Source organism: Oncorhynchus mykiss, chromosome 17 (assembly GCF_013265735.2).
Source record: "Oncorhynchus mykiss isolate Arlee chromosome 17, USDA_OmykA_1.1, whole genome shotgun sequence".
NCBI classification, from domain to species: Eukaryota; Metazoa; Chordata; class Actinopteri; order Salmoniformes; family Salmonidae; genus Oncorhynchus; species Oncorhynchus mykiss.
The window spans coordinates 64,106,060-64,249,004 of NC_048581.1; the positions used below are offsets into that span (position 1 = coordinate 64,106,060).

Genomic DNA, 142,945 nt, shown 5'->3' on the forward strand with positions numbered 1-142,945 from the left:
TCCAGAGGGGGCTCTGTCTGTGCCATCTTCCAGCACCCCCGCTCCGGTGCCCATGGAGTTGGGAGGGACTGCGCGTAGGGAGATTGGAGGAGGAGCCATCACGTGCACCATCTGTGGCCGCAGAGGGCACACTGGCGGTCGGTGCCGTGTTGGTTCCTCTGGAAGTCGAGGTAACAGGCAGGGCAATCTGGCGTCGCCCCAGGTGAGTTTGCACCACACTCATCCAGAGTCCTCTGTTGACCACCTGTTTGTACCTGTTTGTTTCCCTGAGTTTTCCCCGCATTCCCAGCATAAGGCACTCGACGATTCAGGCGCAGCTGGGAATTTTATCAACAGAGCGTTAGCCCTTAGTTTAGGGATCCCCATTATTCCTGTACCTTTCCCGGTTCACGCTCTGGATAGTTGACCATTAGAGTCCTTGCTAATCAGGGAAGCCACCATCTCTCTGGCCATGGAGACGCAGGGGGTCACGAGGAGAAAATCAGTCTCTTCCTCATTGACTGTCCTGCGTTTCCCGTGATACTAGGCCTTCCCTGGTTAGCTTATCATAACCCCACTATTTCCTGGCAACAGAGGGCCCTCACGGGGTGGTCGCAAGAGTGCTCAGGGAGGTGTGTAGGGGTTTCCGTTGGTGCTACCACGGTGGCAAGTCCAGACCAGGTCTCCACCGTGCGCATCCCCCCAGAATTTGCCGATTTGGCTCTCGCCTTCTGTAAAACGAAGGCGACTCAATTACCACCTCATCGACAGGGGGGTTGTGCGATAAATCTCCTGGCAGACACTGCGCTTCCCAGGAGTCACATGTATCCCCTGCCCCTGGATCTCAGGAGTGCGTATAACCTGGTGCGTATCCGGGAGGGAGACATGTGGAAGACCGCGTTTAGTACCACCTCAGGGCATTATGAGTACTTAGTCATGCCGTACGGGTTGATGAATGCTACATCAGTTTTCCAATCCTTTGTAGACAAGATTTTCAGGGACCTGCACGGTCAGGGTGTAGTTGTGTATATTGATGACAATCTGATGTACTCCGCTACACGTGCCGAGCATGTGTCCTTGGTACGCAAGGTACTTGGACAACTGATGGAGCATGACCTGTATGTCAAGGCCGAGAAATGCCTGTTCTTTCAGCAGGTCGTCTCCTTCCTAGGGTATCATATTTCCACATCAGAGGTGGAAATGGAGAGTGACCGCATTGCAGCCGTGCGTAATTGGCCGGCTCCCACCACGGTAAAGGAGGTGCAGCGATTTTTAGGGTATGCCAATTATTACCGGAGATTTATCCAGGGTTTTGGCCAGGTGGCTGCTCCCATTACCTCACTGCTGGGGGGGTCCGGTAATGTTGCAGTGGTCGGCTGAGGCGGACAGGGCTTTTGGGCAGCTAAGAGCTCTGTTTACTTCGGCTCCTGTGCTGGCCCATCCAGATCCCCCTTTGGCATTCATAGTGGAGGTGGACAAGTCCGAGGCTGGGATAGGAGCCGTGCTCTCACGGCGCTCGGGTACGCCACCAAAACTCTGCCCCTGTGCTTTCTTCTCTAAGAAGCTCAGCCCAGCGGAGCGTAACTATGATGTGGGGGACCGGGAGCTGTTGGCTGTGGTTAAAGCGTTGAAGGTGTGGAGACATTGGCTTGAGGGGGCTAAACACCCTTTTCTCATCTGGACTGACCACCGCAACCTGGAGTACATCCAGGCAGCGAGGAGACTGAATCTTCGTCAGGCAAGTTGGGCTATGTTCTTTACCCGTTTTGTGTTTATTTTGTCCTACAGACCAGGTTCCCAGAATACGAAGGCAGACGCACTGTCCCGGCTGTATGACACAGAGGAGCGGCCTATGGATCAGACTCCCGGCCTCTTGCCTGGTAGCGCCGGTCGTGTGGGTGTTGGACCCAGACATTGAGCAGGCGTTGCGTACAGAGCCCGCTCCCCTCCAGTGTCCTGTCGGGCGTATTTACGTTCCGTCTGCTGTCCATGACCAGTTGATCTATTGGGCCCACACGTCACCCTCCTCTGGTCATCCGGGGATCGGTCGGACAGTGCACTGTCTGACTGGGAATTACTGGTGTCCCACCTTAGCTAAGGACGTGAGGGTTTATGTTTCCTCCTGCTCGGTGTGTTCCCAGTGTAAGGCTCCGAGACACCTGTCCAGAGGTAAGCTACACCCCTTACCCGTTCCACGTCGACCTTGGTCACACTTGTCTGTGGATTTTTTAACCAATCTACCTCTTTCACAGGGAAACACTACGATCCTGGTCGTTGTGGATCGTTTCTCTAAGTCCTGTCGTCTCCTCCCTCTGCCCGGTCTTCCTACGGCCCTACAGACTGCGGAAGCCCTGTTTACTCATGTATGCCGGCACTACGGGGTGAGGATAGTGTCTGATCCGGGTCCCCAGTTCACGTCGAGAGTCTGGAAGGCGTTCATGGAACGTCTGGGGGTCACGATCAGCCTTACCTTGGGTTTTCACCCCGAGAGTAACGGGCAGGTAGAGAGAGTCAACCAGGATGTGGGCAGGTTTCTGCGGTCCTATTGCCAGGACCGGCCGGGGGAGTGGGTGGCGTTCATGCCCTGGGCTGAGATGGCACAAAACTCGCTTCACCACTCGCTTCACCACTTTCAGTGCATATTGGGGTACCAGCTGGTGGCATCAGGGCAAGACCGAGGCTCCTGTGGTGGACGACTGGTTCAGGCGCTTGGAGTAGACATGGGAGGCCGCCCATGTTCACCTCCAGCGAGCAGCGCCTCGCCAAAAGACCAGCGCGGACCGTCACCGCAGTGAGACTCTCGACCCGAAAACTGCTCCTCCGCCTGCCCTGCCGGAAGCTGGGTCTGTGGTTTGTGGAGCCATTCAAAGTCCTGAGGAGGGTGAACGAGGTGTGTTACAGATTACAGCATCCCTCTGATGACCTTATTAACCCCTCGTTCCATGTGTCTCTCCTCAGGCCGGTGGTGGCTGGTCCGCTCCAGGAATCTGAGGTGCGGGAGGTCCCTCCGCGCCCCCTGGACATCGAGGGGGCCCCGGCGTACTCCGTTCGTTCCATCCTGGATTCGAGGCGTCAGGCAGGGGGCCTTTAGTACCTCGTGGAGTGGGAGGGTTCCGGTCGCGGATGTTCTGGACCCCGAACTGTTGCGGGAGTTTCACCTTCGCCGGCCGGATCGCCCTGCGCCTCGCCCTCCGGATCATCCCCGAGGCCGGTGTCAGGGCTTTTGGGCAGGTGTCAGGGCTTTTTTACAGGTCTGTGAGAGCCAGAAATCTTGCTTGTTTGTAGGTGACCAAATACTTATTTTCCACCATAATTTGCAAATAAATTCATAAAAAATCCTACAATGTGATTTTCTGGATTTTTTTTCTCTCATTTTGTCTGTCATAGTTGAAGTGTACCTATGATGAAAATTACAAGCCTCTTTCTTCTTTTTAAGTGGGAGAACTTGCACAATTGGGGGCTGACTATAACTTTTTTGCCCCACTGTATATACACAGATGTTGCTCTCTGGTTTCATCAGACTGTTTAACAGTCCAGTCGCGGTGCTTGGGTAAAATCACTAAGGAAGTCAAGACAAGCCAGCAAAAAATACATGTTATGTTGTGATAGTTGTGATAATTGCCTCGTTTGCTCTAAAGCCAATTTGTTCATACACCACCGTGATATATGTCTGTGACAACAAAAAGACAAGTCACACAGTGGCGGAATAAATTCAACTACACATACATTAGTTTCATCACAAAACCAGACAGCAACATCTGTCTGCTGAAGTTCACAATAGCAAGTATTCCATCTAACAAACAGTTATATCAATCAAATGTATTTCAATCAATCAAATTTATTTATGAAGCCCTTTTTACATCAACCGATGTCACAAAGTGCTGTCCAGAAACCTAGCCTAAAACCCCAAACAGAAAGCAATGCAGATATAGAAGCACGGTGTCTAGGAAAAACTAGAAAACCCTAGAAAAGCAGGAACCTAGGAAGAAACCTAGAGAGGAACCAGGCTCTGAGGGGTGGCCAGTCCTCTTCTGGCTGTGCCGGGTGGAGATTATAACAGTACATGGCCAAGATGTTCAAATGTTCATAGATGACCAGCAGGGTCAAATAATAATAATCACAGTGGTTGTAGAGGGTGCAACAGGTCAGCACATCAGGAGTAAATGTCAGTTGGCTTTTCATAGCCGATAATTCAGAGTTAGAGAGAGCAGGTGCGGTAGAAAGAGAGATTCGAAAACAGCAGGTCCGGGACAAGGTAGCACGTCCGGTGAACAGGTCAGGGTTCCATAGCTGCAGGCAGAACAGTTGAAACTGGAGCAGCAGCATGACCAGGTGAACTGGGGACAGCAAGGAGTCATCAGGCCAGGTAGTCCTGAGGCATGGTCTTAGGGCTCAAGTCCTCTGAGAGAAGAGAGAAAAGAGAGAGAGTTAGAGGGAGCATACTTAAATTCACACAGAACACCAGATAAGACTGGAGAAATACTCCAGATATAACAGACTGATCCTAGCCCCCCGACACATAAACTATTGCAGCATAAATACTGGAGGCTGAGACAGGGGGGGTCTGGAGACACTGTGGTCCTGTCCGACAATACACCCGGACAGGGCCAACAAGGCAGGATATAACCCCAATCACTTTGCCAAGCACAGCCCCCACACCACTAAAGGGATGTCTGTGCATAGTCAATGTTTTGGACAGTTTACTGAACATCTACCAATTTAGAACCATGGAATTACCGCAAGTCAGCACAAAGAAAACAGGAGAACTGCTTCTGCTATTCCAGCACCATTTCAACTTAAACATTTAAACATCATCAAATCAACAAGGCTATATATGCTTAGTTTAATACACTTAAAACAAACTTTATGATACCAAAAACAATTTAGTCTAATCAATGTTCTAAATGTCATGTGGCTGTCCATGATCCATGATGCTGCAACAGGACCACCCACAGTTGAGCTCAGCTCAACACTGATTGGCTAATTGTTATTTATTTTATCAAAGGATGCCAAATGCTAGTAAAATATTTGGGGAAGCCTGGCTTCCCTTGGCATCCATGAATACACACCACTGTCTCGGTCCCAGCTTTGATATACCTGTACTGTCTCCGACTTCTAGATGGTAGTGGGTTGAACAGTCCGTGGCTCGGGTGGCTGAGGTCCTTGATGATTTTCTTGGCCTTCCTGTGGCAATTGGTGCAGTAGATGTCCTGGAGGGCAGGCAGTGTGAGTTGGACTGTCCACACCACGCTCTGGAGAGCCCTGTGGTTGAGGGAGGTGTAATTGCCTTACCAGGCGGGGATACAGCCCGACAGGATGCTCTCAATGGTGCATCTGTAGAAGTTTGTGAGGATCTTGGGGGCCAAGCCAAATTTCTTCAGCCTTCTGAGGTTGAAGAGGTGCTGTTGCACCTTCTTCACCACGCTGTCTGTATGAAGAGACCATTTCAGGTTGTCAGTGATGTCCACGCCAAGGAACTTGAAGCTTTTGACCCTCTCCTCTGCAGCCTCATCTTCGATGTGGATGGGGGTGTGCTGTCTCTAAAGTCAGGCCTACCACTGTTGTCCTCAGCAAACTTGATTGAGTTGGAGACGTGCTTGGCCACTCATTCATGGGTGAAAAGTGAGTACAGGAGGGGGCTGAGCATGGATCACTATGGGGGCCCCTGTTTTGTGGGTCAGCATGGTGGAGGTGTTGTTGCTTACCTTCACCACTACATGAGGAATATCATGTGCACAGTACGTGCATGTGTCTATACAGAAGAATAGATTTAAACCGACAGACAATAATTTGTGAAATATATGATATTACTGTAACTACAGTATCTTGCCTACTCAAACGTAATTCTTCCGTTGCGCTATGTTCGCTACATACTTCAGAATAAACTAACGACTGTTGGCTTGGCTTAGCATTTGGCTGGAGCAAGGAGTCCCACCTAGCAAAATGTGGTTGAAAAGACGACTATGCCCGACGTCGAATCTGCATTCGGTTGATGTTGAAAAGACGTCTTTTTCATGTCGTTGAAAATACATATTTTATGTCGTTTAAAATATGACTATACAAAGACGTCCGTCTACGTTTGCTTTTGGTTGAAAGTGAAAATACATCATACAATCATACATCACTGCAGTACTTACCCAGAGTATTTATTGACAACATTCAAGTGCTAAATGTCTTTATTCCACTACTGAAGAAGCATGACTCAAATCACCTACTCATGCTGTATTTCAAACATCCAAAATATACATGTTTAACTATTCCATGCCTCACCATTATTATTGCCAATACATATTAACAAAAGGGGTTTCCATTTGGTTCATATTTACAGTTCATGTAACATTTAGTAATCATCATTATGCAACCAACAGAATTTATTTGCCCAATTATATTTATAAACAATGGAGTAAAACAAGCTTATATTTTGGATTGGACATTGCATCCTATTCTTTCTCTTTTAATCAATGGCATCAACATATTGGAAAACCAATGAACCGACCAATCAACCAACTCTTGCAAAAACCAATGAACAAGTTGGTTCATCTTAGTATCAAAAACAGTATAAATTCAGTATGCATCTTCCACCTTGTCAAAATTGTGCATGGTACAGGATGTGCTCTTAGTGTACAAAACATTATTTACACCTGCTCTTTCCATGAGACTGACCAGGGGAATCCAGCTATGATCCCTTATGGATGTAACTTGTTAAATCAGTATAGATGAAGAGGAGGAGACAGGTTGAAGAACCTTAGGTACCGGTTTGTGTCAAGAACTGCAACACTGCTGGGTTTTTAACACAACAATTTTCTGTGTATATCAAAAATGGTCCACCACCCAAACGACATCCAACCAACTTGACACAACCGTGGGAGGCATTAGAGTCTACATGGGCCATGTGGAACGCTTTCGACATCTTGTAGAGTCCATGCTGTGATGAATTGAGGCTATTCTGAGGGCAAAAGGGGGAGGCAACCCAATATTAGGAAGGTGTTGTTATTGTTTTGTACACTCAGTGTACGTTTAGTATCACTTTTAAACCAATTCAGTGTATTTTTATAGAGAAAAATGTGGAGAATCAACAATACGTCAAGGGATTTAAGCATTGATTGATAAGCTTAAAAGTCAATCTCCCACCCATAGAGAGACCTATATACTGTAGCTTACCCTCCAGTCTTGGAGGTAGCAAGGCAGGACGTCTTGGCTCATCTCCTGGTCAGTAGGGGGTGAGCAAATCATCACTGGTTCATACACACAAAGGACAGTGACATAAACCTTAGTTAATACAACACTACTATAGAGAGAAATAGAAATGGCGTATTTTTGTAGACACTGACTCCGCCATGGATCGTTGGACAAAGCATACAGGTAGGGTTTTTAGATACAGTTGAAGTCGGAAGTTTACATACACTTAGGTTGGAGTCATTAAAACTCATTTTTCAACCACTCCACAAATTTCTTGTTAACAAACTACAGTTTTGGCAAGTCGGTTAGGACATCTACTCTATGCATGACACAAGTAATTTTACAACAATTGTGCACAGACTATTTATTTCACTTATAACTCACTGTATCATAATTCCAGTGAGTCAGAAGTTTACATACAATAAGTTGACTAAGCCTTTAACCAGCTTGTAAAATTCAAAAAATGATGTCATGGTGTTAGAAGCTTTTGATAGGTTAATTGACATAAATTGAGTCAATTGGAGGTGTACCTGTGGATGTATTTCAAGTCCTACCTTCAAACTCAGTGCCTCTTTGCTTGACATCATGAGAAAATCAAAAGAAATAAGCCAAGACTTCAGAAAAAATATTGTAGACCTCCACAAGTCTGGTTCATCCTTGGGAGCAATTTCCAAACGCCTGAAGGTACCACGTTCATCTGTACAAACAATAGTACGCAAGTATAAACACCATGGGACCATACAGCCGTCATACCGCTCAGGAAGGAGACGCATTCTGTCTCCTAGAGATTACGTACTTTGGTGAGAAAGTATAGGTGAGAAAAGTGCAAATCAATCCCAGAACAACAGCAAAGGACCTTGTGAAGATGCTGGAGGAAACAGGTACAAAAGTATCTATATCCACAGTAAAACGAGTCCTATAACCTGAAAGGCCGTTCAGCAAGGAAGAAGCCACTACTCCAAACCCGCCATAAACAAAAGACAGACTATGGTTTGCAACTGCATATGGGGACAAAGATAATATTTTTGGGAGAAATGTCCTATGGTCTGATGAAACAAAAATAGGACTGTTTGGCCATAAGGAGGAAAAAGGGGGAGGCTTGCAAGCCAAAGAACACTATCCCAACCGTGTGGCACGGGGGTGGCAGCATCATGTTGTGGGGGTGATTTGCTGCAGGAGGGACTGGTGCACTTCACAAAATAGATGACATCATGAGGTAGGAAAATTAGGTGGATATATTGAAGCAATCTCTAGACATCAGTCAGGAAGTTAAAGCTTGGTCGCAAATGGGTCTTCCAAATGGACAATGACCCCAAGCATGCTTCCAAAGTTGTGGCAAAATAGCTTAAGGACAACAAAGTCAAGGTATTGGAGTGGCCATCACAAAGCCCTGACCTCAATCCTATAGAAAATGTGTGGGCAGAACTTAAAAAGCGTGTGCGAGCAAGGAGCCCTACAAACCTGACTCAGTTCGACCAGCTCTGTCAGGAGGAATGGGCCAAAATTCACCCAACTTACTGTGGGAAGCTTGTGGAAGGATACCCGAAACGTTTGACCCAAGTTAAACAATGCAAAGGCAATGCTACCAATGTCATGTATTGTCATGTTGTGTCTTGTTCCTGTCCTTTCTCTTCACTCCGTCTCCCTCTGCTGGTCCTATTAGGTTACCTGTTCTTCCCCTCTTTCCCCCAGCTGTTCCTTGTCTTCTCTAAACTACCTCGTTCACCCCTTTTCCCACCTGTTCCCTTTTTCCCTCTGATTAGGTCTCTATATCTCTCTCTGTTCCTGTTCCTGTCTTTGTCGGATTCTCGTTTGTGTTACTCATGCCTGAACCAGACTATCGTCGTGTTTGCTGCAACCCTGTCCTGTCGGAATCTGCCTGTCCATCTGAGCCTACGTGTGTTTCGTCATTAAAGAAACTCTGTTTTGTTAATTCGCTTTTGGGTCCTCATTCACGCACCTGACAGAAGAATCCGACCAAGAATGGACCCAGCGACTTCGGATCCTCTCCACTCTGCCGTCGAGATCCAGGGAGCGATGCTAGGCAGACACGAGCAGGAATTGTCTGCTGCTCGACATGCCGTTGAGACCCTGGCCGCCCAAGTCTCCAACCTCACAGAACAGGTTCACCATCTCCGCCTCGATCCACCGGCCACTTCCAGGGCTTTCGAATCTCCGGAGCCCAGAATCAATAACCCGCCGTGTTACTCTGGGGAGCCCACTGAATGCCGCTCGTTCCTCACCCAGTGTGATATTGTGTTTTCTCTCCAGCCCAACACTTACTCCAGGAGCACAGCTCGTATCGCCTACGTCATATCTCTCCTTACTGGACGGGCTCGTGAGTGGGGCACGGCAATCTGGGAGGCAAGGGCTGAGTGTACTAACCAGTATCAGGACTTTAAGGAGGAGATGATACGGGTTTTTGATCGTTCTGTTTTTGGGGAGGAAGCTTCCAGGGTCCTGTCTTCCCTATGTCAAGGTAATCGATCCATAACAGACTATTGACTATTGACTATTGACTATTGAGTTTCGCACTCTTGCTGCCTCCAGTGGCTGGAACGAGCCGGCTTTGCTCGCTCGTTTTCTGGAGGGTCTCCGCGCAGAGGTAAAGGATGAGATTCTCTCCCGGGAGGTTCCTTCCAGCGTGGATTCCTTGATTGAACTCGCTATTCGCATTGAGCGACGGGTTGATCTTCGTCACCGAGCTCGTGGAAAGGAGCTCGCGTTCTCCGTTGCCCCCCTCTCCGCATCACTACCATCTTCCTCTGCCGGCTCGGGTGCTGAGCCTATGCAGCTGGGAGGTATCCGCATCTCGACTAAAGAGAGGGAACGGAGAATCACCAACCGCCTCTGTCTCTATTGCGGTTCCGCTGGTCATTTTGTCACTTCATGTCCAGTAAAAGCCAGAGCTCATCAGTAAGCGGAGGGCTACTGGTGAGCGCTACTACTCCTGTCTCTCCTTCAAGATCCTGCACTACCTTGTCGGTCCATCTACGCTGGACCGGTTCGTCAGCTTCCTGCAGTGCTTTGATAGACTCTGGGGCGGAGGGCTGTTTTATGGACGAGACCTGGGCTCGGGAACATGACATTCCTCTCAGACAGTTAAGGGAGCCCACGGCCTTGTTCGCCTTGGATGGTAGTCCTCTCCCCAGGATTCAGCGTGAGACGCTACCTTTAACCCTCACTGTCTTACAAACTGAACATCAGGTGCCGCGACTAACCTTCAGCGGACTTTAACTGGGTTTTTACACCCAATCAACATCAAGTGCCAGCGTAGTACTTATAGGCTTGAGAACCAAATACCCATCCCAGTATCTAGCGGCACCTTCAACCGGGTGTCGGAAGAAGCAACAGAAAATAATCATTGTCTTTCAATCATTTGCTTGCCCAGACAGCCCTCTGGGACAGAGCCATAGGAACCACTTTTACCAGTGCTTCATTGATATTCCTCACTTTGAAATGAGGGGGTCACAGTCACCCCACAGGTGATTTGAGTGCCCCCAAGTGGGTACGCTCCTTTGAATTTCATCAAGTTGACATTCAGTGATCCGTGCCCAGTAGGAACCTAGGCTTCTTCCGTCCGTTTTATGGTTCCGCAGCAAATCAATGGGCGTGGATGGTCCTACCCACATCAGATGTAGGCCTCCCTCCCCAGACAAGCTGGAGGTACCTCTCCCCACTTCATAGGGCATGAGCCAGATCCATGCAATGCCCTATCACTGCGGGGCCAATAGGTTAAGTCGCTGCCTCAAGTCTAGTGAGCGTAGAGGAGACCTCCCCACCTACAATGTGTGGGGCCGGCGAGCGCTGTAGCTGGGGAGATCCGTGAGAAGGGCCCGGCGCTCGTCCAGAGTTTCCGCCGCCAACCACCGGACCCAACCGTTCGCCCTACTCTCTGTAGCGCCTTACGGGCAGATGCCGAGCAGTTGCCACACCAGGCGGTGATGCAACCGATCAGGATGCTCTCGATGGTGCAGCTGTAGAATCTTTTGAGGATCTGGGGATCCATGCCAAATCTTTTCAGTCTCCTGAGGGGAAAAGGTTTTGTCGTGCCCTCTTCACGACTGTCTTGGTATGTTTGGACCATGATAGTTTGTTGATGTGGACACAAGGAACTTGAAACTCTCGACCTGCTCCAGGTGATGTTGTGCCCTCTTCACGACTGTCTTGGTGTGTTTGGACCATGATAGTTTGTTGATGATGTAGACACCAAGGAACTTTAAACTCTTGGCCCGTTCCACTACAGCCCAATTGATGTTGTTGTCCACGATCAGCTCCTTTGTCTTGCTCACATTGAGGGAGACGTTGTTGTCCTGGCACCACACTGCCAGTTCTCTGACCTCCTCCCTATAGGCCGTCTCATCGTTGTCGGTGATCAGGTCTACCACTGTTGTGTCGTCAGCAAACTTAATGATGGTGTTGGAGTCGTGTTTGGCCATGCAGTAGTGGGTGAACAGAGAATACAGGAGGGGACTAAGTACACACCCCTGAGGGGCCACAGTTTTAAGTATCAGCGTGGCAGACGTGTTGTTGCCTACTCTTACCACGTGGGGGCGGCCCGTCAGGAAGTCCAGGATCCAGTTGCAGAGGGAGGTGTTTAGTCCCAGAGTCCTTAGCTTAGTGATGAGCTTCGTCGGAACTATGGTGTTGAACGCTGAGCTGTAGTCAATGAACAGCATTCTCACATAGGTGTTCCTTTTGTCCAGGTGAGAAAGGGCCGTGTGGAGTGCGATTGAGATTGACGTCCTCTGTGGATCTGTTGGGGCGGTATGCAAATTGGAGTGGGTCTAGGATGTCCGGGAGGATACTGTTGATGCCATGACTAGCCTTTCAAAACACTTCATGGCTACCGACGTGAGTGCCACGGGGCGGTAATCATTTAGGCAGCTTACCTTCGCTTCCTTGGGCACAGAAACTATGGTGGTCTGCTTGAAAGTGTGGTCTACAGCTTATCATAAGGTACTCTACCAAAGGCGAGCAATACCTAGAGACATCTTTAATTTTAGACTTCGCACACTAGCTGTTATTGACAAATAGACACACACACCCACCCCTCGTTTTACCAGAGGCAGCATCTCTGTTCTGCCTGTGCACGGGAAATCCCGCTAGCTCTACAGTGAGGGAAAAAAGTATTTGATCCCCTGCTGATTTTGTGCGTTTGCCCACTGACAAAGAAATTATCAGCCTATAATTTTAATGGTAGGTTTATTTGAACAGTGAGAGACAGAATAACAACAAAAGAATCCAGAAAAACACATGTCAAAAATGTTATAAATAGATTTGCATTTTAATGAGGGAAATAATTATTTGACCCCTCTGCAAAACATGACTTAGTACTTGGTGGCAAAACCCTTGTTGGCAATCACATAGGTCAGACATTTCTTGTAGTTGGCCACCAGGTTTGCACACATCTCAGGGGGGATTTTGTCCCACTCCTCTTTGCAGATCTTCTCCAAGTCATTAAGGTTTCGAGGCTGACGTTTGGCAACTCGAACCTTCAGCTCCATCCACAGATTTTCTATGGGATTAAGGTCTGGAGACTGGCTAGGCCACTCCAGGACCTTAATGTGCTTCTTCTTGAGCCACTCCTTTGTTGTCTTGGCCGTGTGTTTTGGGTAATTGTCATGCTTGAATAACCATCCACGACCCATTTTCAATGCCCTGGCTGAGGGAAGGAGATTCTCACCCAAGATTTGACGGTGCACGGCCCCGTCCATCGTCCCTTTGATGCGGTGAAGTTGTCCTGTCCCCTTAGCAGAAAAACACCCCCAAAGCATAATATTTCCACCTCCATGTTTGACGGTTGGGATGGTGTTCTTGGGGTCATAGGCAGCATTCCTCCTCCTCCAAACACAGCGAGTTGAGTTGATGCCAAAGAGCTCCATTTTGGTCTCATCTGACCACAACACTTTCACCCAGTTGTCCTCTGAATCATTCAGATGTTCATTGGCAAACTTCAGACAGGCATGTATATGTGCTGTCTTGATCAGGGGGACCTTGCGGGCGCTGCAGGATTTCAGTCCTTCACCGCATAGTGTGTTACCAATTGTTTTCTTGGTGACTATGGTCCCAGCAGCCTTGAGATCATTGACAAAATTCTCCTCATGATCATTGCAACTCCACGAGGTGAGTTCTTGCATGGAGCCCCAGGCCGAGGGAGACTGACAGTTCTTTTGTGTTTCTTCCATTTGTGAATAATTGCACCAACTGTTGTCACCTTCTCACCAAGCTGCTTGGCGATGGTCTTGTAGCCCATTCCAGCCTTGTGTAGGTCTACAATCTTGTCCCTGACATCCTTGGAGAGCGCTTTGGTCTTGGCCATGGTGGAGAGTTTGGAATCTGATTGATTGATTGCTTCTGTGGACAGGTGTGTTTTATACAGGTAAGAGTGTGCTCCTAATCTCAGCTCGTTACCTGTATAAACGACACCTGGGAGCCAGAAATCTTTCTGATTGAGAGGGGGTTAAATACTTATTTCCCTCCTTAAAATGCAAATCAATTTAGAACATTTTTGACATGCGTTTTTCTGGATTCGTTTGTTGTTATTCTGTCTCTCACTGTTCAAATAAACCTACCATTAAAATTATAGACTGATAATTTCTTTGTCAGTGGACAAACGTACAAAATCAGCAGGGGATCAAATACTTTTTTCCCTCACTATATATTGTCCGTATTGTCATTCAGCCACATCTCGATGAAACATAAGATGTTACAGTTTTTGATGTCCCGTTGGTAGGATAATCTTAATCCTAGATTATTCAAGATTCTCAGAAGGCTGCCCGATCTGCGGCCCCTTTTCCTGCATCTTCCGTCAAGCAAAATACCTTGATATGGGCCTGTTCCAGTGAAAGCAGGATGTCCTTCTCGTCGGACTCGTTAAAGGAAAAGGTTTCTTCCAGTCCGTGGTGAGTAATCACAGCTCTGATGTCCAGAAGTTATTTTCGGTCATAAGAGACAGTAGCAGCAACATTATGTACACAATAAATTTAAAAACAAGTTACACAAAAAGCAAAAAAACTAACTAAATAGCACAATTGGTTGGGAGCATGTGCCATACATTTCCACGTTTATTAGCTTTGCAAAGCGAATTATTGTCCAAATCATGAAAATAAGACCTGTGTAATGTTGTGCGTAACGTTTCCAACATCGTGGCACTTATTTGGAGTCTGTGGTTCAAGTGGTTTGAATGAACGAATATCCTTCGAAAGTCCAACCTGAAACTGTCTTTACCTCGGTGTCAATTTACCCAACCCCACTATTAGCGCCATTTGGCCTTCTGGTGTACCAAAATGCAATGACACTGCCAGTGTGATCTAGGCGTAAAGGAAATACCGCAGTGCATTCTGGTATAGCATATACAGCGAGAGGTCAGAGGAACGTTGTTCAAGATGTCGGTCGTTTGTCTCTCGTCCTTGGGTCGCTGTAGCGCCGTGGCATTCCGATCTTCCGCCGGAATGGTGGTAAGGCTGTGTTAAATACGTCTGTGTCCATTTTAACGATTACCTAAACGGAATGTGTTTTGTTGACCGTTTCTAACGATATGCGTTTGTCGGCTAGTTATCTAGCTGCTTGCTTCGTCCCTCAACGAACTATTGTTTACAGACCGCTCGTTGCGGAAGCTTCCGTAGCCTGACATACTTGATCAACCAAATCTAAACTATTCGGTTTCACCAGAATAACGTTTCCAGTCAGAGGCATATTCAGTATCTCCAGGAACAAAATGTGTGGAATGTGGCCTTCGCTATCAAATAAGCGTTTTAAACACGCTTTTATCCGGTCTCCCATTTGACGCCCGTGGTGGGTGGGCTGTCACTGTAGTCCATTTTAGACCACGTAGTCACGCGAGAGTAAACTACAACATCTACAGCCGAAAATGGGAGATTTGTGGAATTTCTTTCCTTAATGCGTTTGAGCCAATCAGTTGCATTGTGACAAGGTAGGGGTGGTATACAGAAAATGGTCTATTACCAAATAGGGCTAAGTCCATATTATGGCAAGAATAGCTCAAATAAGCAAAGAGAAACAACATTCCATCATTACTTTAAGACATGAAGGTCAGTCAATATGGAACATTTCAAGAACTTTTGAAGTTTCTTCAAGTACAGTCGCAAAAACATTAAGCGCAATGGTTAAACTGATTCTCATGAGGACCGCCACAGGAAAGGAAGACCCAGAGTTACCTATGCTGCAGAGGATAGGTTAATTCGCGTTACCAGCCTCAGAAATTGCATCCCAAATAAATGCTTCACAGAGCTCAAGTAATAGACACATCTCAACATCAACTGTTCAGAGGAGACTGCGTGAATCAGGCCTTCATGGTTGAATTGATGCAAACAAACCACTACTAAAGGACACCAATAAGAAGAAGATACTTGCTTGGGCCAAGAAACATGAGCAATGGACATTAGACCAGTGGAAATCTGTCCTTTGGTCTTATTCCAAATTTTTGGTTCCAAGGTGAACGAATGATGTCCACATGTGTGGTTCCCAATGTGAAGCGTGGAGGAGGTGGTGTGGGGGTGCTTTGCTGGTGACACTGTCAGTGATTTATTTTGAATTTGTGGCACCTTTAACCAGGAAGCAGCGACACACCATCCCATCTGGTTTGCGTTTAGTCCCACTATCATTTGTTTTTCAACAGGACAATGGCCTCCACAATCCACCGACCTCAACCCAATTGAGATGGTTTGGGATGAGTTGGACCGCAGAGTGAAGGAAAAGCAGCCAACAAGTGCTCTGCATATGTGGGAACTCCTTCAAGACTGTTGGAAAGCATTCCAGGTGAAGTTAGTTGAGAGAATGCCAAGTGTGCAAAGCTGTGTAATTGCTGGCGATTCTTTAGATGCAAAAAACGTCTGAGCTCAAGTCCTCCCACACCAGTCACCGGTACACACCGGTCAACTCCATCATAAATCGTTGAGTTTAATCAGCTAGAGTCAGAGCTGACAGTAAGCAAAGACTTGTGGATGTTTTAGCAACGGCTGCCAAAATAGCACGGTAATGTTAACAGGATGGCCGACTTTGCTTAGTCCTTTTTAAAGGCACTTTTGTTCTATTGTTTGATCTTGCTTCATCTGTTTCTTGTCAATACTTCATATTGTGTCCATTGGAGATGGTGCTATTGTTCACATGTTTAAAATGAAGTAAATGCATTATGTGCGGAATGAGTTGGGTTAGTGGTGTAAGGTTAGATGATCCTGTAACACTTGATGTAATGTAGTTATGTGATCTGTAGGGGGACGGTATGGGAATGGCACAAAATGTCTGACCTTGCTCCACCGGGTATTACGCTTCCTCTGATGTAGCATAATGTTAAACAATTCACTCAACACTGTTTATACAATCCTCATGCCAGGAACATTGTCGTCATTCGTGTGTTTTGTTATGACACGCATGGAAGAAGCAGTCCTCCTCACTCGCCTCTCTTACTGTTAGGCGGTTCGGTATGCCCAGACAGCAGCGGCCACAGCCCCACAGCCTAGAATCAAGAAGTTCCAGGTGTACCGCTGGGACCCAGACACAGTTGGGGACAAGCCCCGCATGCAGACCTTCGACATTGACCTCAACACGTAAGTACAGCCCACCTTATCAGCTGCACACTTCCATTAGGTTGTTGGACCAAGGACTTTGTCATTTATTGAACGTTATCACAAACCATGTTTCCATCTACAGTTTTTATGTGAGTAAAGTCAAGCCGTATAAATGTATGATGGAAACAGGAATTGTTGGTAGATTTTTAATAAATGTCGACAGACAATTTGTTAATTCGACATGGTGGGATATTTCTGTCGGTAAAATTAATTATGCAACGAATTGAGGTGGAAATTATTTCTTGTGCATACTTTTCCAAGAAATTGCACAGTTTAGGCTACTGGGTGGTGAAAGTGCACGGTTATGAACTTGATGCTCCTTTCCAATAAAATTGTGGGTCTTAATTTGTATGCTAGTGACATGATGATTGGTGCTTAAGCTGACAATTCACAAACAAAAATGGTCTTGCTCTTATCCATGTCATCATTTAACCTAACCAGTCCAGTGCCCACTTTATCAGTAAACTGTTATCTCGAGAGTATGCTCGAAAACCAGATTAAGTTTGTCGCAACAGTTTGTCTGGCAACTCTATCGGTATAGCAAAAAATACAATGGAAACTCATTTAACTCCTATTTTGTTTGTTCGGTACATGACAACTTAAGTGCAAAAGTGTTTTTTTTACTTTGTATTTTATGTGCATGACTTCATCACGCACAGCCTTTTATCCCTAACAAAGTCAGTCTGACACACCTCTGGTGTGGAATTGCAAGTATGATAAAATATGCGGTTAATTTGTTTGCATGAGAATCTGTCGCAAATTGAATGGAAACCTAGCTACTGTGCTAGATCTTTTTAGTACCGAGCTCCCCTTGTGATGGAAGACTACCCCTCTAGATCAGACTGGCTGTTGACTGGTCCTGGGCATTGGCATGTTCTGTTGATGTTAATCTCCTTTCATTTAGGAGTTTGCGACTTGGGAGTTACAGAATGACTTCACATGTCTCAAGGCGGCCAACTATATCTCTCGATACAGTTCTCAGAAATAGAAGATCGTGTTGCAGTGGTGTTCAGGGCATTAAGTATTAACTCAAATGATGACACTGTTTGAGAGCGAATCATGAGCACCCTTCATATGGAATTAAGGAGGATAACCCTGATACTCTGGACAGGTTCCCAGTCCTACTTATGTTCTTTCTCTATCTGTTCAGACCTATTGGCTCACCTCTGGCAATGAGGCACCGTGACAGTACACCACGGTATTTTTGTCACAAGTTCACAGCATGGATATGTATAGTATGTGTCAATCCTGTTGTCATATTTCTTCAGTGTACAGCTGTCAAATCTAATTTAATTTGTCACATGCTTTGTAAACTGATGTAGACTAACAGTGAAATGCTCATGCCAACATGCAGAGAGAAAGAAAATAGAAAAGTAATAATATATTCAAATTCAAATTCAAATTTATTTTATATAGCCCTTCGTACATCAGCTGATATCTCAAAGTGCTGTACAGAAACCCAGCCTAAAACCCCAAACAGCAAGCAATGCAGGTGAAGAAGCACAGTGGCTAGGAAAAACTCCCTAGAAAGGCCAAAACCTAGGAAGAAACCTAGAGAGGAACCAGGCTATGTGGGGTGGCCAGTCCTCTTCTGGCTGTGCCGGGTGGAGATTATAACAAAACATGGTCAAGATGTTCAAATGTTCATAAATGACCAGCATGGTCGAATAATAATAAGGCAGAATAGTTGAAACTGGAGCAGCAGCACAGTCAGGTGGACTGGGGACAGCAAGGAGTCATCATGTCAGGTATTCCTGGGGCATGGTCCTAGGGCTCAGGTCCTCCGAGAGAGAGAAAGAAAGAGAGAATTAGAGAGAGCATATGTGGGATGGCCAGTCCTCTTCTGGCTGTGCCGGGTGGAGATTATAACAGAACATGGCCAAGATGTTCAAATGTTCATAAATGATCAGCATGGTCGAATAATAATAAGGCAGAACAGTTGAAACTGGAGCAGCAGCACAGCCAGGTGGACTGGGGACAGCAAGGAGTCATCATGTCAGGTAGTCCTGGGGCATGGTCCTAGGGCTCAGGTCCTCCGAGAGAGAGAAAGAGAGAAGGAGAGAATTAGAGAACGCACACTTAGATTCACACAGGACACCGAATAGGACAGGAGAAGTACTCCAGATATAACAAACTGACCCTAGCCCCCCGACACAAACTACTGCAGCATAAATACTGGAGGCTGAGACAGGAGGGGTCAGGAGACACTGTGGCCCACTCCGAGGACACCCCCGGACAGGGCCAAACAGGAAGGATATAACCCCACCCACTTTGCCAAAGCACAGCCCCCACACCACTAGAGGGATATCTTCAACCACCAACTTACCATCCTGAGACAAGGCTGAGTATAGCCCACAAAGACCTCCGCCACGGCACAACTTAAGGGGGGGGGGGGGGGGGGGGGGGCGCCAACCCAGACAGGATGACCACATCAGTGACTCAACCCACTCAGGTGACGCACCTCCTCCAGGGACGGCATGAGAGAGCCCCAGTAAAGCCAGTGACTCAGCCCCTGTAATAGGGTTAGAGGCAGAGAATCCCAGTGGAAAGAGGGGAACCGGCCAGGCAGAGACAGCAAGGGTGGTTCGTTGCTCCAGAGCCTTAATAATATACAATGAGTAACTTGGCTATATACATGGGGTACTGAGTCGATGTCCTATCACTAGGCAACAGGATAGAAAACGCCGTAGCCGCAGTGTATGGGATGAGTAAAAAAGGGTCAATGCAGATAACCAATAGTTACCCGGACTGACTATTTAGCAGTCTTACAGCTTGGGGGTAGAAGCTGTTCAGGGTCCTGTTGGTTCCAGACTTACATCGGTACTGCTTGCCATGCGGTAGCAGAGAGAACAGTCTATGACTTGGGTGGCTGGATTGTTTGACTTTTTTTGGGGCCTTCCTCTGAAACTGCCTGGTATTGAGGTCCTGGATGGCAGGGAGCTCGGCCCCAGTGATTGACTGGGCGATCCGCATTCATAGCGCCTTGCGGTCAGATGCCAAGCAGTGTCCATACCAAGTGGTGGTGCAGCCAGTCAAGATGCTCTCAATGGCTCAGCTGTACAACTTTTTGAGGATCAGAGGGCCCGTGCCACACTTTTTATTTTCTTCAGCCTCCTGACTGGAAGAGGCGTTGTTGTGCCATCTTCACGACTGTTGGTGTGTGTGGACCATGATAGATCCTGTGTGTGTGTGGACCGTGATAGATCCTGTGTGTGTGTGGACCGTGATAGATCCTGTGTGTGTGTGGACCATGATAGATCCTGTGTGTCTTGGGAAACAATAAGTTGACTGTGCTTCCCTCCTTTCCACAGCTGTGGCCCCATGGTATTAGATGCCCTCATCAAGATCAAGAACGAGATGGACGGCACTCTGACTTTCCGTCGCTCCTGCAGAGAGGGTCAGTGTGGGAAGGGAAGTGGGGTTAGTTTGGGACACTGATGAATAGATAAAATTGTTGGAATGATTCTAGTAATGAATCACTAAATGTTCTGTGGGGAGTGAGAGAACAGCTGGGATTAGTGTTCTTAAAGGTTGACTTACTGTATTTTTGTTAAGTGAGGGGATTTGAGTAGCATCAAGGTTGGAAAAAGATTGGAGAAGAGGTTGGGAGTTTGGTATGACTCGCTCAGTGATCAAAGACTGTAAAAATGGGACCCGTTGCGTCTCTGCTTGGCACTCTGCATTAAGGAGATAGATTGGGGCTAAGGCCCTGCGGTAGACTAGCGTCCTGTCCAGAGGGTGTAACTTGTACATCAAGTTGCCTCATGCTACAGAAACAGGAGATAGGCTCGTGCTCCTATGAGCCGTCACGGCTCACACACGCCAAGGCTACTAAGGTTGGAAAGTGTGTCCAGGATGGAATTATCTAAGAACAGGATGTCCAGGGATGATACCAGGGCAGCTTAGTTCTAGTGACTGGCTATCCTCAGATGGATATGCTCTAGCCAAGGAAACCTAACACGTGTCAATTCCTTCTACAACTTCATATAATGTCTAAGGGGTCTAATACAGTGTGTATGTGGGTTTGCTATGGATCAGGTATCTGTGGATCCTGTGCAATGAACATCAATGGAGGCAACACACTGGCCTGCCTCAACAAGATTGACACCAACACCAGCAAGGCTACCAAGATCTACCCTCTGCCACACATGTACGTGGTCAAGGACCTGGTGCCTGTGAGTGTCATGACATTCCATACAAGCTCTTCACAAACTGGCTGGATTCCTTTATACACCATTATGGCTTTCAATGTTAGAAATTGCAATGAGTTTTGTGATTGGGTTCTGTTTTGGTTGCAGGATATGAGTAATTTCTATGCTCAGTACAAGTCAATCGAGCCCTACCTGAAGAAGAAAGATGAGACAAATGAGGGAAAGGAACAATACCATCAGACTGTGGAGGACAGACAAAAACTGGTACACCCAAATTACCTTTGTTCAATTTGCAATGAGCATAATTTAGACGTATGAACTTAGGGCTGCTATTGTGTCCATTCTGCACTCTTCTCCCTTTCCTCCTCATGACTTGATAATTCTCTCCCTCCCAGGACGGGCTGTATGAATGTATCCTGTGTGCGTGCTGCAGCACCAGCTGTCCCAGCTACTGGTGGAATGGAGACAAGTACTTGGGACCTGCTGTCCTCATGCAGGTCTGTGTATTTGAGTTTAGACTAGTCTGAGAACTTTTTTGTTTAGAGTTGTTGTATTTTGATCAACGGGACACTGATGGGTGAATGTGTGTATGCACCTTGGACTGTTTGTGAGCTCACATGTCCGTCCTCCCTCCAGGCCTATCGTTGGATGATCGACTCGCGAGACGAGTTCACAGAGGAGCGTCTTTCCAAACTGCAGGATCCTTTCTCTCTCTACCGCTGTCACACCATCATGAACTGCACTAAGACCTGCCCCAAGGTAACCTCAGTCTAGTAAACAGCACTACTCCCTTCCAAGGGCTAACAGTAAACCTCACTGCTTACTAGCACACTTCTTCCTCATTGTACTCAAATGCATCACTTCTCTCCTACTCTTACAGGGCCTTAACCCAGGGAAGGCGATTGCAGAAATTAAGAAGATGATGGCCACTTACAAGGAGAAGAAATCAGCTTCTGCTTGAACCCCCCCCCCCCCATAAATTATACTATAATTAAGATTCCCTACCAGTAGGTTCTGCTGGGCCTACACACCTGTTCAACACCTCCACACTCTAGCACTACTGACTGACACTGGACTCCAAGGGCAATGGGTGCATGGTCCACGCCGGATTGGTGTGTGTGTACTGTAGCGCGAGAGCGTGTGTTTGTGTGTAAGAGAATGCATGGGTGCATACTGTATGTGAGACTTGACCCACTGACTTAAATTGTGCATTCCTTAGTTCATATACCCATTGTTTGGTCTCGTAGGTGTGTGTGGGGGTGGGTTTGAGTTCAGAGTGTGATGTATTCACAGATATTAAATATGTATATGATCTGCAGCTCTTCCGTCATACCTATATCTATCAGGAGTCTGCTTGTAATAAATCCAATGCTTTAATGCCTGCTGTTGTTTCCCTTGTTATTACGCTTGCTTCAGACCAGATGTCTCTCATTTTATTCCTTTAGTAATAGTTATCACCCCTCGGCTTTATCAGCATCTTCATTGAGTGGCGTGATTCTTTGTACAGCATTTGAATGGTGATGGGTTTTTAGGATCAGCTAAATATAAAAAATACTGTATGTGTGCTACAGTGAGTAGTGCCGTAATTTCAATCTATATCCTCTAGGTGTCAGTCTTTCACATACTTAACTGGAGTTGCGTGAAAAGGGAGAACAAATAAGGACCCTGTCCAAAAAAAGCCCCTTCAGTGTACGCAATTTGGCGAGTCTCCCGAAGCCTATTGTTGCGCATGTCATTAATGCACAATGGCAAATTAATCAATAAAATAGAACCATGAATGTATCTGCCATTTTTAAATGGTTCATGTTCTGTCACACGGTACTGCCCTGCTAATTGACTGTCCCCTATTATGAACAATGACGTGGACAATCAAAATCATACACGAAAAGTGATATGCCTTGAGATCAATTATGTGTGTGTACTGCTTTCAAACATCCCTATATATCCATCCTTGAGGGCAGGGGGTTTATGTGCAGTCAGTGCCGTGGACTCCAGTCTGTGGTTGGTGGGGGTCGGCGATGTGTCGACAGAGGCGGGAGAGGGGGCTTGAAGGCGGGGCGCTACAATATGCGGTTCGGTCAGAAGTTGCTGAAGACGGACGCATTAAACTTGCGGATCGCCAGAGCTAAATTGAAATAGAGGTAAGAACTGCAAGTTGTTTAAATATATTTAGAAATGAAATAATTGCAGTGTTTGTAAGCATGTCCGCTTATTTTGATTACTTTGAATATTGACCATTAATCAATGACCAAGGAGTTGGGCTACATTTCTTAACTTTTACCATGTGTCAGGGTGGTGTGGGTTTTTGATCACTTATCAGTTATTTGAAATATACATATTTGTATCCATCATCAGTACCGAGTTATAGGCCCTCCTGAAGAAAAAAAAACTATAAAATACGAAGTCTACAAGTTCAATAATAGCAAGCAAGCAGACCTGTCAACTAAGCTGATTCTGTGTCTTTTCTTTACAATTCACGACATGATTGGGCCTCATGTAATTATTCAACAGGTACTTAAATCTTTCATTTATTCAGATTGTTATAGGTTGACATGAGGTTGTCTATTTGTTGTCTGTTTACACTGTTGTGGAGAATGGGGCAATCTGCAATCCAGGGGGTGGGGTTATAGCTGGGGGCAATGACAATACAATGGAGAGGGGCTGGCCAACATAAATAAAATGAGAGGACAAGGGAGAAAAAGAATGCGGACTAATGGGGGGTTGTTAAGAGGGGAGGAGATTGGAGGCAGGGGAAGAGATGGAGAGAGAAATCACATATGTTATATATATATTTATATAGTACTTGAAAACACACTGTGTTTAGTAGGAGGAGGCATGAAGAGTGGGAGCTCTCCCTCTTCATGTTTGCATTGTTCCGAAGTCCCCATGCTTTGGGGGAGGGGGGCAAAATGGGGTTGAGGAGGAGGGTGTAATAGCTCCCAGATGTGTGCTGTGAAAACATATGGTTTTCGATAGCCACTGTGATGCACAAGAGGAATATCTGAACACACACACTTTGGTGACATGTACCTTCATACATACATGTACACTCTGAAACACTACCGCCAGACCTCATAGTATGAAACATTAAATGTGATGATACTCACACATATACACACTGATGATCACATGATAGCACACTCGGTGCACAAAAAAACACACACAAGCTAGACTGTCTGATTGTGTGCAGTACAGAAGGGGAGAAGTATTTGTTCATTCCACAAGGAAAGTAGCCTAATATTGTGGTCTGCACAGTTACTTATAAACAGTCTTATAAACTGTTCTCAGTTTATAAGTGGTTTATGAACTTTTACCGTGCCATTGTCATGTACTTGAAAAATGTAATAAGCATTATTGCAGCAGTGTACTGCTATCCTCTGAGAATACAGTCCTCTCTCTCTCTCTTCACTAACTCCCCCTTCCTCACTCTCTCTCTCTCTCTCACTCTGTCTTTTTGGCGTGGCATACAGTGGTCATACTGTACGAACTCAACCTGGCCAGCTCTCTGCTTGTTAGAGAGAGAGAGGAGTAGAGAGGGGGAGGGGTTCAGGGAAATGACAAGAGAGGGCGACATAGAGGAAATGAGAGACGTGGAGGGAGGAATATGGAAGATGGGGAGAGAAGGAGGGGTGGGGTGGAGGGGCTCAGTGGTTCTTTTCCTGGAATTTAGCCCCTGGTCTGTCTGCTTTAGAGTGTTTCGTAGTGGAATGGAGAAAAGGAGAAAAACAGAGGGATTGTTAAGAAAGACAGACGTGCCACATTCTTGCTGTCAAATTTTTCCTTTTTCCCCCTGACTGTTTGGGGCCAGGGGAGGGCAGAGTGGAGGGTAAAAGAGAGAGGGAAGAGGTGAGGTCAGAATGCAGGATAGGAGAGAGATGGAAGGGAAAAGACAAGAGGCCCATGGATAAAAGACTGTGATGAGGCCCATGGGTAAAAGACTGTCACAGTTGGGAGTCTGAAAAACGACACACAGCAATACATCTATGACACAGCGAACACTATGTAACAGATGTGTGTTTCTGTATCACTTGGAATCAGTAACCTTTTGAAAATGTATACAGTCTTCTCTCTCCTCCTCAGTGTCAGTCTACCTCCACAGAGACAGCGATCATGAGAGTCCTCCTACTGCTCTCCATGCCAGGTGAGTCCAGCACAGTCACACTGAACACTGCATAATGTACGCAACACTCTTAATGTACACACAGCAGTAGACTAACCCAATAAACATTCTATACAACAAAACACTTGTCCAGCACCTTTGCCTAAACATTTAGGCAACTTTGCCTCAACAGTCCTCCTGCTAGCTCAGCCCCCCCTCTACCAAGAACCATTTCCTTTCCTGGGTGAGTTCATCCATGTCATTATTACACTGTCTGTCCACGTGTACAAACACACCGTGACTCAGTACAGTGTCTCTTCACATGTGGTCATTATTTCAATGTCTTTTGTCTACCCACCCCGAGAGTATACCATTTTACCAGGTAGATGGAAACATTGAATGTCCTGTGTATTGTAATTTGTTTATTGTAAATACTTCAATGACCACTTACTATCTCAGCACTTGTTAACATCTTGATTATGAAGTCATGCACAAAGACAATCTACCGTACATTTCCTCCCAATTTTAAAAGCAGGTGGTCGATGTTATATTCTTGCAAGACTTGCAACAATCCCCACTGTGCTTGAGAAGATCTCTGCTATTCATCTGTCACATAAAGAGTTGCTTGCCTGTCTGTCAGTCTGCCTGCTGTACATTTATCACAATATGTTATCAATGTAACAAAGGAATATCTCATACTGTACCTTTGTTAATTTTGCTTCACAGAGGACTATGGCCCTGATTATTTCCCAGGTAAGATACTTGTGTGATCTTGTTACCTATTCTACTCCTGGAGTATCATTAGTTTTGATAGACTGATGTAGAGAGCTTCTCTGCCCTTTGGTGATGTACTGAAAGTTCTGCTCAGTACCTCCAGTTTCCTTGAGAGAATTCAGCAATTCCCTTGTTGCTCACCATCTCTCTCTCCCCCCTCCTATCAGATAATCCTGACACGGATGTCCAGCAGCAGATTCTGTCACAGGTTCCCCAAATGTTCCCTGGTCCCGAACGTCCTGGTCTGTCTGGTACACACACACCTTTCATTATCTACTATTCAACATTTATTATCAACGGGTATGTTCAACATCTATATCCACTGTCCTGTTCTTCTGTCGTATTAGTAGGGTTATTCCATTAAAATGTGAGTTTCTGTTTTGTTTCAGAGCAAGAGACAGAGCCCACAGAACCTGGCCCCCTAGGTAAAAAACAGAGAGGGAGGGTCCGTGTGAATAGTTTTTGATGGATGACTGACCTGGACTATTATGCTGTGTGTAGATGATTGTGTTGGATGGCTCATATGTTTTCTGTTGTGTAGATTGTCGAGAGGAGCAGTACCCCTGCACCAGACTCTACTCTGTTCACAAACCATGCAAACAGTGTCTGAATAGCCTCTGCTTCTACAGGTCTGATATTGAACACCTAACCCTTAACTTATCATGGTTACATTGAACATGGATTATAAAGTGTTCAACATCCCACTAACACCGTTCCTCTCTCCTCAGCTTGCGAAGGGTGTATGTGGTCAACAAGGAGGTGTGTGTCAGGACCGTGTGTGCGCATGAAGAGCTGCTAAGAGGTGAGGTGTTCTTGTATACAATGCACAACCAGCTGTCCCCACTAAAGAAACACACACACCCGTTCAGTTTTGTATTCACCTCTGTGAAGGACAAAGGCTGTAACACTTCTCTCTCTCTGTAGCTGACATGTGCCGTGACCAGTTCCCTCGTTGTGGTGTAGCGGCGGTGAGTGGCCAGTGTGGGTCACTGGGGAGCAGCTGTGGGAAGAGCTGTGGAGGCTGTTGAGAACATGGGACACATCAGAGAACACCAGCCCAAATACTGCCACATCTCTAGGGTCCACATCCCACCTCCTTCCCATCCCATTTTCTGTTTAATCTTTGACTGTATTCCACTTTGGTACCAAAGAACTCCCATGTTTCTTCTCTTTTCATCTCTCCTCCCTTTCAGAATTCCATACATAATGAGAAGTGGGATCAGTAGAACGTGTGTATGGATAAATATATATTCTTTTATACTCAACAGAACATTGATGACTGTATAATGTCACTGGTGCTATAAAATCACTACCACACTGGTGCTAAGGAATGGAAATCAGCAATCAGAGGCACATAAAAAAGCAACATTTTTATCTTGTTTTTTATGCCTAATTTTATCCTATATTCTAAATCATTGTGTGATGTTTGTTGTTTACTATACCTGTGTTGAAAAGCAGTCATAGTAATGAGGGGACAGCCAGAGTGACAGCTACTGCTTACTGACCTCAACAACAAAGGCATTAGCAAAACTCAATCATCCATAACCATCCCACTGCCTTGGCACTGACTGGGTGGCAAGCAGCGAAAATCAGACTTGAAGAGACGGGTGCTGACCCCTGACCTCTCGAGTGTTATTGTGTAACATGGTCAACGTGACTAGAGCTACAGTGGCTGGTGACCTTGCAGTGAGTGCATAGGTTCACATATCAGTGGCAAGAAGTGCTTTGAAATGCGGCTCACAAATTGTTACTGTACTACTGCTTTGTAAAACCCTTTCACTATACTGTATGAAAAAAATACATGTTTTTTACTACAACTTTACCTTGGTGTGACTAATTCTGATGAGTTGGATTGTTTGTGCTTTATGTGGATCAAACAAACAAGCAGTGTTGTCAAAGATTCTTTATCAACATTCATTTCTTACAGAACACCACTGTTCTCTCATTTCAATTCCCTTACAATGTGTATCCATCCCCTAAACATCATCCTGATAGTTATCATAAATGTACCTCGATATGTGCTATTCCTAGTTAGTTACAAGTATATCAATCTAAATTCACAAACTGATATACATACAGCACATACAGTGCCTTGCGAAAGTATTCGGCCCCCTTGAACTTTGCGACCTTTTGCCACATTTCAGGCTTCAAACATAAAGATATAAAACTGTATTTTTTTGTGAAGAATCAACAACAAGTGGGACACAATCATGAAGTGGAACAACATTTATTGGATATTTCAAACTTTTTTAACAAATCAAAAACTGAAAAATTGGGCGTGCAAAATTATTCAGCCCCCTTAAGTTAATACTTTGTAGCGCCACCTTTTGCTGCGATTACAGCTATAAGTCGCTTGGGGTATGTCTCTATCAGTTTTGCACATCGAGAGACTGACATTTTTTCCCATTCCTCCTTGCAAAACAGCTCGAGCTCAGTGAGGTTGGATGGAGAGCATTTGTGAACAGCAGTTTTCAGTTCTTTCCACAGATTCTCGATTGGATTCAGGTCTGGACTTTGACTTGGGCATTCTAACACCTGGATATGTTTATTTTTGAACCATTCCATTGTAGATTTTGCTTTATGTTTTGGATCATTGTCTTGTTGGAAGACAAATCTCCGTCCCAGTCTCAGGTCTTTTGCAGACTCCATCAGGTTATCTTCCAGAATGGTCCTGTATTTGGCTCCATCCATCTTCCCATCAATTTTAACGATCTTCCCTGTCCCTGCTGAAGAAAAGCAGGCCCAAACCATGATGCTGCCACTACCATGTTTGACAGTGGGGATGGTGTGTTCAGCTGTGTTGCTTTTACGCCAAACATAACGTTTTGCATTGTTGCCAAAAAGTTCAATTTTGGTTTCATCTGACCAGAGCACCTTCTTCCACATGTTTGGTGTGTCTCCCAGGTGGCTTGTGGCAAACTTTAAACAACACTTTTTATGGATATCTTTAAGAAATGGCTTTCTTCTTGCCACTCTTCCATAAAGGCCAGATTTGTGCAATATACGACTGATTGTTGTCCTATGGACAGAGTCTCCCACCTCAGCTGTAGATCTCTGCAGTTCATCCAGAGTGATCATGGGCCTCTTGGCTGCATCTCTGATCAGTCTTCTCCTTGTATGAGCTGAAAGTTTAGAGTGATGGCCAGGTCTTGGTAGATTTGCAGTGGTCTGATACTCCTTCCATTTCAATATTATCGCTTGCACAGTGCTCCTTGGGATGTTTAAAGCGTGGGAAATCTTTTTGTATCCAAATCCGGCTTTAAACTTCTTCACAACAGTATCTCGGACCTGCCTGGTGTGTTCCTTGTTCTTCATGATGCTCTCTGCGCATTTAACGGACCTCTGAGACTATCACAGTGCAGGTGCATTTATACGGAGACTTGATTACACACAGGTGGATTGTATTTATCCTCATTAGTCATTTAGTTCAACATTGGATCATTCAGAGATCCTCACTGAACTTCTGGAGAGAGTTTGCTGCACTGAAAGTAAAGGGGCTGAATAATTTTGCACGCCCAATTTTTCAGTTTTTGATTTGTTAAAAAAGTTTGAAATATCTAATAAATGTCGTTCCACTTCATGATTGTGTCCCACTTGTTGTTGATTCTTCACAAAAAAATACAGTTTTATATCTTTATGTTTGAAGCCTGAAATGTGGCAAAAGGTTGCAAAGTTCAAGGGGGCCGAATACTTTCGCAAGGCACTGTACATATTTAGGTGTTATGGCTTGGGGGTAGAATCTGTTCAGGGTCCTGTTGGTTCCAGACTTGCATCGGTACTGCTTGCCGTGTGGTAGCAGAGAGAACAGTCTATTGAATTGAATTGTTTGACCATTTTTTGGGGCCTTCCTCTGAAACTGCCTGGTATTGAGGTCCTGGATAGCAGGGAGCTCGGCCCCAGTGATTTACTGGGCGATCCACACTGCTCTCTTGTAGCGCCTTGCGGTCAGATGCCAAGCAGTGTCCATACCAAGCGGTGGTGCAGCCAGTCAAGATGCTCTCAATGGCTCAGCTGTACAACTTTCTGAGGATCCGAGGGCCCAAGCCACATTTTTTCAGCCTCCTGAGGGGAAGACGTGTTGTCGTGCCCTCTCCACGACTTGGTGTGTGTGGACCATGATAGATCCTGTGTGTTTGTATATCACAAACTGATATACATACAGCACATAAATACTTCATCTCATGTGGTCGCTTCATGTGCTCTACATATAATAGTGTCTATTGGTCCAGACAAAATAGTTGGTTCAATCTCAACCAGATGGACAGTACAGTAGTTCCTTCATATGGCCGATCAATTTGTTGCCTAGTGCTCAAACAGTGACTCAGACTCGGTTCTCCCTTTGTATTCTGTTTTGCTGGTGTGTGTGGGAGGGAATCCAGGCCAACTGTATACTGGCAGCTGAGGATCTCATTCCTCCTCTGTTGTACCGGATGACACTTCTATCATCCACAGTCTCCTCCCGTGGTGTCGCTGACTTTCTCCCTGAGTAGGAGAGGCGTGTGTCAAATCATAGGAGATGATTGGATATTGGTTCTTGGAGCTGTTAGTGGGCTTTAGTACCCATGGAGGGACACAGGTGAACTGCTCAGTGCTCAGTTCCCCCCAGACATCAGGGAGGTGGGTAGAGATGGCTGCCTCCGCCTCATTTCCTGCTGCAGCTGCTCCTTCAGAGTGGACACCTGTGGGACAGACAAACAGACAGACGAGGTCAGAGACAGACATTAAGGGTATGTCTTCTTGCCCTTTGACCTCACGGCTGTATCTACCTGCTCCTCCAGCCCTTTGACCCGGTGGCGGTGGGCTCTCTCCCTGGCGGCCAGGGTCCTCTCTGCCTCCCTCTGGGCGACCCTCAGCCTCTCCGCCTCACGCATCACCTCGTCACGCTGCCTCACAGAGCTCTCACTCACATTGTGGGACTGCTCCATCTCAGCCAGCTGGGCCTGGATACACAGAGAAATATATATACACAGATAAAAGAGTGTTAGTCACTGGGCCACAGCAACAACAAGTCACAGTGTTAGTGACATGGTGTCACACTGACAAACTCAAATCCCAGACAGAGATATGTCTCAGTGTTAACACAGGGTTGGGGTCGTTTTCTAGATGCTAACAAGAGGTATGTCAACACTACATGGGATACCATAAACACACAGCTGGTGGGGCTGGGAGAGGTCTGACGACAAATGGTTAATAGCCCGTCTGTGGTGGTCACTGGTCACGTCTGCTTCTTGATTGGCTGACACAATGAAAGGAAAAGCTATTCTCATTGTTCACATGCATGACCTTGATAAATTAATCTGTTGACGAAGGATTGAAAAATAATCTAAAATGGACTAATCAGTAATATAAGGTGCATTCGGAAAGTATTCAAACCCCTCGACCTTCTCCACATTTTGTTACATTACAGCCTTATTCTAAAATGGATTTTAAAAATCCTCAGCAATCGACACACAATACCCCATAATGACAAAGCAAAAACAGTTTTTTAGACATTTTTGCAAAAGTATTTTAAAATAAAAAACAAAAATACATGATTTACATAAGTATTCAGACCCTTTGCTATGAGACTCAAAATTGAGCTCAGGTGCATCCTGTTTCCATTGATCATCCAGGTACAGATCTGGGGAAGGGTACCAAAAAATGTCTACAGCATTGAAGGTCCCCAAGAACACAGTGGCCTCCATCATTCTTAAATGCAAGACTCTTCCTAGAGCTGGCCGCCCAGCCAAACTGAGCAATCGGGGGAGAAGGGCCTTGGTCAGTGAGGTGACCAAGAACCCGATGGTCACTCTGACAGAGCTCCAGAGTTCCTCTGTGGAGATGGGAGGACCTTTCAGAAGGACAACCATCTCTGCAGCAGTCCACCAATCAGGCCTTTATGGTAGAGTGGCCAGACGGAAGCCACTCCTCAGTAAAAGGCACATGACAGCCTGCTTGGAGTTTCCCGAAAGGCACCTAAAGACTCTCAGACCATGAGAAATGGCCTGAATGCCAAGCGTCACTTCTGGAGGAAACCTGGCACCATCCCTACGGTGAAGCATGGTGGTGTCAGCATCCTGCTATGGGGATGTTTTTCAGCGGAAGGGACTGGGAGACTAGTCAGGATCGAGGCAAAGATGAACGGATAAAGTACGGATAAACGGATAAAGCCTGCTCCAGAGCACTCAGGGCCTAAGACTGGGGTGAAGGTTCACCTAACAGGACAACGACCCTGACAACACAGGAGTGGCTTTGGGACAAGTCTCCGAATGTCCTTGAGTGGCCCAACCAGAGCCCGGACTTGAACCCGATAAAACATCTCTGGAGAGACCTATAATAGATGTGCAGCGACGCTCCCCATCCAACCTGACATACATTGAGAGGATCTGCAGAGGAGAATGGGAGAAACTCCCCAAATACAGGTGTGCCAAACTTGTAGCATCATACCCAAGAAGACTCAAGGCTCTAATCACTGCCAAAGGTGCTTCAACAAAGTACTGTGTAAAGGGTCTGAATACATATGTAAATGTATGTATCAGTTTTTTATTTGGAATAAATTAGCAAACCTTTCTCATCCGGTTTTTGCTTTGTCATTATGGGGTATTGTGTGTAAACCGATGAGGGAAAAAACGATTGAATCCATTTTAGAATAAGGCTGTAACCTACCAAAATGTGGAAAAAGTAAAGGGGTCTGAATACTTTCCAAAGGCACCGTATGCTGAATAGTAGATCTTAAAAATGAAATCAAAAGGAAATGAAAACCCGCAGAACACTATTCAACAGTGCCCTCCTACCTAGGCTATATCATGTAGTTTTCATACTACATTTATTTTCAACAAGTTGTGCACGTTCTTGTAAAACTTTCTTAACTTCATCCGTAACAGAAACCATAGGGGTCCAGATCAAGAACAAACAAGCCAAACAATTCTGCTCAACATTAGGGGTCTAACTAGCAGCAGATGCATTCAGAGCCCGGGGCTACAGCCATTTTGTACGGATCCCAACTCACTTAAGCCTGCATGAGGTTTCATTTGGCTGCCTTTAAAGGGAGCTCTGGGAACAACATAAAGGCGCTGTGGGAGGGTTAAACTAATGAAAAAGAATGTACAATAATCTGCAACAAAAGCACTGTCTCGCCTGACTAACCCCTCACCTGAACTGAGAATTTCAGAGTAAAAACTACCAAGAAGAACACACTAGCCTCGTCTTCTCTTACAGGACATTCTGCTAATAGTGATAGAGGCTATGGTGATCAACTGCTTATGGTGATCAACTGCTTATAGTGTTAAAATTGTTCTGCACGGATTTGATCACTCAAAGAGGAGTGCACTGACTGTATAACAATCACTTGAGAAATAGACACTCACCATAGAAAAAGTGATCTTCTTTCTTACATCCACCAACTCCTCCTTCCACAAAGCAGCCAAATAAAGAATAAACACCTCCAACATCAGCCAATCACGTCAGTAAATGAGGTTTGTTATTGTGGTTTGACTAGAAGATAAGTGGGGGAGAGGTTAAGTCTATTGGACCTTACTTTGATGAATGCTGGGCATTATCAAATGAGTTTGACCCCAGAAAAAGACTAGCGGGTGACTAGGGAAAATGGTAATAGAAATAATGATCTCCTATCTCATTACCATATTCCAGATACAGTTCATGGCCTTTTTGGACTCAAACTGAATTTGTTGTGATACTGACCTACACAGAAAACCAACTGACTGACACAATTAACTAAAGGCTGAATGAATAACTAAATCTTGACTCCTTTGATCATTCTGCCAAAGGGGAAATAAGCAGAATGACAAACTCAAATGCTAAAACTGAACTAGGGCTGGGTGATGGTATGGAGGTATTTGATGTTTCTGAATAATAAAATCAGCAAAAAAAGAAACGGCCCTTTTTCAGGACCCTTCTTTCAAAGATAAGAATTCAAATAACTTCACAGATCTTCATTGTAAAGGGTTTAAACACCGTTTCCCATGCACGACACTAAAGAGGCCTTTCTACTGACTCTGAATAACACCAAAAGAAAGATGCCCAGGGTTCCTGCTCATTTGCGTGTAGGTGCCTTAGGCATGCTGCAAAGAGGCATGAGGACTGCAGATGTGGCCAGGGCAATAAATTGCAATGTCAGTACTGTGAGACGCCTAAGACAGCGCTACAGGGAGACAGGACGGACAGCTGATCATCCTCGCATTGGCAGACTGTGTAACAACACCTGCACAGGATCGGTACCTCCGAACATCACACCTGCGGGACAGGTACAGGATGGCAACAACAACTGCCTGAATTACACCAGGAATGCACAATTACCCCATCAGTGCTCAGACTTTCCACAAAAGGCTGAGAGAAGCTGGACTGAGGTCTTGTAGGCCTGTTGTAAGGCAGGTCCTCACCAGACATCACCGACAACAATGTTGTCTATGGGGACAAACCCACTGGACCAGACAGAACTGGCAAAAAGTGCTCTTCACTGATGAGTCACGGTTTTGTCTCACCAGGGGTGATGTTCAGATTCACGTTTATCATCGAAGGAACGAGCGTTACACCGAGGCCTGTACACTGGAGCGGGATCGATTTGGAGGTGGAGGGCCCATCATGATCTGGGGCGGTGTGTCACAGCATCATCGGACTCAGTTCGTTGTCTTTGCAGGCAATCTCAATGCTGTGCGTTACAGGGAAGACATCCTCCTCCCTCATGTGGTACCCTTCCTGCAGGCTCATCCTGACATGACCCTCGAGCATGACAATGCCACCAGCCATTCTGCTCGTTCTGTGCGTGATTTCCTGCAAGACAGGAATGTCAGTGTTCTGCCATGGCCAGCAAAGAGCGTGGCTCTCAATCCCATTGAGCACGTCTGGGACCTGTTGGATTGGAGGGTGAGGGCTATGGCCATTCCCCCCAGAAATGTCAGTGAACTTGCAGGTGCATTGGTAGAACAGTAGGGTAACATCTCACAGCAAGAATTGGCAAATCTGGTGCAGTCCATGAGAAGGAGATGCACTGCAGGACTTAATGCAGCTGGTGTCCACACCAGATACTGACTGTTACTTTTGATTTTGACCCCCCCTTTGTTCAGGGACACATTATTCAATTTATGTTAGTCACATGTCTGTGGAACTTGTTCAGTTTATGTCTCAGTTGTTGAAACTTGTCACGTTCATACAAATATTTACACATGTTACGTTTGCTGAAAATAAACACAGTTGACAGTGAGAGGATGTTTCTTTTCTTGCTGAGTTTACAAGTTCTAAATATGTTTTATGAGTAGTGCAACTTGTCATTTAATTTAGCAATGAATACAAATATTGTTATAGAATCCATACCGGTATGTGGATCAATAACGGTCACGATATACCACCTAGCTCTAAACTGAATCCACATTTTCTCTGTCACCTTTCAGACAAGCGTGAAATCAACAGCAGCTGAGGAAACGCACTCAGTGGTAGTGCTCAACATGGTCAATGTCACCTCACTGTTATCTTAAAGTTAGCCTTCCTTTGCCTGACCCAATGGTCTTCACATAAAAGTTTCCAAGTCTTAACAGTTGGGGTTGTCCCACCTTCTGTAGTTTAGGGAGTCTCAAGTGTTTCTCCAATGCCTGTATCTCTCTGCCTACATGTTTCAGTGCTATGTCTCTATGCATCTCTCTGTCCAGCTGTAGCAGTGCTGTCTCTCTTTATCTCTCTGTCTACCTGTAGCAGTGCTATGTCTCTCTGTATCTCTGTCCAGCTGTAGCAGTGCTGTCTCTCTTTATCTCTCTGTCTACCTGTAGCAGTGCTATGTCTCTCTGTATCTCTGTCCAGCTGTAGCAGTGCTGTCTCTCTTTATCTCTCTGTCTACCTGTAGCAGTGCTATGTCTCTCTGTATCTCTGTCCAGCTGTAGCAGTGCTGTCTCTTTTTAGCTCTCTGTCTACCTGTAGCAGTGCTGTCTCTCTTTAGCTCTCTGTCTACCTGTAGCAGTGCTATGTCTCTCTGTCTACCTGTAGCAGTGCTATGTCTCTCTGTATCTCTGTCCAGCTGTAGCAGTGCTGTCTCTCTTTAGCTCTCTGTCTACCTGTAGCAGTGCTATGTCTCTCTGTATCTCTCTGTCCAGCTGTAGCAGTGCTGTCTCTCTTTATCTCTCTGTCTACCTGTAGCTGTGCTGTCTCTCTTTATCTATCTGTCTACCTGTAGCAGTGCTATGTCTCTCTGTATCTCTGTCCAGCTGTAGCAGTGCTGTCTCTTTTTAGCTCTCTGTCTACCTGTAGCAGTGCTGTCTCTCTTTAGCTCTCTGTCTACCTGTAGCAGTGCTATGTCTCTCTGTATCTCTCTGTCCAGCTGTAGCAGTGCTGTCTCTCTTTATCTCTCTGTCTACCTGTATCAGTGCTATGTCTCTCTGTATCTCTCTGCCTACATGTTTCAGTGCTATGTCTCTCTGTATCTCTCTGTCTACCTGTAGCAGTGCTATGTCTCTCTGTATCTCTCTGTCTACCTGTAGCAGTGCTGTCTCTCTGTATCTCTGTCCAGCTGTAGCAGTGCTGTCTCTTTTTAGCTCTCTGTCTACCTGTAGCAGTGCTGTCTCTTTATCTCTCTGTCTACCTGTAGCAGTGCTGTCTCTCTTTATCTCTCTGTCCAGCTGTAGCAGTGCTGTCTCTCTTTATCTCTCTGTCTACCTGTAGCAGTGTCGTCTCTCTGTAGCAGTGCTATGTCTCTCTGTATCTCTCTGTCTACCTGTAGCAGTGCTATGTCTCTCTGTATCTCTCTGTCTACCTGTATCAGTGCTATGTCTCTCTGTATCTCTCTGTCTACCTGTAGCAGTGCTATGTCTCTCTGTATCTCTCTGTCTACCTGTAGCAGTGCTATGTCTCTCTGTCTACCTGTAGCAGTGCTATGTCTCTCTGTCTACCTGTCTACCTGTAGCAGTGCTATGTCTCTGTCTACCTGTAGCAGTGCTATGTCTCTTTGTCTACCTGTAGCAGTGCTGTCTCTCTGTATCTCTCTGTCTACCTGTAGCAGTGCTCTGTCTCTCTGCATCTCTCTGTCTACCTGTAGCAGTGCTATGTCTCTCTGTATCTCTCTGTCTACCTGTAGCAGTGCTATGTCTCTCTGTATCTCTCTGTCTACCTGTAGCAGTGCTATGTCTCTCTGTATCTCTGTCTACCTGTAGCAGTGCTATGTCTCTCTGTATCTCTGTCTACCTGTAGCAGTGCTATGTCTCTCTGTATCTCTGTCTACCTGTAGCAGTGCTGTCTCTCTGTATCTCTGTCTACCTGTAGCAGTGCTATGTCTCTCTGTCTACCTGTAGCAGTGCTATGTCTCTCTGTCTACCTGTAGCAGTGCTATGTCTCTCTGTATCTCTGTCTACCTGTAGCAGTGCTATGTCTCTCTGTATCTCTGTCTACATGTAGCAGTGCTATGTCTCTCTGTATCTCTGTCTACCTGTAGCAGTGCTGTCTCTCTGTATCTCTGTCTACCTGTAGCAGTGCTATGTCTCTCTGTCTACCTGTAGCAGTGCTATGTCTCTCTGTCTACCTGTAGCAGTGCTATGTCTCTCTGTCTACCTGTAGCAGTGCTATGTCTCTCTGTCTACCTGTGGCAGTGCTATGTCTCTCTGTCTACCCTATAGCACTGCTATGTCTCTCTGCATCCCTCTGTCTACCTGTATCAGTGCTATGTCTCTCTGCATCTCTCTGTCAACCTGTATCAGTGCTATGTCTCTCTGTATCTCGATGTCTACCTGTAGCAGTGCTATGCCTCTCTGTATCTCTCTGTCTACCTGTAGCAGTGCTATGTCTCTCTGTATCTCTCTGTCTACCTGTAGCAGTGCTATGTCTCTCTGTCTACCCTGTAGCAGTGCTATGTCTCGCTGTCTACCTGTAGCAGTACTATGTCTCTCTGTATCTCTCTGTCTACCCTGTAGCAGTGCTATGTCTCTCTGCATCCCTCTGTCTACCAGTATCAGTGCTATGTCTCTCTGCATCTCTCTGTCTACCTGTAGCAGTGCTATATCTCTCTATATCTGTCTACCTGTAGCAGTGCTATATCTCTCTATCTCTGTCTACCTGTATCAGTGCTATATCTCTCTGTATCTCTCTGTCTACCTGTAACAGTGCTATGTCTCTCTGTCTACCCTGTAGCAGTGCTATGTCTCTCTGTCTACCCTGTAACAGTGCTATGTCTCTAAGCATCTCTCTGCCTACCTGTAACAGTGCTATGTCTCTCTGCATCTCTCTGTCTACCTGTAACAGTGCTATGTGTCTCTGTGTCTCCTACCTACTTGTAGCATGGCTATGTGTCTCTGTGTCTCCTACCTACTTGTAGCATGGCCATGTGTCTCTGTGTCTCCTACCTACTTGTAGCATGGCCATGTGTCTCTGTGTCTCCTGCCTACCTGTTGCAGTGCTTTCTGTCTCTGTGTCTCCTACCTACCTGTAGCAGTGCTATCTGTCTCGGAGTCTCCTGCCTACCTGTAGCATGGCCATGTGTCTCTGTGTCTCCTGCCTACCTGTAGCAGTGCTATCTGTCTCCGTGTCTCCTGCCTACCTGTAGCAGTGCTATCTGTCTCCGTGTCTCCTGCCTACCTATAGCAGTGCTATCTGTCTCTGTGTCCCCTGCCTACCTGTAGCAGTGCTATCTGTCTCTGTGTCCCCTGCCTACCTGTAGCAGTGCTATCTGTCTCTGTGTCTCCTGCCTACCTGTAGCAGTGCTATCTGTCTCTGTGTCTCCTGCCTACCTGTAACAGTGCTATCTGTCTCTGTGTCTCCTGCCTACCTGTAGCAGTGCTATCTGTCTCGGTTTCTCCTGCCTACCTGTAACAGTGCTATCTGTCTCTGTGTCTCCTACCTACCTGTAACAGTGCTATCTGTCTCTGTGCGTCCTGCAGTTCCTGCTCTGCGGTAGTGAGGGAGCGATCCAGACGGCCTTTCTCTGCAGACAGACGCATGCTGCCCTCCTCCGTCTTTAGCTTCTGACGCTCCACCTGGAGAAACAGTCATACATAGTCATAATCACCTCAATATCATTCAACAGTAGATATTGGGGTCAAAACAGCAGCCATCCCTAATGGCGCCGGCGGGGATGGCTGCCGTTTTATGGGCTCCTAACCACCTGTGCTATTTAGTTAGTTTTTTCGCATTGTTTGTAACTTATTTTGCACATAATGTTGCTGCTACCATCTCTTATGAACGAAAATAGCCTCTGGACATCAGAAGAGATTACTCACCTCAAACTAGACGCAGTCCGACGCAAAGGATATACTGCTTCCCCGAGACCAGGCCCAAATCCATGTAATTTACATGAAGAAAAGGCAGAGATACTGGGGGCAGAGGTCGTGGTGCCTTGTGAGAATTTGTCGGCGAGTGGGTGTTTACCCACTACCATCCGTCCTATTGGTCAACGTGAAATCACTGGAAAAAAACTGGATAACCTACGTTCAAGACTATCCTAGCAACCGGACATTAAAAACTGTAATATTTTATGTTTCACCGAGTCGTGGCTGAACGACGACACGGATAATATAGAGCTGGCTGGGTTTTCCATGCATCGGCAGGACAGAGCATATATACGTCTGGTAAGACAAGGGGTGGGGGTGTGTATCTATTTGTCAATAACAGCTGGTGCACAAAGTCTCAAGGTATTGCTCGCCTGAGGTAGAGTACCCCATGATAAACTGTAGACCACACTAACTACCGAGAGAGTTCTCATCCATATTATTCGTAGCGGTATAGTTACCATCACAAACCGATGCTGGCACTAGGACCGCACTCAACAAGAAAATTCTCATCCAGAAGCGGCACACAGAGGCGCATACAAAGCTCTCCCTCGCCCTCCATTTGGCAAATCTGACCATAATTATATTCTCCTGATTCCTGCTTACAAGCAAAAATTAAAGCAGGAAGTACCAGTGACGACAAAGGGAAACCCAGCCGTGAGCTGTCCAGTGACGTGAGTCTACCAGACGAGCTAAATTCCTTTTATGCTTGCTTCGAGGCAAGCAACACTGAAGCATGCATGAGAGCACCAGCTGTACTCAGAGCATGCACGGACCAACTGGCAAGTGTCTTCACTGACATTTTCAACCTCTCCCTGCACGAGTCTGTAATACCTACGTGTCAAGCAGACCACCATAGTTCATGTGCCAAAGAAAGTGAAGGTAAAATGACTACCGCCCCGTAGCACTCAAGTTGGTAGCCATGAAGTGCTTTGAAAGGCTGGTCATGGCTCACGACAGCAGGTAGCCTAGTGGTTAGAGCGTTGGGCCAGTAACCGAAAGATAAAATCCCAGAGCTGACAAGGTAAAAAATCTGTCATTCTGCCCCTGAACAAGGCAGTTAACCCACTGTTCCTAGGCTGTCATTGTAAATAAGAATTTGTTCTTAACTGACTTGCCTAGTTAAATAAAGGTTAGATTAAAACAATTAAATAAAAACATCAACACCATCATCCTGGAAACCCTTGACCCACTCCAATTCGCCTACCGCCTAAACAGATCCACAGATGACGCAATCTCAACTGCACTCCACACTGCCCTTTCCCACCTGGACAAAAGGAACACCTATGTGAGAATGCTGTTCATTGACTACAGCTCAGCGTTCAACACCATAGTGCCCACAAAGCTCATCACTGAGCTAAGGACTCTGGGACTAAACACCTCCATCTGCAACTGGATCCTGGACTTCCTGATGGTGGTAAGGGTAGGCACAAACACATCTACTACGCTGATCCTGGACTTCCTGATGGTGGTAAGGGTAGGCACAAACACATCTACTACGCTGATCCTGGATTTCCTGATGGTGGTAAGGGTAGGCACAAACACATCTACTACGCTGATCCTGGACTTCCTGATGGTGGTAAGGGTAGGCACAAACACATCTACTACGCTGATCCTGGACTTCCTGATGGTGGTAAGGGTAGGCACAAACACATCTGCTACGCTGATCCTGGACTTCCTGATGGTGGTAAGGGTAGGCACAAACACATCTACTACGCTGATCCTGGACTTCCTGATGGTGGTAAGGGTAGGCACAAACACATCTACTACGCTGATCCTGGACTTCCTGATGGTGGTAAGGGTAGGCACAAACACATCTACTACGCTGATCCTGGACTTCCTGATGGTGGTAAGGGTAGGCACAAACACATCTGCTACGCTGATCCTGGACTTCCTGATGGTGGTAAGGGTAGGCACAAACACATCTACTACGCTGATCCTGGACTTCCTGATGGTGGTAAGGGTAGGCACAAACACATCTGCTACGCTGATCCTGGACTTCCTGATGGTGGTAAGGGTAGGCACAAACACATCTGCTACGCTGATCCTGGACTTCCTGATGGTGGTAAGGGTAGGCACAAACACATCTACTACGCTGATCCTGGATTTCCTGATGGTGGTAAGGGTAGGCACAAACACATCTACTACGCTGATCCTGGACTTCCTGATGGTGGTAAGGGTAGGCACAAACACATCTGCTACGCTGATCCTGGACTTCCTGATGGTGGTAAGGGTAGGCACAAACACATCTGCTACGCTGATCCTGGACTTCCTGATGGTGGTAAGGGTAGGCACAAACACATCTACTACGCTGATCCTGGACTTCCTGATGGTGGTAAGGGTAGGCACAAATACATCTACTACGCTGATCCTGGACTTCCTGATGGTGGTAAGGGTAGGCACAAACACATCTGCTACGCTGATCCTGGACTTCCTGATGGTGGTAAGGGTAGGCACAAACACATCTGCTACGCTGATCCTGGACTTCCTGATGGTGGTAAGGGTAGGCACAAACACATCTACTACGCTGATCCTGGACTTCCTGATGGTGGTAAGGGTAGGCACAAACACATCTACTACGCTGATCCTGGACTTCCTGATGGTGGTAAGGGTAGGCACAAACACATCTGCTACGCTGATCCTGGACTTCCTGATGGTGGTAAGGGTAGGCACAAACACATCTACTACGCTGATCCTGGACTTCCTGATGGTGGTAAGGGTAGGCACAAACACATCTGCTACGCTGATCCTGGACTTCCTGATGGTGGTAAGGGTAGGCACAAACACATCTGCTACGCTGATCCTGGACTTCCTGATGGTGGTAAGGGTAGGCACAAACACATCTGCTACGCTGATCCTCAACAATGGGGCCTCCTAAGGGATGCATGCTTAGTCCCCTCCTGTACTCCCTGTTCACCCACAACTGCGTGGCCAAGCACGACTCCAACATCATCACTAAGTTTGCTGACGAAACAACAGTGGTAGGGTTGATCAATGACAACGATGAGATAGCCTATAGGGAGGAGGTCAGAAACCTGGCAGTGTGGTGCCAGGACAACAACCTCTGCCTCAATGTGAGCAAGGCAAAGGAGCTGATTGTGGACAACAACATCAATTGGGCTGTAGTGGAACGGGCCAAGAGTTTAAAGTTCCTTGGTGTCTACATCATCCACAAACTATCATGGTCCAAACACACCAAGACAGACGTGAAGAGGGCACAACACCACCTTTTCCCCCTCAGCATCCTGACCGGTTGCATCACTGCCTGGTATGGCAACTGCTCGGCATCAGACCGTAAGGCGTTACAGAGAGTAGTGTGAATGGCCCAGTACATCACTTGGGCCAAGCTTCCTGCCATCCAGGCCCTATATACTAGGCGGTGTCAGAGGAAGGCCCAAAAAATGGTCAAAGACTTCAGTCGCCCAAATTGTATTTTTTACTTTAGTTTATCTAGTAAATATTTTCTTAAATCTATTTCTTGAACTGCATTGTTGTTACGGCCTTGTAAGTAAGCATTTCACGGTAAGGTCTACTACACCTGTTCTATTCGGCGCTTGTGAAAAATACTATTTGATTTGATTTCCATGTTTAATCCAATTAATTGAGGAAGTTAATTGAAAACCGGCCATTATTTTCAGAGGATTTTTTCATTCATGAATTGCATTTAAATTCACTTCCTGAAATGAACTGATTGAAAATCAATACTCCCAACTTTTTTCGACAGTCATCATATTCATCTTAGGGGCTTGTAAAGTAAGCATTTCACTGTAAGGTCTACTACACCTGTTGTATTTGGCGCATGTGACTAATACAATTTGATTTGATATTCCTAATGTTCTGTGTGTGGTTCATATTTCTCTCACTCTTGTCTCACCTTGTCCAGTGTATTTCTCAGTGCGTTTTTGTCCTTCTCCAGGCGGATGGCCTGTCTCTCTGCATCCTTCTTCTCTGTCTCCAGCACGGCCACGGCCCTCTGCAGCCCCCGCAGCCTTTCCTCTGCAGACACCCTCTCTGTCTGGGCAGACTGGGCACTGCGCTGGGATTCTGTCAGACTGGCAGACCGCTGACGCAGGGCCTAAAGGAGAGACAGGGTGAGGGAACAGCTATTCAGATGAGATACAGGCCTATGTCTCCCGCTCTTTTTCGTTACATGTTTTTTAATGTAAATTCTTCACATGCCCCCGCTATGTCCTTACCACTCTCCTCCTGTGTGTGTATAAGGTTAGTGTTGAGGAAATGATTATGTATGAGTAAAAGTCTCTTTCATTCTCGTTCTTTCTCTCCCTCCCTCCCTCTCACCTCCTGTGTGTGAGCCAGCTCTGCCTCCAGCTCTCCTCGTCTCAGGTCGCTCTGAGTCAGCTCAGTCTGTAGGCTCTGGATGCGCTCAGTGAGGGCCGTCATGCCTCTCTTCCCGTCCGTCAGGGACGCCCGCGCTCCATCCACTCGCTCCTGAAAACAGCAACACTACATTCAGTTTCATGGGTTCAATCTAGACTACTCATTACAATTTGCCCTAATCCTATTTAAATTACAGGGATGAACCTTGACAAAAACAAACACTTGAATTTCAGCCCACTGTCATATCAATGATTCCTCCTCCACCTACCTGTAGATGCCTGCGGTCCTGCTCGGCCAGCCCCAGGGTCTTCTGCAGTGCGACAAGGCGCCCCTGGGTGGCGCTGTGGGCAACGGTGGCCTCCTGGAGGCTCTGGGAAAGGCTCTGGTTCTTCTCTCTGAGACAGACCTCTCCCTCCTGGGCTTTAGACAAAGCCTGGCTCAGCCTGTCCACCTCTCTCTGGAGAGACGCCACACAGCTCTCCCCCTCCGCCACCTGGGACAGATGCACAACTGAGTGTGTGAGTGGTTTAAGTCAGTGTGTCTTAGTGTGTTTCCGTTTAAATCTGGTTAAATCTCAGGATGATGTGCCTCTATGGAGGGTGTACTTGTTCCTCTATAGTAGATTGATTGAGTTTTTATTCAGTGTGCTACCTGTTTGACTAGTGCATCATGGCGCTCCTGGGTGGCCTGGTTCTCGGCCTCCCTGTCCCCCAGGCTCAGTTTGAGTCTCTGCAGCTCCCCTTCCAGGCTGCGTCTCCCCAGCTCCACCCTGGTCCCCCGGGCCTCGGCAACCTCCAGGGCCTCCCGCAGACGCCTCCGCTCAGCCTCCAGACGCACCTCGCCCGCACGCTGCTTACTCAACTGGTCCTACAGGGAGGGAGGAGGGGAGGGGAGAGTGAGGTGAGAGAAAGGGAGACAGAGGTAGAGAGTGAGAGAGTGACTGAAAGAGAAGGAGAGAGCTAAAAGAGATGAAACTGGCAGACTGGCACATGTCAAAGCCAGCCATGTCAAAGCCAGCCAGCCAGTCCATACAGTTACAGTATGTCATGGTGACCCAGTCTGGCAGCAGAATGGCTGCTCTGTAGAGAGATATAGAACTAGACACAAGGGGAAATCAGAGACACTCCACAAACACACTCTCAGAGAGGCCAGGCCAGATAGACAGTTGATCCACAGATGGCCACATCCCTTCTTTCTTCTCTCAACTCCCCATAATGCTGAACCCCCCCCCTGCTCCCGAACTTCCTCCCCTCTCTTTCCAGCAACATAAATCATTTGAGTCTTTTCCCAGGAATACAGTCTATTAAATAATCTACTATTTGATTCTGTGGCTCCTAACTATAATCTCTATAATCATAAATACCTACCCTCCTTTCCCTTGGTTCGTCTTTTCCATTGCACTTTATCCCACTAACCCTCTCAATCTCTCTATTTCCTTCTCACTCAGCCAGTCCCTTTCTCTCTCCCTCTCCCTCCTGCTCCCTCTGTTGTCGGCTATGGGGAGTGTTTTCTAGGGTGGTGTGAGGGTTGGACTTAGAGGACTGGACATATGGACAGTTGCTTTGCCCAGAAATATGACATGGAGTTTTGTTTAATGACTCAGTATTCTGTGGCATCTGTTGTTATGACAGTTTTCTGCTTCCACCTAGTGCTTCCTGCAGGGTCACCATATGGCAGTGTTGGCAGGTCAGTGGTCAGCACTGTCTGTTAGCAGACACTAGAATCCTTGTCAGGGAAGATATTCTACAGTAAGTATGTGTTTGTGTGTGTGCATGTCTACCTGTGTGTGTTTTTTCTCTGTCTCGACAGTCTGCAGGGCTCTCTCCAGCTCCTTGACTCTGTCAGTGAGGGTTCTCCTCTCCCTCTCTCCCCTCCTTGCCGTCTCCTCCTGCTGCTGGAGCATGGCCTGGGTGGAGCTCAGACGCCCGTCAACACCACGCTTACCTGGACGGAAACACAGACAGTCACAACACTGGAGCATTCACAGACAAGGTCTTTACGCTAACGTGTTCCTAACGTGTTCCTAACGTGTTCCTAACGTGTGCTCTCCCCGGGTCTTTGTATGTCTGTCAATGACTTCACTGTGTAAATGATTCTCTTGGCCTTCTTATGGTTTGCGTGCAACGTGTGTGTGTGTCTCACCCTCCTGGCACTCCTGCAGTGTGTTGTGTAGCTGAGAGAGGCGGTTCTGGGCGGAGTCTCTCTCCCCTGTCACCTCCTCCAACTCTCTCTGTAGCGCCCCCAACTGGCAGCGAGCCTCGTCCTGAAAACCAACACCAGGAACACATTTCAACAACATGCCTTCAGACAATCTGACAGACTTTTAGCATTTCCTACAGTCACATATCAGTGCTGCAGAAATGTTTACAGCACAATGTTGAGATAATTCATCTAAAAGTGAAGAGTGAAAAGGGACTTCAATCTGTTAGAATAGGAGAATGTGTATAAAATCTAAATATGTGTACTGCTCTGCCCATGTAGTGTGGCTGTAGTACCCGGTCTCTCTGAGCTTCTCGGAGCTCCTGGAGGAAGTCTCTGAGGCCGCAGCGCAGCGTCTCAGGGTCCAGCTCAGGCAGGGGCATGGGGAGGGGGGTGTCACCCTGCTCTGGGGAGATAGGCCTTGAGCAGCCCAACGTGTTGTCAGGGGTCGAGCCTCCAAAATCTGGAAGAAAAGATTATATACAGTATAACTCCTCACAATTTATGTCCCACTTTCACACTGTTTTGTGATATGTGAGCATTTTATCCTCACCTTTTGGGGGTGAAAGTGAGCAGCGTAGAGGCGAGAGGCTGCGGGGACGTGTAATGCTGCTGTAGAATGCTGCTGGGGGGCTCCCTCTGGGGCTCCTGCCCCTGCCCCCACTGGCACTTCTCCGCCCCCCTGCCCCAATACCCAGCGTACGGGTCAGTGCCGACTGCAAGCTGCCCAGGCGGAACTCTAGCTCCCTGCGTCCGGCCTCGGCCCGGGCCAGCTCTACCTCGGTGGCAGCCAGGCGGCCCTGGGCCTCGCTGAGCTGCAGGCTGGATTGAGTGAGGGAGTCCTGGGATGTCTGGGCCCGCAGGGACAGGTTCCTGGCCTCATCCTGGAGCTTCTTCTCACAGCCCCGGGCATCCTGAAGCTGGGCCGTCAGCTCCCTCTCACATCCCCGCCAGCCTGACTCTGACTCTGTCAGACGCCTCTGGAGGATGGACAGCTGGAGGGAGGAGGGAGGGAGGGAAGAGGAGGAGGGGGAAAGATAGAGATGGGAAGAGAAGTACAGTAGAGAGAGATGTGTAGACGGCAATTGATTAAGTTTTATGTTTAAACAAGCATAAATACAATCTAACCTCTCACTCTACTCCACCCACACCTCTCCCTCCCTCCTCACCTCTTTCTTGATGGAAGTCCTGGCTGTGTCAGCCTCGGCCAGCTTCTGTTTGAGAGAGAAGATCTCCCGCCCTCTCTCCTCCTCTCTCTGCTCCTCCAGGGAGAGACGCGTCTGCAACTCAGCCACCTCCCTCCCTTTCTGTTCCTTCTCTCCATCCAGTACCTTCACCTGATGCAGTGATCGAACGGAGGACAATTTCTAGAATATGTCTAAGCCAAGCCAAGGCCTGGTAAGATCCAGGGGATAGCAAGAACTCAATGCCCTAGTGAAATTCTGAGTTCTCTACAGCAGGTAAGGTAAACCAATAAGTGTAAAAGAATAAACAAAGTGTTTCAGAGATGTGAGGGTATGTGTGACTGACCTGTCTGCGTAGCTCCTGCAGCTCTCTCCGGGCCTCCAGCCGTGACCTCTCCACCTCTCTCAGACAGCTGCGGAGCTCCGTCACCTCTCTCTGTGCAGATGACAGGCTCTCCTCCAGAACAGCCAGCCGCTGCTCCTTCTCCTCACACTGACGCTTCACACTGACACACACATATTTCGTCCTTTAGTATACAGTTGATGCCTTCTGAGTTTAATTTTTACTACCTAACAGAGAGTGATACTAGTAAATTAACATTTGAAAGGTGACAATCAGGGTCAGAGGTATGCAGCGAAGTACTACCTGATTCTCTCAGTCTCTGCACTTCTCAAAGTCTCCCTCAGCTGGGTATTTGATAGGCTGAGAGTGTCTCTCTCCTTGGTGACATCAGTGAGGGTGCGCCGTAGCTCTACCCCATCCCTTCTGTACCCTTCCCCGGTGTCACGGGTTTGGTTGAGGCGCCTGTCCATCTCCAGCATGTCCCGCCTCACCTGGTCTCGGCTCTCCTCACTGGCTGAGAGAGAAGCTCTGCACTCCTCCAGCTGGAAGAGGAAGTTAGGGAGAGTGGTGAAGAAATGTTGAACCAGAAATGGTCACCGGCTCCATCCCTGACTCTAACCGCCTCTTACCTCTTTGAGGGCAGCATCAGTGTGTGTCTGCAGGTCAGAGCTGTTCTCCTGCAACCGGTGCAGCTCCCGCTCATGAACACTGCCAGCCTCCTCCAGCTGAGAGCGAAGCTCCAGTAACTCACTGGTCAGAGCTCCCACTGTGGCCTGCCGACAAAGTCAGGGGAACTTTAATGTCTTTAAAAAAAGTTCACGGTAGTACAGAATGGGAACAGAGTCCTAAAACGGTCTATAATTACCCTCTCCTGTTCTTTGTAATGTGCTGCCTCTCTGGCCAGTCTGTCCAGCTCCAGGGTTGCAGTACCCAGCTCTGCCTGCAGGATGGACACTCTCTCAGACAGCACTGCCTTCTCTGCCTCCTTCTGGGACAACATCTGAGAGAGGGAGAAAATAGAAAGGGCCTCTAGAAGTGGGGATATGGATCACAACCTCATGAGAGTAGTCATCTCTTATCCACATTTGCTCTGCACTTCATTACAGACGAATGTAACGCAATGTTAAATCTAAGCACTGGCAGTAGTGCTATAGGTCCAGGGGTGTAAGAAATATTTTTGCTATTTTCACAGACGGAATTAAGAGTGCAATAGCTGCAGGTGGCTCTAAATGGCTAGGTTTGGATTAATACACAAGTTGAAGGTGTGAGAAGGGCTTGGCAGCAGGTAGGGGCAGCAGGTAGACTAGTGATTAGAGCATTGGACTAGTAACCGAAAGGTTGCAAGATCTAATCCCCGAGCTGACAAGGTAAAAATCTATCGTTCTGCCTCTGAACAAGGCAGTTAGGCCATCATTGAAAATAAGAATTTGTTCTTAACTGACTTGCCTAGTTAAATAACGGTCAAATAAAATAAGGGTTTGGCCATTCTCTGGTTAAAATCCCTAAGAGTCTGATTGATGCACGCGTGCGTCAATCTAAGTAACATCATTTTAAAAATCTAGAGATGTAACCTAGAGATTTTGGTTTTTTGAATCGGCTACTTCTCAATCCACAACATCCTCCTCTGTCTGACAACGGTGTCTGTCAGACCCATCCGAAAATCGGTCTTCTCATGAAAGCGTCAGAACGATTTGGCATACAAACTAATGAGACACTCACGATAGTGTTCTCCGTTTTGCTCTACAACCCCCACAAAGGTAGCCCATGCAAATGAATGGATGTATGGAGGTAGTTTGTTCCAACAAAAATAAGGGGTTAAATATGTGTCCCAAAAAATATATATAATCCTGAGCTTTCTTAAATCTCCTAGATATAGGACAGACACTTCAAAGCCTTATTCATTATGATATGTTTTTACTGTCTCTTTGGGCCATTTATCAATGTGTTATTCAATGTGTTTCTATGGGCTATAGTAGTAAAGGCCAAATTCAATATTTTATTAAATCATTTTTTTTATATAATAGTTGATACCTAAAGGGTCCTAAAATTCCAAATCAAATAGCTAAATTATCCATGGTTTGACCATCTTAAAACAATTACATATTTTAGCATTGCCCAACGGCTTAGACTTTTAGAGGTTTTAATCAACACATTCCATAGCTTAATACTGCATGTGCTTGTCTCAAGTTTTGTAGGTTACTGATGGTATTTGCGTTGCCCCCAACTTCACTTAGGCTGGGGGCTCGGATTATTTTCGTCCTGGTCCATTGTGTATTGATATACTACAGTTCATTAAATAGCATACGCTACAGTAACGTGTAGGCTAATAGCAACAGTAAAAAAACATTCAGTGTTTGCTTAATGCCCTATGTCTGGCATCAACGAGCTTAGACAAGCCTACATGTCTTTACGCATCACCCCTTCCCTGCTTTGGTAACCGGATGAGAGGCGCTCTTTGAAGATGGGGATGGATACTTGAACAAGCCAAATTAAGTATGCAGGTAGGCATATGTGTGTATGTTTAAGGATGTGCAGTACTGTATATTTTCAAATCAAGACACTCTGACGAATAGATGATTTAAGGCCGGCACTACAGGCTGAAATGACATTTTTGCAAATACCTATGCATTTTGAGATTTGTTGGTATTTTGGCTCACTAATATTAGTATTTAAACACATAAAACGATCAAAATCTTGATGAAAATGTGTATTTTCTTTTATTTATCTTACCATCAAAGTTTCATGAATTTGATCCACTTTATAATGGTCATACATCCATAATTTCAAAACTCACTATTTTTAATTACACTTAAGTTAAAAGCCATTTTCATAGAGAATGTAACAAATTGGAATACATATATATAGTAACTTAGTTTAAAGAGATGGTGATTGGATCTAAAAAGGTGTTTGGTAGTCTAAATTCAGTGTACTTGCCTTTAACTGCCATTTCCTGAAAGTCAGACTCTTCCCACATGCCAACTACATTTCCTCAGCTTCAGTAGCATCTACTTTCACCAAATTGTGTGTGGTAATACTTAGACATATTCTCGAGACTTGCCCAGAGGGAATTGTTGATATGTTGTAAAAAAAAAAATAATCTCTCGATAATACATTTGCCAAAAATGCATTTTATAAACATGGCTTTAGTATTTTACAGCTAGAAATATGAAGAAAAACAATATGTATCCACAATCTGCTCTGAGTCAGTCCTGTCCTGGAGGGTCTTAACAAAATGAAACCAAAATATTTAGGGTACACGTAATCCAGTGTCCAGAAAAATGGATTTGCAAATATGTGCATATTTAATGAGTTATTGCCTCATTTGCATATTTTACTACAATATTTCAGAACATTTCAGTAGACCATTTAAAACCTTATTTATTTATTGATATACTTGGTTAATGGCTAGGACAACAATATGCACCTATGTGATACCTCTAAACCAGCCTTGATTAAGGGGAAGGTAGGCAATGCTTGGTTTTTAATCTATTTAAACGGGATGGAAACCAATCGTTTTTTTGTTTCTACACTGAACAAAACTATTAAAAACGCAACATGCAACAATTTATAAGATTTTACAGTTCATATTAGGAAATCAATCAATCAATTGAAATAAATAAATTAAGCCCTAATCTATGAATTTCACGATTTATAGATACATACAGATACATTATGCATCGGTTGGTCACAGATACCTTTAAAAAAAAGGTAGGGGTGTGGATCAGAAATCCAGTCAGTATCTGGTGTGACCACCATTTGCCTCATGCAGCGCGACACCTCTCCTTCGCATACAGTTGATCAGGCTGTTGATTGTGGCCTGTGGAATGTTGTCCCTCCCCTCTTCAATGGCTGTGCAAAGGTGCTGGATATTGGCGGGAACTGGAACACGCTGTCGTACAGGTCGATCCAGAGCATCCCAAACGTGCTCAATGGGTGACATGTCTGGTGAGTATGCAGGCCATGGAAGAACTGGGACATTTTCAGCTTCCAGGAATGGTGTACAGATCCTTGTGACATGGTGCCGTGCATTATCATGCTGAAACATGAGGTGATGGCGGCGGATGAATGGCACGACAATGGACCGCAGGATCTTCTCACAGTATCTCTGTGCATTTAAATTGCCAGCGATAAAATGCAATTGTGTTTGTTGTCCATAGCTTATGCCGGCCGATACCATAACCCCATCGCCAGCATGGGACACTCTGTTCTCAACGTTGACATCAGCAACTCACCCACACGATGCCATACACGCTGTCTGCCATCTGCCTGGTACAGTTGAAACCGGGATTCATCTGTGAAGAGCCCACTTCCCCAGCGTGCCAGTGGCCATTGAAGGTGAACATTTGCCCACTGAACTCGGTTACGACGCTTAACTGCAGTCGGGTCAAGACCCTGGTGAGGATGACGAGCACGCAGATGAGCTTTTTGAGATGGTTTCTGACACTTTGTGCAGAAATGATTGTGCAAACCAACAGTTTCATCAGCTTTCCGGGTGGCTGGTCTCAGATGATCCCACAGGTTAAGAAGCTGGATGTGGAGGTCCTGGGCTGGCGTGGTTACACGTGGTCTGTGGCTGTGAGGCCAGATGGACGCACTGCCAAACTCTCTAAAACGATGTTGGAGGCGGCTTATGGTAGAAAAATAAAAATGATGTTATCTGGTAACAGCTCTGGTGGACATTCCTGCCGTCAGCATGCCAATTGCACGCTCCCTCAAAACTTGAGACATCTGTGGCATTGTGTTGTGTGACAAAACTGCACATTTTAGAGTGGCCATTTATTGTTCCCAGCACAAGGTATGTCCAGTGTAATGATCATGCTGTTTAATCAGCTTCTTTATATACCACAGCTGTCAGGTGGATGGATTATCTTGGCAAAGGAGAAATGCTGACTAACAGGGATGTAAACAACTCTAGCCACCACATTTGGGAGAAATATGCTTTGTGTGTGTATGGAACACTTCTGGGATTTTTTATTTCAGCTCATGAAACAACACCTTACATGTTGCGTTAATATTTTTGTTCCGTATAAATACAAGATTCACTGGCACAAAATGCACGTCTCTCTTCCATGGGCACTGTGCGTCGTGGCTGGATAGGCTATGGGTCTTACAACTTCCCATTAGCGCTGCATAAAATGGTTACTTCTGCGCTTGTTTTTAAGGACACACTTCAAATATTGCCATCCCTCCCACCTCAGTGCAAGCGAGCTGATTTAAGACAGGTTAATTGCCAAACCTGGCGTTAGGGCTGGAAAATGCCTGTGCACAGGTTTTAGATGACACTTGCCCCTCAGACCTTAGCGCCAGCTGAAAATAGATCCCGCATTGTGTTTGTATGGACTCTCAGATGTGCCTGACCTGTTGTTTCTCTGTCTCTGCCTGTAGCAGACTCTGGTCTCTGTCGTGCTGCAGACTCCTCACTTCATCTTTCAGGTCCTCCCGGTCTCTCTCGGCTCTGAGGAGCTGCTCTTCTGCCTCCTGTCTGACCTGTCGCAGTGCCCCCTCCTGTTCAAACTCCAAACTGCGACGCAGGGCCTCCTGGAGAACAAACACACTCAGTTGTTCATGTTCATTGCATGGGTTAAACCAGCCCAAATAAAGAACATGAACAACTGAGTAGAATCAAGACCTACAGTGAGACACCTTGGGCAAAGCAAGAAAAAGCAAGAACACATTTCTTTACAGTAAAACCATCCAAATAGTACTCTTACTGCTAGCACAAACACTTCTCCAAACAGGCCTAGACAGACAGACACAATCCAGCCTGAGCCCTCCTCACCTTTTCAGCGGTCAGTCTCTCTGCCTCCTCCTGGTGGTCAGTGATGGCGGTGTGGAGGGCCTGCTGGGACTCCTGCTGGGTGGTAGTCAGGGCCTGGCTCAAAGCCTCTCTCTCCCTCTCACTCTGCGCCAGCACATTCTCCCCATCCGCGCGCACACGTCTCAGCTCCGCTACACAGGACAATATCAGACATGATGACCGGTTTCACACCTGTGTTTATACAGACTCAGTCATACAACAGATACACCATCAAACGCAGCAACAGTTTTTAAATAAGGGCTGTAACCCTCTCCACTCACAGCCCCGTTCATATATGGGTTGAAAATGGCAGATTTTGTCATTGTAACATGCTATATATGACACCAGAGCCCCGGTTCTCCACTTCACAGAGCTGTATGGGTTTTGGCTGACAGCCTTTATAAACTTGAGCACCGTGCACGACTTGAAGAGACCCATCCCTCCGAATAATCAGCTACTTTTGCACATTTGTTGTTGTCCGAGCGAGGGAAATGCTGTAAATCGAGAGGAGTCGATGTGTTTTGAAAGAAGAGACGTTGAGAATTATAATAAATACCGCTTTGATGTCATACAAGCAAACCACACAGCCGTGAGTCCAAACGTTTACTTCACATTTCCGTATTAGAAAACTCATGTCATTTACAGTATCAACGTTTATGATCACTATGGCATGTGCTATACCCCGGGTTGTCCTGAACATGTGCTATACCCCGGGTTGTCCTGAACATGTGCTATACCCCGGGTTGTCCTGAACATGTGCTATACCCCGGGTTGTCCTGAACATGTGCTATACCCCGGGTTGTCCTGAACATGTGCTATACCCCGGGTTGTCCTGAACATGTGCTATACCCCGAGTTGTCCTGAACATGTGCTATACCCCGGGTTGTCCTGAACATGTGCCATACCCCGTGTTGTACTGAACATGTGCTATACCACCGGGTTGTCCTGAACATGTGCTATACCCCGGGTTGTACTGAACATGTGCTATACCCCGGGTTGTCCTGAACATGTGAAATACCCCGGGTTGTCCTGAACATGTGCTAATCCCCGGGTTGTCCTGAACATGTGCTATACCCCGGGTTGTCCTGAACATGTGCTATACCCCGGGTTGTCCTGAACATGTGCTATACCCCGGGTTGTCCTGAACATGTGCTATACCCCGGGTTGTACTGAACATGTGCTATACCCCGGGTTGTCCTGAACATGTGCTATACCCCGGGTTGTCCTGAACATGTGCTATACCCCGGGTTGTCCTGAACATGTGCTATACCCCGGGTTGTCCTGAACATGTGCTATACCCCGAGTTGTCCTGAACATGTGCTATACCCCGGGTTGTCCTGAACATGTGCCATACCCCGTGTTGTACTGAACATGTGCTATACCACCGGGTTGTCCTGAACATGTGCTATACCCCGGGTTGTACTGAACATGTGCTATACCCCGGGTTGTCCTGAACATGTGAAATACCCCGGGTTGTCCTGAACATGTGCTAATCCCCGGGTTGTCCTGAACATGTGCTATACCCCGGGTTGTCCTGAACATGTGCTATACCCCGGGTTGTCCTGAACATGTGCTATACCCCGGGTTGTCCTGAACATGTGCTAATCCCCGGGTTGTCCTGAACATGTTCTATACCCCGGGTTGTCCTGAACATGTGCTATACCACAGGTTGTCCTGAACATGTGCTATACCCCGGGTTGTCCTGAACATGTGCTATACCCCGGGTTGTACTGAACATGTGCTATACCCCGGGTTGTCCTGAACATGTGCTATACCCCAGGTTGTCCTGAACATGTGCTATACCCCGGGTTGTCCTGAACATGTGCTATACCCCGGGTTGTCCTGAACATGTGCTATACCCCGGGTTGTACTGAACATGTGCTATACCCCGGGTTGTCCTGAACATGTGCTATACCCCGGGTTGTCCTGAACATGTGCTATACCCCGGGTTGTCCTGAACATGTGCTATACCCCGGGTTGTACTGAACATGTGCTATACCCCGGGTTGTCCTGAACATGTGCTATACCCCGGGTTGTCCTGAACATGTGCTATACCCCGGGTTGTCCTGAACATGTGCTATACCCCGGGTTGTCCTGAACATGTGCTATACCCCGAGTTGTACTGAACATGTGCTATACCCCGGGTTGTACTGAACATGTGCTATACCCCGGGTTGTCCTGAACAGAATAAGCCTGTTTGTCGTATTGTGTCGAAAATTTGCCACAGAACAAGCACTTGAAAGCACTCATGACTCCATTTCTATGTGCACCAAAATTACAATCTGTTGGTCTGAAGTGCCTTCTGAAAGCCTAAAACTGTAAGATCGTATTTTATAACTTAGTTAGCCATGTTGGCAATAGAATAAGCTTTCAAATCATGCCCAACTGACCCAGATTGGGATTTACAGTATAATGGAACATTTTGGATTGCGTGTTTTCTTATTTTGCACCTATTCCAAAATGTCAATGGATATTCCTATTATGTTACTGAATGTATTTTCAGATTTCGTTATTAAAAATGCTGTAATATGTCCAGTAAATGTAAAATGCACATAAAAGCAACAGTGTAATGTCTGGATTCAGTCTTGTGTCAGGTGAACTGTTGTGTTCTTTCCCCATAATCTCCAAAGTCTTTTCTTTCAATTGCTACCCTGGTCATGCTTTTTATAGTTCTGTTAGAACCATTTCAATTTGGCCATATCCATATAGCCCAATTTCCACGAGTGTAAGGGGTTAAACACAGGTTTCTAATTCCTGATCTATGGCTCTCTCCCTCAATGTTCCTTAATCATTTTCTTCCATTCTAACATATCCATCCTCCCCTCTTCCTTTCTTACTCTCACAGACTTTCTCTCTCTCCTACCTATTCTCCTCTTCTCACTCATTTATTTCATTTCCCTCCACATGGTCATTTATTTCTCATCCTCCTCTCTGTCTCTCTCCATCTCTCACCGGTGGTGGTCTCCCTGAGTAGCCGCAGGCTCTGGTTCTCTGCTTCTAGCTGCTCTCTGCGAAACTCTATCTGAACCAGCTGCTGCTGCACCTCAAACAGGCTGGTCTCCAAGGCCTCCCGCTCTGACCTGCAGGGGCATGGACACTAATATTAGGGACCAATTCGTCAACACACACACAGAAATACACACACCGTCGTTCAGACACACAGATCTCTCACCTGAATGCGGCCAACTCCTCTGTTAGTGTGGCGTTCTCTCTCTCCGATGCAGTCAGCTGGACCACCAGCCCCGCCCTCTCCCTGATAAGCTCCGCCCGGCCCCGCCCTACTTCCTCCAGAGCCACGCCCTGTCTCTGTTCCTCACCGCGGGCCATGCCCAATTCCGCCCCCAGAGAGCTCACCTCGCCACACAGCTGTCAGCAGAGCGATACACAGGTACATGCAGTAAAACTGTACACATTTACAGACAAATGTTCACTGGAACAATGAGGTTTCAGAACCCAGTGATTTTCATGCACTGTTAATTACTTATTAGTCCAGAGTGACAGAAGCTCTTTCTTGCCACATTCCCATTCAGAGTGGAGAGGACATTCATCATTTACCTGAGTGACTTTGTCCTGCAGCTTCACTCTGTCGGCCCTGAGGCTCTGAAGCTCCGCCTCCATCCCCACCCTGCTCAGCTCAGACTCCTGCAAGGACTGGTGGAGGGCGAGGCGGGCGGAGTCCAACTCTAGCCTCTCCTGTTCCAATCGGACGAGCTCATCTCTGATGGTCATCTTCTCCTGCTCCGCTTCATGTTTCTGGGCCTGCAGGTAGGCCTTCTCCTCTTCAAGCTGAGAGAGAAACATGGACACATAAGAGAGACAGGACGGGTGTGCAAGGCTTACATTTAAAACTACAAGCAATCCTGATAGGCAATACGCATACCATGATACCATGGCTTACAGAAAACATATTAGCAAGGGTAATGCTTTGATTTGATGAAGATGACATGGTCACTCTTGCATCAGTTCTATATGACATCCACCACAAGTGTCAGTCAAATGTTGATCACGGTGTTGGTCCCACCTGGCTGATGATGGAGTTGAGGTCAGACTTGTCCTGGGCCAGGCCCTCATTCATGCTGCCCATCTTGGCCAGAGAGTCCCGGAGGGCAGCCTCCTCAGAGTGAAGCTTGTTGACCAGCAGAGAGAGCTCTGCATTACTGCTCTCAGCCTGGGGCACCGGGGACAAAACATACAAGGATATGTAACACAGAGGATAGGTAACCTTTCAACATAGAACAGAGAGGAAGTTAAAGGGACCAAAAATATGACAAGCAAACACAAGAGGAGCCAGATAGTTATAGTGACATCCGTATCCGTATCTGTGTGTGTCATACCCGGGCCAAAGCCTCAGTGAGCTGGGTCTTCTCTCCTTCCAGCAGCTGCCTCTCCACCTCTGCCTGGTGGTGAGTCTCTCTCACTGTAGACAGCTCCCCTCTCTGGACAGACGCCCGGCTCTCACTCTGCTCCCACTGCTTCTGACTGTGGGACAGGTACCAGGGACAGAGGACAAGGATAGGAATACAGTTATATACAGTAAACTTGCAATATCCTCCTTCTAATTCTCATCATTTACTTCCCTCGTCTCCTCCTTTCTCATAATTTCATCATTTACTTCCCTCGTCTCCTCCTTTCTCATAATTTCATCATTTACTTCCCTCGTCTCCTCCTTTCTCATAATTTCATCATTTACTTCCCTCGTCTCCTCCTTTCTCATTATTTCATCATTTACTTCCCTCGTCTCCTCCTTTCTCATTATTTCATCATTTACTTCCCTCGTCTCCTCCTTTCTCATAATTTCATCATTTACTTCCCTCGTCTCCTCCTTTCTCATAATTTCATAATTTACTTCCCTCGTCTCCTCCTTTCTCATTATTTCATCATTTACTTCCCTCGTCTCCTCCTTTCTCATAATTTCATCATTTACTTCCCTCGTCTCCTCCTTTCTCATAATTTCATCATTTACTTCCCTCGTCTCCTCCTTTCTCATAATTTCATCATTTACTTCCCTCGTCTCCTCCTTTCTCATAATTTCATAATTTACTTCCCTCGTCTCCTCCTTTCTCATAATTTCATCATTTACTTCCCTCGTCTCCTCCTTTCTCATTATTTCACCATTTACTTCCCTCGTCTCCTCCTTTCTCATAATTTCATCATTTACTTATTTTTCCCCCCATCACTCTCTCCCTTCCACCTTTATTTTCACACATTCTCACTCACACTCTGTCGGTCTCTGCCTTGGCCCGGTCTCTCTCCTGCAGCGCGTCCACCTTCTCCTCTCTCTCGTGATCCCTCTCTCTCTGGGCCGACGTCACGGCCTGCTGCAGCTTCTCACAGTCCATCTGCAGAATCTGGGCCTTGATCAGAGCTGCCTGGGCTGCCTTCTCCACAGCCACCTTCTCACTGACAGGATAGAGACCAAGACACAGAACACAACAGGACAATGGATACATTAGAAATATAGACTGAAATGTAACCATTTATATACATAGAGTAAGTGTTCTTTAACTAGGGCACTGAGGGCAGACACTTCCTGGTCCTAAAGGGTTTTCCATCACCCAAGTTGTGTTAGAAGTCTGCCTGAGCCCTCCTGGTTGTACCTAGCCAGTGTGTCCCTGTCTTGTTTCAGACGGTCTCTCTCTCTCTGTGTGGTGTCCTTCTCTCTCTGAACTCCATCCCTCTCTCCATGCAGGGTCTGACTGCGCTGTTCCGCCTCCCGCTTGGCTGATTCCGCCTCTGCTAGCTGCCTGCGCAGCAATTGTACTGATGACTGGGAAGAGGAGAGACGCCCTCGGACCTCCTGTGGACCAGAGAGACAGAGGCAGATGAGAGAGTGGGACACTGAACACTGAAAGTGATACAGAGGAACGAAGAAACTCAAGATAACTTTTATAGAAAAAGTTTGTATAGGAACGTTTGACAATGTAACATTGGAATAAAGCAACCTCAATTTCCAATCCCAGAGAATAAATATAGTAAACCCATATAGATAGTAGTAGATGTGTTAATGTGTCCAGTTGCAACAGAGGGACAGTGTGGAGGGGGTACCTGCAGCTGGAGATGTCTGCTGTTGACAGCAGACCGCAGAGCTGACAGGCTGGCCTCTGGGACGGTGGCCAACGAGGAGTAACGTCTGGGAGAGGTGGATCCCCATGGTGATGAGGAGCGGTGAGGGGAGGAGCCACGGAGAAGAGCCAATAGAGGAGCCCCAGTGTTCTCCTGGTCTGCTTCTGATGACGAGTCCCCATCGGATAGGACAGTCTGGGAAGAGGATTCAAAAAAGGGTTTTGGTCAAAGTTTCCCTTTGTTTGTTTGTGGTGTGGTGTGGTGTGGTGTGGTGTGGTGTGTGTGATGGCTGTACCTGGGCAATGTCTCTCAGTGTGTCCAGTAGTGTTTCAGTATGAGCCCTCATCACCTGCATGTCTGTCTCATCGTTGCCACTCTGCTCCTGCAGGAGGATAGAACCATAGTGAGAAGGGAGGGGTATGATGGCTAATGGCTACAGGAAGTATCTCTGCTGGGTTCACACAGGCCAGTCTCTCACCTCCAGTCTCCTGGTCAGTGAGGCCACGTCCCTGTCTTTCTCCTCACTCTGGCTCTTCAGCCTCTCCACCTCTCGCACTGCATCTGACAGCCTGACCATAAACACACAGATCACTTAGCATACCATGGAATCTCTACGATGCACGTTACACTCCTGATTTGTCTACCACCACCAGGCAGATCAGGCTGCCACTTACTAAACACAAAGACACAGACAGACAGACAGACAGTGTCTGAATCCCATAGGGCTCTGCTCCAAACTATTGTACTATGTAGGGTGCCATTTGGGACCAGACAGTGAATGAGCAGTGTTCAGTTCTCTCTCTGACCGGGGGCCTCATTTATAAAACTGTGCGGAGGATTCACGTCAAGAGGTGCCGTACGGACGAAACGCAAACATTTCTTAAGCACAAAAATATTCTGATTGATAACACAGTGCGCACACATGTCCCATGCCGGTTTCCTTTTATGAATCACAATCAACTCGAAATTGGGCGCACGTGAGCGAGCGTCTTGTTCCACCCTTTTAACGCCTATAGTTGCCTATAAATAGTCAGCGAAACGCCCCCAATTCATTTTCATCGGGATTTGCAGACGATGACGGCAAATCCTGACAGAAAGGCCGAAATGCGCAGCCGCACACAGACAAAGTGTTTGTGCCAAGGTCGGGGGAAACGAACGACTTGCCGGTATTATAGGGGAATCCCTCCTGAGTGGAGTAGTGACGGAGGTGCAGGGGGACAGACGCACCGGATGATCCAGGTATTAGTATTCCCTACTTTGAAAAGAGTAAACCAAATGCATTCAAGTTGTGTTTAAAAATGTATTTACACAAACAATTGTGACATTTTCTATTGTTTTTAGTCGCTGCGTGTTCTACCGGGGCAGTGGTGCTGCATCTGAGCAGGAGCTGAGTGCGCCCAGCCCCGGCGACTCTACTGCACCTCGTGTGTCACAACCCTCCAGCGGCCGTGTCCTCACAGATGCAGTCCTACAAACGCAAAGAGACACCATCGATGCTATTAACGAGGTTGCCAAGGAGTTGAAGTGGGACAGGCACGGCTAAATCTTCCAGCAGTGCCAAAGCAGCCGTTGTGCGTCATTACGCGTTGTAATTGCATGACTTCTTATATCCAACCATTTGATTGTCAAAGCCACCCAGTTGCGTAACACCTTCAGGTGTGGTAATTACCCTGATTGTAACTGACAATGACAAGGCCATTACCACACTGACAGTTCTGCGCAACGAACATGTGATAATAATATATGAAACTGTATACTGGTATCTGCCCGACTGAGGCATCGTAAACAGCATCAGTTTAAATGTAATTTGTCCAACTGTTCACCTTAATATTCATGAGAATACATTTCATAACATGCAAGTATTGTTTAAGAATTACAGATCCAATTAAATATGATTCCCGATTAAACTGTACAACATATTTGAGGGGTTCTTTTGCAAAAACAGATATCTCCGTTTGTAATTATTATCCTAAATCATGTTTTTTGTCTGTTTTTTGTGTGCACTCCAGGGAACTCTTCATATATAATACGTGAGAGGTAATATTTTGATTTATTTTACACAATGGTATCAATTTCAAAGCGTTTCTCGAGTTTCATCCTTCTGCCATCAGAGTCGCAGTTTCTAATTCGTACGTATGGGTCATAAGTGTCCGTGGAGGACCGCACATTCTCCGGTCAAGTTTGTTTTTATAAATCCCAAAATCTGCTTCGAAAGTGGCATAGACCTTCTTTTGTGCCTACGTAACGTTTATAAATGAGGCCCCTGGTGTTCAGTTCTCTCCCTGACCTGGTGTTCAGTTCTCTCTCCCCTGACCTGGCGTTCAGTTCTCTCTCCCCTGACCTGGCGTTCAGTTCTCTCTCTCTGACCTGGCGTTCAGTTCTCTCTCTCTGACCTGGTGTTCAGTTCTCTCTCTCTGACCTGGTGTTCAGTTCTCTCTCTCTGACCTGGTGTTCAGTTCTCTCTCTCTGACCTGGTGTTCAGTTCTCTCTCTCTGACCTGGTGTTCAGTTCTCTCTCTCTGACCTGGTGTTCAGTTCTCTCTCTCTGACCTGGTGTTCAGTTCTCTCTCTCTGACCTGGTGTTCAGTTCTCTCTCTCTGACCTGGTGTTCAGTTCTCTCTCTCTGACCTGGTGTTCAGTTCTCTCTCTCTGACCTGGTGTTCAGTTCTCTCTTTCTGACCTGGTGTTCAGTTCTCTCTCTCTGACCTGGCGTTGAGCTCAGCCCTTTCAGCGTCAGTCCTGGTCTGCAGGCTCATCATTTCAGCCACCCGTTCTCTGAGCTGCAGCTCCAGCTGCCCCCGCAGCACCACCTCCCGCTCCAGGGCCAGAGCCGCCCCTCCCTCCCGGCTGCGCAGCGTGGAGGACAGGCCGGAGCAGGACGACTGGACAGAGTGGGAGGCCCGGGCCAGCTCGTTACGCATGTCTGACAGGTCCCTGGCAGGGAAAAAGGGGAAATATGAAAGAATTCAAAGACACAAGCATGCAACTATATAATGTAGTGCATTAATGCAGTGTGTTGTGAGTTAATTGTTCGGACCTCTCTGTGGCGCTCTTCAGCTCACAGATCTGTCTACGGAAGCCCACCACCTGTCGCCACACGGATAGCAGACGACTGTGCTCACTGCTGAAATAACTGTGGAAAGACTAAGTGAGAGAAATTGTGAAATGTCAATGTCACGTAACAGAAATAAGAGAAGTGCTTCTAATATGAAAATTGAAAACAGCCATCCACAAAAACTATAATACACACTTCCTCCTCCCTCCTCCAATCAGACTCCCTCTGCTCCAGCTCCTCCCTGGATTTGGACCAATCAGCAGTGAGTCTGCGTATGTCCTGGCTGAGTGCCTCATTGGCCAGTCCTGCCTGCTCCAACTGCTCTCTCAGCATGGCGTTCACTGCAGACAGACTGCTGCTCCTGTGGAACATAACACGGCATTGCATCAATTGCATTGAATTCTGTACGTCATTAGTTTCATTGCTGATTAGCCCAGGCAGATTCCAATCACTAACCTTTGCTGCTCCTCCTCCAACCGGATGAGAGCATTTTCCAGGTCGCCGCATGGATCCTCCTCGTCTCGATGGTGGCTGTTGCTGGACATATCACAACGACCCTAAAGGGAAATAAGAATGACAGTCATGCATCAGATTGAATTGTAGATTAACTCAATGTTGTTACTAAATGGCATGGTTAGTTGTTTCAGAATGTCTCCATAGTGGTGTAGAGCAGTACGAACACTCAGTCTGTGCTGCTCCAGCTCTGAGGACTTCTCCACTAGAGTCTGCTCCAGGTCTCCACACCTCTTCTTGTACTGCAGGACCTGGAGGGGAGGACACAGTGAGGTGATCTGCTCTCTGACTGGTGACATAATATAGACTAGGTAATCAGCATCAGGTTCCCATTTGTCAGCATCAAATGTTTTCATTCTTAGTAAGAGAGTCTGTAGGACAGTGATGTCATACAGGAAGACATCTATGAGGTTCATGAACTTACATCCCGTATTACAACCACGAAAAGAAAACACTGCCACCACCTGCTTTATGTTCATGTGTGTGTTCTTCTGTTGACAACTGAGAGGGTTGACAGACAATTACGGGCCTATAAATGAACTAGTAAAACACCCTTTAACCTCCAAATATATGGGAGGTGAATGGAAACAGATGCATCATAGTGTGATACCTTGGCCTGCAGTTTCTGCACCAGCTGAGCCTGTCTTTGCTGGCCCTCCTGGTAGGCTGTGAGTTTACGCTTGTAGGCTGCCTGTTCCTCGTCCAGACGCCGGCGCAGGTCCATGTTCTGCTGAGCCTGGCTGCGAGACTCTGGTGAATCCCGCTCCCCGTCACCTGTCTCCAGGCGGAGAGCCTGCTCTAGCTATGTGGATGAGAACACATGGGGGGGATGATTTGATTTGTAACCCCTGTCTTTCTTCAGGTTTGCCAGGTATGCTATAGAAAATAAATAAAATAAAATATGCTGAAATGTTTTACCATAATTCTATGTTATAAATTCAGAATTATTGCATGGTGCAAGGTAGTTACATCTACCTACCCGTATCTGACCAAAATGGTTTCTCTGAGGGCTCTGTGATTGAGGAGAGTTGTAAACAGCACTGTAATGAATGTTCAGGGCCTCTCCATGGAGAACACCACAGTTCAGTCTAAGCAGTAAACACAAACCTGTCTCCATAGGAACCTCTGTAGGTCTCAACAACTGGGTCTATACAGATAAGCCTCTCTGTATTCTACAATTTAGCCATAAAGCACTGACGTGAAGTCATGTTATAGTAGCCTGGGTGTTGGATTTTAGCATTACATTTACATCAGTGTCATTTGTCAGAAGAGTCATTTTAACTGCAGGTTATCTGAATCACCATTTGAAGAACATTTGAAGATCAAAGGTAACATAGGAGATATATCCGGTTTGTTTTAGAGCTGACACCTTGCATGTACAACCACAATAAGTTAGGCTAAATTCTAACGCGATACTACTGACCCCCCCCCCCCCCCCCCCCCCCCCCCAGCCTGATCCCCCCCTCTCCTCCCCTCTGAAGCCTCTGTTTACAATCACCAGGGGTGACGAACGCCATAGCAACATGCCACTTCACTTCATTCCAGTCCCGTAACCAAGGAGACGGACAAAACTCTTCCAAGCAGACAAAGAAAATAGTAAAAGGAGAATTGAGATAGGGGTACATTGGTATTCCGTATATGTGTCTGTGAAATGCCCCTACGGAATTCCCCTCTGTGGCCTACTTTGTCTTTAGTGTTTGGTGTATGGCAACTCCTCTGACTAGTCCTCTATGGGAAAGATTTCAGACTACATTGGTGGGTCAAGAATTTAAACCCACCAAATATTTTCCTCTAGCAACCAGGTTAGTGTAGTACTACAACAAATGCATTCATTCTCCCTCTCTCAACCTCCATTTACTTATTTACTTCACATCTAATCCTGTTATCTTTTCCTGGATAATCTAATTTTATCTTTTACTTACTTCTCTCTCTCTCTCTCTCTCTCTCTCTCTCTCTCTCTCTCTCTCTCTCTCTCTCTCTCTCTCCCCCTCTCTCCACTCAATCTATTTTTCCTGCCTTCTCTTCTCTGTCTCTTACCCTCTCGCTGATGGCGCTGTATTTGATAGCCAGCTCATCTCGGTCTGCCCTGCTATGGGCCAGCAGATCCTCCAGCCTTCCCAGCTCTACCTGCAGCACCCGGTTCTCCTCTTGGACAGACATCACGGAGGACATGGCTCCTGGTGCTGGGGTGGGGAGGGGAAAGAGAGAGGCGCAGACAACCACTTGTGTTAATGAAGAGCACAGCACTTCATTCAATATTCAGGACACTACTTTGAAAACATCTGTGATTTTTTTGAATAATCAGGTGATTGGACACTCAATTCAAATCGTATTTGTCACATGCGCCGAATACATCAAGTGTAGACTTTAGCATGAAATGCTGACTTACGAGCCCTTTCCCAACAATGCAGAGTTAAAAATGATGAGAAATGTGTAAAAAAAAAAAAAAAAGGGAAATAGTAACACAAAATAACAATAACGAGACCATATACAAGAAGCACCGGTACCGAGTCAATGTGCAGGGGGACAAAGTAGTGGAGGTAATATGTACATGTAGGTAGGGGTAAAGTGACTAGGCGATCAGTATAGATAATAAACAGAGTAGCAGCAGCATATGTGAAGAGTGTGAAAGTGTGTCTACATGTGAGTGTGTTTTGTGTGTGTGAGAGTATGTAGTGTGTGTGTTGAATTGTGACTGTATAGTATGTGTGAGTGTGTGGGTAGAGTCCAGTGAGTGTGTGGGTAGAGTCCAGTGAGTGTGTGGGTAGAGTCCAGTGAGTGTGTGGGTAGAGTCCAGTGAGTGTGTGGGTAGAGTCCAGTGAGTGTGTGGGTAGAGTCCAGTGAGTGTGTGGGTAGAGTACAGTGAGTGTGTGGGTAGAGTCCAGTGAGTGTGTGGGTAGAGTCCAGTGAGTGTGTGGGTAGATTACAGTGAGTGTGTGGGTAGAGTCCAGTGAGTGTGTGGGTAGAGTCCAGTGAGTGTGTGGGTAGAGTCCAGTGAGTGTGTGGGTAGAGTCCAGTGAGTGTGTGGGTAGAGTACAGTGAGTGTGTGGGTAGAGTACAGTGAGTGTGTGGGTAGAGTACAGTGAGTGTGTGGGTAGAGTACAGTGAGTGTGCATAGAGCCGGTGCAAGAGAGTAGGTGTAAATAAAAAGGGGGTCAATGCAAATAGTCAGGGCAGACATTTGATGAACTGTTCAGCAGTTTTATCTCTATCCCACTCACGGCTCTCGTTGAGGTTCTTGGTAACGATCTCTCGGACTCGTGCAGGTAAACACGTAGGTGGGTCTTCAGGGGAGGCGCCTCGGACTGTCAGCCTCTTCTCTTCAGACAACACACTCTCCTCCAGCCTCTGGTAGAAGACAGACACAGAAGCATTTATATTGGAGAAAGGAGAGTTAGGGGGAGAGAAAGCGAGAGAGCATGTACATTGAAGATAGGATAACAGCTGTTGCAGCCACCTACTAGTATTGTGTGAGGCTACTTTGATTATCCTGTTGAATGTGGACACTTTTGACAAATAAAATCTCCAATTTCCATTTGATTACCCTTTCTGCAATCCTTATCTTATTTGTGAGTTCATGTCCTCAGAGACAGACTAAAGCTCAGGGCCCTGCAGTGCACAGTGCCATGAGGACAGGTGGTGTCTCAGCAGTCACTCCTGTCTACCACAGAGCTGCGTTCAGAATAGAACACTGACCTCACACTCTCAGAGTGCACATACACATTTTCAACACACAACATAGAGCAGAATGTATGGCATCTCTGTCGAAGTGTTAAACCATCAGCATCCCCAGTGAAGAAGTCTATTGTAATTACAACTAGCCTACATAATTATAACATATTGGTGGCATATTGATATTTCTGTAAATCAATTATTTACAGGAGAATACCAATTCACCATAAAAAAGAACGATAAATCAAAGTGCAATCATGCACTGGCCATGACATCACCTGTATGACAGATTCCAATTTGGAATCCGTGTTGGAATTATCTGTGTCGCTCATCGAGGAATATCTCAATAACAGCAATATCTTCAGGCCTGAAAAACACACTTTTGTCGCTCCAGTCCCGTGCGCTGGGAGCGTTATCAAATAGGATTAACCGTTCGATGTAGATCGCAATTAACGGATGCACGCGAGTAAATGCTTATCTAAATTAACGACACATTAGCAACTATAAAAATAAAAGCATATGTATGCTATACAGACAGTCCAGAACGTTGTGATAGTTTGCTGTAATCTCAGGATTTCTTACACGTCCCACAGGTGACTGCCCTGCTCGGTCCTTCTCTCCAGAACTGTCGAAAGATTGAGGACAGGGGGATTAGCAGATTTTAAATCCCCCCTCCCTCCCGAGGAGCGCTTCCGTTTGCATTCTTTGCCTGGCCACCCATGCAGTTTAATTAGATTTAAAAAAAAATACAGTTGAGTGTAGGGCTAACTAAATAAATTGTTATTGGATAAAATAAATCTGCTGCAAATGTTAGTGGTTATCAACAAAATGTTGAGGAAATTTGTAGGCCGCACAAATTTCACAGTTCCTGCAGGATGTGCTTTGTATGGGTTTTTCAAGGCCCAGTGCAGAGAAAAACGTGATATATTTCAAAACTATGAGGTTGGAATAATACTGTGAAATTGATTATAATGCCCTTGGTGTAAAAGCTGTTTGAGAAGTTTTGGTGGGATGGAGTTCTGGCCTGCCTGGTGACATCAGCAGGGGGTGAATTAGTTAATAGATCAATAAGAAAGAGACTTCTCTGCCAATAACTATACTGTACAAAAATATAAATGCAACAATTAAAGATTTTACTGAGTTACAGTTCATATAAGGAAATCAGTCAACTGAAATAAATTCATTAGACCCTAATCTATGGATTTCACATGACTGTGCAGGGGTGAAGCCAATTAAAATGGCCAAAAAGACACAATAGCTTCACAAAAAAGAAAACGAATTCTGATTGGCTGGGCCTGTCTCCCCACTGGGCCAATCAGAATTAGTCTTTCCCCACAAAAGGGCTTTATTCCCAGACATAAATACTCCTCAGAACTTTACTGGGATTTTTAAAGAAGCTATTTTTATTTTAAATTAAATTGGTCAAAAAGACACAATCCCAGTAGGGTACATACTTGTTAAACAGAAATGATTTGATATTGAGATAAAAACAGCTGCATTGGACATTTAAGAAGTCTGTGTGTCCTTTCATCAGGCCTATTAGTGACATACAGTACTTTCTTCTGTCATATAGAATTAGACAAGGAAGTGTTGTTAGGCTACACAGTATGAATAATGATGAGGGCGGCCACGTTAAGGGGTATCCATGATCCCTACACCCCTCTGTAAATTGGAAATTTGGTGACAGTGACTACATGTCGGTCACTGTTTATAATGTTACAATATATTAACACACACAACACATGACCAACAAGGAAGGAAAAGCAGAACAAATGTGTTCCCCTTTTCAGTATCTGGGGGCCCAGCTTGATCACTGTGCCTGCCACACCACTTCAATGCTTTAATTACCATGGTAACAGACATGCCTACAAAAGAGAGGGACTCAGAATGTCAATAACAGACCCCTCTATTCACAAAGCTCAGCCTTAACCACACCTCCACAACCTTCAGCATGTTGTCATTTTGAAAGGTGTGCATAAAATATTGAGACATTTTATACTGCCACATAACTACTGTATATTCGGACAATGTTAAATATTACAGCCCAACATTCAGTTGTTAGGGTTTGTTTTGGGTTTAAGGGCCCTCTTGTGGTGTCCTGGCAGAGCTGCATTGTATAGAGGCAAGGGTAATAGATACTTTTTTGAGCATGCAAGATCAGCATTTTAATCTTTGTGAGTAAGTTGACTTGGAAACATAACCTTAGGTTAATCATAGAGCACATCTTAAGGTCTACAACAAAGGCCCCACAATTTTTCCTGGTCAAGTCATGAGAGTAAAAACTCCAGGCCCTAAGTGATCCTATTACCATGCAATTACCAGTACTGTAATAATAAGCAAGTTAGCAAACTAGGCCTAGCCTATTATAGCTCAGACAGGTTATAAGGATTCATTAATTTGTCAGTTATAGCCAAACTCTCTGCTGTAACCCCTGGAATGTCTATGTAATACTGTACAGTGGTATCTAAACTAGAGCGAGCACGAGTAGTCTTTGCATTCTACAAATGTAAGCTGTTCTGCTATAAATTATGAATAAATTGTGGTCAGGCAGAATTACAAACGACTAATACTAACTATTATTATTGTGAATATATAAATTAAGATAGTCTTTTGGGGAATATTACATTGTTATAGGCTACAGTTAGGGTGTATTGTCAAAAGCTTCAAGTTACTTGGCTTTCACATCACTGAGCGTTGGGCCAGTAACCAATCGAATCCCCAAGCTGACAAGGTAAAAATATGTCGTTCTGCCCCTGAGCAAGGCAGTTAACTCACTGTTCCCCTAGCGCTGAAGACGTGGATGTTGATTAAGGCAGCCCCCCTCTCTGATTCAGAGGCGTTGGGTTAAATGTGGAAGACACATTTCAGTTGAAGGCATTCAGCTGTACAACTGACTAAGCTTCCCCCTTTATGGTCCCGCCACACCGGCGAACAAGGCGCAATAGCGCCTCTTCAACCCCAGGAAGCTGAAGAAATTCTGCTTGACCCCTTCCGAGCCATGGCCTATTTACCCCACTACCATCTAGAAGTCGGAGACAGTTCAGGTGCATCAAAGATGGGACTGAGAGACTGTTAAACAGCTTCTATTTACAGACCATCAGACTGCTAAACAGTCATCACTTGCCACCCATGCCCAGTACCCTGCCCTGCCTGACACTGTCACTACCCTGCACCTTAGTATCTGCTGCCCTATGTACATAGTCATCCAACACTGGTCACTTTAATAATGTTAACATGCTGTTTTATATATAGGTTCAGAAATGTTGTGAAATAGCCCGGTTACAAATACAAATCAAACTGGATGGACGTAAGAAATAGAGGAAGGACTAAAAACAAAATAACTATTGTAAAATAGATTGTGTCTGTAAAATGTGCATGAGATGTATTAGTTTACTCCAATTGGGGGAAGGGTAGTAGGGTTTGCAGGGAATAATAAAGGTATATTCTAAAACAAGTATGTACAGTGGGGCAAAAAAATATTTAGTCAGCCACCAATTGTGCAAGTTCTCCCACTTAAAAAGATGAGAGAAGCCTGTAGTTTTCATCATAGGTACACTTCAACTATGACAGACAAAATGAGAAAAAAAATCCAGAAAATCACATTGTAGGATTTTTAATGAATTTATTTGCAAATGATGGTGGATTGGTGGCACAATTGGTGGCTGACTAAATACTTTTTTGCCCCACTGTATATAGGTAAAACAAGTATTTGATACACTGCCGATTTTGCAGGTTTTCCTCCTTACAAAGCATGTAGAGGTCTGTCATTTTTATCATAGGTACACTTCAACTGTGAGAGACGGAATCTAAAACAAAAATCCAGAAAATCACATTGTATGATTTTTAAGTAATGAATTAGCATTTTATTGCATGACATAAGTATTTGATCACCTACCAACCAGTAAGAAATCCATCTCTCACAGACCTGTTAGTTTTTCTTTAAGAAGCCCTCCTGTTCTCCACTCATTAGCTGTATTAACTGCACCTGTTTGAACTCGTTACCTGTATAAAAGACACCTGTCCACACACTCAATCAAACAGACTCCAACCTCTCCACAATGGCCAAGACCAGGGAGCTGTGTAAGGACATCAGGGATAAAATTGTAGACCTGCACAAGGCTGGGATGGGCTACAGGACAATAGGCAAGCAGCTTTGTGAGAAGGCAACAACTGTTGGCGCAATTATTCGGATGGAAGAAATGGAAGAAGTTCAAGATGACGGTCAATCACCCTCGGTCTGGGGCTCCATGCAAGATCTCACCTCATGGGGCATCAATGATCATGAGGAAGGTGAGGGATCAGCCCAGGACTACACGGCAGGACCTGGTCAATGACCTGAAGAGAGCTGGGACCACAGTCTCAAATAACTTTTCTGCAAAGGGGACAGGACGACTGCACCGTATTTAGGGGAGGATGGATGGGGCCATGTATCGCGAGATCTTGGCCAACAACCTCCTTCCCTCAGTAAGAGCATTGAAGATGGGTCGTGGCTGGATCTTCCAGCATGACAACGACCCGAAACACACAGCCAGGGCAACTAAGGAGGTCCTGGAGTGGCCTAGCCAGTCTCCAGACCTGAACCCAAAAGAAAATCTTTGGAGGGAGCTGAAAGTCCGTATTGCCCAGCGACAGCCCCGAAACCTGAAGGATCTGGAGAAGGTCTGTATGGAGGAGTGGGCCAAAATCCCTGCTGCAGTGTGTGCAAACCTGGTCAAGAACTACAGGAAACGTATGATCTCTGTAATTGCAAACAAAGGTTTCTGTACCAAATATTAAGTTCTGCTTTTCTGATGTATCAAATACTTATGTCATGCAATAAAATGCAAATTAATTACTTAAAAATCATACAATGTGATTTTCTGGATTTTTGTTTTAGATTCCGTCTCTCACAGTTGAAGTGTACCTATGATAAGACTTCTACATGCTTTTTAAGTAGGAAAACCTGTGAAATCGGCAGTGTCTCAACTAGTTCTCCCCACTGTATGTATAAATGTTTATGTATGCATATGTTTGTACATGTATATATTTACCAAAAAAAGATATGGGGACTGGAAATGATGCAGACAATTACACTGATGGAAGCAACAATCTTTCCGCTATACTAAGCTGATCCACCCCTATTTAAAACAAAATACCCACTTTATATGTATATATTGTAGTGATGGCTCATCCTATAACTACTGCTGTACACACCTATATATTAATATACTGTCTATACACAGCATTATATCCCTGAACAAAAATATAAAAGCAACATGTAAAGTGTTGGTCACAGATTGGAGAAATTTTCCAAGCAAATTTCGTGCACAAAATTGTTTACATCCGTGTTAGTGAGGATTTCTATTTTGCCAAGATGATCCATCCACCTGACGGGTGTGGCATATAAAGAAGCTGATTAAACAGCATGATCATTAAACAGGTGCACCTTGTGCAGGGGACGATAAAAGGCCACTAAAATTTGTCACAGCGAGATGCTGTTAGCAAGCTGGCTATGGCCATCCAACACTGGAACGCGTCCAAGTCAAGGTAAACTTCTGTTTTTATTAAGTTATTGCCACTGGGGCCTGCTGGTGTAATTGCCACGCTGAGTGTACTGCATGCTTTTTGCGTTCGTTCTTGTAGCTATGTTGACTATGACGTTAATTTCTTAATGGGATTGTGTGTATTGGTAGATATTACTGCACTGTTGGAGCTAGAAAACACAAGCATTTCGCAGCACCTGCAAATCTGTGTACACGACCAATAAACTTTTGATTTGATGAAACCCAGACTTCCGTGACCAACCACAATGGCCCCCCACTGACGCGCCCAGTCAACGTTTAAAAAACTTGGAAACAATGTTGCAAAGCGAGAAGTTAGGTCACCCAGAGTAACGCCAGCCTACTGATGTTACAATCATCTTATTCGCAAAACACGCCTATTGCTTGTTAACCGGCAACATTGTTGCAGAATACATGGATTTCCAAAACACACCATTTCAGTGACAAATGTGATGATCCTGCGTGCACGACGGGTACGTAAACATGTCGTGCATTAAAATCGCATCACCGATACGGTTGCATCTGCCTGCCTCCATGGAGGCCATATGCCGCCTTAACGCTTCTCTGAATTTATGGACGATGGTCCCAATTAAACGCGGACATCCAGTGAAAATAGTATTTCCTTTCGTTTCCCGTAATAAACAGAGTAGCCGATACTCTGCGAAGGACATTCACCACTTCCTTTCCAAAATCACAGCCCATTCAAACGAGTGCCATTACCTTACCTAGAATGAATAAGGGTTGAGTGCATAGTTGTCAACTCCATTCGTATTCGAGAGCAGGATACTTGGACTACCGTTTCGGATTTTAAATGTTTTACTAGACTAGTCAGCCAACTTGCAGCAATATGCTGCTGACGTCGATTTGCTTCCAGCTCTCCCCCAAACCCTTTCCGGGGAGGGACTTGATACCCGAGATCGGCACTGTACTGTACCATAAGCATGAAAGTCTAAGTCCAGTAAATCATGAGCAATGTCTCTTCTAGGGCCAAGCAAATATTAAGAGCGATAGCCCAATGTTTTGTAGAAAAGTACTCAGTTGTATGTGACATGTAGCCTTCAATCCACCTTGCAGTGTCATTAGGCTAACAACTTTATCTAAAAGTAAATGCGTAGAATATGGTACATTTAATCTAATATATATATTTAATACCCACTACTCACCCTAGCACCTTCTCCAGTTACCAGTGACAGTTTCAGTCCAAGCAGTCTTAACACCTTAATAAAACAATATAATCCTGAATTCTGGTGTCAGATGACATACACTGGCATAGTTCCTTCTCTTGTACACTGAAGCAAAACGTTTGCGGAGAGGCTTGTGTCAGTCATACTTCACCAAACAAACACCAGTCATGGAGACGGAACCAAGGAGACAGACCTAGTCTAAAGTCAAAATAACTACCTGTTAAACACGCTTACCCCTGTTTCCTTACCTGTGTAGTGGGAAGTCAACCTGACAATGAAAAAGGAAAAAATGAACAACAAATGGTTTATTTACAATAGTGTTGCTTTACATTTTATACAGGTGATTTTGATTTGCGTAAAAGGCACTTTTGGCTTTAATTTGTGACATATTTGCTCAAACATCCAACTGTCCGTTCGCTGAAAGGCACTATTAGGGTAAAGTATGGGTTGACAAAGGCCACTCAACAAAAAGGAACAGGAAAGGTAGCTAAAGATACATGATATGCTATGTAAACAAATAAAATAATTGTCAATGTTGCCTTTCTCCAACCTACCACCACATATTAACCAAAATCCAAACTAGACATTGGTTTGACCTGGCTGCCCAAGAGACTGATATGAACAGATACTATATGTTCTCTTAAGCCAAGAGTACAGTTTGAAAGAGGTTGGAAAGCAACATTGAAGTAGACAACTCCCAACCTTGTGACATGACAGACATACACCTGTCCTTCATAAGAGTGACATGTTATACTTGAACATAAAAACTAAAAATATTCACCCTATTCAACAACATAAGGCATACAAATACTAAACTTTACACCTAATCATGTTGGATGACTCAACGAGATGATGGTACTGGGCTGTAGCGAGGAGTAGTGTAAGGTGAAGGGTCAGATGACAGTTATGAGGAGAAAGGTTGACATCCAGATTTGTGTAAAATGAAGAGAAATTGAGGGAGGGACAGAGATGAGTAGACCACCTGAAGGTGTCATTAACATGGAATGCATCATTTTCAGGTGGTCAGAGTGACAGAAAAATAATACATACTTGATCAGCAACAACATGGTCACTTCTGACTGCATAGTTAAAGTATCTAAAAATAGTAATATTGTCTTTATCTAAAAAGGACGTGCTGGTCAATCACTGACTTGTGACAGTTTGAATCTATACATTTGTGTAGGCAAACAATGAGTATGTAATGTAGAGCATCATTTGTGCCAAGCAACCTGTCAGTTGACTGAGCTCCCCACATTTCATTTCTCACAATCATTCTGTCCAGGGAATGTTAGGAGCCTGTGTGTGTAGTCCATCTCACAGTTAAAACTGCACCCATCCTTTAGCAGTGTCTTGACTGGAGCTGTGGTGAGGGGGAGAGGATGATGTGTGAATGTGAGAAGGTTAACAACATGAATGGAGACAAAATGTTGATATGGCCCCCCCATCAAACTGTTTAAAAGCTTTACCCAAAGGGATGAGAGAGTTAAACTCATCATGGATTTGAGCTAGTAACCCTGTGATCTCTAGTCAGTTTCCCTTGCCACAACACAATGCATAAGGCCTGCCAACTTCCTCAGTCGGGGTCTTAACTTACTGTTGCCAGTTAGAATAGTAGAATACACAATAGTACAGTAATAGTGGCTCCCAAGTAATTTATGGCTCCCGAGTGACGCAGCGGTCTAAGGTACTGCATCTAAGTGCTAGAGGCGTAACTGTAGACCCTGGTTCGATTCCGGGCTGTATTACAACCGGCCATGATCGGGAGTCCCATAGGCCGGCGCACAATTGGTCCAGCATCATCCGGGTTAGGGGAGGTCAGGGTAGGCCGTCATTTGTAAATAAGAATTTGTTCTTAACGTACTTGCCTAGTTAAATGAATACAAAAAGGGTAACAGAATAGTAGAATACACAAAGTGCGATTTCGAAATTTGGTTGTGCAGCGGCAGTTTCTTTTGTTATGAGAGTCAGTCAATTAGCCCATGTCAGCTAAAAACAAAGTCCGATTGCTAAGTGAATTTTGCAGCCAGCTATCATAGTAGAATTACCATCGGGGGGAAACCCCATTGATTTTGTTAGTCTCACTCAGATATAATACTAAAAACTGCAAACATTTCCTGCCACTCTGGCAAAATGTGTATAATTACAGGAAATTAGCTGTTTGTGTACGCAGAATTGCGAGCTACTGCGGCCCATCATGATGAGTTCTGATTTGTGTGGCCTCCACGCCCATCAAAGTTGCCCATCTCTGGTCTAAACCATTAGCTCTAAGACTGACCTGGCACCAGCTGCTGTGAAGTCTCCCCACAGGTCTGCAGTGGGCAGGGCGGCAGGGACCGGGCCTCCAAAATCTAATAGAGAGGCTGGAGGGGGTGGGATAAAAACAAAAGTAGATTTAGAATTATCCATGTTAACATGTTCTTGAGCAGTGGTAATGGAACATTGGGTCATTGAGCTCTATAGCCTAATGAGGTTACCTGTGTTAGACTGCGTAGGTGGAGGTGATTGCTGGCCTCCAGGAGGGGATACAAGGACTGCACCCTTAGCCATTGGTGGAGGAAGGAGAAGGCCACTACCCATGGGCCTAGACTTGGCACCTGGATCCTTCTTCTTTATGTTCTAAGACAAAGAAAATCCCTATCCCTTCTTAGCATGTCCGTATCACCTTTTCTTCATCCCATTTTTGTTTCTCCTCATTCCACCATTTATGCTCACCCCAATGCTGATCTTGATAGTCTGTCCGTCTTTAAAGCCTAGGTCCAGTTTGGGTGCTGTGCTCTGAGATGCTTCCTCTTTCGCCAGCTCACCTTCCTGTTTTACCCACCTGTAGAAAAAGGGGCAGATAGATTTGTTAGATTGTACATAATGTTCCAATGTGAAATGGATGTTGATGCCAAAACCAAAGAGGATAGACATGAGGTTGACTCACTTGAAGTGGTCTTGAAGAGCTACATTGAAGTCAAAGGAGTCCCCACGATCAGCAAACCCCAGGCCGATAAATGCATGTCGTCCTTTAAAAATAGAAGTGCATGAGAAGACCGATGTACTAGCTAGAATACTGTATTGCAATTAACCTTTCAAACTACAATGGATTTTTTTGCCCAAAATATATATATATTTTTCAGCATATCAGATCGCATGGTGACGTATTTCTGCTGGTGTCTTTCTGATTGTGATGGCATCTTACCATTGCCGTCCTCTATCCGAACCACAAAGTATCTGCTGGAATCTGTGACTGCCTCCACCACACATCCAGGATACTGCTCCACTGGGGCTTGGGCAAACAACTCTCCTACGAAATACAGAATTCAGTTAGACTAAAAGCTGGAAATCATATATGAATATGAGAGAGAGAGCGAGAGAGCGAGCGAGAGAGAGAGAGAGAGAGAACGTACAGTTGAAGTCGGAAGTTTACATACACTTAGGTTGGAGTCATTAAAACTCGTTTTTCAACCACTCCACAAACTTCTTGTTAACAAACTATAGTTTTGGCAAGTCGGTTAGGACATCTACTTTGTGCATGACACAAGTCATTTAGCTAACAATTGTTTATAGACAGATTATTTCACTGTATCACAATTCCAGTGGGTCAGAAGTTTATATACACTAAATTGACTGCCTTTAAACAGCTTGGAAAATTCCAGAAAATTGTGTAATGTCTTTAGAAGCTTCTGTTACGCTAATTTACATCATTTGAGTCATTTGGAGGTGTACCTGTGGATGCATTTCAAGGCCTACCTTCAAACTCTGTGCCTCTTTGCTTGACATCATGGGAAAACCAAAAGAAATCAGCAAAGACCTCAGAATTAAAAAAAAAATGTTTAGACCTCCACAAGTCTGGTTCATCCTTGGGAGCAATTTCCAAACGCCTGAAGATACCATGTTCATCTGTACAAACAATAGTACGCAAGTATAAACACCATGGGACCACGCAGCCGTCATACTGCTCAGGAAGGAGACGCGTTCTGTCTCCTAGAGATGGACGTACTTTGGTGCGAAAAGTGCAAATCAATTCCAGAACAGCAGCAAAGGACCTTGTGAAGATGCTGGAGGAAACAGGTACAAAAGTATCTATATCCACAGTAAAACGAATCCTATATCGACATAACCTGAATGGACACTCAGCAAGGAAGAAGCCACGGCTCCAAAACCACCATTAAAAAAAGCCAGACTATGGTTGGCAACTGCACATGGGGACAAATATCGTACTTTTTGGAGAAATGTCCTCTGGTCTGATGAAACAGAAATCTAGCTGTTTGGCCTTAATGACCATCGCTATGTTTGGAGGAAAAAGGGGGATGCTTGCAAGCCGAAGAACACCATTCCAACTGTGAAGCACGGGGGTGGCAACATTATGTTGTGGGGGTGCTGTGCTGCAGGAGGGACTGGTGCACTTCACAAAATAGATGGCATCATAAGGGAGGAAAATTATGTGGATATATTGAAGCAACATCTCAAAACATCCGTCAGGAAGTTAAAGCTTGGTCGCAAATGGGTCTTCCAAATGGACAATGACTCCAGTATACTTTCAAAGTTGTGGCAAAATGGTTTAAGGATAACAAAATCAAGGTATTGGAGTGGCCATCACAAAGCCCTGACCTCAATCCAATAGAACATTTGTGGGCAGAACTGAAAAAGCGTGTGTGAGCAAGGAGGCCTACAAACCAGACTCAGTTACACCAGCTCTGTCAGGAGGAATGGGCCAAAATTCACCCAACTTATTGTGAGAAGCTTGTGGAAGGCTACCCGAAACGTTTGACCCCAAGTATAACAATTTAAAGGCAATGCTACCAAATACTAATTGAGTATGTAAACTTCTGACCCACTGGGAATGTGATTAAATAAATTAAAGCGGAAATAAATTACTCAATTTCTCTGACATTTCACATTCTTTAAATGAAGTTGTGATCCTAACTGACCTAAGACAGGACATTTTTACTAGGAATAAATGTCAAATTGTGAAACTGAGTTTAAATGTATTTGGCTAAGGGTTATGTAAACTTCCGACTTCAACTGTATGCATGCATACATGAAGCAGACAAGGTGACAGACATGAGCGCAGCAGCTCTATTGACAGATGTAGCCATGACAGTCTGACAGATTTAGTTACCTGAGTTTTTGTCCTCTAGCTTGATATAGGCAAGCTTTCCTATGGAGATAATTTTCATCCTGCCAGTCCATGCTGGCTCATCCAGCTTCCAGTCAGCAGCTCTGCAAAAACAAAGTGAAGCACCCTTCCTGCATGTCATGACTGCTTTGCTACAAAGCTTTTGGGCTTACTAAAACCCATCAAACTGTGTAATGCAATAATTGCAATCTCAAACCATGCAACAGAATGGGAGTCTTAGGCTACATAAAGAACATCAGTAGCTTGCTCTTTCTAAAGAGCATGGGATGCAGGGATTGACATGAAGGTGAAGTCAGGAGTATTTTTTGGTTTCTCGATGATTATGATCACTTGGATAAAAATGTACCTTCACCTACACACAGGGGAGGAACCAAAAAGCAGTGGGGTAAAGTACTACTTAAGTAGTTTTGGGGGGTATCTGTACTTTACTACTACTATTTTTGACAACTTTTACTTCAATACATTCCCAAAGAAAATGTACTTTTTACGCCATACATTATCCCTGACACCAAAAAGTACTCATTACATTTTGAATGCTTAGCAGGACAGAAATGGTATAATTCACACACATCAAAGACAACATCCCTGGTCATCCCTACTGCCTCTGATCTGGCGGACTCACGAAACGCATGCTGCGTTTGTAAATGAATGTCAGATTTGGATCATGCCCCTGGCAATACGTAAATTAATAACAAAACTAAAATGTGGCCGCCTGGTTTGCTTAACATAAGGAAATTGAAAGGATTTATACTTGTACTTTTGATACTTAAATATATTTTAGCAATTACATTTATTTTAGATACTTCGTATATTTACAACCAAATACATTTAGACCTTTACTCAAGTAGTATTTTACTGGGTGACTTACTTTTACTTGAGTCATTTTCTATTAAGGCATCTTTACTTTTACTCAAGTATGACAATTGGGTACTTTTTCCAAAACTGACAAAATGACTAACCTTCTGGAATTCTTTGTATATTGGTTGTTAGGAGGAAATAAATCTAAAATCACCTGCCCAATGGAGTAACCACAAAGCAGGCTGAACTTGAGGTCATTTGCCCTGGGAAATAGGGCAACTCCTTAGCCTAATTAACTTTACCTGCTACATTAAGTATACTAACCTGATATGAAAAAGTCGTAGCTGTATCGAAGTGCCATGCTTAAGGAACCTCAAACAAATCTGCTCTCAAATAATGTGACAGGAAATGTTAGTGTTAGCTGGGAGCACGGGACATTCTACAGAGGCTCAAACATGCAGACAGTCAGTCATGGTTGGTAAGTGGTTGTTACTGTTGGTACAGTCATGCAACATTACATAGGAAGGTGGGAAAGTGTTTCTTGTGAAAGGCAATTTTGGTTCTTATGTAAGATATGTAATACCATTATAGCTAGATCTATATTCTCTAGAGTACAGTCACCTTTTATTATTTCAATGTTGAGAGTTTCACCCAACTGTCCATTAATTGTCCCAACTGTAAACCCCCAAAATGTTTCAAATCTTATCTGTCACATGCGCCGAATACAACAGGTGTAAACCTCACTGTGAAATACAAATTTAACAGCTTCTACCCCCAATCCATAAGACTGCTGAACAATTACTCAAATGGCCACCCAGATTATTTACATTGATACACATTTAGGCCACTAGATTGCGGCAGTCTGTGCAAAGTTTTAGAATGATCCAATGAACCATTGCATATCTGTTCAAAATGTATCAAGACTGCCCAAATGTGCCTAATTGGTTTTTAAATACATTTAAGTTCATAATTATGCACTCCTCAAACAATTGCATTGTATTATTTCACTGTAATAGCTACTGTAAATTGAACAATGCAGCTAGCTTAAATTGTTGTTAAACTTTCTGCCCTAGCCTTTAGATATGTCTATGTCCGGGGATGTTTTGTTTAGTTACCTCACGCTAATCACACTAGCCTACGTTAGCTCAACCGTCCCGCGCGGGGACGACGACACTGATCCCATAGATGTTAAGGAGCCTTTTGGTCCTAGACATGGCGCTCCAGTACCGCTTGCCGTGTGGTATTAGAGAGAACAGTATGACAGTTGACTGGAGTCTGACAACTTTTGGGGCCTTCCTTTGACACCGCCTTGTATATAGGTCCTGGATGTCAGGAAGCTTGGCCCCACTGATGTACTGGGCCGTACACACTACCCTCTGTAGTGCCTTATGGTTGGAAGCCGAGCAGTTGCCATACCAGGCGGTGATGCAACCGGTTAGGATGTTCTCAAAGGTGCAGCTGTATAACTTGAGGATCTAGGGACCAGTGCCAAATCTTTTCAGTCTCCTGAGGGGGAAAAGCTGTTGTCGTGTCCTCTTCACAACTGTCTTGTGGTTTGGACCATGATAGCACCACTTCAGCCCTTTCAATGTTAAATGGGGGGCCTGTTCGGCCCTCCTTTTCCTATAGTCCATGATCAACACCATAGTGCCCACAAAGCTCATTACTAAGCTAAGGACCCAGGGACTTAACACCATCCCCTTTTAGTCTTGCTCACATTGAGGGAGATGTCCTGGCACCACACTGCCAGGCCTCCGACCTCCTGTGTTGTTGCCTACCTTTACCACCCGGGGGCGGCCGGTCAGTAACTCCAGGATCCAGTTGTAGGGGATGGTGTTAAGTCCCTGGGTCCTTAGCTTAGTAATGAGCTTTGTGGGCACTATGGTGTTGAACGCTGAGCTGTAGTCAATTAACAGCATTCTCACATAAGTGCTCATTTTGTCCAGGTGGGAAAGGGCAGTGTGGAGTGCGATTGAGACTGCGTCATCTGTGGATCTGTTGGGGCGGTATGCGAATTGGGTATTAGACTCGGTCAGGGAGAGGTTGAAAATGTCAGTGAAGACACTTGCCAGTTGGTCCGAGCATGCTTAGAGTACATGTCTTGGTAATACATCTGGCCCCGCATCTTTGTGAATGTTGACCTGTTTAAAGGTCTGGCTCACATCAGCTACGGAGACCGTGATCACACAGTCGCCCAGAAGAGCTGGTGATCTCATACATGCTTCAGTGTTGCTTGCCTCGAGGCGAGCATAAAAGGCATTTACCTCCATCTGTAGGCTCGCATCACTGGGCAGCTCGCGGCTGGCTTTCCATTTGTAGTCCGTAATATTTTTCAAACCCTGCCACATCAGATGAGCATCAGAGCCGGTGTAGTAGGATTCAAGCTTGGTCCTGTATTCACGATTTGCCTGTTTGTCTGAGGACATAGCAGAATTTCTTATAAGCGTCTGGATTAGTGTCCCGCTCCTTGAAAGCAGCAGCTCTAGCCTTTAGCTTGGTGCGGATGTTGCCTGTAATCCATGGCTTCTAGTTAGGAAATGCACGTACGTTCACTTTGGGGACGAAGTCATCGATGCACTTATTGATGAAGCCGGTGACTGAGGTGGTATACTCAATTTCATTGGATGAATCCCAGAACACATTCCAGTCTGTGCTAGCAAAATAGACCGAGTCATCTGTTCACCTACCTCTTCGTTATCGTTCAGGGGACGTGCTGCTGTAAGTTATCTGGCAAACTTCCTTTCCACTCCCTCGCTGTATTTCCAGAGCGTGCACTGATGATGTAACTATCAAATTGGTTGTCTCTTCTCTTCAGTCTCGTGCTGCATTCTGTTGTGTGAACCTTGGATACAGCCAGTATTGGTCCAAACGCGCATCACGCATCCTTGTAACTAACATCAAAGTAGATCATGCAACACTACAAATCCCTGCAAGCTTCTACACGTCATCTCTACCTGACACCTTTGCTAACAGGTATTGGAATTGTCCATTCAAAAGACATTTAAACAATGTATTAATTACTACATTTAGCTAACATTGGATAGTTAATCCAGAGATGATTATATTCGCCTTGATTTGGCATTCGTAGTTAATGATCATTTATTTTGGGGGTAAATACAGGCAAATATATTGTTTAGTCACCTTGTCCTAGCTAATTTTCCCCCCATCATTGGACGCCCCCTAACTTCAGACACACTAGCGGTTGGAGGATTAAATCACCTGTAGCTCAACATTTAAAACGGCTTGGGAAATGATTCACTCATGTTAGTAATAAACTTATCTACCTTCTCAAAACATAAGATTAATCTGTAAAACAAATGAGACATTATTTGGTTACGACACTGAAGATGTTGGTGAAGAACCATTTAAGAGTCTACAGGAGGGCACACCAGGCTACGCAATGAAAAGTTGACAGGCAAGCCTTTGTATTTTTTACTGGAAGGCTAGCCAACTAGTCAAATATCTAGTGGATACGAGGATGGTGTTTTTTAACTAAATTATGTGGGTATTTATTTGTAATTGAGCAAAATAGTAAGGTGGCCAATAACTGTATGCAGATAATACAGGAGATGCAAATTGCTAACCCGTTAGCTAACATTTCTATAACACCAATGACAAAACATTGATGGCTTGATCACAAGATAAGACAGAAGGTAATATTTCTTAAACACTGTTGAATATGCTGATAATAAGGGGTGCTACGCTAAAGATATTTACATAGTTATCAAAACTACACGCCAGGGTAAGCCTACACAAAACACAGCCCTTATTTTAAGTTCCTAAAATCCCCTATGGGAAAAACTAATGGTTGAAAAACGATTGGAACCATTTCCCTGTTTGACCGCTAGGTTTTATGGGTATTATGACTCATACTGTGGTACTCTATTAAGGGTATGGGTTAGCGAAAATACTTTCCTAACCTGTTACAAGTCACTTGTACCTAAGTGGCATGTTTTAGGGATTCCCGATTTATTTAGCATTGCACACACTCCAAAATAAAGCAGACTTGCCTACTTGAACTTGTTAACTATGAGCAAACCATATCAGTCTAACTACTCGTTACAGGTTTATAGCTAACTAACTCGTTAAAGTTAATTGGTAACTTAACTCACCTGGCTAGCATTATTTAGAAGCTAGCAAGTTAGCTAGCCAAACAAAGGTGCCACCTCACAGCATATTGAAAGTTAACTTGCTGCATAGGTAGCAAACTAAATGAATACACAACTTTATCCCTGAAACAATATTAATCTACTCTCCATTTTATGCATTCAATAATGTAATAATTTCAAATTAACATTAGCTAGCAACAACCTTGTCTTCCTGGATCATCCAGTTTCCACTTGTTCATGTTGATTTGCTAACGCATTAGCAAGCTAGCTAATAACGAGTAGTTAGAAGAAAGTTCATCAACAAAGTGGGGTCCATAAAAGAACTCACCGATATCCACGGTTAGTGGCACGGGGTGGGATCTTGTACACATGAACCTCTGGCTTTACACAGATCACTGACTCGTAACTACCGTCGTCTGCCAGTGCCATTTTGGCAAGTAAAAAAAACTTCCAAACTTCTAACTGCTATAGGGGGAGAATGAACCCACTGCACTGTAACGTTTACAGCTCAAGAGCGTCTCTCTTGGAGAGGATGACTACTACAGTCACCTTCTCAATTCAATTTAAGGGGTTTATTGGCATGAGAAACACATGTTTACATTGCCAAAGCAAGTGAAATAGACAATAAACAAAACAAAAAAATGCACTGTAAACATTACACTTACAAAAGAATAAAGACATTCCAAATGTCATTGCATGTATACATAAAAACACACACGCATATCTTCTTTGGTATTATGGCGGTCCGCAAACAAATGTTATAGGTACATGCCGCCACCTACTGCATTGGCTGTATATCAGCCTACTATTCCGCAGGATGCAGTCATTACACTGTATGAAATAAAAATGCTCTACCTACTAACCCTGCACCCATTAACCTCCCTCCTACACACTGCTGCCACATGAGCATAAGCTTGACACCTAAAATACCATCATGGATTCGGAACAAAAGCTCTCACGGGATAATTGACACATCCTAACTTTACTTTATCTGGTAAAGACTGCATCAAAACTCAGAAGTACAGACACACTCTTCACCGGGTCTGCATTGCACCAAATGGCAGGGGTCACAGACACCAGGAATCTTCAACTTCAGTTGGTCCTTCTCAACACTTAATGCCTCTCCAGTTATCACTCCTTTCAACAGCGCCCTGCTCCGAAGAGGAAAGCAAATCACAGTTCTTGACCCCAGTCGCGTGGTGTGGAGCGCCCACTCTTTCTGGATGGCAGAAATGCTAAAAATCTACACGATTCTACATCGAGTCAGCTGTCTTACTGCCTCCACCTTCCAATAAACTACACCTGATAACTGATACTCACACAATTTACATTGGGATTATGAAATGCTATAGAGACTCAGCTCTCAATGAAGGCTCCTCTCACCTGTGAGGTAAGGCAATGTTTCATGTCCTCTATGGTGACATGAGGAGCAAGCTTGTTCTGGGCCTGCAAAGCCATGAACTCCATCGGGGCTTTTTCTGCAGAACAGATCACAAGAAGTTCTCCATGAAGAAGAGGGAACTTACTGTTAAGGTATGACTCAGAGTTCTGGATAAAGCAGAAGTTTACGCAGGAGGAGGGTCCAGTCACGCAGTTACATGTGACAAGCTGACACACTTAGAGTGACAGCTGTCACGACAGTCCTGAAAACCTCATCTCCAGTAGTCAGGGCTTTTCTCAGGGCAGTGGGGCCACCAGCCACACTCAACAGGTGTGGCTGAGGTATCACAGTAAAAAAAATATAACAATAAACAATATTCTAATAATTAACTTCTATAGCACTTTCCATAATAGAAATCTCAAAGTTTCTTAAGCAAAAAACAAACAAGCAATATATATATTTGGTTTGCAATCAAGTTTAATTTTGTTTATTCTCTTCAACGTTTACTATTTTACCTGTTGGGCATAATAAGAATTCCCAGCACAGATCTATGCTCCTCAGGTATGTATTACTTTTAGAGCAAATTACCTGGAATAGAAACATAAGCAACAACAAAAAATGTATGCAGAAAGTAAGTAGAGCTGATGTTACCCCCCTCTATCGCCATTTTATAGTAGTTAGCTTTATTCCTCCTTCGGGTAAATACATTATTTAAAAAAAAAAGCTAATATTGGTGCCACCTGCAGTGCTGGAGTCCTCAAATCAAAGTTTATTGGTCACATGCACAGGGCAATTTATTTAACCAAACAAGTCAGTTAAGAACAAATTCTTATTTACAATGACTGCCTACCAGGCCAAACCCTCCCCTAACTCAGACGACGCTGAGCCAATTGTGCGCCGCACTGTGACTCCCCGTCACAGCCAGTTGTGATACAGTCTGGAATCGAACCCGGGTCTGTAGTGACACCTCTAGCACTGCGATGCAGTGCCTTAGACCACTGTGCCACTCGGGAGGCCTACAAAAGGGTGCAAACAGTACAGTGCAATGCTTACATGCAATCTCTCCTCAACAGTGCAATAGATATTTATATAGTAAAACTAGAAATAATAAAAAGTAGTCAAATAAAAATAGTAATGTCCTGAACCAAATGTGTGTCTTAACTATTGTGGCGGCAGGTAGACTAGTGGTTAAAGTGTTGGACTAGTAACCGAAAGGTTGCTCGATCGAATCCCTGAGCTGACATGGTAAAAATCTGTCATTCTGCCCCTGAACAAGGCAGTTAACCCACTGTTCCTAGGCTGTAATTGAAAATAAGAATTTGTTCTTAACTGACATGCCTAGTCAAATAAAATAATGGTAATACATTATTACCAATCCCACAAGGTATGACTCCAAACACCCAGATAAGGCTACTCTCCTTGATGTTATCCTCACAAATAATCCTGATGGGTATCATTCTGGTGTTTTCTGTAATGACCTTAGTGATCACAGTAATGGCTGCTCAGTGAAACGACCTGTCCTGATTTGTCATAGACGCTTGCTAAAACCTTTTAATGAACAAGCCTTCCTTCATGACCTGGACTCTGTAAATTGATATAGAATCAGCTTGATCCTCTCTGTCAAAGACGCTTGGAACTTCATTTTTTAAATAATTTCAGTGGTATTGTTAACAAATATGAAAATAAAGAAAATGATCTGGCAGTTACTCCACGTCGAATTCTATTTGGCAACAGGCTCTGCACACGCACACTCTTGCTGACTGGCTCTCGTTCAGGCAAATGAGATAAGTGCACTCAGGCTATCCGGAAGGCCAAAGTGAATTACTTTAAGGAGCAGTTCTCTCTACGTGGGTCTAACCCAAAGGTTATGGAAAACGGTTAAAGGTGGAGAATAAACTCTCCTCCTCACAGCTGCCCATGTCCCTTAATGTTGATGATATGGTTGCTAAGGAGCTGTTTAATCACCACTTCATTAAGTCAGGATTCCAATTTGACTCAGCCATGCCATTTCCTCATCGCCCACCCCTTCTAATGCAACTAGACCCGATGCTCTTCCTTCTTTTTCAATGTTTCTCCCTGCAGGCAGTCACTGAGTCCGAGGTGCTAAAGGAACTCCATAAACCCCAAAAAACATCTGGGTCAGCTGGTTTAGACCCTTTCTTCTTTAAGGTTGCAAGCTGCAAGCTGATCCTAACTGTTATAGGCCCATTTCTATTTTGCCCTGTTTATCAAAAGTGTTGGAAAAACTTGTCAATAATCAACTGACTTGCTTTCTTGATGTCTATAGTATTCTCTCTATATGCAATCTGGTTTCCGCTCAGGTTATGGATGTGTCACTGCAACCTTAAAGGGCCTCAATGATATCACCATTGCCATTGATTCTAAGCAATGTTGTGCTGCTATTTTTATTGACTTGGCAAAGCTTTTGATACGGTAGACCATTCCATTCTTGTGGGCTGTCTAAGGCGTTTTGGTGTCTCTGAGGGGTCTTTGGCCTGGTTTGCTAACTACCTCTCTCAAAGATTGCAGTGTATCACATCAGAACATCTGTTGTCTCAGCCACTGCCTGTCACCAAGGGCGTATGCCAAGACTTGATCTTAGGCCCACGCTCTTCTCAATTTACATCAACAACATAGCTAAGGCAGTAGGAAGCTGTCTCATCCATTTATATGCAGATGATAGTCTTATACTCAGCTGGCCCCTCCCCGGATTTTGCGTTAAAACGCTCTACAACAAAGCTTTCTTAGTGTCCAACAAGCTTTCTCTGCCCTTAACCTTGTTCTGAACACCTCCAAAACAAAGGTAATGTGGTTTGGTAAGAAGAATGCCCCTCTCCCCACAGGTGTGATTACTACCTGAGGGTTTAGAGCTTGAGGTAGTCACCTCATACAGGTACTTGGGAGTATGGCTAGACACTACACTGTCCTTCTCTCAGCACATATCAAAGCTGCAGGCTAAGGTTTAATCTAGACTTGGTTTCCTCTATTCAATTCAATTCAATTCAAGGGCTTTATTGGCATGGGAAACATGTGTTAACATTGCCAAAGCAAGCGAGGTAGATAATATATAAAGTGAAATAAACAATAAAAATTAACAGTAAACATTACACATACAGAAGTTTCAAAACAATAAAGACATTACAAATGTCATATTATATATATATATATATATATATATATATATATATATATATATATATATATATATATATATATATATATATATATATATATATATATATAGTGTTTTAACAATGTACAAATGGTTAAAGGACACAAAATAAACAAGCATTATCATCAGCATAATAAGCATAACCTCTATCTTAGGCCTCACTCCCCCCCTCTGGGATGTCTACTGCAGCCCTCGTCCTCCACCCGTTCTGCCAGTCACATTCTGTTGGGGGTCCCCAAAGCACACACATCCCTGGGTCGCTCCTCTTTTCAGTTCACTGCAACTGGAGCGAGTTGCAACAAATTCTCAAGCTGGACAGTTTTATCTCACTCCATTCAAGGACTCAATCATGAACACTCTTGCTGACAGTTGTGGCTGCTTTGTGTGATGTATTGTTGTCTCTACCTTCTTGACCTTTGTGCTGTTGGCTGTGCCCAATGATGTTTGTATCATGTTTTGTGCTGCTGCCATGTTGCTACCATGCTGTGTTGTCATGCGTTGTTGTCTTATGTAGTGTTGTGTTGTCTCATCCTATATTTATATTGTATTTATTAATTTGTGTTAAATCCCAGGTCCTGTCCCCACTGGAGTCCTTTTGCCAGGACGTCATTGTAAATAAGAATTTGTTCTTAATGGACTTGCCTAGTTAAATAAAGGTTGGATAAATAAATATATCGTAATTGCTCCTCTTTCACCCCAGCTGCTAAACTAACCCTGATTCAGATGACCATCCTACCCATGCTAGATTACACAGACGTAATTTATAGTTCAGCAGGTAAGGGTGCTCTCGAGCGGTTAAATGTTCTTTACCATTACCAACATTCGGCCACCAATGCTCCTTATAGGCCACATCACTGCACTCTGTAAACTAGTAATCTCTGTATACCCGTCACAAGACCCACTGGTTGATGCCATTTACAAACCTTAGGAAACCAAATTTGAAGAAGACAATGGTCTTATCACTGGCGGAACGATCACAACCCATAGGAATCCCCACCCAGTTAACTTTAAAATGAAGCCCTCAATATTCATGCTAAAACGAATTACCTCGCTCAAGGGCCGCTGCCATGCAAATGGCTACCTTTATTTTGAAGCACACTTAGCGCCATGTGATATCTGATCACATGACTACTAAGACAAGGAAGTGAAACATCTCTAAAAGTGTGATGATCGTTAGTGCGGGTGAGGTGAACATAAGCAGATGTGTACGTAAGAAGCTAGCTATGTGATAATAACAACCGTCGGTGTGGTGTGATTGCACATAAAAAAGGTATGCTGTGAAATACGGATGACAATCGCTTTGAAGACATCACAACACATTGTTTTGCAGGTCGAGAAAAACTTTGCCTGATTTCGCAGACCGTAATCACAGTTGTAGTCGTACCTCTGGTCGTAGGCTACCAACCTTAACTAAACAGAGACATTGTGCAATAAAGGTAAGTCATTTTTTACCTGTAGGCTATATTCGGTTCAACCATGTCAGCGAACTGGCCCGAGAGGATCTCCGCATTCTTGCGCAGCCCGTCCCAGTTCTTGTGCAGCACGACATCGGACATCTTCCTCGCAGAGGTCCTGCACGAGCTGCGAGATGACAGGGCCAGTGACCACATCAAGGTACATTACGTTTTCAGGGCACAATTATTGTATTGAAGCCTCCCGAGTCCCTTCCTATGTATGTATCCACAGGAAGTTCCAGAGCATTTGCTATGGAGGAAGGCACTTTCATTATTAAAGTGTTTAAAAGTTAAACCATTAAACTGCATTATGTCCTCTGTTCCGCCTGCCTCAGGTCCTGCTGTTGTCCCCACTACTTGAGCACCCTACTCTGCTGTGCCCCTCTGTCTTTGTGGGCGAGGAGACCGCCCTGGAGCTCATGTCTGTGTTTGCCCAGTGCTCCCCCAAATCCCTCCCGCTCCGCTGCCACCTTCTCCTGGCCCTCACCTCTGTGCTCCTCTGCTCCTGCTGTGTTAGCTCACACACCAGCGCCTCCCAAGACTTCCTGGACCTTCTCTTACAGATGGCCCAGGACACCAACGACGCACAGGCTGGGGCTGCATTACACCCATTGAGGACAACAGCCTGCGACTGCCTTAGGGAGCTAGAGGCTTGCCTCCCGGGCCTACTATCCCAACGCTTGGAGCTCCTGAGCAGCCTGAGGCAGCAGGAAAACTCCAGGCTTCACCAGGCCTACACGGGGCTCCATGCCCTGGCACTGAGGAATGCTGTGTATCTGCTCACCCAGCAGAAAGAGGCTGGGGCTGGAGACCTGAAGGCTGCACTGGGGAGCAATGAGGGGTTTGTGTGGGGGGAGGGTGCAGACTCCGCACACCCGAACTCTGAGTCACACTCAGACTTGGCCCTCTTCTCGCCCCTCACTCTGGGCACCATGGGAAAAGTTCCTTCCCTGCAGACGGGCCTAGACTGTAAAGAGCTGAGATCGCTACTCTCCTCCCTCTTAGAGGAGTCCTACCTGCTCACATCCCTATCCCAGGCTGCCCTGCTGCGACAGCTGGTGGAGGTGCTTGCCATGGTGCCCGCAGTCTCCCCAACGATACTCAGGGCACAGTTGCTGCGTCTATTGGGCACCTGCAAGGTTAGTAGCAGTCTACTTTTCTAGGATAAGTTATGGAAGAAATAGCAGATTATCCACAGATCTAACCATGCTTGTGCTGTGGTAGAACATTATCAAACCTAGCTGTAAAATCTTAAGATTTATGACCGCATTGTTTAATCTCTCTTGTTGTTGCAGGTGTGTCTTCTTCATACCACTCTGCTGATGAAGGCTGCTTTCACAGACAGCCTGTTCAACGCAGAGGATGAAGCCTTCCTTCTAAAGCGTCTCGTCGGCCTGTCCCAACACCCCCTACTGAGCACGCCTGAGAAGCTCTTCTACATTGACTGCATCCTGCACTTCCCAGAGAACCGACCTATCAGCAGTGGCGACGAGAGCCTGCCCGTGCTCTTGACCCCTCGGCTGGCCGCAGCCCTAGTGCCCACTGTGTTCAATGATAGTGTCAGCATGCTGGCTAGACTGAACCTACTCTCGCTGGTCTACCTGGAGGAAGGAGAAGAAGACAGGGAGGGACAGGGGGGGAGAGGCCTGGCCTACCTGTACGATCACCTAACCTCCCTTCTCCGTATCGTGGAGAACCAGGCCAGTAGGGAGATGGTGGTGACCTTCTTCAGGGCTTCCTTCCTCTTCCTCCTTCACTTCTGCCACGTGGAGCGCTACTCTGAGGACCTGTCTCAGAGGCTGTGTGACCTGTACCTCAGACGCACTCGGCTGGCCCCTCACCTCATCAACCTAGCTGACCGGACCCAGGACCGGCTGGAGGAGTCAGGCTGGGCTGTGGCACTGCTTAGAGCCCTGCAAAGAACCATCACAGAGGCCCCACTGTCCCAGCTCACCTTGCAAGACCTCCGCTGGCACCTCAGGATCCTGGCCCGTGTGGCAGAGGAAGGGGAAGTCCTCCAGAGGGCCACTCTCAACTTTCTGCTGTGCGTCATCACTTCCTCTTCATCCGCGCTGTGTGTGAGCGGGGACTGGCGTCTGGGGAACAGCGTGCTGGGGGTGTGTCGACGCCTGCTCCTGCACCCCAGCTTAGACTCCCTTCTCACACCGCTGGCTGATCTCCTACAGCACCTCACCTGCCATTATGGTGAAACAGACATCCAGGACCACGCCCGCTTGTACTACACCCTCCTCACCACTCTTTCCCAGGAGAAGCTGGCTGGGGTGTTAGCACAGAGGGGAACAGAAAGGGGGCGGCAGGCCAAAGTGCGCTCGCTGTCTGCCATCATGGGCGAGAACGAGGAACTGACCAGCGGTCTGACCGTGCACCAGACAGAGCGACCGCTGCTGAGGCTGGTCAAACTGGACAAACATGAACCAGATGAATGCAGACCAGAGCATAAACCAGACAGTGAACCAGCCTGTGAGACTGAGAGTTCCCCAGGACAGGGTGGGATAGAGGACTACAGAGCCCAGTTCCAGAGTTCCAGCTTCGCCTCTGAAATCACCCTCCAATACCACCTCACACACACTGGAGTTCACGACCCCCATTTCGACAAGCTCTTCAGCATCCGCTTGCACTTTGATCTCACAGACGGCCACTATGAGGAAGTGAGTGACATCAGCGTGCCTTGCCTGTTCAGGACCAGGAAGCCCCCTACAGTGAGGCTGAGGCTGAAGCCCAAGCAGCCGTACCACACCACCCTGAGAGCTAGCGCCATCTTCACCACGGAGGACGGCCTCTCCTGGCACTCCCCGCTGGCAGACCTACATGTGGCCTTCCCTGAGGTGTTTCTGCCCCTCCTCACACCCCTAGGGTGGGCCAGGGAAAAGAAGCAGAGGGTGTTTGAGGGGATCTGGGGTGAAATATGCTCAGGGCAGTCTGAGGGGGATTTGACCAACACTGCAACTAGCCTGTTCTGTGATCAGTTGGAGGATTCGGCTGTGGGTGAGCTGGTGGAGAAGTACTTTCAGAGATATCTGGTCTCAGACTTGGATAAAGGCAGGTGTAATGTGCTCTTCTTCCTCCCACCCCAGTCTCACGTGCTGCTGAAGGTTATCACAGAGGAGGATGCCGTCCAGGTTCATATTGCTACAGACAACTGGAAGCTTCTGCCTTATATTAACTCTTATCTAGAGGACATTACCAAAGAGATTCACAGCACACAGCAAGTCAATGGTGATGTCTGATTCTGAAAGTGGTGGGCTCCATAAAAGAGATGGCTTGTTTTTATGAAATATTGCCCTTTTAACACTTGTCTGATTTCAGTGCTTCCTTTTGTCTCTGCTTTTGAAATGTTGCGTGATACATTTACTTATGACAATATGTTTCGAAGCTGCACTCAGTAAACTGATAATTTGAATCATGGATTTTTGAAAACATTTTAATTTAACTTGTAAATAAAGTCAATGTGTGACTGACTTCTGCTTGTTAACCTCATGCTTAACACAGAAACATTCCATACTTAAACATTTTATTACAGCTGTACAATCATTTTGCAGGTCCCAAAAAACAGAAGATGCATTCTCTCCCAATTACAGGACAGGTTGCCTGTTCCCCCATGAAAATAGAATTAAGACATGGACACAAATCTATTATTAGAGATGGTCATTGGAGTGATCTAGCAGAACAAGAATTTTCCATTGTGTGAAAAGGAATATGCTTTAATTTAAGGAAGTAAATCAAATGCATTCCTTGAAAGACCTTTGGTGCAAAACTGGAAAGTATTTTGAACCTTGAATTGGTTCCTAATGCTATTGTACATGGGGTATTTCCCATTTGGGCAGTTTGAAGAATATACTCAACTGTCTTTGACACAACAAAACAGTTCTGTATGACTAAAGTTTCACATTAAAACCCTAATGGGACCAGATTTACTGAGCTTGCCTAAAGGTTTGTGCCAGATGAATAAGAACTAAATGAATTGTTTTACAATACACATTTGCCTCCCAAGTTAGCTTCTGTTTCTCAAGCTATTAAATCTGTCCCTGTATGTCCATTAAGACCATTTAATGCCACTCAATGTGGCCTCTTTAAGACAGTCCTGTTCCAGGTTGCAGCTCTACTTTGAGATGTTCTCAAAGTTGGGCTCTAAGCAAGGAGGCAGGGCTGTCTGCTGGCTTAGGATTTTGTCCATGATGGCGATTTCAGCGTCCTTCTTCGCCACGTCATCTATAGGGGTCCAGGACATGTCGTATTGAAGCTTGAACGCACCACAAGGCTTGTGAGGGCAGCCGGCACCCCAGTCCTTCAAATGAGAGATGGGTGAGAGGCCATTACGCAATTTCATAAAAGAAGCCAAAAAAGTGTAGTGGTGGGTCAGCATAAAAAAGTACTTCCAGCCTTACTCCACTAGGCTTTTCTGAAGAGAGACATTTTAGTGGACCTACACCAGTTATTGAGTAACCAGTAGAGTAAATATTAGCGCCATCTTTTGCTAAAAGGGTTATGGGTTTGGCAGACACCCAATGGGCCATTTCATTCCTATATTCAAATTAAAGTGGGACTATGTTAATCTTCCTATATCCATTAAATGTTCTGTGTGTGCTACTGTGCTTACACAACCATGCTGTGGCCAATGCATGTGCACACAAAGACCCAAGTGGTCAGTCAGCACCACCTCTAACTGGCTAAAGAGAACATTATCAACTCCCTTCAGGGTCACATGCAGACTGAGCATCTAAATGTCCAAACTCATATCATTATGCGCCACATGGTGGTAGACGTTCTGTAACAGTTACTCAATCTTTCAGCTGCTGTATGTGCTGGGGGCTTTCCCGGGTGATTGAAATTTTAGAAGTGTTGCAGATGGAAATGTGACGTGATCTTTAGGAGTAGAGTAATATCTCAACGCTCCAAAGTATTGTGCCCTGCTGAAAGCCGCCCAGGTGCGATGTACTTACCTGAGGCGAGAGGATAGAGAAGTATTTCTGTCCGGAGGGCCGCTCGTACAGGTAATACATGTTCCCTGGCTTCTTGACTACATTACATGCAGCGTGGTGCAGCTCAGCATCCTTCTTGGCATCCTCTAAAACCTACACCAGAGAACAAAATCATTCAGATCAAACCAACTTGCATCACTAATGCTACTTAATTATCTCCCTATATCAATTACATAGATTGGTTACATAAAGTCAAATATAAGCCATCACCTTTCTGGCTTGTTCCTGCAGGTATCTAATTTGATCAGCAATGACTGTCAGTCTGTTGCAGGCGTTGGCTCTGACAAAGTCATCTCCCTAGGAACCAAACAAGGTTAATCTCAAACAGAATGTCTTCATCATTATGATACATTCTTTATGGGGCCACGTCAAACCAAAGTTAAGGTTCAGAATAGCTCAGTTGGCAGGGGAATGCTCCTGGCAACACCAGGGGTTTGTACAGTGTCTTGCAAAAGTATTCATCCACCTTGGCGTTTTTCCTATTTTGTTGCATTACAACCTGTAATTTAAATGGATTTTTATGTGGATTTCATGTAATGAACACACACAATAGTCCAAATTGGTGATGTGAAAAAATGAACTTGTTTTTTTAAAGTCATAGGTATTCACCCCCTTTGCTATGAAGCCCCTAAATAAGATCTGGTGCAACCAATTACCTTCAGAAGTCACAATTAGTTAAATAAAGTCCACCTGCGTGCAATCTAAGTGTCATATGATCTGTCACATGATCTCAGTGATCTATATATACACATACACACCTGTTCTGAAAGGCATCACCACCAAGCTAGCAGTACCATGAAGACCAAGGAGCTCTCCAAACAGGTCAGGGACAAAGTTGTGGAGAAGTACAGATCAGGGATGGGTTCTAAAGAAAATAATCTGAAACGTCGAACATACTACAGAGCACCTTTAAATCCATTATTAAAAAAGGGAAAGAACATGGCACCACAACAAACCTGCCAAGATAGGGCCGTCCACCAAAACTCACAGCCCAGGCAAGGAGGGATTTAATCAGAGGAAACAAAGAGACCAAAGACAACCCTGAAGGAGCTGCAACGCTCCACCTCAGAGATTGGACTATCTCTCCATAGGACCACTAAGTCGTACACTCCACAGAGCTGGGCTTTACTTAAGTGGCCAGAAAAAAAAGCCATTGCTTAAAGAAAAAAATAAGCAAACATATGGAGCCCAATAAGCAAGATGTTTGGTGTTTGCCAAAGGGCATGTGGGAGACTCCCCAAACATATGGAAGAAGGTACTCTGGTCAGATGAGACATTTGAGCTTTTTGGCCATCAAGGAAAACTCAGTCTGGCGCAAACCCAACACCTCATCACACGAGAAGATCATACCAACCGTGAAGCATGGTGGTGGCAGCATCATCATGCTGTGGGAATGTTTTTCCATCAGCACAGACTGGGAAACTGGTCAGAATTGAAGGAATGATGGCCGGTGCTAAATACAGAGAAATTGTTGAGGAACACGTTTCAGTCTTCCAAAGACTTGAGACTAGGACAGCGGTTCACCTTCCAGCAGGACAATGACCCTAAGCATACTGCTAAAGCAGCACTTGAGTGGTTTAAGGGGAAACATTTAAATGTTTTGGAATGGCCTAGTCAAAGCCCAGACCTCAATCCAATTGAGAATCTGTGGTATGACTTAAAGATTGCTGTACACCAGCGGAACCCATCCAACTTGGAGTTGGAGCAGTTTTGCCTCGAAGAATGGGCAAAAATCCCAGTGGCTAGATGTGCCAAGCTTAGAGACATTCCCTAAGAGACTTGCAGCTGTAAATACTGCAAAAGTTGGCTCTACAAACTATTTACTTTTTTTTTGGGGGGGGGGGGGGGGGGGGGGGGGTGTACGCTCAAGTTCTGTTGGTCTTATTTGTTTGTTTCACCAAAAATATTTTGCATCTTCAAAGTGTTAGGCGTGTTGTGTAAATCAAATGATACAACCCCCTCCCCCCAAAAAAATATTTTAAGGCAACAAAATAGGAAAAATGCCAAGGGGGGTGAATACCGTCGCAAGCTACTGTACATGAGTCTGCTTACTATGATCATCCTTATCATTATTCCATTAGGATCATTGCAATGCCATTCATTTAATTACCCTCTGTACTTGTGTTGCCAGAGCAACCAGGTCCATGGGGTCTCCCACCCTGTTGGTCTGGTAGGAGCTGACTAGTTCTAGCCCATTGGGGTTGCTGCTGCTCTCCACCAACTGCACTGCAAACACACAGGGACACTTGAAACTTGCATAACACAAACTGAGGAAAGGTGACAAAGCTAGACATTTTTGTGAAGCTTTCTGCATGTCTAGACTACATGGATTTACTGATTGCAACACCCATTTACGTAGGCCTGTAGTCTTAAATGTCTGTCCTCCCCTCCACCAATAATCTCAGCCAGACTGACTATAATACATAACCTGCTCCACATCTCATGATTTGAGTGACTTGTGCCTTGCTTCCTGACCTGCAAGCAAACACTTTCTGTTCACGTTTAGCAAAAGCCAGCTGCTAAAACGTAGGCAAAATTGCTGACACCGAACCAGGTGTATGACGGTGGAATATCCTATTGTAAAATGTGAAACTGTAATGTAAAAAAAGTTAGTGTTAAATAAAAATTCCCTTTGAATGTGACCAGCTAGAACGAATAGTCGAGCTAAAAGCCTACAAGAGTTCTAAACTACAACAATGAATCAAATGATACTTAAGTTAACATTCCATTCACACCCTATACAGGACATTGATTGAGAACAATTAAAAACAACTATCAATGCTAAACAGCAGGAAGTCTTACCTGTGGTTGTTTTGTCTGGTTGATTCGGGAGGCTAACTGTCCTGTCCATTTTCTTTACTGTAACTAATTTGGTGTACAATGTAGCAAAATGCTCTCAGAAATAACCAGTTGCAACTGGAGCTCAGTAATAGGTTTTGTAACCGCTGTGCTGTGTGAAAGTTTGACTGGCCAGCAGGGGGTTGTTTTAAGGTCTTGCGTCTCCACCTACCTACAATAGTAGGCCATTTAGTTGCCAGTCTGAAAATGATTACAAAACGTTATTTCAGTATAATTGTTGAACAATTATAATAATAACAATAATTTAAATATCACATTAAACGCTAGATATAATTAATTGCCATGCTGGCGGATGTTTATTGTCATTATTGAGTGAAAGGGAGACTTTTATTGTAGGGCTTAGAACACAGGGGAAGGTGTAACTTGTGTAACAAAATTGTTACATACATACGCTATTTTGGAAGGAACGTGGAGAAAGATCTTATGAAATTCAATTGCAGTGAAATATATAATGTGTGAGACCGAAATCCTGCAAAGTAAACAACCAATAAAAACACAGAATGAGGACCTGACATGAGTGTGGTCAAGACTCATGACTGAGACTGGTTTGGGAACGTGGACTGTTCCCAGACAGGAAAAAAATATTTGCTGTTTATCACTGCAGAGTGCATGCTCTTCTATCCTAGGTTTCAATGCACATGTAGTAGAAATCTACTTTAAAATGGAAATGTCGAATATTAGGGATGGTACATTCTGACAGGCCTAATTTCTCAGCCTATTGCAAGAAGGCTACACGTAGCCTAACTGAACATATTATTAGTACTATTAGTACATACTATTAGTCATTTTGGGACAATAGGTCGATAGGCTATAAGGGAGCTTTGGCTCTTGACGAGGTTGTGCTAGTTTTTGTTATTTTTCCTTCAAAAAAAGTTTTATATGGCTATACAGACGAGTATGGCACAATATGGGTGTCACCTTATCAACAAATTCAGAACATTCCAAATGATGCATTTAAACCCATAGGTGTATTGTGACAGATTCGGGTCCAGGTCATGGACACCAACATTTTTTTTGGTTGTGGGTAATAACAAGTGTCAAAAGTCTAGGTGAGGTCAGTCACACTGCACAAAAATAGATGGGAGCTGTTGTCAAACCAGCTGTGGGACGACTTTTTCTTGAGCAGATGGTCTGGCCGGAACATAATTATATGAGGGGCCTGCCATATACACATTCACAGTTGTATATGCTCCTCTGGTTGCTTCAGCTTTGTGAAAAGACAATATTTTATTTAACTAGGCAAGTCAGTTAAGAACAAATTCTTATTTACAGGGGCAGAATGACAGATTTATACCTTGTCAGCTCAGGGATTCGATCCACCAACCTTTACAATGCTTTAACCACTAAGCTACCTCCTAGCCAGGAGGAAGCCCCTCGACATCATATGTAATTGACTCTGACCTCCAGAAACTTTGTAACAACATTGAGCTGACTGCAAATGTCCCCTCTCAACCACAAAGCTCTTGATGACCTACACCAGGGATCATCAACTAGATCCAGCTGTGGGACGACTTTTTCTTGAGGGGATGATCTGGCCGGAACATAATTATAAATATATATATATATTTTTTTGGGGGGGGGGGTTGAGAACCTTATGTTCTCCAACACTTGTAAGGACTTGCAATTATAAATGTCCAGACATGATTTACAGGTTGAGTATCACATTTATTGTAATAATGTGGAATATTTATCATGTGGAATATATTACCTTCAACCTTTATTGAAGTTGTATTGTCAATTTGGTAATTGGTAGGGTTTGTGATGCATTATGGGTATGGCTACAAGAATCTTGTCATTGCTTTGTTTGTTAGACGAGATGAGACAGATGAACAGGCAATTATTGAGTCTGGGTTTTCATTTGAGTTTATTATTGCCTACTTTTGTTAATTGTCGTTGTCACCCCCTGACCTTAGAGAGCCGTTTTATTTCTCTATTTGGTTAGGTCAGGGTGTGATGTGGGGTGGGCATTCTATGTTTTGTATTTCTGTGTGTTTGGCCGAATGTTGTTCCCAATCAGAGGCAGCTGTCTATCGTTGTCTCTGATTGGGAATCATACTTAGGCAGCCTGTTTTTCCACCTTAGTTGTGGGTAGTTGTCTTTGTTAGTGGCCTGTAGCCCTAGTAAGCTTCACGGTCGTTTTTATTTTTATTTTTATTTTTATTTTATTTTTTTATTTTTTTTTTAAATGTAAATGTTTTTTCATTTTTTTATTGTTTCTAGTTTTGTTGGCGACATTTAAAATTAAGAGAAATGTACGCTCACCGCGCTGCACCTTGGTCCGGTCATTTCCCTGACGAAGTTCGTGACAGAACTACCCACCACAAACGGACCAAGCGGCGTGGCCGGGAGGAGCAGCGTTTTCTGGAGGATTGGACATGGGAGGAGATCTTGGAAGGCAAGGGACCCTGGGAAAAGGCTGGAGAGTATTGGCATCCAAGTGAGGAGATAGAAGCGGCGAAAGCAGAGCGGCGACAATACGAGGAGTTGGCACAGCGGAGCAGGCACGAGAGATTGGCTGAGTCAGGTTGGAGACCTGAGCCAACTCCTCGTGCTTACCGTAAGGGAGCGTGGTACTGGTCAGGCTCCGTGTTATGCGGTGGAGCGCACGGTGTCTCTAGTGCACGTTCAAGACTGGACTTTGGCTGGGCCACTCAAGGACTTTCACATTCTTGTTCCCAATCCATTCCAGTGTTGCTTTGGCTGTATGCTTGCAGTCATTGTCCTGTTGGAAGTCAAATCTTCAACCCACTATAAGGTCGTGTGCACTCTGAAGCAGATTCTCATCAAGGATTTGCCTGTATATGGCTCCATTCATTGTTCCCTCTATCCTTACCAGTCTCCCAGACCCTGCTGCTAAAAAGCATCCACATAGCATGATGATGCCACCATCATGCTTCACGGTAGGGATGGTGGTAGACGGGTGATGAGCTGTGCCTGGTTTCTCCAGACAAACATTTTGGAGTGACAATGGAATCAACCAATCACATTTTGACTTAATGGTTGGGACCTTAATGGAGGACACTTAGAAGAAGAAAAAAAAGATTTGACAAGCGACCACTTAGATATGGTCAATTTAACTTTTTCATAAATTCTTAGAACGTTAGGGAATTTACGTATACTTGTGAAAATTCTATAGCATTATAGAATGGGAAAGCGGCCATCCATTTGGATAATTTAATAGACACTGCAGTAAATAAAACCAAATAAAAACCTCTGTCTTGTTCAAGACTGGAGTCTACACAGACCGATGTGCTATAGCCAATCAGAGCAACAGTAGTTCTTTATACAAACAAGCAATTTACCACACGGGCCTGCCATCATTCACTTTGTACTGGACTGTGTGTTTACAGGCAGTTGCCTGTCACGGGTTACTTTGTGTGCTAAACGTGAAATGTTTTTTTGCAATGGGAAGTAATAGTTCTACCGATGTCATTCTTCTGTGAGCTATCAGCATGTTAAATGTGCAACCAGAGGCAAAAAAAAATCTGGACCACATTTACTCCACACACAGAGACTCATACAAAGCTCTCCCTCGCCCTCCATTTGGCAAATCTGACCATAATTCTATCCTCCTTATTCCTGATTAAAGCAAAAATGAAAGCAGGAAGCACCAGTGACTAGATCAATAAAAAAGTGGTCAGATGAAGCAGATGCTAAGCTACAGGACTGTTTTGCTAGCACAGACTGGAATATGTTCCGGGATTCCTCCGATGGCTTTGAGGAGTACATCACATCAATCATTGGCTTCATCAATAAGTGCATCGATGACGTTGTCCCCACAGTGACCGTAGCTCAACCAGAATCCATGGATTACAGGCAACATCCGCACTAAGCTAAAGGCTAGAGTTGCCAGTTTCAAGAAGCAGGACTCTAACCAAGAAGCTTATAAGAAATCCCGCTGCCCTCCAACTAACCATCAAACAGGCAAAGCATCAATACAGGATCAAATCGAACAACACCGGCTCTGACGCACAGCTTGCAAACCATTAGACTACAAAGGGAAACACAACTGAGAGCTGCCCAGTGGCACGAGCCTACCAGACGAGCTAAACTACTTCTATGCTCACTTCGAGACAATCACTAACCTTTGATGATCTTCATCAGATGGCACTCATAGGACTTCATGTTACACAATACATGTATGTTTTGTTCGATAAAGTTCATATTTATATCCAAAAAATCTCAGTTTACATTGGCGCGTTATGTTAAGTAATGTTTCACTTCCAAAACATCTGGTGATTTTGCAGTCACATCAATTTACAGAAATTCTCATCATAAATGTTGATGAAAATACAAGTGTTATGCATGAAATTAAAGATATACTTCTCCTTAATGCAACCGCTGTGTCAGATTTCAAAAAAGCTTTAGAGCGAAAGCACACCATGAAATAATCTTTGTACAGCGCTCAGAGACCAAACAAGCTATACAGATACCCGCCATGTTGTGGAGTCAACAGAAGTCAGAAATAGCATTATAAATATTCACTTACCTTTGATCTTCATCGCAATGCAATCCCAGGAATCCCAGTTCCAAAATAAATGTTTGTTTTGTTCGATAAAGTCCATCATTTATGTCCAAATACCTCCTTTTTGTTCACGCGTTTAGTTCACAAATCCAAATTCACAAGGCGCGAGCACTAGGTCCAGACAAAAAGTCAAAAAAGTTATATTACAGTTCATACAAACATGTCAAACGATGTATAGAATCAATCTTTAGGATGTTTTTATCATAAATCTTCAATAATGTTCCAACTGGACAATTCCTTTGTCTTTAGAAATGAAAGGGAACGCAGCTCGCTCTCACGGCCGCGCGTGTGATTTATCTCATGGCATTCTGCCAGACCCCTTAGTCAAACAGCTCTTATTTGCTCCCCCTTCACAGTAGAAGCCTGAAACAAGGTTCTAAAGACTGTTGACATCTAGTGGAAGCCTTAGGACGGACCACATTTACACTGTATCTTGGATAGGCAAAGACTTGAAAACCTACAAACCTCAGATTTCCCACTTCCTGGTTGGATTTTTTCCCAGGTTTTTGCCTGCCATATGAGGTCTGCTAGTATAACAGAAATAATTCAAACAGTTTTAGAAACTTCAGAGTGTGTTCTATCCAAATCTACTAATAACATGCATATCTGGGCCTGAGTAGCAGGCAGTTTACTCTGGGCACCTTATTCATCCAAGCTACTCAATACTGCCCCCCAGCCATAAGAAGTTAAACAGGTCAACATTCACAAGGCTGCAGGGCCAGACGGATCACCAGGATGTGTACTGCGAGCATGAGCTGACAAACTGGCAAGTGTCTTCACTGACATTTTCAACCTCTTCCTGTCCAAGTCTGTAATACCAACATGTTTTAAGCAGACCACCATAGTGCCTGTGCCCAAGAACACTAAGGCAACCTGCCTAAATGACTATCAACCCGTAGCACTCACGTCTGTAGCCATGAAGTGCTTTGAAAGGTTGGTCAGGGCTCACATCAACATCATTATCCCAGAAACCCTAGACCCACTCCAATTTGCATACCACCCCAGCAGATCCACAGATGAAGCAATCTCTATTGCACTCCACACTGCCCTTTCCCACCTGGACAAAAGGAACACCTATGTGAGAATGTTGTTCATTGACTACAGCTCAACATTCAACACCATAGTGCCCACAAAGCTCATCAATAAGCTAAGGAACCTGGGACTAAACACCTCCCTCTGCAACTGGATCCTGGACTTCCTGATGGGCCGCCCCAGTTGGTAAGGGTAGATAACAACACAATATATTTCATGTGCTTTGCGATTGTGTAGGCTACTTTGTGTATGATTTCTCTATTGTACTACAGAATTGATAAGTCTTATACCGACACTACACTACTTTGATATGCATCAATAGGGATTAAGAAGTGAGTATATGCAATGCCCACTGACAAAAAGTGGTTATATGTCTTATACATGCGTACAGTGCATTCGGAAAGTATTCAGACGCCTTGACTTTTTCCACATTTTGTTACGTTACAGCCTTATTCTAAAATATATCCGTGAAGACAACCTCTTCCATGGCAATAGGAGACACCATATTTATCTCTTTACTCAACCAGGGGGCGGAATAATCGTGTATAAACCAATTTAGAATGAGGCGAAATGCTAGTGCCTCGAAATACTACGTATTTAAGGTTTGGGACGGATAGTAATAGCTGTGGGAAGTAGGGGTGCTGAGGGTGCTGCAGAACCCCCTGATAAATCAGAATTAAAATATTTTTTTTCTCCAAATTAGTGTACTAAACAAATAAAATACAATTGTGCCATTTGGTTTGTTAAATATATAAGCAATTTGAAATTATGTATACTTTTACTTTTGATACTTGGGTAGCCTAGTGGTTAGAGTGGTGGACTAGCATCCGGAAGGTTGCAAGTTCAAATCCCTGAGCTGACAGCACCGTCTGTCGTTCTGCCCCTGAACAGGCAGTTAACCCACTGTTCCTAGGCCGTCATTGAAAATAAGAATTGGTTCTTAACTGACTTGCCCAGTTAAAAAATGTTTTACATTTTCTTTTGATACTTAAGTATATTTAAAACCAAATACTTTATTACTCTTGTATGAGCAGAGAAAAATGATCATCAGCAGAGTAGGGTGAAGAACTTCCTCAGCTTCTTCATCTTCCCCTTTCCTACCTTTTAATTAATTTTATCTGGGATTGCTTACCTTGCCATATGAATTTTGTAACTGCACTATGAATTTTATCCCAAAAGCCAGAAGGGGGAGACATGGAAAGCATTGAATTACAGAAATTCAGCCATGGCAGAATATTCATTTTGACATTAGATATTCTGCCATTTAAAGCCAACAGATATAATATTTGAATAAAACTAATAATTTCAAACCCTGCTTACATTTGTATACGATCACATGTCTCTCTATTAGAACTATGTGTGGGAACAGATTTCCAAAATTAAAATCACTTGGAGCTGAATTCCTGGTGTTTTTACAGTCTTGTATATCCAACAATGAAAATGTTTTGGGACAAATAGAGGCTGTATCACAACCGGCAGTGATTGGGAGTCCCACAGGGCGGCGCACAATTGGCCCAGCGTCGTCCAGGTTTGGCCGGTGTGGGCCGTCATTGTAAATAAGAATGTGTTCTTAACTGGCTTGCCTAGTTAAATAAAGGTTAAATAAAAAAATAGATATAATAATTGGCTGCCATTTGGGAAACCGTGACCTACACCAAAATTGTTGTGAGACTCTGTGCCTATTTTTCTTCTGCGATGTTATCACACTGTAATAGTGAAGTCAAGCAATTGGATATGAGCAATTTATTATTTTTCTACTGGACCTGGATGTTGTCTTGCAGCTGCTGCTGCAGAATGAACAGGGGCGCTGTGCGCCCTGGGCTGTTCAGCTCAGCGGCTCTGCGTTAACTCCACCCCCGACAGAAGTTTGCAGCCCCGGATAAACTTCCAGTTCCCCTCTCTACCGACGAGTGCTCTTTTCCAGCTTACCATCCCACGTAGAGGCCCCATTTTCCAGAATGGAGTGCCGGTTGGGTTTAGCGATTTTAGTCGTTTGCCTCATCTCTTATGGCCTTTCGGATGTGCAGCTCAGTAGTAATGTTATTCTCGAGCCGTATGATCTGCTGTTCGACACAGCGGTAGAAGCATACTACAAGGGTGACTGGATGACCGTCATCCTGAACATGGAGCGGGCGCTTCGGAACAAGGCTGCGATACGCAGGGTGAAGGCGCATTGCCGGATAATTTGTGCAAACCAGAGCGCTTTCGGAGAGCCTTTATCCAGCATAGTTGTGACAATACCAGGCGCTGGTTCTGTGGAAGATCTTGGTTTTTTTCAAAAAATTATGAAAAGGGCTGATTGTGTAAATACCTGTGAAAGTGATAAAATTGGACCACCAACTATCCATAAAATCACTGAAGATGTGGACCTCGAGTTTAAGAAGAGAACCCCTTACAATTATCTGCAAGTCGCATACTTCAAGGTAAAAATTGTCGATCAAATGGGTCCTATGCATAATACATGTTCATATCTTTCATCGTGAAAAGAGTCGACAATATAGGTTATTTGCATAATAAATGTTCAGACATTGTATAGGCTTGAAACAAATACAGCCAGTAGTAGTAGCCTATTCAATGTTGTGGATAAGATTCGCCTGCGTCATCTTATTGCACTTTTTGAAGTGGTCTACCATGCACATTTATCAACCACACTTGCATGTCAATATAAGAGCAATGTCACTTTTTATTTTGTCCAATTTCATTTAAACTAACACTAAGAAGCAAGTCGTTCACTATAAGTGCTCTGTTTTCCCCAACCCCCCAAGCCAAGCCGGCCGTGCCACGTCTCTAGGTGGAGTCTAGCTGTGTAGACAATTTACGTCCTACACTGGATTCTTCTCGATTTTGGGGCTTGTCATCAACATGCGCTGTAGATCTCATGCATGCTACTGTGCCATTCAAGAATTTATTCAACTTTTGACAGAATAGTCATGTTGTCACGCTCTGACCTTTAATATCTCTGTTTTCTTTATATTTTGGTTAGGTCAGGGTGTGACGAGGGGGTCTGGGTTGCTAGTTTTGGAATTGTCTTGTAGGTCTAGGTATTTATGTCTATGGTGGCCTGATATGGTTCCCAATCAGAGGCAGCTGTTAATCGTTGTTTCTGATTGGGGATTATATTTAGGTGGCCATTTTCCCTTTTGTGTTTGTGGGTTCTTGTTCTATGTTTAGTTGCCTGTCTGCACTACTCATATTAGCTTCACGGTTCGTTTTGTTATTTTGTTAGTTTGTTCAGTGTTCGTTCTTATAATAAGAAGAATGTACGCTTACCACGCTGCGCCTTGGTCCGATCATTATGACGAACATGACACATGTATATATTTATTTGTGTTGTCTGTTTATAAAATGGTTATTACGTTGTAATAAGAGTAGTTGGCCCTATAAATTAAGTAAATACATGTAGCCTATAAGATGTTCCTGAATGTCAAAGGTCATATTCATAGCCTGTTTACGAATTTCAATAGATCTGGGAAAAAATATGTAGGCCTTATGGCTTACATATTGGCTCCAATGCAGTCGTTTTTAACTCAATATTAAATCATTTCTGGATAACAATTAAATACCTTACTGTGAATGTTATCCATTAAAATGGTGAAAAAGAAAAAAAAATAGCTTCTTAGCAAAGAGCAATTTCTCAAGGAATAATTATGACTGTGAGTGTTCTGAGTGGGGTCTCGCTGTTATAGTAGTTTGTTTCTGTACACCACTTACTGACTTTGTCAGGTATGGGTGTGTGCAAATCAAGGATGCAGAAAGACTGCCATCCCATCTGCCCCCATTTAATATAGCGTACGTTAACATAATTATTACTTCTAAACAAAAACACCTTTTGCGTTCTTATACGCTTACATGTTGGTATTATTGCAGTCGCTAAGATTATATTTGATTATATTTGCAGTCGCTAAGATTATATTTGATTATATTTGCAGTCGCTAAGATTATATTTGATTATATTTGCAGTCGCTAAGATGACCTATTTTGGACGCAGCAATTGTTAGCTAGACTGCTAACGTCATTGGCTGTAGCAAAGGCAATCGAAGAGCCATTTTACTGGTTGAAGACAAAGTTGATTATGTTTTTATGTATAATGCAGTTGATTTGTGATGATAACACAAACATTATGTTAAGCAGGACATTCATACAAGCCTTAAATTACAATTATAATGCACTCATAAGCAACATGTAAATGGAGGCTTTTTTTGCTGGCATTCAATGGAAACTCCCAGAATTATTATTATTTGTTGACTGAACTGGGCCTTTAAGTTAAACCAACTATAAAATAGACATATGGCCCCTGATTGAAGACTACTTACTATATTAAATAGGAGATTGACTAGTTTCCGAAAACAGCATGTTGGTGATTGCAGCTCACACATTTCTTACACCATTCCAGGGGGTCTTGTAAAATACTTCTGAGAAGTGGAGCATTTAGGGAAGCCTTTGGAGTCACAATGTGTATAAGGTTTATACAGATACAGTATGCTGTATTAATGATTTGTTCACTAAATATCTCTCTTCCTTATGTAGATCAATAAGCTGGATAAGGCTGTGGCAGCGGCCAACACATTTTTCCTGGCCAACCCAGACCACATGGAGATGAGGCAGAACCTGGACTACTACAGGATGATGTCCGGAGTACAGGAGGAAGACTTTAAAGACCTGGAGGCCTGGCCTCACATGGTGAGACTGACACCACTGATCCCCAGTAATGCACCCATTATCCCAGTGACAATGCACCTGTTATAACGGTAACTATGCACCAGTTATTCTAGTGACAATGTATCAGTTATCCCAAGAACAATGGACCAGCTATATACCATTTACAACATTTGGAACTGCACATAGTCAGACTGTAACCACTTAACAATTTGCCTACTTGGAACTGCCAAGCATATGGGACAGGGAAAGGGGCAAGGGACCTTATTGGCACCAGGTTAGGTAGGGTCAACGGGTTGAATTAGAATGTGGCTGGGCTGCTGACTCCCTGCTTTGCTCTTTCCTCTATCTCCCAGGCAGAGTTTCTTGCAGGGAAGCGGTACTACAGCTCAGACTCGTTCGGTCTGGCCATCGACCACTTTGAGGCAGCGGTAGAAGAGTACTTCAGCGCGGACCAGGAGTGCCGGGCGCTCTGCGAAGGAGCTTACGACTACGACGGATACAACTACATGGAGTACAGTGCTGACCTCTTCCAGTCCATGACAGGTGTTAAGACAGACTAAATCCCAAAAGAACACCATGCTAACATTTTGGATAAAAGCTTCAACCTTGTACTCTTGTGTCTGCCCATGTCACTGTCAGACCACTACATGCAGATTCTGAACTGTAAGCAGAGCTGTTCTGTGGAGCTAGCCTCCACCGCAGGAAAGGACAAGCCATTTGAGGATTTCCTCCCTTCCCACTTCAACTACCTACAGTTCTCCTACTACAACAGTGAGTCTCAGTCCCTATTCACTCTGCACCTACATGCCTTTTTAGAATCAGGGTGATTTGCTTTCACAAATCAACGTGTCCTCTGCCTGGCTGTCTGCTCGTCTGTCTGTTTGATGTCTCTCTTTCTCTCACCCCCCCCCCCCATACTTTTCAGGTAAAAAGTATGAGCAGGCCATAGAGTGTGCTAAGACCTACCTGCTGTTCCACCCAGAAGAGGAGGTAATGAATCAGAACCTGGCCTACTACTCCGCTGTGCTGGGAGAGGACAAGGCTGCAGCCATACCTGCTAGACAGGTACACACACACACACACACACACACACACACACACACACACACACACACAAACAAACAAAACCTGCACCTTCCTACCTATCCCTCATGCCTCCAACCCACTTCTCTCCATCTCTTCTCCCTCCCAGGTGGTAAAACAGCACATTCAGCAGTCCCTGTTGGAGAAGGAGCTGCTTTACTTTGCTTTTGAAGTGTTTGGAATCACCTTTGTTGATCCAGTAGGTTACCATGTCTCTTATCTTCTCTTGTGTCTCACTGTTTCTACCAGCAAGACATCACCCTGATAGGGGACTGCTGTCAGGTGGGTTTTAGCATGTGTGATCTCACATCCTTCCCCTTCCTTTGCAGGATTCCTGGACCCCTGCAGACATTATGCCCCTCAAACTGAGAGAGAAGCAGAAGTAAGAGAAACACACACTTACAGACTAGAAGAGGCTGCTGGAGGGAGAAATTGGAAGAATGGCTCATTTTAATGGCTGGAATGTAATGAATGGAAATGTATCAAACATGCTGTTCCATTCAAGTCATTACAATTATCCTGTGCACCAGCCTCCACTAGTACATGCATGCTCTCAATATCAGACTAGGATCTGCTCCCCATTATGTTTGGGCTCCCGAGTGGCGCAGCGGTCTAAGGCACTGCATCTCAGTGCTAGAGGCGTCACTACAGACCCTGGTTTGATCCCGGGCTGTATCACAACCGGCCGTGATCGGGAATCCCATAGGGCGGCGCACAACTGACCCAGCATCGTCCGGGTTAGGGGAGGGTTTGGCAGGGTTAGGACGTCATTGTAAAATAAGAATTTGTTCTTAACTGACTTGCCTAGTTAAATGTTAAATTAAAAAAAGTTTTATCTTGTAACCTCTTCTTTGGCGCCCTCTGCAGGGCAGACAGGGAGACTGCAGCAAGGATCACTGAGGAGATTGGGAATCTGATGAAGGAGATTGAAACTATGGTGGAGGAGAAGAATAAGGAGTCGACTGATATTGCCAAGATCGTACGAGAAGGTAAGATTTCCTGATAGCATTCTTTGTCCATAGTTTTTTGGAGGGTCACCGCATGAATTTTGGGAATGTCAGTGGACTGTCTAGCACACTCTGACTGTACACTCTATATTAATTCCCCCTGTCTCCCTTCCAGGTGGTCCTCTGTTGTTTGATGACATCAAGATTACCATGTCGTCTAAGCAGCTGAATGGGTCTCAGAGGGTTCTACTGGATGGATTTATCTCGGAGGGCGAGTGCAGAGAGCTCACCCGCCTCTCTAATGTGAGTGGGAGCCTGGGTCAGGACTATCTGTCTGTGTGTTATTGTGTGTGTGTATGTTGACTGTGTGTTGGAGCGTGAGCTTCTGATGGTCTGTGTGTTAAAACTGTGTGCATGCTTCTGTCATTGTGTGTGCTGATGCTGTGTGTTTGTCTGTCAGGCGGCTGCGCTGAAAGGTGATGGGTACCGAGGCCTTCCCTCCCCACACTCCCCCAGCGAGAGCTTCCAAGGAATCACAGTCCTCAAGGCTATTAAGGTACATCACTGACCCTACACACTAAAGCCCTGATAACCCAACCATAACCAAAACACCACCAGCCCAGCACTGCCAACACTGACTCTAAACCAGCATGGTCAACTTCACCCAAACCCAACCCCCAACTAGTTTCATCTCTTAGCCTCAGCTTTATCTCCAACCTTTCTAAAGCCTCAGCCTAATGGCATCCATGTACAGTGACCAGTGAGTTGTCTACAAGAAAGCACCTATTTCTGATGATATTGTCCTGTTCTACAGTTTGGACAGGAGGGAACTGTGCCCCTGAAGAGTGCCCGTCTGTTTTTCGACATGAGTGAGAAGGTACGTAGGGTCCTCGAGTCGTACTTCCGTCTGGACTCTCCTCTCTACTTCTCCTACTCCCACCTGGTCTGCCGCTCCGCCATCGACGGTGAGAAACTCCACTACGACGGCCCTCAGGGGACAGTATTGTTGTGTATATCGAATCCAAGATGGGGCATTTAACCCCACATTAACCACCTGTCTGTATGAGTATATAGACATACAGTAAGATATGTTTCCATTCCTCTGTCTGTACAGAGAAGCAGGATGACCGTGACGACCTGAGTCACCCGGTTCATGCAGACAACTGCCTTCTGGTCTCTGAGCTCAACAAGTGCATCAAAGAACCACCCGCATACACACACAGAGACTACAGGTACACACACACACACACACACACACACACACACACACACACACACACACACACACACACACACACACTGCATATGCTTATAACATAGGTATCAGCAGCAAGTCTCATCATGCACCACTGTCTTTAAGACCCTTCTCTTGTTCCTGTTGTGTTTTAGCGCCATCCTCTATCTAAATGATGACTTTGAAGGAGGAGATTTCATTTTCACTGAACTGGATGCCAAAACTGTCACAGTAAGTTTTAATCAATGATGAAGGATTGAGGGATGCAGAGTAAAAACAGTTGATTTACTCTAAGGTGCAAGTTAATTGACTTGACTGATGACTGATGTCACTGCCCTGTGTTGCCCAGGCGGAGGTGCGTCCTCAGTGTGGTCGTGTGGTTGGTTTTGGGGCTGGGGAGGAGAATCCTCACGGCGTGAGAGCGGTCACTAAGGGACAGAGGTGTGCTGTGGCCCTGTGGTTCACCCTTGACCCCAAACACGAGGAGAAGGTAACATATCTATTAGTCAATCCATCTGGATTTAAGTATAGTCTTTGTTTCTATCATGCTATATATTGTTTTCTAATCTGAGAGAGGGAGAGAGCAATGCTTTCCACTTATTGATTCATCTACATTTAATCAGTTTCTCTTGCTTCAGTCTTAGCTAATTTGTGTGTGTGTGTGTGTGTGTGTGTGTGTGTGTGTGTGTCTCCAGGAGCGGATCCAAGCTCAAGAGATGCTGAAGATGTTCTCCACTCCTACGGACGCAGAGTTCACAGAGACAAAGACAGAGAGCTCAGAGCCACAGCTCACACTTCCTGACCAGGCTGTGCTTCTTGGTCAAGCTGCACCCCCAGTACAGGTGCAGGCAGACAAACCAGATGACAAACCAGCAGAGAAGAAGCCTGAGGAACCAGCAGAGAAGAAGCCTGAGAAACCAGCAGAGAAGAAGCCTGAGGAACCAGCAGAGAAGAAGCCTGAGGAACCAGCAGAGAAGAAGCCTGAGAAACCAGCAGAGAAGAAGCCTGAGAAACCAGCAGAGAAGAAGCCTGAGGAACCAGCAGAGAAGAAGCCTGAGAAACCAGCAGAGAAGAAGCCTGAGGAACCAGCAGAGAAGAAGCCTGAGGAACCAGCAGAGAAGAAGCCTGAGGAACCAGCAGAGAAGAAGCCTGAGGAACCAGCAGAGAAGAAGCCTGAGAAACCAGCAGAGAAGAAGCCTGAGGAACCAGCAGAGAAGAAGCCTGAGGAACCAGCAGAGAAGAAGCCTGAGGAACCAGCAGAGAAGAAGCCTGAGGAACCAGCAGAGAAGAAGCCTGAGAAACCAGCAGAAACAGTCATTGAAAACCCAGAAGATAAAAAGGATGAGAAGCCGACAGAGAATCGGGGAGAAAAACAAATTGCTAAAGAGGGTGAAAAACCTATGTTGAAAGAGGCGGTCAAAACGAAAGCCAAAGCAGCCGACGCATCAAAGGCCAAAGCGAGGACTAAAACAGCGGCTAAAGCAGGGGACAAAGCCAAGGCTCAACCAGCAGCCAAAACAAACGTCAAACATGCAGCAAGCAAAATGAAACCTAAAGCGACAGACAAAAAAGAGCAGAAGCCAGCTACAAAGAAAGCAGAGAAAGCCCCTGTCAAAAAGGTTTCCAAGGACTCTAAAACTGAACCCAAATCAGCCTCGGACTCACAGACAGACAAGGTTGAGCTATGAGACCAACAGCACCTGTGACTCTTACTCTGTGGTGTCTCTATTTTTCTACCGTTTGAATATATTTGCTAAGGTTTTCTCTGTGGGTGTGCTGGATAAAGATATGTAGTTGTTGATGGATATTGTTTTGGATGTTATTTGTCTGCCCAGTGGCTGTGAAAAATGAACCAGGATAAGGTGTTGTAATGTAAGCCATACCATAATACCAAGGGACTGCAAACTCACTCTGATGGCTGATATCAACTAACCAATCAATCAAATCAATGAATCAACCAATCAAATTGGATTTGTATAGTGCATTTCACAAATGCATATGTCACAAAGTGCTAAATAGTAACCACCTTTAAATTCATATCCCAGACTCATGTGAACATACTGTGTTGTTTTTATAGTGTTACTTTTTTGTATGATTTGGAATTCTCTGTGCTATTTTGTACTGATTTTAAATAAACTGTTCTTTGCCTCAGGAATGGAAAGATATAATCTCCCAACAAAAAGAGATACAAAAAAACAGGAAATACTGAAACTTGGATTCATGTGGATACATTAAAAAAGTCATGTTTTCATACTGAACAAAAATATGAACGCTACATGTAAAGTGTTGGTCCCATGTTTCATGAGCTGAAATAAAAGATCCCAGAAATGTTCCATATGCACAAAAAGCTTATTTCGCTCAAATTTTGTGCACAAATTGGTTTACATCCCTGTTAGTGAGCATTTCAACTTTGCCAAGATAACAGGAGTGGCATATCAAGAAGCTGATGAAACAGCACGATTATTAATTACACAGGTGCAAATTGTGCTGGGGGAAATAAAAGGCCACTCTAAAATGTGCAGTTTTGTCACACAACACAATGCCACAGTTTTGAGGGAGCATGCAATTGGCATGCTGACTGAAGGAATGTCTATTTGTTCATTTTTCTACTACAAGCCACCTCCAACGTAATTTTAGAGAATTTGGCAGTACATCCAACTGGCCTTACAACTGCAGACCACGTGTAACCACGCCAGCCCAGGAACTCCACATCCTGCTTCTTCACCTGCGGGATCGCCTGAGGAGGGGGAGGGGTGCTGAGGAGTATTTCTGTCTGTAATAAAATCCTTTTGTGCCGAAAAACTCATTCTGATTGGCTGGGTCTGGCTTCCCAGTGAGTGGATCTTGCTCCCAAATGGGTGCCCATGGCTATGCCCCTGCCCAGTCGTGAAATCCATAGATTAGCGCTTAATGAATTTGTTTACATTGACTGATTTCCTTCTATGAACTTGAAATTGTTGCATGTTGCGTTTATATTTTTGTCCAGTATACATTGGTGTTGCGTTTTCATGTAATAACTCAAGAGAACACTAGGTGGCAGAGAGGAACTACCATGCCATCTCATGTACACCAGACAACACACATTTTTCTTTCTACTGAATATGTTGCATGTATGGACCCTCAGGGTTTAACTTCATCCTTAGGGTCCGGTAACTCCTTAAATCATAGCTATGATTTTGTTATGGCTCTGTGGAGGTAATTTGAACACCCAGGAGACCAACATAAGTTGTATGAAAGCCTGTTCAGACTATTGAGATGGCCCCTGGCCAACATGTCTGTTGTTGATCTCTGGTTAGTTAGCTACAGTATCTCCTCTCTTAGGATCCTGTTTATATCAAAATGCTGCTCCACCCTACGACCACTTTCTTAGTTTTAAATAGTTGAGCTGTATCAGGTCATGATAAGGTCTTTGGGGAAGTGAGATGAGCTGCTGAGTTTCCCTACAGAATTAGAATGAACAGAATGAACATTCCAATTCAAAGCAAATTTCCATGGTGTTGGCAGCCATACTGGTTGTGAACAGTTTGAAATTGATCAATTAATTCATAGAAATTAATGGAGATACCAGAACAGTCATGGATGTTCCGTGGACATAACAGCAGAACAACCATATCCAGGGTTCCTTGTCAAGACAATCAGCAAGTAATATTGACATACTTGTCTGTTGGCCATATTGGTTGTGTCTAGAAAGATCATATAGATTTGAGTTTGTCCATTCTGGGCATTATGTTTCTATGGTTTCCTCAGCCCTGAGCCTGTTGGTGGACCAGTAATAATGCTGGGTCCTGTGCCGGAGCGTCTGTGTGGGTTTAGCATGTGGATGAAGTCATGCCTGCACAGAGTAGAGCAGCTATCTACACACACATGGACGCACTCACGAACACACATGTACTGTAACAGGTCAAACATCCCAGTTATTCAGCAGCGCAGAAAAGGAGGCATTTGTCAGACCTATTGCCCATGTGGAGATTAGTGTGTATGTGTGTGTTAATGTCTATGTGTATGCGTGTGTGTGCATGTGTGTGTGTGTATGCGTGTAGACTTGTGGCTAGTTATTTTGAAATCTTCATCATCTCCCTAAAGGAAAGCCTTGGGGTGGTTGAGGGTGATTTGGGTGGCTTCAATGAAGGTCTTCAAGCAGCTGTGCTGGGTATGAACTGGCCCTCTTCCCCTACTGCCTGGGTGGTGGCCTCCTGTGAGTGAGTGAGTGAGTGAGTGACAGAGTGAGAGAGAGAGTTTGACTGTGTGTGTCTTTGTCTCTGTATCTCTCTCTGTGCTTTCTTTGTGTTTCTCTGTGTTCTGGGTTCTGATCCAGAAAGAGACACAGGCCACTTTGTCTCTCTGTGTGTTTGTGGTGTATGGGTTTGACCATTGTTCCAAAGACCTGTAGAGAGAGAGGAGTGTGAGAGAAAGCGAGAAACAAGAGTACAGTAGACATAGAAGGAAAATCTGAGATTAGTACAAGTCTTGCAGGCCGATGTTGGAGCCAGCTTTCTCAAGTGTCTCCATGTGTGTGTATCTGTGTGTGACTGTATCCGCAACTGTGGATATCAAACATTGTGTTGTTGCACGTACATTACTTTTACATGTGTATTTGTGTGAGTGTGGATTGTGGTGTATCTGCATGTGTGTGTGTGTTGTGAAGTGAATTCCCGTTGGTCTAGGACAAGGCCACATATGAAAGACAAAAAAGTAGAAAATTCCCCTTTCTGGTTTCCATGGAGATAGAGTGGGCATGGAGACGGCAGTGGCAGGATTGGGCCGCAAACAGCGGGATGTGGTGCTGAGATTAACTACGACTTTTTGTGTGTGTGAGAACGAGATCCAACTCCGAGACATACTGTAACAGTGTTCAAATTGGGCTGGACACAGCAGGAAGAGGCGCTGAGATTAACTCCCACTCTCCTACTCTGTGAGTGTGAAAAGTGGAGACTAAAGTGGAGGCTAAAGTAACAGGCTAAAGTGGAGGCTAAAGCAGTAGGCTAAAGTGAAGACTAAAGTAGAAGGTTAAAGTGGAGGCTAAAGTGGAGGCTAAAGCAGTAGGCTAAATTGAAGGCTAAAGTAGAAGGCTAAAGTGGAGGCTAAAGTGGAGGCTAAAGTAACAGGCTAAAGTGGAGGCTAAAGTAACAGGCTAAAGTGGAGGCTAAAGTAACAGGCTAAAGTGGAGACTAAAGCAGTAGGCTAAAGTGGAGGCTAAGGTGGAGACTAAAGTGGAGGCTAAGGTGGAGGCTAAAGTGGAGGCTAAAGCAGCAGGCTAAAGTGGAGGCTAAAGCAGCAGGCTAAAGTAACAGGCTAAAGTGGAGGCTAAAGTAACAGGCTAAAGTGGAGGCTAAAGTAACAGGCTAAAGTGGAGACTAAAGCAGTAGGCTAAAGTGGAGGCTAAGGTGGAGACTAAAGTGGAGGCTAAGGTGGAGGCTAAAGTGGAGGCTAAAGCAGCAGGCTAAAGTGGAGGCTAAAGCAGCAGGCTAAAGTAACAGGCTAAAGTGGAGGCTAAAGTGGAGGCTAAAGCAGTAGGCTAAAGTGGAGGCTAAAGCAGCAGGCTAAAGTAACAGGCTAAAGTGGAGGCTAAAGTGGAGGCTAAAGCAGTAGGCTAAAGTGGAGGCTATAAAGTAGAAGACTAAAGTAGAAGGCTAAAGTGGAGGCTGAAGTGGAGGCTAAAGTGAAGGCTAAAGTAGAAGGCTAAAGTGGAGGCTAAAGTGGAGGTTAAAGTAACAGGCTAAAGTGGAGGCTAAAGTAGAAGGCTAAAGTAGAAGGCTAAAGTGGAGGCTAAAGTGGAGGCTAAAGCAGTAGGCTAAAGTGGAGGCTATAAAGTAGAAGACTAAAGTAGAAGGCTAAAGTGGAGGCTGAAGTGGAGGCTAAAGTGAAGGCTAAAGTAGAAGGCTAAAGTGGAGGCTAAAGTGGAGGTTAAAGTAACAGGCTAAAGTGGAGGCTAAAGTAGAAGGCTAAAGTAGAAGGCTAAAGTGGAGGCTAAAGTGGAGGCTAAAGTAACAGGCTAAAGTGGAGGCTAAAGTAACAGGCTAAAGTGGAGGCTAAAGTGGAGGCTAAAGCAGTAGGCTAAAGTGAAGGCTAAAGTAACAGGCTAAAGTGGAGGCTAAAGTAACAGGCTAAAGTGGAGGCTAAAGTAACAGGCTAAAGTGGAGGCTAAAGTAACAGGCTAAAGTGGAGGCTAAAGTGGAGGCTAAAGCAGTAGGCTAAAGTGGAGGCTAAAATAGAAGGCTAAATTGGAGGCTAAAGTGGAGTCTAAAGCAGCAGGCTAAAGTGGAGGCTAAAGTAACAGGCTAAAATGGAGGCTAAAGTAACAGGCTAAAGTGGAGACTAAAGCAGTAGGCTAAAGTGGAGGCTAAGGTGGAGACTAAAGTGGAGGCTAAGGTGGAGGCTAAAGCAGCAGGCTAAAGTGGAGGCTAAAGCAGCAGGCTAAAGTAACAGGCTAAAGTAGAGGCTAAAGTGGAGGCTAAAGCAGTAGGCTAAAGTGGAGGCTATAAAGTAGAAGGCTAAAGTAGAAGGCTAAAGTAACAGGCTAAAGTGGAGGCTAAAGCAGCAGGCTAAATTGGAGGCTAAAGTAGCAGGCTAAAGTGGATTGACATGGTCTCCCATGACACCTCCTTTTGGGGAAGACAAGAGGACCGAAAGAAGACTTTCTGTTGTTGATAAGGGAGGCTGGGTGGACTAGTACTGGTTCTTGGTTTGTATTGAAGAAGCATTGCAGTCACTACATTGCCCCAGGGTGTAAGTGTTTAAAGTGCAGTACTGAGCTCTATTTGATCTGTATTCTGTTTCACTGAACAGTTTCCTGTGTCCCCTCTAGCTGTGTGGCACAAATTTCTGCCCATATCCACCAGTCCACCAAGAGAGAAGCACTGCCCTTCTACAGACCACACCAATCCAGAACACTGCCCCTCTATACACCACCCCAATCCAGAACACTGCCCCTCTACACACCATCCCAATCCAGAACACTGCCCCTCTACACACCACCCAAATCCAGAACAGGTACACTCCCTTAAGCTTCAGACAGCATTTTGAGGACTATTCACACTCAGACATGAGCAGTTGCAGTATGGTTGAGGACATCCCGGTCAGTCCAGATCTGCTGTAAATGATCACTAAAGCTGCCTAGCTGCCTGGTCTCATATCTAAAACCAACCTTCTGTTAGTGGGACAGAGGAGCTTATTGTTGGCTGTTTATTCGGACGGATGCCAGCTCGATGACTTCAGGCTTTGCCATGAACTGTCTCCTTATTCCCCCTAAGACTAGGATCACGGCCGTGCTGGCTTCGGGATGGGACCAGTGGTATAGGCCTGGCTGCCTGGGGCTGTCTTACAGCTCTATGGAGCTGGGTTAGAAGGGTCCAGGAGTGGGCCTGGGGATGGAGAAACTGGGTCATAACGGGCTTGGGCTGGGATCACACTGGTATGGTTGGGGCCTGGCTTATAGAGGTCCATGGAGGGTCAAAGGGGTTGAGGACATACAGTTGAAGTCGGAAGTTTACATACACCTTAGCCAAATACATTTGAACTCAGTTTTTCACAATTCCTGACATTTAATCCAAGTAAAAATTCCCTGTTTTAGGTCAGTTAGCATCACCACTTTATTTTAAGAATGTGAAATGTCAGAATAATAGTAGAGGGAATTATTTATTTCAGCTTTGATTTCTTTCATCACATTCCCAGTGGGTCAGAAGTTTACATACACTCAATTAGTATTTGGTAGCATTGCCTTTAAATTGTTTAAACTGGGTAAAACTTTTGGGTAGCCTTCCACAAGCTTCCCACAATACGTTGGGTGAATTTTGGCACATTCCTTCTGACAGAGCTGGTGTAACTGAGTCAGGTTTGTAGGCCTCCTTGCTCACACACGCTTTTTCAGTTCTGCCCACACATTTTCTATAGGATTGAGGTCAGGGCTTTGTGATGGCCACTCCAATACCTTGACTTTGTTGTCCTTAAGCCATTTTGCTACAACTTTGGAATTATGCTTGGGGTCATCCACCTCTACGCAGACGACACCATTCTGTATACTTCCGGCCCTTCTTTGGACACTGTGTTAACAACCCTCCAGGCAAGCTTCAATGCCATACAACTCTCCTTCCGTGGCCTCCAATTGCTCTTAAATACAAGTAAAACTAAATGCATGCTCTTCAACCGATCGCTACCTGCACCTACCCGCCTGTCCAACATCACCTCTCTGGACGGCTCGGACTTAGAATACGTGGACAACTACAAATACTTAGGTGTCTGGTTAGACTGTAAACTCTCCTTCCAGACCCATATCAAACATCTCCAATCCAAAGTTAAATCTAGAATTGGCTTCCTATTTCGCAACAAAGCATCCTTCACTCATGCTGCCAAACATACCCTTGTAAAACTGACCATCCTACCAATCCTTGACTTTGGCGATGTAATTTACAAAATAGCCTCCAATACCCTACTCAACAAATTGGATGCAGTCTATCACAGTGCAATCCGTTTTGTCACCAAAGCCCCATATACTACCCACCATTGCGACCTGTACGCTCTCGTTGGCTGGCCCTCGCTTCATACTCGTCGCCAAACCCACTGGCTCCATGTCATCTACAAGACCCTGCTAGGTAAAGTCCCCCCTTATCTCAGCTCGCTGGTCACCATAGCATCTCCCACCTGTAGCACACGCTCCAGCAGGTATATCTCTCTAGTCACCCCCAAAACCAATTCTTTCTTTGGCCGCCTCTCTTTCCAGTTCTCTGCTGCCAATGACTGGAACGAACTACAAAAATCTCTGAAACTGGAAACACTTATCTCCCTCACTAGCTTTAAGCACCAACTGTCAGAGCAGCTCACAGATTACTGCACCTGTACATAGCCCACCTATAATTTAGCCCTATCAACTACCTCTTTCCCAACTGTATTTAATTAATTTATTTATTTTGCTCCTTTGCACCCCACTATTTTTATTTCTACTTTGCACATTCTTCCATTGCAAAACTACCATTCCAGTGTTTTACTTGCTATATTGTATTTACCTTGCCACCAAGGCCTTTTTTGCCTTTACCTCCCTTCTCACCTCATTTGCTCACATTGTATATAGACTTGTTTATACTTTATTATTGACTGTATGTTTGTTTTACTCCATGTGTAACTCTGTGTTGTTGTATCTGTCGAACTGCTTTGCTTTATCTTGGCCAGGTCGCGATTGTAAATGAGAACTTGTTCTCAACTTGCCTACCTGGTTAAATAAAGGTAAAATAAAAATAAATAAATAAATTGTTAATTTGGAAGACCCATTTGCGACCAAGCTTTAACTTCCTGACTGATGCCTTGAGATGTTACTTCAATATAGCCACATCATTTTCCTACCTCATGATGCCATCTATTTTATGAAGTGCACCAGTCCCTCCTGCAGCAAAGCACCCCCACAACATGATGCTACCACCCCCGTGCTTCACGGCGGGGATGGTGTTCTTCGGCTTACAAGGCTCCCCCTTTTTCCTCCAAACATAACGATGGTCATTATGGCCAAACAGTTCTATTTTTGTTTCATCAGACCAGAGGACATTTCTCTAAAAAGTACAATCTTTGTCCCCATGTCCAGTTGCAAACCGTAGTTTGGCTTTTTTTATGGCGGTGTTGGAGTAGTGTCTTCTTCCTTGCTGAGCGGCCTTTCAGGTTATGTCGATATAGGACTCGTTTTACTGTGGCTATAGATACTTTTGTACCTGTTTCCTCCAGCATCTTCACAAGGCCCTTTGCTGTTGTTCTGGGATTGATTTTCACTTTTCGCACCAAAGTACGTTCATCTCTAGGAGACAGAACGCGTCTCCTTCCTGAGCAGTATAATGGCTGCGTGGTCCCATGGTGTTTATACTTGTGTACTATTGTTTGTTCAGATGAACGTGGTACTTTCAAGCATTTGGAAATTGCTCCCAAGGATGAACCAGACTTGTGGAGGTCAACCATTTTTTTTCTGAGGTCTTGGCTGATTTTTTTGATTTTCCCATGATGTCAAGCAAAGAAGCACTGAGTTTGAAGGTAGGCCTTGAAATACATCCACAGGTGCACCTCCAATTGACTCAAATTATGTCAATTAGCCTACCAGAAGCTTCTAAAGCCATGACATAATTTTCTGGAATTTTCCAAGCTGTTTGAAGGCACAGTGTATGTAAACTTCTGACCCACTGGAATTGTGATACAGTGAATTATAAGTGAAATAATCTGTCTGTAAACAATTGTTGGAAAATTACTTGTGTCATGCACAAAGTAGATGTCCTAATCGACTTGTCAAAACTATAGTTTGTTAACAACATCTTTGTGGAGTGGTTGAAAAATGAGTTTTAATGACTCTAACCTAAGTGTATTTAAACTTCCGACTTCAACTGTAAATGGTGGGGGCTAGGGATGGGTCTGGGGAAGGTACCACGGCAGTTGGTTCCCTGTGTGGGTACTCTGTGTACTCTGAGACAGTGTCTAGTGCACTTGAGAAACAGGGCTGCATAGTTTTTGAAGGTCTTTGTGATATATTACTCGTATTTCCTGGTGTCACCCTCCATCACCAAGCCCATGGTATGGTGTAGAACAGTGTAGAACAGGGGAAAATATACACAGGCCCCTGGAGAGCACCCGGGATTCTGGGAGCTTCTTTGTTTAACAGAAGATGTCACCACTGGTTGTTATGACAACAGCATAACGATGCCTGGCCCTCCGTCAAAAAGCTAAAGAGACAGATGGCAGGAAAATGGCAGAGGAGAGAGAGGGAGAGGGGGAGGGAGAGAGGAATGTGTGAGAGATAGAAGAGAACATGTTAAGTATAGAAAGGGTTATTATTGCCTCTAAACGTACACTCTGGAAATATTCATACAGTGCCTTCAGAAAGTATTCACACCCCTTGACTTTTTGTGTCACTGGTCTACACTCAATACTCAATAATGTCAAAGTGGAATTATGTTTTTTGAAAATGTTAAATTAGTCAATTAAATTAATAAAAAATGAAAAGCTGAGTCAATAAGTATTTAACCCCTTTGTTATGGCAAGCCTAATAAGATCAGTAGAAACAAATTGCTTAACAAGTCACATAAGTTGCATGGACTCACTGCGTGCAATATTGTGTTTGACATGATTTACAAAGTTTAATGGCTGTGATTGGAGAAAACTGATGATGGATCAACGACATTGTAGTTACTACACAATACTAACCTAATTGACATAAAATAAGGAAGCCTGCACAGAATACAAATATTCCAAAACATGCATCCTGTTTGCAACAAGGCACTAAAGTAATACTGCAAATAATGTGGGAAATAATGTCCTGAATACGAAGTGTTATGTTTGCGGCAAATCCAATGCAACACATTACCGAGTACCACTCTCCATATTTTTAAGCATAGTGGTGGCTGCATCATGTTGTGGGTATGCTTGTAATAGTCAAGGACTGGGGAGTTTTCAGGATAAAAAAGAAACAAATGGAGCTAAGCACAGGCAAAATCCTAGAGGAAAACCTGGTTCAGTCTGCTTTCCACCAGACACTGGGAGATGAATTCACCTTTCAGCAGGACAATAACCTAAAACACAAGGCCAAATCTACACCGGAGTTTCTTACCAAGAAGACAGTGAACATTCCTGAGTGGCCGAGTTACAATTTTGACTTAAATCTACTTGAAAATCTATGGCAAGACCTGAAAATGGTTGTCTAGCAATGATCAACAACTGATTTGGCAAGAAAAATGGGCAAATGTTGCACAATCCAGATGTGGAAAGCTCTTAGAGACTTCCCAGAAAGAGTCACAGCTGTAATCGCTGTCAAAGGTGCTTCTACATAGTACTGACTCAGGGGTGAGACAACTTATGCAAATTCAATATTTCTGTATTTTATTTTCAATAAATGTGCAAACATTTCCAAAAACATGTTTTCACTATCATTATGGGGTATTGTCATTATTTAATCCATTTTGAATTGAAGCTGTAACACAAGACAATTTTGAATAATTCAAGGTGTATGAATATTTTCTGAAGGCGCTGTAGATGCATTTTACCAAGCAATTGCTACTCATGCCATCAACCGCAACTCTCTTCACTCTCTTTCTGACATCAGCTACATTACACATATTTGGGATGGCAACGAATAAAACGTAGTGTGGAGTGTGAGAAAGTTCATGCAGACTGCCATGGGTCACGTACACGTACACACGTACACGTACACACACACACACACACACACACACACACACACACACACACACACACACACACACACACACAATCAATCTAGGGACGTGACCATCCGTTCTTTTGTTTACATCCAACATAACAAATAAAACCCTTTTCAGGGATTTGTGGATCTTTGTTAGGTGGATGGAGGTAAGGCAGACGACACAGACCTCCCCCTTCCTGGTCTCCATATATTGTTTTCCTCCTCATTTCCTCTCTCTCTCTCTCTCTCGCTCTCTCTTTAAACGTGAAGTTTAAGGAGGTATGTGAGGATGAGAGAGGAGGGTAGGCAGTAGGATAAGGATGAGGGTATTCCTCCAGTATTTGGTTAAGGCCAGATGGCTGGAGAATGGTGTCTGTAGCCCCTAGTCTGTGTACTCTGCTTCGAGGGCAGAGAGAGGAATGCCTGTCTTTTCTTTGGTCTTTGGCTGAGTGGAGAGTTTGAGGGCTGCTCTATAATACTGGATTAGCATCCACATTCCCCCCTAATCTCCCCATTCTCAGCCTCAGCTGTTCACCCCCAGGCCCATGCCACTATACCACCAAGACCTGCGTGTTGATGTTGGGACTAGCTAACCCCCTCTCTGACTCTCTCCCTTAGCAGCCGGAGAGCCAGAGCCAGCTGGACCCACTAGAGAGAGGGCTTCCAGAGGTGAAGGGTGGTAGAGACAGGTTGGAGAGGGGCAGAGTGGGTGGAGGAGAGCAGAGAGGGGGCCAGAGAGTGGTGAATGGAGTGCAGAGAGGGTTGGAGAGGGGCAGAAGGGGTGGAGGGGGCAGAGAGGGTTGGAGAGGGGCAGAGAAGGGGTGGAGGGGGGCAGAGAAGTGGTGGAAGGGGGCAGAGAGGGGCTGAAGGGGGCAGAGGGGATGTCTGAAGAGGCATCCTCCAGACTAAAATAGGCTTTTCCGGGGAGTAGGGTAAGAGTGGGGACCCAGGGGCCTCGGATGAACTGTTGGCTACAATGGCTCCATCCGGCCCCAAACAAATGTACCTCAGCCCCCTATGAAAGGGCCCCTCTTACCCTCTTTCTACCCCTCTTATTCTCCCCCCTTTCCTCCTCTATTGACCCTTCTTCTCTCCTCTTCTCCACTCCTCCCCACTCACACACTTTCCTGTTGCCAAGTCACTTTACCCTTGCCTATATGTACAGTACATACTGTAGCTACCTCAATTACCTTGAAACCCTGCACACCAACTCAGTACTGGTACTCCCTGTTCTCATGTTCGTCGTATTGAGCAGACCAAGGAGCAGCGTGATATGAATACATATTACTTTTAATAAAGACGGACACTAAACAAACTATAAAAAATGAACATGACACTATACTACAACTGTGCAGACACAGGCAACTAGATATAGACAATAACACACAAAATACCCAAAGAAGATGGCTGCCTAAATATGGTTCCCAATCAGAGACAACGATAAACACCTGCCTCTAATTGAGAACCAATCTAGGCAACCATAGACATATATAAACACCTAGATGATAAACAACCCCATAAACCTACAAAACCCCTAGACAGTACAAAAATACATACATCACCCATGTCACACCCTGACCAAACCAAAACAATAAAGAAAACAAAGAATACTCGGGTCAGGGCGTGACACCTGTACATAGCCATGTTATTTTTGTTTGTTATTCACTGTGTATGTATTCCTTGTGTCTCTATTTATATTTTTTATTGTATTTAAAAAAATCTTATCTTTAACTCTGCATTGTTGGAAAAGGACCCGTAAGCATATCACTGTTAGTCTACACCTGTACATTTTATTTTATTTTGATTTGATTTGATTCTCCTCCAGGTCCCTTTGAGAGGTCCCCACTGCCAAGGGCTCTCAGAGTCACTGGGAAACAGATGGAGTGTACACTCCCTGTAGTAGAACCCTTTTGGGTTCCCTGTAGAACCCTCTGTGGAAAGGGTTCTACCTGGAACCAAAAATGTTTCTTCAAAGGGTTATCTTAAAAGGGGACAGCCGAAGAACCATTTTAGGTTCCAGATATCACCTTTTAAGACACTCAGCCTGCACACGATGGAGAGAGCAGAGAAAGTCCCCTGGTCTGGAGATGGGGAGGAGAGAGAGAAGAGGAGGAGAGGAAGGGGTGGTGAAAACAGGCATGGTGATGAGAAGAGTAAGAGAGGGAAGAGAAGGAGGAGATGGGGGATGTGGAGAGGAAGAGGAAGACGAGAGGGAAAGGGTAGGAGAGGAAAGAGATTTTTGTGCTCTTTCCCACGTAAAGGAGCCAGCGGGGCAGTGAGGTGCGACTCAGACCTTAGAACTACAGTTAGTAGAACTAACGTTCCCTTTGAAAGCATTGTTCCATGGTGGGTGGACCTGCTGCACCAGTCAGTGTACCCTTCATCTCTCAGACATCAGCCTTTTTTCTTAGCATTCTGCGCCTGCAATAAAGGCAAGTTCTACTGTAATGCCACTATTGGTGGACATTGAGAATGAATTAGTCCACCTGGACCATAGCCTCTTTCTGCTCAAGGTCAAGATGAAAAGTTTTGTTGACCATTTGAAATTGATATCTTTGTCTGGTTTACATTACATGCCTCAGTCACATACAGTACATAGCATGTAGTGCTGCGCGATTAGTGCTTTTTGAGGTTTGTTCGGTTTTGGTTCAATTCTTAAAAAATAATCACAGTTTTCATTATTCTTTAAACATTAAATGCATTATGAAATAATGGTGTTTTAATGATTTTAGAGCTTTCTAAAATAAATTCCAAAGCCACGAATAGTGAATATTTGTCAGGGATTTCGTCCTCTTCTTCCGAAGAGGAGAGGCAAAAAGGATCGGAGGACCAATATGCGGCGTGGTAAGTGTCCATGGTTCTTTTAATAAGAAATAGTACACATGAACAACTGAATACAAAAACAATAAACGTGGAATGAACGAAACCCAAAACAGTACCGTGTGGTGAAAAACACAGACACGGAAACAAACACTCTCAAACACACAGTGAAACCCAGGCTACCTAAGTATGATTCTCAATCAGAGACAACTAATGACTCCTGCCTCTGATTGAGAACCATACTAGGCCGAAACATAGAAATCCCCAAATCATAGAAAAACAAACATAGACTGCCCACCCCAACTCACGCCCTGACCATACTAAATAATGACAAAACAAAGGAAATAAAGGTCAGAACGTGACAATATTCAATTGTCAAAACACATTTTCCATTCTCTGTCTGGCCCACATTAGGTAGACATCAATAGAAAAATATGAAATTACTATGAAATAATAAAATATTTCAGATAGTGTATATTACTTAGTTTATATTTGATGACTTTATTATTTTTAATTCCTTAAAGTCATCATCTCATCTCTGCTCAGGCAGTAGCAGTCAGCCAGACAGTTATCTATGTGCTCCCTGTACTGTACTGTCTTTAGTCATCCTATTTAGTTAGCCCGCCTAAATATGCTGCAGTGCAGAGCTGTCTGACAAAATCATTTTACTAGTTCTTTAAAGTCTCTGGCCTCATCATTGTGTTGTGTACATTCCTCTCTCATGCGGTCTATGCGGTCTGTGTCTATCTAACCTAATGTAGTAGGCATAAAAGTGTTTCCGTCCAGAGATCTGTATATAATGACGAGATGCTCATGTCTCCGCCATAACAATAGAAGTTGTTGTCCCAAAGGCAGGAAGGCAGGTAAAAGTTTATTTCCAAAATAAACCAATAGAAATGCATTGGGATTATTTTGGACAATTTTTTGGCAAGAGTGAAATCTCTTGCTTCGCCTCTTCCTCTCTGATCCATCTCTGCCCTAGCTGGAAAAAAATTGCGCAATCGATTATGGTCATTATAGCTAATAAGAATGTTTACGTGATGAACTAGGTTGAATATTTGTTCAATGAAAACTACAACTCCCTTCAGCACAGCGTCCCATATAGTTCTAGAGTTGATTTTTCTCATTAATTATTTGATTTCTCCCTAGAGCTCACAAAACTAAAAAACTAAATGGAATTCAAGTAATTTTATTAGTTGATTATTAGTTGATTAATAACCAAACCCCCCCATAATGTTGCCACTACCGTCTCTTATGACTAAAAATAACTTCTGGACGTCAGGACTGCGATTACTCACCACAGACTGGCAGAATCCTTTTTTTCCTTTAATGAGTCTGACGAGCCCGACGCAAATGATATACTGCTTTCACGAGAACAGGCCCAGATCCCCGTGATTTGCGTGAAGACAAGGCAGAGAAAAAGAGGCCAGAGGGCGGGCTGCCTTCTGAGAGTTCGTAGGCGACCAGATAAATCTCCACATCCTTCCATTCTGCTAGCAAACGTGCAATCTTTGGAGAATAAAATAGATGACCTACGCGAAGATTAAACTACCAACGGGACATTCAAAACAGTAATATCTTATGCTTCACGGAGTCGTGGCTGAACGACGACACTATCAACATACAGCTGGCTGGTTATACGCTGTACCGGCAGGATAGAACAGCAGCGTCTGGTAAGACAAGAGGCGGCGGACTAGGGCTGGGCGATATATCAAGTTTTTTAGAGCAATATGGAAAATGCCTATATCGCAAGAATCAAGGTTTTGTTATAATGTTGTATGTTTTACAAATACAGCATCTCACTGTCTCTTCTCTGTCAGCCCAATGTCGAATCATGTCCCAATTGCGTGACAACACGTGCACAGAGGTTATCCACCAATCACAACCCTAGACAGCCTTTCACAAATTGTAACCACGCTGGAGAAGTGTAGCGGTGGTAAAACGTCCACCAAAATGGAAAGAGAAGAAGCCAGCTCAGCCTCTCGTGAGGATGAAATCATCCCCAAAAAGGGCAGCAATATTTTTTCAGTAATATGGAAGTGGTTTGTGTTTAAGAGATCTGATGTTCAGCAAACAAATGTCCTGTGCAAAATGTGTCGAAAGACAATTGCTACGAAAAGCAGCAGCACAACAAACCTCTTCCATCACCTGCAACTGAAACGTGCTGTGGAATGGGAGGAATGCGTGAGACTACGCAATGCCGATTCCAGTTTCCCAATTCCCAAAACGTCTGCTGAAAGACAAACTATTATAGCTGCATCCTTTACAAACATAATCCCTTATGAGAAGAAAAGATTGAGGTGGAAGGAGATAACGGATGCAGTGACCTATTACATAGCGAAATATATGGTCCCAATCTTTACAATAGAAAAGCTAGGCTTTTAAAAGCTGCTAGGTACAGTTGACCACAAATATCAGCTGCCAAGCTGCATGCTTTACTTGTCACATTATTGAAAATGCTGCCATTCTTCATTCTTTTCAGAGAATGGTGTGAAAGACTCCCGAGTTGACCGCTCCATTGGGTTGTGCAAGAAGGTGGTCAGCACCTTTTCCTTCAACTGGAAGAAGAGGAGAGACTTGTCTGTAGCACAGGCTGAGCTCAGTCTACCCCCTCACCAGCTCATCACAGAGTTCACAACCAGGTAGTTGTCAAGACAGAAGATGATAGAACAAATCCTGGAACAAGAAAAGGCCATAGCCCGGGTCCTGGACTCAGAGAAGAAAAGCAGGCACCTGGTGCCCAACTATCAGGTTTTTGATGTGTTGGAGTCAATGAACAAAGCCATAGGCCCACAACAGGAATTCACTAACGTGCTGTCAGGGGAGAACTATGTTAGCGTCTCCTACCTCAAGCCTGTGCTAAACCTGTTCAACCGCAGCCTCCTGCAGCCAGAGGAAGGTGAGGGCACGCTCACAAAGAATATCAAAAGTGCCACACTACAGTATCTCAACGACATGTACGAAGATCCTGCCACAGGTGAACTCCTTGATATGGCCTTGCTGGTGGATCCCCAGTTCAGGACAACATATATAGCAGATGACAAGATTTAGAGCATTCAAACAAAGAGCTGTTTTGGAGCTGAAGTCTCTGCTAGCGGAAGAAAGCACACTGGCACAACTGTTTGCCAAGAAGAAGAAAGCGAACCTGTGTCTAAGAAGGGCAAGAAAACACTTTCAAGCTTCTTCAAGAAGACAGCACTGTCAGGCCCACAGTCAGAGGAGGACAACATCAAAACTGAGTTGTCAAGTTACTTGATGACGTCCCCTGACACAGACTCAGACAAAGACCCACTTGAGTGGTGGAGGCTCCATGAGGCCAACTTCCCAAGACTGAGTAAGCTTGCTAAAAAGTACTTGTGCATTCCTGCTACAAGTGCTCCTTCGGATAGGGTCTTTAGCACAGGTGGGAAAATTGTGACATGTCACAGGGCATGCCTCAAGCCAGAGTCAAATCAAATCAAATCAAATCGAATTTTATTTGTCACATACACATGGTTAGCAGATGTTAATGCGAGTGTAGCGAAATGCTTGTGCTTCTAGTTCCGACAATGCAGTAATAACCAACAAGTAATCTAACTAACAATACCAAAACTACTGTCTTATACACAGTGTGAGGGGATAAAGAATATGTACATAAGGATATATGAATGAGTGATGGTACAGAGCAGCATAGGCAGGATACAGTAGATGGTATCGAGTACAGTATATAAATGAGGTGAGTATGTAAACAAAGTGGCATAGTTAAAGTGGCTAGTGATACATGTATTACATAAGGATGCAGTCGATGATATAGAGTACAGTATATACGTATGCATATGAGATAAATAATGTAGGGTAAGTAACATTATATAAGGTAGCATTGTTTAAAGTGGCTAGTGATATATTTACATAATTTTCCATCAATTCCCATTATTAAAGTGGCTGGAGTTGAGTCAGTGTCAGTGTCAGTGTGTTGGCAGCAGCCACTCAATGTTAGTGGTGGCTGTTTAACAGTCTGATGGCCTTGAGATAGAAGCTGTTTTTCAGTCTCTCGGTCCCAGCTTTGATGCACCTGTACTGACCTCGCCTTCTGGATGATAGCGGGGTGAACAGGCAGTGGCTCGGGTGGTTGATGTCCTTGATGATCTTTATGGCCTTCCTGTAACATCGGGTGGTGTAGGTGTCCTGGAGGGCAGGTAGTTTGCACCCGGTGATGCGTTGTGCAGACCTCACTACCCTCTGGAGAGCCTTACGATTGTGGGCGGAGCAGTTGCCGTACCAGGCGGTGATACAGCCCGCCAGGATGCTCTCGATTGTGCATCTGTAGAAGTTTGTGAGTGCTTTTGGTGACAAACCAAATTTCTTCAGCCTCCTGAGGTTGAAGAGGCGCTGCTGCGCCTTCTTCACAATGCTGTCTGTGTGAGTGGACCAATTCAGTTTGTCTGTGATGTGTATGCCGAGGAACTTAAAACTTGCTACCCTCTCCACTACTGTTCCATCGATGTGGATAGGGGGGTGTTCCCTCTGCTGTTTCCTGAAGTCCACAATCATCTCCTTAGTTTTGTTGACGTTGAGTGTGAGGTTATTTTCCTGACACCACACTCCGAGGGCCCTCACCTCCTCCCTGTAGGCTCGTCGTTGTTGGTAATCAAGCCTACCACTGTTGTGTCGTCCGCAAACTTGATGATTGAGTTGGAGGCGTGCGTGGCCACGAAGTCGTGGGTGAACAGGGAGTACAGGAGAGGGCTCAGAACGCACCCTTGTGGGGCCCCAGTGTTGAGGATCAGCGGGGTGGAGATGTTGTTGCCTACCCTCACCACCTGGGGGCGGCCCGTCAGGAAGTCCAGTACCCAGTTGCACAGGGTGCTCGAGCTTGATGACGAGCTTGGAGGGTACTATGGTGTTGAATGCCGAGCTGTAGTCGATGAACAGCATTCTCACATAGGTATTCCTCTTGTCCAGATGGGTTAGGGCAGTGTGCAGTGTGGTTGAGATTGCATCGTCTGTGGACCTATTTGGGCGGTAAGCAAATTGGAGTGGGTCTAGGGTGTCGGGTAGGGTGGAGGTGATATGGTCCTTGACTAGTCTCTCAAAGCACTTCATGATGACGGAAGTGAGTGCTACGGGGCGGTAGTCGTTTAGCTCAGTTACCTTAGCTTTCTTGGGAACAGGAACAATGGTGGCCCTCTTGAAACATGTGGGAACAGCAGACTGGTATAGGGATTGATTGAATATGTCCGTAAACACACCGGCCAGCTGGTCTGCGCATGCTCTGAGGGCGCGGCTGGGGATGCCGTCTGGGCCTGCAGCCTTGCGAGGGTTAACACGTTTAAATGTCTTACTCACCTCGGCTGCAGTGAAGGAGAGTCCGCATGTTTTCGTTGCAGGCCGTGTCAGTGGCACTGTATTGTCCTTAAAGCGGGCAAAAAAGTTATTTAGTCTGCCTGGGAGCAGGACATCCTGGTCCGTGACTGGGCTGGATTTCTTCTTGTAGTCCGTGATTGACTGTAGACCCTGCCACATGCCTCTTGTGTCTGAGCTGTTGAATTGAGATTCTACTTTGTCTCTATACTGACGCTTAGCTTGTTTGATAGCCTTGCGGAGGGAATAGCTGCACTGTTTGTATTCGGTCATGTTACCAGTCAACTTGCCCTGATTAAAAGCAGTGGTTCGCGCTTTCAGTTTCACGCGAATGCTGCCATCAATCCACGGTTTCTGGTTAGGGAATGTTTTAATCGTTGCTATGGGAACGACATCTTCAACGCACGTTCTAATGAACTCGCACACCGAATCAGCGTATTCGTCAATGTTGTTATCTGATGCAATACGAAACATGTCCCAGTCCACGTGATGGAAGCAGTCTTGGAGTGTGGAGTCAGCTTGGTCGGACCAGCGTTGGACAGACCTCAGCGTGGGAGCCTCTTGTTTTAGTTTCTGTCTGTAGGCAGGGATCAACAAAATGGAGTCGTGGTCAGCTTTTCCGAAAGGAGGGCGGGGCAGGGCCTTATATGCGTTGCGGAAGTTAGAGTAACAATGATCCAAGGTTTTTCCACCCCTGGTTGCGCAATCGATATGCTGATAAAATTTAGGGAGTCTTGTTTTCAGATTAGCTTTGTTAAAATCCCCAGCTACAATGAATGCAGCCTCCGGATAAATGGATTCCAGTTTGCAAAGAGTCAAATAAAGTTTGTTCAGAGCCATCGATGTGTCTGCTTGGGGGGGGATATATACGGCTGTGATTATAATCGAAGAGAATTCTCTTGGTAGATAATGCGGTCTACATTTGATTGTGAGGAATTCTAAATCAGGTGAACAGAAGGATTTGAGTTCCTGTATGTTTCTTTCATCACACCATGTCTCGTTAGCCATAAGGCATACGCCCCCGCCCCTCTTCTTACCAGAAAGATGTTTGTTTCTGTCGGCGCGATGCGTGGAGAAACCAGCTGGCTGCACCGATTCCGATAGCGTCTCTCCAGTGAGCCATGTTTCCGTGAAGCAAAGAACGTTACAGTCTCTGATGTCCCTCTGGAATGCTACCCTTGCTCGGATTTCATCAACCTTGTTGTCAAGAGACTGGACATTGGCGAGAAGAATGCTAGGGAGTGGTGCACGATGTGCCCGACTCCGGAGTCTGACCAGAAGACCGCCTCGTTTCCCTCTTTTTCGGAGTCGTTTTTTTGGGTCGCTGCATGGGATCCATTCCGTTGTCCTGGGTGAAAGGCAGAACACAGGATCCGCGTCGCAAAAAACGTATTCTTGGTCGTACTGATGGTGAGTTGACGCTGATCTTATATTCAGTAGTTCTTCTCGACTGTATGTAATGAAATCTAAGATCACCTGGGGTACTAATGTAAGAAATAACACGTAAAAAAACAAAACACTGCATAGTTTCCTAGGAACGCGAAGCGAGGCGGCCATCTCTGTCGGCGCCGGAAGTAATATATGCAAATCAAATAAGTCAGTAGATAGGCTTGTGTTCCTCACCAGAATCTTGTGAAGAACAAAGTAAAGGAAGATATTTTGTTTAACAACATTTTATAATTTGATTTATTATTGTGCAAATTCTTCTTAGGGATACATTTTTTCATTCATAATTTTTTATTTGATTTGCATAAAATTATGACAGCCTGTCAAGCATTGTTGTTAATTTGTTTTGCACAATAGGCCTTGAGGCCTTATATATATATATATATATATATATATATACACATATTTATTTTTTTTAATAAAGAAAATTAAATGAAGGATTATGTCTTGGGCTTTTTTTATTTGTTTAGAGAAAAAACTGAAAAATCGAGATATATTTCGTGAATCGTCCAAACCTCTGATTTTTTTTTTTAGATATTACTTTTAGGCCATATCACCCAGCGGACAATGTATTTTTGTAAATACAGCTGGTGCATGATATCTAAGGAAGTCTCTAGCTATTGCTTGCCTGAGGTAGAGTATCTCATGATAAGCTGTAGACCACACTATCTACCTAGAGAGTTTTCATGTGTATTTTTTGTAGCTGTTTACATACCACCACAGTCTGAGGCTGGCACTAAGACAGCATTGAATGAGCTGTATTTCCGGCATAAGTAAACAAGAAAATGCTCACCCAGAGGCAGTGCTCCTAGTAGCTTAAATCCTCCTAGTAACTTAAATCCGTTTTACCAAATTTCTATCAGCATGTTAAATGGGCAACCAATGGGGAAAAAACTCTGGACTACCTAACCGATTTCTGCTTACAAGCAAGAATTAAAGCAGGAAGCCCCAGTGACTAGATCAATAAAAAAGTGGTCAGATGAAGCAGATGCTAAGTCACAGGACTGTTTTTCTAGCACAGACTGGAATATGTTCCAGGATTCCTCCAATGGCTTTGAGGAGTACACCACATCAGTCATTGGCTTCATCAATAAGTGCATTGATGACATTGTCCCCACAGTGGACTGTACGTACATATCCCAACCAGAAGCCATGGATTATAGGCAACATCCGCACTGAGCTAAAGGCTAGAGCTGCCGCTTTCAAGGAGCGGGACTCTAACCTGGAAGCTTATAAGAAACCATCAAACAGGCAAAGCATCAATACAGGACTAAGATCGAATCGTACTACACCGGCTCTGAGGCTCGTCGGATATGGCAGGGCTGCAAACCATTACAGACGACAAAGGGAAGCACAGTGACACGAACCTACCAGACGAGCTAAACTACTTCTATGCTCGCATCGAGGCAAATAACACTGAAACATGCATGAGAGCACCAGCTGTCATGCAAGACCTTTAAACAGGTCAACTGACTACAGCTCAGCGTTCAACACCAGTGGCGGGTGTTAGGGGAGATGGAGAAAGGTGAGGGGTGAGTTATAGTGGGAATGGTGAGGGGTAAAGGGATAAGGTAGAGGGAGAAGAGAGGGGTGGATAAAGCAAGGAACTCATTTACCCATGCCTCCAAATTGTGTATAGCAGTGGTGTGAAGTACTGAAGAAAAAATACTACTTATATGTTTTTTGGGGGTATCTATACTTTACTATATTTGCAAACTTTTACTTCACTACATTCCTAAAGAAAATAATGTACTTTTTACTCCATACATATTCCCTGAAACGCTTTGACAGGAAAATGGTCCAATTCACACACACCAAGAGAACATCACTGGTCATCCCTACTGTCTCTGATCTAGCGGACTCACAAAACACAAATGCTTCGTTTGTAAATTATGTCTGTATGTATTGGCTATCCGTCAAAAAAAAAAAGTTCAGTTTGGTTTGCTTAATATAAGGAATTTGAGATGGTATATACTTTTTATTTTGATACTGTAACGGTCGTCGTCAGTGGAAGAAGGTGAGGACCAAGGTGCAGCGTGGTGTGTGTCCATATTTATTAAATAAACACGGAAATAACAAAGAGAAACGACCGAAAACAGTTCTGGCTGGTGCAGACACACGACAGAAAACAATCACCCATGAAACACAATAGAAAACAGGCTACCTAAATATGGTTCTCAATCAGGGACAACGATTGACAGCTGCCTCTGATTGAGAACCATACCAAGCCAAACACAGAAATAGCAAATCATAGAAAAACTAATATAGACAACCCACCCAACTCACGCCCTGACCATACTAAAACAAAGACATAACAAAATAACTAAGGACAGAACGTGACAGATACCTAAGTACATTTGAGCATTTCCATTTACTTTCGATACTTAAGTACAGTGCCTTGCGAAAGTATTCGGCCCCCTTGAACTTTGGGACCTTTTGCCACATTTCAGGCTTCAAACATAAATATATAAAACTGTATTTTTTTGTGAAGAATCAACAACAAGTGGGACACAATCATGAAGTGGAATGACATTTATTGGATATTTCAAACTTTTTTAACAAATCAAAAACTGAAAAAATGGGCATGCAAAATTATTCAGCCCCTTTACTTTCAGTGCAGCAAACTCTCTCCAGAAGTTCAGTGAGGATCTCTGAATGATCCAATGTTGACCTAAATGACTAATGATGATAAATACAATCCACCTGTGTGTAATCAAGTCTCCGTATAAATGCACCTGCACTGTGATAGTCTCAGAGGTCCGTTAAAAGCGCAGAGAGCATCATGAAGAACAAGGAACACACCAGGCAGGTCCGAGATACTGTTGTGAAGAAGTTTAAAGCCGGATTTGGATACAAAAAGATTTCCCAAGCTTTAAACATCCCAAGGAGCACTGTGCAAGCGATAATATTGAAATGGAAGGAGTATCAGACCACTGCAAATCTACCAAGACCTGGCCGTCCCTCTAAACTTTCAGCTCATACAAGGAGAAGACTGATCAGAGATGCAGCCAAGAGGCCCATGATCACTCTGGATGAACTGCAGAGATCTACAGCTGAGGTGGGAGACTCTGTCCATAGGACAACAATCAGTCGTATATTGCACAAATCTGGCCTTTATGGAAGAGTGGCAAGAAGAAAGCCATTTCTTAAAGATATCCATAAAAAGTGTCGTTTAAAGTTTGCCACAAGCCACCTGGGAGACACACCAAACATGTGGAAGAAGGTGCTCTGGTCAGATGAAATCAAAATTTAACTTTTTAGACTGTTGTGAAGAAGTTTAAAGCCGGATTTGGATACAAAAAGATTTCCCAAGCTTTAAACATCCCAAGGAGCACTGTGCAAGCGATAATATTGAAATGGAAGGAGTATCAGACCACTGCAAATCTACCAAGACCTGGCCGTCCCTCTAAACTTTCAGCTCATACAAGGAGAAGACTGATCAGAGATGCAGCCAAGAGGCCCATGATCACTCTGGATGAACTGCAGAGATCTACAGCTGAGGTGGGAGACTCTGTCCATAGGACAACAATCAGTCGTATATTGCACAAATCTGGCCTTTATGGAAGAGTGGCAAGAAGAAAGCCATTTCTTAAAGATATCCATAAAAAGTGTCGTTTAAAGTTTGCCACAAGCCACCTGGGAGACACACCAAACATGTGGAAGAAGGTGCTCTGGTCAGATGAAATCAAAATGTAACTTTTTGGCAACAATGCAAAACGTTATGTTTGGCGTAAAAGCAACACAGCTCATCACCCTGAACACACCATACCCACTGTCAAACATGGTGGTGGCAGCATCATGGTTTGGGCCTGCTTTTCTTCAGCAGGGACAGGGAAGATGGTTAAAATTGATGGGAAGATGGATGGAGCCAAATACAGGACCATTCTGGAAGAAAACCTGATGGAGTCTGCAAAAGACCTGAGACTGGGACGGAGATTTGTCTTCCAACAAGACAATGATCCAAAACATAAAGCAAAATCTACAATGGAATGGTTCAAAAATAAACATATCCAGGTGTTAGAATGGCCAAGTCAAAGTCCAGGCCTGAATCCAATCGAGAATCTGTGGAAAGAACTGAAAACTGCTGTTCACAAATGCTCTCCATCCAACCTCACTGAGCTCGAGCTGTTTTGCAAGGAGGAATGGGAAAAAATGTCAGTCTCTCGATGTGCAAAACTGATAGAGACATACCCCAAGCGACTTACAGCTGTAATCGCAGCAAAAGGTGGCGCTACAAAGTATTAACTTAAGGGGGCTGAATAATTTTGCACGCCCAAATTTTCAGTTTTTGATTTGTTAAAAAAGTTTGAAATATCCAATAAATGTCGTTCCACTTCATTATTGTGTCCCACTTGTTGTTTATTCTTCACAAAAAATTACAGTTTTATATCTTTATGTTTGAAGCCTGAAATGTGGCAAAAGGTCGCAAAGTTCAAGGGGGCCGAATACTTTCGCAAGGCACTGTATATTTAAAACCAAATACTTTTAGACTTTTACTCAAGTCGTATATTAGTGAGTGACTTTCACTTTTACATGAGTCATTTTCTATTAAGGTATCTTTACTTTTACTCAATTATGACTATTTAGTACTTTTTCCACCACTGTTGTATAGTGCACTCACATGCCCCCCCCCCAACCCCACTAGTCCAGTGGTAAAGGGAATGATATGGAAGGTCAGCTACAGAAAGTTTGGTGAAAATTAGGATGAGAGAATTACTCTAAGAAGTAAGAGTAAGGGTAAATAAATTATAAATAAGAGTAAGGGTAAGGTGTGGGTTAGAGTAGACATAGTATTTGCAGTTGTAGTCAGAAAGCCCCAATAACACAGTCCTTTCCAGCATGTCAGATAACGATAGCAGTTTAGAAAACTGACTGTACAGTTATGACCTAAAGCGCACCCAGTCAGACATCTCAGACAGGGCAGAACGACAACATTATCAAGACAATCACGGCATTAATTAACAACAGAACCTCCAAAAACCATTCAACCCACTGGGCAAAAACTGGTTTAATCAACATTGTTTCCACGTCATTTCAACTCAAAATATCTATGTAATGACCTTAAATCAATGTGGAAAACTAATTGGAGTGCAAAAATTCATCAACAAAAGGGCATTTCGTATTTCTTTCACCCATTTTTAACATAAATCCAATGACATGGTGAAATGTTGTTGTTGATTTCACACTGAATTCATGTTAGTTGACAACTCAACCAAATGTAAATCAAAACTAGACGTTGAACTGATGTCTGTGCCCAGTGGGAAGCCTCACATTTTTGATGATTAGTTAAGTGAGAGGTCCAAACTAAGCCCTAGTCCTTCACTGTAGTGTCATCTCACTGCTCTTGTTGCTGCTCTTCACATTAGTGGAGGGAAACAATGTTGACCTGGTGAATGAACAGAGCAAACAACAGTCTCTTCAGAGCTACTTGAGGGCAATTCCACAGTAACAGAGTGACGCTGAGACTCAGATCTTTCCCTTTACAGATGTAAGATCTTAATTTGATCACTCTGTTGCCGGATAACTTTCCTACAATGCAGGACATTTCAAACTTGTAGTGAATTTTAAGTTTTAAGAGGCTTCTGAAGTTTGTAAAATCCACTTATACAAAGTTTGGTAACATTGCATCTGCAATGTTCTTCAAGTAAATGTGTTTTTGTAAAAATGTCTGTTTAAAAAAATCTTAGTCTTAGCATCACTCTGTTACCATGGAATTGCCCTTGACCCCTATGCTCCTCCGCTAGCAGAGGAGAGGAGTCCTCCTCGGGACACAATCATACATTATTCATCACTGGCCTCAATTAGGAAACTGTTCATTCAAATGGCTGCTCCTCCTCTGTAGGTTGTGTGTTCTGGATATAATACATTCAACTCTACTGCGCAGTACTGTAGATTCTGTGTTCTGAACATAATGTTAAATTCTACAAGTTTCATCCCTAGTAGGGCCATATTTCCCAGCTGACCACATGGCCATTGTCCTTGTTATAAGAATTTCACAAAGTGAATAATACATGTTACATCTTGCTTGTAGAAAACAAAATGTAAACAGCATTAATTAACTGGATGAATGCTGATACCTACTAGAATTTCAGAGTTATGGGCCAACCTCAGTACAGGCAATGGTTCAATTACTAGAACAAAACTTAAAGTCAACTTGTAAAGACGCCTCTGTTTTTCTACCATCTCTGAGCTCTGACTGTGAGTTCAGGGGAAACACTCTTTTCACATCACTTCGATACCGGAGTGACTTTTCGTAGCAGGTTAGGAGAACTGACATAGCAGGTTATGAGAATTAACATAGCTGGTTAGGAGACTGAGGTTAATGTTAGGAAAAGGAGATGTCTAGTCAGTTGCACAACTGAATGCATTCAACTGAAATATGTCTTCCGCATTTAACCCAGCCCCTCTGAATCAGAGAGGTGTGGAGTGCTGCCATAATCAACATCCATGTCTTCGGCACCCAGGGAACAGTGGGATAACTACTATTTTTTGTTAGCAAAAAAATGCTCTCCTAACCTGCTACGAAAATCACTTCTTGTCGAAGTGGTGTGAAAAGAGTGTGTCCTTTGAGTTCAGCTAATCCAAAACCAAAGCAGCTCAACAGCCAATGAGAATGGCCCGGTCACTGATGTTATGCAATCCCACCCCAATAAGGTTTACATGTACACACACACACCTCGCGGTAACCCTGACAACCATAGCACGGGCTAATTTGATAGGGCTGTAAATCTCTAACCTTGTCTGTCTCATTAGCTGGTTTCCTGTTTAGGAGAATAACCTGCAGGAAGGAAGCCTGGGAAAACAGCCTGGATGACTCCCAAATGACCCCCTTCCCCTTGCCTCTCCATTTGCGCGTTCATGCGTGCCTTTGCCATTTGCACAAGTGTCCCAAAGCTGAGGGAGTGAAAATTGTCAAGGGGGTAGGGGCTAATTAGTCCATAAGACAGCCACCTCTGACGAGCCAACAAGACTGCAAGTTTAAGATCCCAATATTTTTGCTTAAGAGCGAAGTGCTATCCCAATATTTTTAGAGATCGCACAATTTCATAAAGAATAATGGAGAGGGCTGCCTAATTATACTGCACAAATATATAAATGCAACATGCAACAATTTCAAAGATTTTACAGAGTTACAGTTCATATAAGGAAATCAATCAATTGAAATACATTCATTAGGCCCTAATTTATGGATTTCACATGACTGGTAATACAGATATGCATCGGTTGGTCTGTACGTTATGCGTTGAATCTACTATACATCGCCCAGAAACCTGCTCCTTTCACTCTCTGTTCGGAATGTACTTGACGACCAGTTCTTGTGGCCTTTAGCCGTACCCTTATCCTACTCCTCCTCTGTTCCTCTGATGATGTAGAGGTTAATCCAGTGCCTAGCTCCACTCCCATTCCCCAGGCGCTCTCATTTGTTGACTTCTGTAACCCTAAGTTTGTTTTATTCAATGCTTTCTTTAGCACACTCTAACAACCCGGATGTCCTAGCCGTGTCTGAATCCTGGCTTAGGAAGGCCACCAAAAACCCTGAAATTTCCATCCCTAACTATAACATTCTCCGACAAGATGGAACTGCCAAAGGGGGCGGAGTTGCAATCTACTGCAGAAATAGCCTGCAGAGTTCTGTCTTACTATCCAGGTCTGTGCCCAAACAATTTGAGCTTCTACTTTTAAAAATCCACCTTTCCAGAAACAAGTCTCTCACCGTTGCAGCTTGCTATAGACCACCTTCTGCCACCAGCTGTGCCCTAGACACCATATATGAATTGATTGCCCCCCATCTATCTTCCGAGCTCGTGCTGATAGGTGACCTAAACTGGGTCATGCCTAACACCTGGTTATTCTTTAAAAGTGCTTTCCTCACCATCTTAAATAAGCATGCCCCATTCAAAAAATGTAGGACCAGGAACAGATATAGCCCTTGGCTCACTACAAGCCTCCCTACCATTGACCAGCACAAAAACATCCTGTGGAGTTCTGCATTAGCATCGAATAGCCCCCGTGATATGCAACTTTTCAGGGAAGTTAGGAACCAATATACACAGGCAGTTAGGAAAGCAAAGGCTAGCTTTTCAAGCAGAAATTTGCATCCTGTAGCACAAACACAAAGTTCTGGGACACTGTAAAGTCTATGGAGAATAAGAGCACCTCCTTCCAGCTGCCCACTTCACTGAGGCTAGGAAACACAGTCACCACCGATAAATCCACTATAATTGAGAATTTCAATAAGCATTTTTCTATGGCTGGCCATGCTTTCCACCTGGCTACCTCTACCCTGGTCATCAGCCCTGCACACCCCACAGCAACTCTCCCAAGCCTCCCCATTTCTGCTTCACCCAAATCCAAATAGCTGATGTTTTGAAAGAGCTGCAAAATCTGGACCCTTTACAAATCAGCCGGGATAGACAATCTGGACCCTCTCTTTTTAAAATGATCTGCCAAAATTGTGGCAACCCCTATTACTAGCCTGTTCAACCTCTCTTTCGTATTGTCTGAGATCCCCAAAGATTGGAAAGCTGCCGCGGTCATCCCCCTCTTCAAAGGGGGAGACACTCTAGACCCAAACTGCTACAGACCTATATCTATCCTACCTTGCCTTTCTAAGGTCTTCGAAAGCCAAGTTAACAAACAGATCACCGACCATTTCGAATTCCACTGTACCTTCTCCGCTATAAAATCTGGTTTCCAAGCTGATCATGGGTGCACCTCAGCCATGCTCAAGGTCCTAAACGATATCATAACCGCCATCGATAAAAGACAGTACTGTGCAGCTGTATTCATCGACCTGGCCAAGGCTTTCGACTCTGTCAATCACCATGTTCTTATCGGCAGATTCAATAGCCTTGGTTTCCCAAATGACTGCCTCGCCTGGTTCACCAACTACTTCTCAGACAGAGTTCAGTGTGTCAAATCGGAGGGCCTGTTGTCCGGACCTCTGGCAGTCTCTATGGGGGTGCCACAGGGTTCAATTCTCCTGCTGACTATTTTCTCTGTATACATCAATGATGTTGTTCTTGCTGCTGTTGATTCTCTGATCCACCTCTACGCAGACAACACCATTCGGTATACTTCTGGCCCTTCTTTGGACACTGTGTTAATTGACCTCCAGACGAGCTTCAATGCCATACTCCTCTCCTTCCGTGGCCTCCAAATGCTCTTAAATGCAAGTAAAACTAAATGCATGATCTTCAACCGATCGCTGCCCGCACCTGCCCGCCCGTCCAGCATCACTACTCTGGACGGTTCTGACTTAGAATATGTGGACAACTACAAATACCTAGGTGTCTGGTTAGACTGTAAACTCTCCTTCCAGACTCTTATTTTTTTTTTTTTTTTGCTCCTTTGCACCCCACTTGCACATTCATCTTCTGCACATGTATCACTCCAGTGTTTAATTGCTAAATTGTAATTATTTCACCCTATGGCCTACTTATTGCCTTACCTCCCTTATCTTACCTCCTTTGCACACACTGTATATAGACTTTTTCTATTGTGTTATTGACTGTATGTTTGTTTATTCCATGTGTAACTCTGTGGTGTTGTTTGTGTCGCACTGCTTTGCTTTATCTTGGCCAGATCGCAGTTGTAAATGAGAACTTGTTCTCAACTAGCCTACCTGGTTAAATAATGGTGAAAAAAACCCCTTAAATTAAAGGTAGGGGCATGGATCTGAAAACCGGACAGTATCTGGTGGGCAGCTTCATGCAGCACTACATATCTCCTTCAGAAAGAGTTGATCAGGCTGTTGTGGCCTCTGGAATGTTGTCCCACTCCTCTTCAATGCCCGCGCAAAGTTGCTGGATATTGGCGGGAACTGGAACACACTGTCTTACATGTCGATCCAGAGTATCCCAAACATGCTCAAAGGATGACATGTCTGGTGAGTATGCAGGTTATGAAAGAACTGGGACATATTAAGCTTCCAGGAATTGTGTATTATCATGCTGAATCATGAGGTGATGGAGGCGGATGAATGGCATGACAATGTGCCTCAGGATCTTGTCACGTTATCTCTGTGCATTCAAATTGCAATAGATAAAATGCAATGGTGTTCGTTGTCCATAGCTTATGCCTGCCCATACCATAACCCCACCGTCAGCATGGGGCACTCTGTTCACAACGTGGACATCAGCAAACCTCTGCGGTTGTGATGCCGGTTGGACGTACTGCCAAATTCTCTAAAACGACGTTAGAGGCGGCTTATGGTAGAGAAATTAACATAAAATTCTCTGGCAAAAACTCTGATGGACATTCCTTCAGGCAGCATTCCAATTGCATGCTCTTTCATAACTTGAGCCATCCGTAGCATTTTAGAGTGGCCTTTTATTGTCCCCAGCACAAGGTGCACCTCTGTAATGATCATACTGTTTAATCAGCTTGTTGATATGCCACACCTGTCAGGTGGATGGATTATCTTATCAAGGGGCACCATGCATGAATTTATGGTTGGATCAGAATTGCTGTTATAATCCTTGGCCAGTACGGACAGCTCAGTAAAACCTCAAGTCCAAATAATTGGGATTCTGAGTGGCGCAGTGGTCTAAGGCACTGCATCTCAGCACAAGAGGTGTCACTACAGACCCTGGTTCAATTCCAGGCTGAATTACAACCGGCCATAATTGTGAGTCCCATAGGGTGGTGCAAAATTTGTTCAGGTTTGGCCGGGGTAGGCCGTCATTGTAAATAAGAATTTGTTCTTAACTGACTTGCCTAGTTAAATAAAAGGTTAAAAATCCCTATCTCCATCCATGGTGAAGTTGTGATTTTAGCTAGCGAGCTAGCCACCGGAGGCCAACAAAACAATAACGTTTTTTTCTGTCCATGACGTTTGACTTCTGTTGTGATGTGGTTGGTGTGAAGCCAAATCCAAACAGTTCCCTTGGCACTTTTTTTTGGTA

General features: G+C 44.7%; 7 protein-coding genes across 15 annotated transcripts; 4 read left to right on the plus strand and 3 right to left on the minus strand.

Annotated features, from left to right (window-relative positions):
• Window positions 1-14,461: 14,461 nt before the first annotated feature.
• Window positions 14,462-22,280, plus strand: sdhb (succinate dehydrogenase complex, subunit B, iron sulfur (Ip)). Its single transcript, XM_021569365.2, has 8 exons — window positions 14,462-14,618; window positions 16,594-16,727; window positions 20,060-20,145; window positions 20,787-20,923; window positions 21,047-21,163; window positions 21,295-21,396; window positions 21,536-21,658; window positions 21,780-22,280. The coding sequence occupies exons 1-8, from the start codon at window positions 14,547-14,549 to the stop codon at window positions 21,858-21,860; spliced, it is 852 nt and encodes a 283-aa protein (XP_021425040.2). The 5' UTR covers window positions 14,462-14,546; the 3' UTR covers window positions 21,861-22,280.
• A 612-nt stretch (window positions 22,281-22,892) lies between these two features.
• Window positions 22,893-27,594, plus strand: mfap2 (microfibril associated protein 2). 5 transcript variants are annotated; one of them, XM_021569368.2, is made up of 9 exons: window positions 22,894-23,040; window positions 24,980-25,040; window positions 25,192-25,242; window positions 25,725-25,751; window positions 25,940-26,023; window positions 26,162-26,197; window positions 26,314-26,401; window positions 26,501-26,574; window positions 26,697-27,594. In XM_021569368.2, exons 2-9 carry the CDS (start codon window positions 25,010-25,012, stop codon window positions 26,798-26,800), a joined length of 495 nt encoding a protein of 164 aa, XP_021425043.1. In that variant the 5' UTR covers window positions 22,894-23,040; window positions 24,980-25,009; the 3' UTR covers window positions 26,801-27,594. The 5 variants fall into 5 exon arrangements, with proteins under 5 accessions (XP_036806323.1, XP_021425048.1, XP_021425043.1 ...); XM_021569369.2 differs by having other exon boundaries at window positions 22,895-23,040; window positions 24,961-25,040; XM_036950427.1 differs by having other exon boundaries at window positions 22,944-23,040; window positions 24,999-25,040.
• Window positions 27,595-29,554: 1,960 nt separating this feature from the next.
• Window positions 29,555-72,614, minus strand: LOC110494376 (rootletin). Of its 2 annotated transcripts, none has more exons than XM_036950430.1 (37): window positions 72,436-72,614; window positions 65,720-65,846; window positions 64,536-64,681; window positions 63,109-63,300; window positions 62,666-62,749; window positions 62,442-62,542; window positions 62,181-62,346; window positions 61,968-62,074; window positions 61,637-61,864; window positions 59,410-59,500; window positions 59,227-59,313; window positions 58,914-59,126; window positions 58,466-58,665; window positions 58,086-58,268; window positions 57,203-57,347; window positions 56,890-57,036; window positions 56,424-56,654; window positions 56,041-56,234; window positions 55,821-55,948; window positions 52,851-53,020; window positions 52,430-52,609; window positions 47,937-48,071; window positions 47,701-47,844; window positions 47,375-47,613; window positions 47,075-47,234; window positions 46,714-46,881; window positions 46,098-46,539; window positions 45,841-46,007; window positions 45,488-45,608; window positions 45,126-45,289; window positions 43,997-44,212; window positions 43,614-43,838; window positions 43,307-43,456; window positions 42,882-43,082; window positions 38,585-38,716; window positions 30,539-30,712; window positions 29,555-30,451 (listed from the first exon to the last, which is right to left on the minus strand). In XM_036950430.1, the coding sequence occupies exons 3-37, from the start codon at window positions 64,668-64,670 to the stop codon at window positions 30,365-30,367; spliced, it is 5,907 nt and encodes a 1,968-aa protein (XP_036806325.1). In that variant the 5' UTR covers window positions 64,671-64,681; window positions 65,720-65,846; window positions 72,436-72,614; the 3' UTR covers window positions 29,555-30,364. The 2 variants fall into 2 exon arrangements, with proteins under 2 accessions (XP_036806325.1, XP_036806324.1); XM_036950429.1 differs by lacking the exon at window positions 72,436-72,614 and adding an exon at window positions 66,449-66,799.
• Window positions 71,608-92,413, plus strand: ap5b1 (adaptor related protein complex 5 subunit beta 1). 4 transcript variants are annotated; one of them, XM_036950434.1, is made up of 4 exons: window positions 71,608-71,696; window positions 88,938-89,093; window positions 89,269-90,072; window positions 90,229-92,413. In XM_036950434.1, exons 2-4 carry the CDS (start codon window positions 88,956-88,958, stop codon window positions 92,179-92,181), a joined length of 2,895 nt encoding a protein of 964 aa, XP_036806329.1. In that variant the 5' UTR covers window positions 71,608-71,696; window positions 88,938-88,955; the 3' UTR covers window positions 92,182-92,413. The 4 variants fall into 4 exon arrangements, with proteins under 4 accessions (XP_036806329.1, XP_036806327.1, XP_036806328.1 ...); XM_036950432.1 differs by lacking the exon at window positions 71,608-71,696 and adding an exon at window positions 88,527-88,684 and having other exon boundaries at window positions 88,810-89,093; XM_036950433.1 differs by lacking the exon at window positions 71,608-71,696 and adding an exon at window positions 88,597-88,749.
• On the minus strand, window positions 73,180-83,457 carry necap2 (NECAP endocytosis associated 2). The gene is made up of 8 exons (XM_021569376.2): window positions 83,255-83,457; window positions 78,002-78,102; window positions 76,079-76,183; window positions 75,821-75,902; window positions 75,607-75,715; window positions 75,369-75,510; window positions 75,170-75,254; window positions 73,180-74,254 (listed from the first exon to the last, which is right to left on the minus strand). The coding sequence occupies exons 1-8, from the start codon at window positions 83,353-83,355 to the stop codon at window positions 74,215-74,217; spliced, it is 765 nt and encodes a 254-aa protein (XP_021425051.1). The 5' UTR covers window positions 83,356-83,457; the 3' UTR covers window positions 73,180-74,214.
• Window positions 92,367-96,889, minus strand: c17h1orf50 (chromosome 17 C1orf50 homolog). The gene is given in 5 exon segments (NM_001160628.2): window positions 92,367-93,239; window positions 93,895-94,026; window positions 94,144-94,230; window positions 96,044-96,159; window positions 96,736-96,889. Coding segments are annotated over 5 exon segments (570 nt in total). The 5' UTR covers window positions 96,785-96,889; the 3' UTR covers window positions 92,367-93,053.
• A 7,292-nt stretch (window positions 96,890-104,181) lies between these two features.
• Window positions 104,182-112,618, plus strand: p3h1 (prolyl 3-hydroxylase 1). The gene is made up of 15 exons (XM_036950436.1): window positions 104,182-104,772; window positions 106,877-107,029; window positions 107,362-107,551; window positions 107,648-107,779; window positions 107,934-108,073; window positions 108,201-108,290; window positions 108,421-108,473; window positions 108,959-109,080; window positions 109,214-109,341; window positions 109,499-109,594; window positions 109,853-110,003; window positions 110,153-110,270; window positions 110,428-110,503; window positions 110,622-110,762; window positions 110,968-112,618. Exons 1-15 carry the CDS (start codon window positions 104,308-104,310, stop codon window positions 111,958-111,960), a joined length of 3,048 nt encoding a protein of 1,015 aa, XP_036806331.1. The 5' UTR covers window positions 104,182-104,307; the 3' UTR covers window positions 111,961-112,618.
• Window positions 112,619-142,945: the final 30,327 nt, after the last annotated feature.

Coding starts and splice junctions, on each gene's coding strand:
- p3h1 (XM_036950436.1), top strand. CDS start 104,308: ATGGAGTGCCGGTTGGGTTTAGCGATTTTAGTCGTTTGCCTCATCTCT. Junction 109,595..109,852: donor CAGTCCTCAAGGCTATTAAG/GTACATCACTGA, acceptor CCTGTTCTACAG/TTTGGACAGGAGGGAACTGT. Junction 110,004..110,152: donor CTGCCGCTCCGCCATCGACG/GTGAGAAACTCC, acceptor CTGTCTGTACAG/AGAAGCAGGATGACCGTGAC.
- sdhb (XM_021569365.2), top strand. CDS start 14,547: ATGTCGGTCGTTTGTCTCTCGTCCTTGGGTCGCTGTAGCGCCGTGGCA. Junction 20,924..21,046: donor TGGTCAAGGACCTGGTGCCT/GTGAGTGTCATG, acceptor TTTTGGTTGCAG/GATATGAGTAATTTCTATGC. Junction 21,397..21,535: donor GACCTGCTGTCCTCATGCAG/GTCTGTGTATTT, acceptor TCCTCCCTCCAG/GCCTATCGTTGGATGATCGA.
- LOC110494376 (XM_036950429.1), bottom strand. CDS start 66,502: ATGAGCGACACAGATAATTCCAACACGGATTCCAAATTGGAATCTGTC. Junction 59,127..59,226: donor CACTGAGAGACATTGCCCAG/GTACAGCCATCA, acceptor TCCTCTTCCCAG/ACTGTCCTATCCGATGGGGA. Junction 48,072..52,429: donor CAGAGACAGAGAAACAACAG/GTCAGGCACATC, acceptor TCCCTCTCTCAG/ATGTTGTCCCAGAAGGAGGC.
- mfap2 (XM_021569368.2), top strand. CDS start 25,010: ATGAGAGTCCTCCTACTGCTCTCCATGCCAG. Junction 25,243..25,724: donor AGAACCATTTCCTTTCCTGG/GTGAGTTCATCC, acceptor TTTGCTTCACAG/AGGACTATGGCCCTGATTAT. Junction 26,575..26,696: donor GCATGAAGAGCTGCTAAGAG/GTGAGGTGTTCT, acceptor CTCTCTCTGTAG/CTGACATGTGCCGTGACCAG.
- necap2 (XM_021569376.2), bottom strand. CDS start 83,355: ATGGCACTGGCAGACGACGGTAGTTACGAGTCAGTGATCTGTGTAAAG. Junction 75,255..75,368: donor ACCTACGCAGTCTAACACAG/GTAACCTCATTA, acceptor CACCCCCTCCAG/CCTCTCTATTAGATTTTGGA. Junction 74,255..75,169: donor TTCACAGCAGCTGGTGCCAG/GTCAGTCTTAGA, acceptor CCCTCACCACAG/CTCCAGTCAAGACACTGCTA.
- ap5b1 (XM_036950434.1), top strand. CDS start 88,956: ATGTCAGCGAACTGGCCCGAGAGGATCTCCGCATTCTTGCGCAGCCCG. Junction 89,094..89,268: donor GGGCCAGTGACCACATCAAG/GTACATTACGTT, acceptor CGCCTGCCTCAG/GTCCTGCTGTTGTCCCCACT. Junction 90,073..90,228: donor GTCTATTGGGCACCTGCAAG/GTTAGTAGCAGT, acceptor TTGTTGTTGCAG/GTGTGTCTTCTTCATACCAC.